This window comes from Onychostoma macrolepis, chromosome 04 (genome assembly GCF_012432095.1).
Source record: "Onychostoma macrolepis isolate SWU-2019 chromosome 04, ASM1243209v1, whole genome shotgun sequence".
Taxonomy (NCBI): domain Eukaryota; kingdom Metazoa; phylum Chordata; class Actinopteri; order Cypriniformes; family Cyprinidae; genus Onychostoma; species Onychostoma macrolepis.
The window spans coordinates 5,998,807-6,142,985 of NC_081158.1; the positions used below are offsets into that span (position 1 = coordinate 5,998,807).

Below are 144,179 nucleotides of genomic sequence, written 5' to 3' on the forward strand. Positions count from 1 at the left end.
TGACAATACGATAGAGTGTAACAGCTAACTTTAGCCTGAGGTTGCTATAACATATTAGCCAAGTACCGTATTGTCCCGAATATAAGACGACCCTGATTATAAGACGACCCCCCTTTTTCCAGATGTACCTTTTGGAAAAAGGCTTTTTGAAAACCAAATCTTGTTTTTTTTGTTTGTTTGTTTGTTTGTTTGTTTTTCTCTCTGTAAAACACATTTTTTTCTTAAATTTTCAAATTGCATATTTTTCCTATTTTAATTTTTGTTTTGAAAGTATGGTAAATACTGGTAAAATGTACCAACAATGACACTGAAAAATATACACTTTTTGATATACCATTGAAATAACAGGTAGCCCATCTGAATTATATAACAATTAGGCTATCCAACTCATAGTAGCCAACCAAAATGTTATTATCAGTAGAAGTGAAATCTTATTGTAGTCTTCAAATCTGGGCACTGTCTTATGTTTTAAAATCACTTACAGAGGAAGTTTGGTCCCATCAGGCTAACATGACAGTCACGACTTTACAACACACATTATATTACATATTTCATGGCACACTCGTTATGTGTTTTTGGCGCCACCTATTGTTGTGGGTGTATTACTGACATGTCAATGCCTAGACCCCGAATATAAGATGACCGCGTTTTTTCAGATGTATTTCCAAGAAAAAAACATCGTCTTCTATTCGGGACAATACGGTACTAACGTTACTAGCCAAGCTTACGAGACTAGCTAGCCGTCAGGCTAACTACTAGCAAGACAACGTAACAAAATTGAAGGAAAGTTAGCTAGTTCGACTCAAACTTGTTCATCTGTGTTCTATTGTTAAATAAAGGTACAACTCATTATTTACCGTTATTTTGTTGTAAGCCAAATCGGGTGATGTGTCTGATTTAGCATAATGTTAACTTACCTGATATGAAGTGTGAACTGCAGAGTTGGGCATTTTTAATTTGGTCCTCGTTCCAATCGGCTCTTCTGAGGGCTTGTAACCAAAGACTGCTGTGGCTGGCTTTAAAAGAAGTGTAAGTTGATGCAGGGCCGGCGCCCAAGATGAGTGTGAAAATAGACTTTAATTATAAAAAATAATGGTGATATGTAAATAAATAAATAATGCCAAATGCATAGGCTTTCTAGCATTAATATGATGCTACTATAGCAACAATTTAGGACAGTCTGTTTCACAAAGTCGCATTTTAATTGTCACATCTGACACAAAAACTTCCTGCGCAAGCGGTGCACCTAAGAATGCAGCACAACTGAGTAAGCTAAAGGTATGATGAAAATATTTTTTAATGTTTAGGAGGGCTAGATGATCATAGTTAGTTGATTATTTCGCTGTATTGTTATTGCTTGTTGCTGTTCCAGTTCTAACCTAAAATGATGCATCTGTTAAATGGGACGCAGGGAATCGGTCGCAGTGAGCTTGTGTTTCATTGTAAAGCAGACACAATTAAGTATTTCTGGTGGTTGTGGTGGTGTCTGTGTTTGTGGTAAAACTGCTGCCTAAGACATATTTATTTCCTAGATGTCAGATTTTCAAATTTGTTACTACACAACACAACATTTTTCCGGTCGTCTTTCGCAATGACATGCGCAGTTGAACCTGCGTGGCATTATGTGACGTAATTTCCAATTTATGTTGATAAAAACGTACAAAAACATTCCGTACAGTAACTTTTATTTTTTCACATAAGTGCTTTCACTTGAACAATAATAAGTGTCTGACAAAAGTGACCAACTTAATGAAATTAAGTAATTAATGTATTAATGAAACAGTAAGTAATTTTAGTAGTTTAATTGTTTTCTCCCTCTATTTTCACATCTGCTCTCAAAGTAAACATGAAATTTAAAGGGATAAAGCATAGAACATGAACATATGTGCATTTCTTTACAATTTTCTCTGCAGTTTCTGTGCACTTGTGATTTAAGACAACTCCACACCGAACAGGACTTTTATTTTGGTCTTGAGGTGTGTGACGTCATAAGCCCGCGCGCCGCGCTCCTGCATCTGTTGTGATTCGGCTGCAGAGAGGTTGGTGTTTTTAAGCATTTAAAGCCTTTCATTCAATACAAAACCGTTCGTGCAGTTGTATAGTTTTTAAAGATCAGGGCTCGCAAAATCGCTAGCCCGACGTCCCGGGGCTATTGTGTTTTCCAGTCGGGCTAACGTTACCAAAATGTATCGCTGTCTGCCCGACGGGCTCCTTAAATACAGATCTCCCGCGGGTCCTTATAAACTCTGAAAGTGAGTTGTATCAAACTTAAGGCCATAAAAAGTTTTAAATACGTTAAATGGTATAAGAAATGTCTAATTTCTAGAGGTCTTACAGTTGGGGACGGAAAGACAAGAGTCGCGATACGGCAGGATTAAACTTCAAAAGGCAACGATGTCATTGAATAAATATGAGCTCTGCACGTTTCAAGTCAAAACGCGGCGCGGATGTCTTTATGTGAATGTATCTGAAGGTAACCGACTGTCCTCAGAAACGTGTAGTTGGCATTTTAATTTAATCTAAACTATAGTTCCTGATAAAGCAGCTTTTATGAGCTCTGAGCTGCTTGCGTTTCTAGGGAAACCGCAATATTTCAGCGCTCCTAAAGCGCCACCTCGTGGCAGAGAGTGAATTTGCATTTCCAATAAGCCTTTCTTGCTGATTATGGTCAGATCGATGCAAATATCAACTTTTTACGCAGCAAACACAGAGTTGTAAATGAGAAAGAAGTTAATATGCCTTCAAAAAATTTAAACAATTAAGACAGTAATATTTATACATTTTAAATTAACATAATTTATATGCTTGATTTATCCCTTTTCATAAAAATGGTCTATAGCCTGAAATGCTGAAATATTTTTTTTTTTGTGAAAACCTGTATCTGAACTGTAAATCATGTAATTTTATGGCTCAATACTGTATGTTACCATAGACATTGTCCAACCCCGCTCATTCTGTGTTCATTTTACTTGTGCAGCTCTTAAAATGGGTCATAAATTGCCTTAAATTTATTTTTTAAAATTCTGCAGATACTCTGTAAATAGTGAAATAAGATTCCTTCCTTCATATTTTTTTTTCCTTTCTGTTAATTATTCTCATCTTGAACACACAGATAAACTCAACTCAGATCCTAGTCACGCTGTTATAAAGATGGTGTTTATTAAAGAGGAGAGTGAAGAAACATGAAGACACTGAGACAAACAGGTTGGTTTTCATTCTCAAAGCTGAACTCACTCATTTGACACTTATTAAAGGGATCCCTGAGTATTAAGACTTGTATGGTTTAAAGGGATACATTATTTACATTATATTAAAGGGATACTCCACCCCAAAATGAAAATTGTCATTAATCACTTACCCCCATGTCGCTCCAGACCCGTAAAAGCTTTGTTCGTTTGACAAGTTTAAAATATCTTTAGAGATATTAAACATTTATATATAATTAACAGAATATAAATAGTAGAAATATTATAATTAAGCGAATGAAATAAAGAAAAGCAAATCAAATGTCTAACGCCAAAAGGAAAATAACTTGACTGCGGACCCCATGACAAAAAAAAAAAGAAAAGTTTATTCAGGACACAATGAATCACATTTTATTTATTCAGTTTATTGACAAACTGCATTGATCAGTAACCCATGTAGATTATTCAACAAATTCTTTCTTTTGAAAACAAATTATGGTGCGCATCCAAAAAAATAAAAATAAAATCAGCTGCGTATGGAAATCACTGTCAAAATTAAAACAAATATGATTTTGATTTAAGACCCAATATAATGCTTAAAAATAAAACAAAAAAACATAAATATTTGTGAGGAGTTAATCTAACGCAAATTTCTAGACAGGAAAATTCTCAAACATTTCTTTTTATATTCCGAACTATGTCACCTTTTTGACCTGTTGTGAGTTTGCAGGTATGAATTCTGTGTGCTTAATGAAATGTTTTTCCCGCTCTCTAAGAATGTTGTTTGATGCTGAAACGAAATGTTTATTTACCTTTTTTTGTTGTTATTTTTCCTATGGACAAATTTGGAATTAAATGAATGTGGAAACGAGTCTGTCTGTGTTGGAAAATAATTAATTTGTGTCCCCTTCTTTGTCACCTGGATTTCAAAGCAAACTGAACTGCTTCAATTCCTTGTTTTTGTTTGGTTGTTATTTTTTTTTTTTCCCTCCCTTTTTCAAACAAGTACCTTTAATTTTATTACGGACACTATAGAGGAGTGGCGAACGTCGGTCCTGGAGAGCCGCAGCCAGGCCCGGCGGCAGGATGGCATAACTGGGGGGGCATTTCCATCCCATGGGGGGGGCACCACTATTATAATGCGCAATGTGGATGTGCCCGCACACACAAATACAAAAGTTCATTAGTTTTTTAAAGACATTTTAAAATGTTTGCTGCATGGTTTAAAAATACCTTTTATAAAATTGCGCTTTTTTTGGGACGAAAAGGTAGGCTAAGCGGCGTAAAGGCCAAGTCGCATTTTTTTATTACATTCATGAATAGCCTAATGTAAAATGCTGGTAAATAAAGCTAAATGTTTACATTTTAAATACAGATAAACATAACTAAAAGCTATTTTAGTTCCACTCACTCCGTAACAAATCCTTCAAATGTAACGGTATTCAGAAAAATAATGAAAAATAGTAGGCCTACAAGTAGTTAAGCATCAACCCAAAACAAATTCATTGCTGCTAAAACCGAAACGGGCGTTGGGCTCACATAGCCTACCTCTCTTATTCGGCACGAATCCACTCAGAAATGTTTCCATTTGTGATGTAGGCTACTTGAATTTAAATTGAGTAGTGTAGCTTAACTTTTTATATGTTTGGTTGACTTTTATTTTTATTTTGATAATGAACTGGCTGCGATGTTATAACTAATATGTTGAGTGTGAGCAGGTGAGGTGCCTGCACGATCACTTGAATTTGTTCCTTATGACAGCAGAAACAAAGATAAGAGTGAGACATCATTATGAAACTATAAAGGGTTTACTTTTGTGTACAGTCACAATTACAAAACACTGTGCTTTACAAAATAAAGAAAATAAACCGATGTAGCTTTCAGTGTTGGGGAAGCTACTCTGAAACTAGCTTGACCAGCTACAAGCTACTCATAAATTAAAGTAGTTAAAGGTGTCATAGGTGATTGTCTTCAGAAAATTTTTTTAGTTATGCTGGTTGAAAGTATCTTCACATCCCTATAGCAATCATTAAGTTAAGTGGTCTAAATGTATTTATCTGTATTTATATATTCTGTGGAAGGCGTAAGACCAAGAAAAGTTTGTCCAATCAAAACACTCGGTCCGAGCGTTTTTATTGGCTTTCCTACCTGCCTAAGTATGAATTTGCATACCTCTGTGTACCCTGTTCGCGCAGACAGGATACGTCATCAGCGCGATCACGCACACTATTGCGGACAGAGCGAGAATGGCAGGCAAACATCAACAACCCGATCTTCCTTCCTGTTATTGTAGTACTTTTACTAACTGTACTATAACGTTTTCTCACCGGTGAATGACACATGATGTAGCCCAGCACTGTTCCCAGTTCCAGTCCTCGCGCTCCCCGCTCAGCATATTTTGCATGTCTCATCTAGTTAACACACCTGATTCAGATAACCAGCTCGTTAGAAGAGACCTACATGCATGAACTGTGTTCCAATTGACATGCTCCCTACACAGTGTTCATTGCTCCCTACTCCCTGAGCAGGGAAATACTTTGATTTACTTCACTTCGGAACATTCATTCACAGATTTGCGCTGCACAGCGTCTTCTCACACAGGCAAAACTTACTAGAGAAGTGTGACTTAATATACCTCTGTAAATAAATAGTAGTTAAATTTACGTCTGGTACACTTTAATGCCCTTTGTATGGAACATATAGGTTTGCTTCGAACTGGAATTAGGAACCGCTGATGTAGCCTATTGTAGTAATGTTGTCTCTGGTATTCTAGTCTGTGAGTGTATATGCGTGCAGGGGGCGTGGCTTTAGATGGCGATTGCAGGGAGGGTGGGACGTTCGCTTTCAGTGCTATCAGGCTAAAATTAGCATTTTCCATGATCTCCTACTGCACCTTTAAGCTATATTCAAGCTACCCTTCTGAACAAGTAGCTAGCTACACTACAAGTTACTATCAAAAAGTAGCTAGCTACATTGAAACTACTTTCAATTCTTTATTATTATTATTTATTTTATTTATTTATTTATTTTTTTTACAATTAACGTTACAAATAACTAAATAATTATTAGTTAATAATAAAGTTATAAGTAAAATATTTGGGGTTTAAAACAACATACTGTAATGCAATCCTGATGTCAAAGAGTAGGGTGAATTCAGGTTGATTGGGACACTTTTCCAAGCCATTTCAGTGACAAAAAGTGTCCCAGTCATTGATTTTGTAAACTATCCGATACTCACAATAATAAAATACTGTATAGTTACATAGTTATATTGTCTTAAACTGACTGTCAGTGCAAAATTGCTACTAACGTAACTTCAATGCAGGAACAAAATGTATGCTACTGGATACGGAGGAGTCATAAAATAAGCAGGTTAAACTCATAGCACATGCGGTATTTACTGACTGTGAATGGAGCCGCTCTAAGAGACGTCAATATCAGCTGCACGCGTGAACACTGCGCTTTGCGTGAATCCCGCCGCAACAATACTTTGCCAAATGATAAGCACACTACTGCATCGCGATTTTAGTTTCTGTTCGATTAGTGTTTATTACAAAACTGTGGGGGGACAGATTATATTATCATTGTAAAATGGACATCTGATCTAGAGTGCAATCAAGGTTATTTTCGTAAACTAAGACGAAAACGATTGATGAAAAAACTATTTCCTAAACTGAAATAAAAATGACAAAATAATTGAAAAACTAAAACGAAATGAAACAACAGTTATTGAAAAACTAACTGAAATAAAATAATAATTATCAAAAGTAGATTGTTTTCGTAATCATTACGTTCTCACTCCTTGGCAGAAAAATATATGAGCTGTGTGACAGTTTAGGGAAATACCTGTAAATGGCGCATCACGCACATGGGGTCATCTGACGGAGAGACGCAAAGCAGTTTAAAGCAGAGTCCTGCACGGGTCCTGGTACACGTGCACCAGCAGTACTTAACAAAACACTCGACCCGTTATCCGACAGCAGCATTAATTTAATTTTGTACCAGACCAAAACCATTTGACATAAAGGCCGCGAGTCGCAACCCAAACCGAACCCGCATTAAATCTATTACATCAGGTAGGCAAAATTATTTTCTCATGTAACACAAGCAATCTAACATTAGGCAAGTTGGTGCTTTGAAGAAAAACAGACACACAGAGCAACATGATAATGAACAGAAAAAGATGAGAACGTGCATCCTTTCTGCAATACAAAACTTGGCCTAGCACCTTGTGATCACTCTGCCAGGCTTTTGAACAAATATGCATAGGCTAAATCACATCATACACACGCATATAATTCTTCATAAATGAGCCTTTGTTAAATGCGATTGCCATTGTTATTGAATTTGATTAGTCCCAGATATGGTTTATGCACAGTTGTTCACGGAAAAGTGAGCAAGACACTACAGTTACAATATCATGTTTATGGTTAAATAAGAAAAAAGACATCTGACCATCATAACCAAATTAGGCTACATTTATATTCATATTGTCACGAATCTGGTCTATGAACTTCCGTTCACTCACCACCAGAGGTCACTCACTCACCACATGGACTCTTGCACTACACTAACTGTTGCACTTCACCTCAGACTACAATTCCCATCATCCATTGCACTGATCACACAGCTGATTCCCATCACACTCCTTACTTAAGCCATGGACTTCCTCAGTCAGATCGCCGATCAGGCCAGGAATGGGGAGCAAGTAGTGCATCGCTACAAAATATATACTGGGCACTCATGAGGTCTGACTTTGACTCTGGATGTATAGCTTCTATGTCGGCAGCAGAAACAAACCTCAAACAATTGCAAGCTCAAGCCCTAAGAATCTGTAGAGGATCATTTAAATCATCTCCAGTATCATCAATGCAGGTGGAAATGAGAGAAATGCCTTTAAGCATCAGACGAATGAAGTTAATGTTGGCATATTGGGTTAATATCCAGGGACAAAGTGTTTCGCATCCTGTCAAAAGTGTATTGACAGAGTGCTGGGAACATAATGAGACAAACTTTATAAGTTTTGGGTGGATAGGTGATGCAAAGGGTAGGAATATAGGTTTATGTCAATTACAGTCTCAATATCCTCCATTCCTCCCTGGTTATTCCCCTTGCCAGCCGTTGACCTCAATATACAGTACAGCGGGAAATAAATGACAAATCTAAACAAATTCCAGTGTGGTGTATAGTGAGGAATCAATTTGAGAGGCATTTCCAAGGTTCAGTGTTTTAGTTTACGGATGGATCGAAAGATCCGGATACAGGATATGCAGGGGCAGCTGTATATATTCCAATGTATGATTCTTATATTTAGAAAAGAGGTACCAATCATTTGTCAGTTTATGCTACAGAGTTATTGGCGATATTATTGGCCCTGCAGTGGATAGAGGAGAAAGAAAGAAATAACACCGTCATTGCATCTGATAGTTACTTCGAACTGGAAAGCATAAGATCTGGCAGGTCATCTTTTAGGATGGACATAATCAATGAAATATTCCATAAAATGTATAAGTTAAAGGAAAATTCTGTCATTTACTCACCCTCAAGTTCTTCCAAACCTGTATGAATTTCTTTGTTCTGCCGAACACAAAGGGAGATATTTTGAAGAAAGTTTGTAAACGGGCTGTTTTGGAGAGCGCGAGAGCAAGAGAGCGCCCATCAACACGCTTCATCCGGCAGCGCTGCACGGGACTCGCTCGGGAAGAATGTCTCTAAAGAAGTGTGTTTTTGGTTGTGAGGGAAAGATAACCTTGTTCAGCTTCCCGAAGAACCCAGCGTTACGTGAACAGTGGATGCAGTTTGGTTTTTTGGGGCAGTTTCTCAAGTGTTTTTGTTTACGAACGTTTTATGAACAAGGCCCAGTTCGACGCTGGATTTGCACATGGTTTGATACTGAAAGATGGAGCGGTCTCAGCGATAAAAGATCCCGGTCATGATTCAGAACTGCAGACGGTAAGTGAAACGGCATCAAATGTATCTGTTTTGTTGGCGATCGGCGCTCAAGTGCTCATCATTCTTTAACTCCGCCCACAGCGCGCCTCCAGGAGCTCGGCTGTTTTCTGAGAGAATCGTAAAGCTGTATCTTTCTTTAATAAATATGATTTAAAGACAGGGTTCCCATGCTTCTTGAAAGTACTTGAATTTCAGACATATGTATTCAAGGCCTGGAAAGTACTTGAAACAAATATAGGTCCTTGAAAGTGCTTGAATTAACCCTCTGGGGTCTGAGGTCATTTTGGGGCCCTTGAGATGTTTTGACATGCCCTGATATTTATGCTTATTTCAGCTACTTAAAACATACTATTGACCAACATGTAATTTTTTTGTATTCAGCACAAACTGTGTTACGATAATATGTGACCAAAATGCAATGTTTGCATTTTTTAGAAAAAAAAAATGATGCGTGGTTAGTAAGTTTTAACCCTCTGTAAGTTTTAACCCACTGTAACCCTCCTGTTTTTGCGCATATTCCCCTGTCCGAAGCACTTCCCCTGATGGGAGTCGCTTTGTGTTGTGTTTGGGCTGCGTACACCACCGCAGAACTGCCCGAGGTGGCGGTGCCCGCTGCAAAACCTCCAGAAGCGGCAGGGCTCGCCTCGGTCCCTTGTATGGTGGTGGCACCTAGTAATGTACTCTCAGCCTGTTGTGTTGCGGTCGAAGAGACCATTACTGAACTCTCCTTGTGTCCTGAGTTTACCACTGTAGAACCTCCAGAGGTGTCAGCGGTATCCGTTAATGAACTCTCGTCCTATCCTGTCACGGCTATGGAGGCCGTCAATGAACTCTCGTCCTGCCTTGTCACGGCTATGGAGGCCGTCTGTGAGTTCTCTGCCCATCCTGTCACAGCCAGAAGGGCTGCCCCTGAACTCTCGTCCTGTCCTGTCATGGCCACGGAGGCCGCTTTTGAACATTTGCCCTGCTTTGAACCGGCCGAGGAGGCCATCTCTGAACTCTTGCCCCATTCTGAACCAGCCATGGTGGCTGATTGTGAACTGCCTGCCTACTCAGTTGCCACCAGGGAAAACGTTGATAGACTTCCCATGTTCCCTACGTCAGTCCTTGTGTCTGTGCATGTTCTTTCTCCTCCTTGTGTCTCAGTTTTCCCTAGGTCCCAGTCTCTGCTGTGGATTCCTGATCCGTCGTGGTGTGCTCCGCCGTGGTGGTCTGCTGTCTGGTTCTGGTGGTCTTCTGCTCTGCCCTGGTGGGCTCCAGTCCCGTCTGCTCCGCCCTGGTGGGCTCCAGTTCCATTGACTCCGCCCTGGCTTCCTGCTTTCTCTGTCACGAATCCGGTCTGTGAACTTCCATTCACTCACCACCAGAGGTCACTCACTCACCACAGTTACTTTGCACTACACTAACTGTTGCACGTCACCTCCGGACAACAGTTCCCATCATTCATTGCACTGACGACACGCACACAGTTCATTGCACTGATCACACACAGCTGATTCCCATTTGCACACAGTACTTAAGCCAAGACTTTCTCTCCCTCACTGCCGAGTATTGTATGCATTTATCGCTGCCCTAGCTTTAGCTACTCTACAGAGCCCCTGTTAGTTTTCCTTGCCTTGCCTTGCCTGTTTCGGATTGTGTTTTCCCCTGCCTGGACTATTGCTTTCGTTTTGGATGACTCTTTGCCTTGCCTATTATATAACTGTTTGCCACTGTTCGAGCCTGCCTGTTAAGACCACGTCTCTTCTCAATAAAAAGCTTGCATATGGATCCGCACGTCTCACGTCTCGTCAGCCCCGTAACAGTGTGTATGTGTTTCATTAGTATTGTATCATAGAATAGCAAATAAACTCTCGTTTCATTTATAAGGAATGGTCTGGTGCCGTGATTTTCAAGTTTGAAATTATTTGCCAAAGATTTTGTTACCTGTGCTCTTTAATTTACCCAACCAATTCTGTATTATTATCGTTACCACGAAATAAACCGAATTGCTAAGATATACTGGTTTAATGCTCGCTGGATGAGTCGTTAATAAGGTATAAATTATACATTCTGATTAATATCAATTAGTCAGATCAATATTGAATCTCTACGATTCGATTTCCTAAAGCTAAAATTCAGAATAAAGCTTAAATAAAATTAATTCTATTACATATTAATGGTGGAGAATAAAGCGGGCATTAGTTTGATTTGAAAATTCATAACACCAGGAATATAATAGTATAATATAATATAATAGGAAGAAATAGTGTAGATACAGAGAGACAGCGTTTGTTTGTGGTACTGTATGCTTAGTTGTGGCACACGTCACGAGGCGTTTGAATGAAATAGCAACTTCAGTTGTTTAAAAGGAAATTAACTGCAGTAATTAATATTTATCTGTTGGGACAATAGAAGTAGCTCTAAGCGCACGGATAAGAAAACAAGCGTGTTCCTTGTTTATTCCTATTATAAGGCCTTTTCATAGTTTTTGATCTGCATTGCGTAATCCAATGTTGAAATAATTAAACTATGCTATCTCCCTGGCGAGGATATCAGATTAGCTAACTGTTAATTTCTCTGCCCTTTGATCCACTAACAATTTTAATCCTAATCATCCTATCAGTTTTAATGAGAACATCATTAAACTGTAATTAGAAACCACAATTTCTAATTTGAAACTCTAAATTCATTCGCAATCAAGTTCTGGTCCTACCTGTTAGGCCTTATTTTCTCTCCTTCAGTTATTTAATTAACTCAGCTAAAACTTTATGGGTTTACTCTTGGCTCCTAATAGTAAATAGCGCTCCCCCTAGTGCTTGGCTGGTGAAGTGACATTGCCTCCACGGTGGGCCCCGGCCACGGGATTCCGCTGGACAATTTAACCTTTCACCAAGCCTAGGGTATAAGAACCTTAACCTTCCAATTAGCAAAACCCCAAAAAGGAAATTAGGGTTTCCTCAAAACTTAGGACAGTTGGTTTTATCTTACTAAAACAGCAAAACCAATCCCATAAGTGTATCCATTCAACAGCACCACCACGCTGACACCCTTGTTACTAATCCTAAAATTGGGAGCAACTCCTCACTCTTCTTCCTCTTCTCTTGTCTCCTTGCTGCTATCTTCTAATTTGATTATTGCTACTGTTTGCTGAGATTGTGCCTGTAGGACGGTCACAAGCAGAGGACTTTAACCCTTGAACAGGTATTTGTGGAACTTGAGACGACATTTCAAAACTGTTTTCCATTTAATGTCCCCTCTGTGAAATCCTACACTGCCAGGCTAAAACAGGTCACCGAGAAGGTAGACGTCGGAAAACTTTAAGCACGCACGAAGGACACTCTAACTAGCGTTGTGGTGTCAGTTTGCCATTAAGGGACCAGTACTGTCATTGCTATTGTTTTCCTTCACCCCGGAAAAAATTAATAGCAATCACAGGCTTACAAAAAAAAAAATTTCCCATTTACAATCCTCTGACTAGAAGCAGGGTTTAAATTGGGCCGGGGCCGTCCGGGGCTAAGCCCCGGCACATAGACTCCAGGGCTCGACATTAACGCTTCATTAATGCCAGACAAGTAACATGATTAAAACATCAATAACCAAAAATAACTATGTAAACACCAAAACTCAAGTATTATTCTGATTTTATTACATTTAGAGTAAGTGGCGAATAGTGGATAGCTACTGTATATAATGCATCTATTGACAGTATAAGGTTGCGCTGCTGAGGCGCAACCTTATACTGATTTCTCCAGGAGAAATCTTCAGGAGAAATCAAAACACGCAACACTAAGAAACTCAGCATACTGAGGTAACAATTCAAAATGGAAAGTTTTTATATTTAAAATACACAGTTAGTTACGCAACATCATTCACCATTACGACTGTTTAATAGTTCTATAAACAGTTCAATGAGCAAATACAGTAATATTAGGTCACTTTTTTGGCGGAACCACAGCGCATTTCAAAGCAACCATCTGATTCATTGCTGAATGATTCAGTGTTTTGAAGGAATCGGTTGAGTCAAAGTATCATTAGCCCATGCATAAACATCTGATGAATCTGACGTTTGAATGAACGTCTCAATGACTCCCTCATTAAACGCTCACTACTGGCACCTACTGGCGTTTTAATTTAGTTTAAAAGTATAATTTCCACCATTTCTTGTTTGTATATTCAAACATTTTTTTTAAGAATCTCATAATTGAATGTAGTTGTATTTTTCAGTGTAAGTGATTTTAATTTGATAAATTGATATAGATAATAACAATCACATTATTATAATTGAATTTATAGATCAAATGTAAGAATTTGAAATGAAAGTTAATGAGATTAGTGGGAAAATGCCCTCTATAAAGGTAAAAAAAAAAAAAACATGCAGATTTATAGCCTATGTCACAGCTGATAGAAAACCGATGAGAATATTGCATTAGAATAAATCATATTTGCAAAAAAACAAAACACACACACACATAATACATATATATTTCCATTGTCCTCATTTGTAAGTCACTTTGGATAAAAGTGTCTGCTAAATTACTAAATGTAAATGTGTGTGTGTGTGTGTATATATATATATATATATATATATATATAAGCTCGATACCATAGAGCCCCCCCACATAACAAATCCCAATTTAACCCCTGACTAGAAGCACCCTTCAAAATCAGACTTAATAAAAAAAAAAAATACGAGAAAAATCTGATACCAGAAAGGAGTATTTTGTTTTGACTTTCCCTTACAGGAAAAAGGGAAGCACCCAAGTATTACCCTGTTCCTGGCTCTGTTGGTGTTCTTCTTTCCTTTCTCTGTTCTCCAGCTGTGCGACCTGTGTGTGTGTGTGCTCAATTTTCCCCCACAGAGGCTACAAATTAGAAGCACGCCCCCCAGAGGACCACAGTCACAGAGAACCACACTCACCTGCTCATCACACACTTTACATTGCACTCTTACACCCCTGTTTGCTTTGTTTGTTTTGTTTTTCTCTTCAGGGTCTGTGTCAGTCGCGGTTCGAGGTACCCCTCATTCCGCCAAAACATGTCTCGCACAACGGAACATGGCGGCCATTGGGAAGATCTAGAAACATGGCTAAGTGTTGCGACAGACAGCCTCCTCCCTAAGGCTGCTGAAACACTCAAACATCAGACACAGGACCAGCTAGATGACAACATAACAAGCCTCATGGCACAAGACCCAAGTCAAAGCTACACTCACAAAGAATTAGCCAAGATCACCGGCTCCTTAAGTCACACACTCATCGCCACCCTCAAATTGAGCGACAAGCACGCTGCACACCTACAGCAGGAGCTGACACGCGCACAACGACGCATCGAGCAGCTGGAACTGGAAGCTCATGAACAACGGGAAAGGCCTGATGAGGTGGAACAAGGCGCTGAGGAGGAGATCAACAAGCTAAAAGAAACCCTAGTAGCTAACACCAAAGAAATGGAACAGGTCAAGGCAGACTATTCTGATCATTCTAACAAGCTACAGTATGCAGAACAGCTACTGGAAAAGGCAAGGGCTGACTTCAGGGATAAAAACGGCAGAATCAAAACCCTTGAAACTCACCTGGATGAATCAAGAAACGAGATCAGCCTAACACGACAGCTCGACTACCTCAAAGAGGAATCCGATAGTTTCCAAGAGGAACTCAAGCACGCTTACGAACTGCGCCGTGAGCCGTCGAGGACATGACGCGCACCGACCTCACCCCTGCCGAGCAGGACCGGGTCACCTGTTCCTGGACTGACACGTGAGCAAAAGGTGGAGGGGGTGGTGTCGAAACATTCACCAGCTCCCTCTGAAGAACTTCACCTCACGGCAAAGCCAAAAGAACCTGCCGCAACCAGCTGCGGATCTTCGCATGGCTTGGACCTAAAAGACCTCTGGAGCGGAGCACTGAACCAGGAAGTTGGTCGCCAGATAACACGGGTACCAGTTAAACCATAACACCAGCAGGGACGCAGCAAAGCAAAAACACTTCAGAGTCCACACACTCCACATTGTGACACAGGGTAAATCCACAGGTAGGCAGGAAGGAGTTTTAAACGGTTTACAACGGAGTCCCACAGGGTAGTGTATTAGGTCCTCTTTTGTTTTTATTATATATCAATGATATCCAGGCTGTTTGTGAGTGTAATATGTTCTTATATGCCAATGATGCTGCTTTATTGGCTTCTGGGAAGGAGACTAATAAAATTCAAGAAAAGTTAGGTGAAGAGTTAGTTAAGGTGAAGGATTGGCTGTCGGAAAATAAGCTTTTATTACATTTAGGAAAAACAGAATCTATTATTTTTGGGTCTAAGTATAAACTGGGTAAGGAGGATGATTTAGTAATCAAAGTTGATGGGTATGAACTAACTAATAAAACATTGGTCAATTATCTAGGATGTGTTCTGGACAATAATTTAAGTGAGGCTAGTATGGCTAGGAAAGTATCTGGAAAAGTTAATGCTAGAATTAAGTTTATAGCAAGATATGCTGTTTTTTTTTTGGATAGATAGTTTAAAGGTACTTGCTACAGGCTTAGTTCAGTGCCATTTTGATTACGCTTGTTATTCGTGGATGACCAATTTATCCAGAACTTGAATGATAAAGTTACAAAAATCACAGAATAAACTGAAAAGGTTAGTTTTAGGATTACATTGTTTTAGTCATGTGGATAATATACACTTTCAACAGCTTGGTTGGTTACCAATTGAAAGAAAATTAGTATTACAGAAATTAAAAATAGTACATAAAATCATTAATGACAGGGCTCCAGTATATTTTATTTTATCATATTCAGGTGCTAAGGAATGGAATATGCTGCCGTTAGATATTAAGGTTTTAGCAAATTGTGAGGGTTTCAGAATAAGGGTGAAGAGGCTGTTTTTAGATAGGATGTCTTAAAACGTATAAGGAAATGTTGATCTGTTTGTTATTTTATGGGAGTGAGTGGATTTTTCTTCTGTCTTTTTAAAGCAAGGACCACAATGGAAATAAGTTACTGTAACTTTATTGCGTTATCCTTGACAAGAAGGTTGTAACAGTGAATTACTACTTTTTGTGTCAAATAAACTCAACTCAACAAGGATAATTAATGAGACACAGGTGAACCAAATGACGAAATCAAACACTGGGGAAAACTGGGTCACAGAACCCATGAGGAAAGAAAACACAACAAAAAGGTCCATGGGCATGACACCTACAATATCAGTCATTTGAATTCAAATGTGAATAATGGCCATCTTAATTACATGTTAGTACGTTTGTTAATTAATGTATTAATTAACACTTTAGGTTAAGCTAAATGAAAATCTGAATTATTCTCATGGAATGCACAAAGACACGCTAATAATTAAAAACATTATTTTAACTCAACTGTTGAAATGACAGAGTATATATTTCATTATTTATGAATTCTAATTTTCATTTTTGTAATGTTTCTATATTAAAATTAATTTCTTGCTCTTGTAACTCATGTGAATGCACCTTTTTGTGCTATCCTATGTAGCTTCTGTGCTGCCATTGCAGTATAAAATGAATGTGAATGTGAGCGTGAGTCGTGTATAGTCATTGGAGGTCCTCATATGCATGTTAATCAGTGAAAAAAAGAGGAAGGAAGAAGTTCAAGCATGTTTTGTAACACCAGTAAATGAAATTTACTGTTGTAATGTTGACTGTGAGTTGACATCATATGAAGAGGAAGCAATATCAACTGCAGGAATGAAAATCCATTACAACATAAACCCTCGTTGCAGAGAAATGTAATGTAGCGATTCAATAGTGAAGCCATTTTATAGTAAAACTCACGGTGCAGGCTGACATGAAGATTCAGTGCTTTTAAATGTTTCTCTGTGTGTTTTCATTTGAATGTGTACATTGTGAAATAATGTGGGCATTCTCTGTGCCTATGATTTCCATAAATAAAGAGTTGGAGTGTGTTGTTGCTTGTCTTTTATTTGCTCGTGTCAATACATTGTGTGCATACAGACACATACGGACCCTTAGTCTCTACCAAATTCAAATGGACACACTTCCAGAGAATTACAGTAATAGACTAACGCAGAGGAAAAATGTCATAAAAACACAAATGAGGAAGAAATATGAAAAGGGCTTTTGTTTAGAGTAATAAATGATGTGATGCTGAATGAGGGATGAGAGCAGATATAATAATCACACAGTTTGAAGCTGCAGACAGAAACATCAGACTCTAAAGTAAGAACAACTCGCATGTTCATTCTTTAACCAGAATAAGACTTTTGACATGATAGTAGTCTTAATAATATACGTACAGTGCATTTTTATGTTCCTGTTGGATTTTAAGATGGATTTTTAATTATCGCTGAAATCATGTTTTACACCAAAATGAATCTGCGAATATTTGAAATTTGACTTTATCTGTATTTTTCTTCCTCAGAAATGGACCAAACTCTGTTTTTCATTCTTCTTCTCATTAGTGAGTGTGTTTGTGGTTTTATTTCTGGTTTCTAGTTTCATTGGGTTTGATTCTGTTATGAAAATCATTAAATCAAAGCCTCTCTTTCACAGCTCTCTGCTCCGTATCTGAATGTGTTCAGCGTCAGTATCACTTTATAAATGAGTTGAAGACCTGGACTGAAGCTCAGAGATACTGCAGAGAGAAATACACAGATCTGGCCACCGCTGACGACATGAACGACATGAACGAGCTGAAGAAGAGTGTGAATGATAGAAGTGTTCAGTATGTCTGGATTGGGCTGCAGAAGACGGGTCGTGATCAATGGCACTGGTCTTCAGGTGAACCTGCGCTCTATCTGAACTGGGCTACTGGACAACCAAAAGGCATAAATGTTTGTGCTATAATATTTAATGGACAATGGCGTGATTTGCAATGTAATTCTGCCCAATATTTCATCTGCAACAACGGTGAGTTCATTTTTAGATGCACCATATACCAATTTTGGAATTCTAAACTATACTGTTTAATTTGATCATGAATTTAGAAGAACACACTTTCATTGTTGAGACAATTTCTGTATCTAAACAATATTTACCAGAAGAAAAGTCTTCATTCACTGAACACACTTTGATCTTTTGTTGTCACTCTATATGATAATTTGTCACAATGGAAACTTGCAATTAAAAGCCTAAAAATCTTGGAGATCTAAATTGCTGTGTTTATTATTAATAATAATATAAGATCAGTGACTAGATGGGATTCAGCTTGATATTTCCAGCTTTCAGTACCGCAACACAAACCTACAAGGGCTTCGTTTTTCCATGAAGGAATGATAGTTCATTACAACATAAACCCTTGTTGCTGAGAAATAATATGAATATCTGCAGATTCATGAATCTTTTTCTCATTTGTTTTTCTTAAAGCGAACACAGGACTCGTCTTTGTCAATCAGACGATGAATTGGAGAGACGCTCAGAGTTACTGCAGACAGAATCACACTGATCTGGTCAGTGTGAGGAACCAGAATGAGAATCAACAGGTTCAGAAGATCATTAGTGATAGACAGTTATCTGGATCACAAGTCTGGATTGGTCTGTTCAGAGTCAGAGACTCGTGGCAGTGGTCAGATCAGAGTGACTCCTCGTTCAGATACTGGAGGTCTGGTCGACCTAATAATTATGGAGGTGGTGAAGACTGTACACGGATTGAACTGAACACTCAGGGACAATGGAACGACGTCCCTTGCCCCACTCAATATCCTTTTGTGTGTCATGAAGGTCAGTAGATCCTCAGAAAACACACACATCCATCCATCACCTGCAGATCTCTTAAAGTTCACGCTTCATGTCTGACATGACAAATTCATCTTCAGTGTTTGTTCTGCATGTTGTTTTTGATCAGTCCCAGCTAACATAAAACCAGCGGGCCACTGGCGGCCCACTGGTGGCAGAGTCGGCGGCCCACCGGCAGATGCCGCCCACCGTTCACCGGCGTTTTGCTCATCGTTATTCCAGCTGACCACCAGCGGCAACCACCGCTTTTCCGACAGCAGTCCGCTGACGAGCCGCTGGTTTATAATTACGGTTTACTGGCGGTCCACGGTCGGTCCGTGGTTCATAATCAGTTCGATTAAGCTAACCAAAATATCCTTGCACAGAATAATGGATCAAAAACAATGTACAATGACAATTGCAAATTTATTTTCAGTGAACAGATTAAACATACAAATGCATACAGTATTGTAAGGAGGAGTCAGAGGCAGTCGGATCCATTTGCAGTGTTTTATTAAGATCAGTATCAAAAGCAGGCAGGGGTCGATCAACAGCGTCTAGGATATCACAGAGAACCAGAATCATAAACGTATTACCAGGCTTGGGTCGGGGCAGGCTAGGATCAGGTCAGAATCAGAACAAACAATGAAAGGGGCAGGCGGCAGAGAATCAAGGCAGGGTCAAGGCAGTCCAGGATCAAACACAGAATAACAAAGTAAACGCTCAGAAATGTCAGACAGGGCTAAACAAGACTTTGCGTTGAAGGAGAGTGAGAGTGTGGCTTATATGGAGGGGTTGATGGGAAACACCTGGCGGTGATTAGTCCTAGGTACGGGGTGTGTGGGTCCATGAGAGTGTTAGTACTCGGGTGAGGGTGCCCTCCGATGGTGATCGGAGAGAGCCACAGAGGCCCGGCTTGTGACAAGTATATTTATCAGATGGTTTTACCCAATGTGACTTACAAATAGAAGCATTCAATTCACATATGTCCATACAAAAGTCAACCACAAAATTAACCATGGTTTAACTATGACTGTTGTAGTAAATTCACAGTAACTACCATAACCATGGTCTTACTACAGCATAGTAGTAAACCTATAGTAACTACAAACTTCACCATGGTTTCAAAAACTATGGTTACCACAGTTTTACTCCAGCATTACTAAAATATTACTATTGTAGAACCATGATGTCAAAACCTTAGTTTGAGAAAAACTAAAAAACCCTGATTACTACAGTTATGATTACTAGTTTTACCATAGTAAAAACATGGTTAACTGTTGTAAGGGTACACTGCTTTTCACAATCAAAGCAGCTTTAGAAAATTTCAAGGTTTCAAAAAAACAAAAACAATTCCTATCAACAGCCTGAGGTGACTGTGACTCAATGGGGAGCATCTTCTGGCAACAAATCTATGTCTATATGTCAATAACTCTAAGATAATACAATTTATGTGTTCATAAGTCATGTTCAGTTAAACAGACAAATATTAAAGGGTAAGTTTGGTGAATTTAAATCCACTTTATACTGTCACAAAGTCTGTAATATTGTGAACATTGTTTGTTCACATACAGGTGCTGGTCATATAATTAGAATATCATCAAAAAGTTGATTTATTTCACTAATTCCATTCAAAAAGTGAAACTTGTATATTATATTCATTCATTACACACAGACTGATATATTTCAAATGTTTATTTCTTTTAATTTTGATGATTAGAGCTTACAGCTCATGAAAGTCAAAAATCAGTATCTCAAAATATTAGAATATTACTTAAGACCAATACAAAGAAAGGATTTTTAGAAATCTTGGCCAACTGAAAAGTATGAGCATGTACAGCACTCAATACTTAGTTGGGGCTCCTTTTGCCTGAATTACTGCAGCAATGCGGCGTGGCATGGAGTCGATCAGTCTGTGGCACTGCTCAGGTGTTATGAGAGCCCAGGTTCCTCTGATAGTGGCCTTCAGCTCATCTGCATTGTTGAGTCTGGTGTCTCTCATCTTCCTCTTGACAATACCCCACAGATTCTCTATGGGGTTCAGGTCAGGCGAGTTTGCTGGCCAATCAAGCACAGTAACACTATGGTCATTGAACCAGCTTTTGGTACCTTTGGCAGTGTGGGCAGGTGCCAAGTCCTGCTGGAAAATGAAATCAGCACCTCCATAAAGCTTGTCAACAGAAGGAAGCATGAAGTGCTCTAAAATTTCCTGGTAGATGGCTGTGTTGACTGTGGACTTCAGAAAACACAGTGGACCAACACCAGCAGATGACATGGCAGCCCAAATCATCACTGACTGTGGAAACTTCACACTGGACTTCAAGCAACATGGATTCTGTGCCTCTCCACTCTTCCTTCAGACTCTGGGACCTTGATTTCCAAATGAAATGTAAAATTTACTTTCATCTGAAAAGAGGACTTTGGACCACTGAGCAACAGTCCAGTTCTTTTTCTCCACAGCCCAGTTAAGATGCTTCTGACGTTGTCTCTGGTTCAGAAGTGGCTTGGTAGCCCTTTTCCTGAAGACGTCTGAGCGTGATGACTCTTGATGCACTGACTCCAGCTTCAGTTCTCTCCTTGTGAAGCTCTCCCAAGCGTTTGAATCGGCTTTGCTTGACTGTATTCTCAAGCTTGCGGTCATCCCTGTTGCTTGTGCACCTTTTCCTACCCAAATTCTTCCTTCCAGTCAACTTTGCATTTAATATGCTTTGATACAGCACTCTGTAAACAGTCACACCTTTCAGTAATGACCCTCTGTGACTTACCCTCTTTGTGGAGGGTGTCAATGTTCGTCTTCTGGATCATTGCCAAGTCAGCAGTCTTCCCCATTATTGTGGTTTCAAAGAACAAGAGATACCCAGAATTTATACTGTAGGGATGGTCATTTATTCAAACTCAAATGTAAATATTCTAATATTTTGAGATACTGATTTTTGACTTTCATGAGCTGTAAGCTCTAATCATCAAAATTAAAAGAAATAAACATTTGAAATATATCAGTCTGTGTGTAATGAATGAATATAATATACAAGTTTCACTTTTTGAATGGAATTAGTGAAATAAATCAACTTTTTGATGATATTCTAATTATATGACCAGCACCTGTATATTACCATCATAGTAACAATACAAAGTGGGTTGAAAATCACTCGATGTATGCTTTAAGGCAATGATTACAATACATAACATTTGTCAGGTTGTTATGTTCATCTATAGTTGCCATCATCTGGAGTCTTCATGAGTGTTGGCATCATCTGAAGTAACCACAAGTGAGGCTGGATCCAAGCTGTAGTAACACTGGGATGAGAAACCTGAGAGATAGAAACAGGAAAACAAAAGGAGAAGAATTAGCATAGATGCTGTTCATATTATTTCAGGCAAAAGATGATCATACGCATTTATTACTAGAGTACAAGGTTATGAGTTGTTATGTGAACGCTTGGCTAAAAGATGTTTTTTTAATCTAGATTTAAACAGAGAGAGTGTGTCTGAGCCCCAAACATTATCAGAAGGCTATTCGAGAGTTTAAGAGTAAAATGTGAAAAATCTCTGCCTCCTTTACTGGACTTTGATATTCTGGGTACTCTCAATAGTCCAGAGTTTTGTGACATTATTTAGCTTACTTTGCTATAATTTGGTTAAATCACAATCTGATTTTATTCTATATCCCTTAGTAAGCATATAATTTGTCCTCAGTATTCAGGGAACAGACACAGTCTCGCTCTAAAAAGTAGTTTTATAGTCCATTCAAATAAAATATTTTAATTGGTCAAACATTTAGTAGACTACAGCAAGTTATGTCAATTAAAATTTAACACTTTACTCCATGTGTTGTATATGTTACCCAGGGCTCGCAAAATTTCAAAATCCCTGGTAGCCCTTCGGGCAGGTACTCTTCAGATTTTGGTAGCCCAAAAATTAATTTAACTAGCCCAAATTAAAAAAACACTTTTTTTTCTTTTTTTTTTTAAATGTAGAAAATCAGATAGGAGTTTAAATGTCAATCAAAAATATTTTCAATACACAAATATAAACAAATAGGAAGGAAGGAATCTTATTTCACTATTTACAGGGTCTGCGCAGAATTTTTAAAAATAAATTTAAGGCAATTCATGACCCATTTTAAGAGCTGCACAAGTAAAATGAACACAGAATGAGCAGGGTTGGACAATGTCTATGGTAACATACAGTATTGAGCCATAAAATTACATGATTTACAGTTCAGATACAGGTTTTCATGTTAATTTAAGGTATTATGGTCAGGTATTATGTTAATTTAATGTCTTAATTGTTTAAATTTTTAGAAGGCACATTAACTTCTTTCTCATTTACAACTCTGTGTTTGCTGCGTAAAAAGTTGATATTTGCATTGATCTGACCATAAACAGCAAGAAAGGCTTATTGGAAATGCAAATTCATTCTCTGCCACGTGGTGGCGCTTTAGGAGCTCTGAAATATTGCGGTTTCCCCGGAAACGTTGTACACTACGCAGCTCTTCGCTCATAAACGCTGCTTTATCAGGAATTATAGTTAAAATGAAATTAAATTGCCAACGACACGTTTCTGAGGACAGTCGGTTCCCTTCAGATACATTCACATAAAGACATCCGCGCCGCGTTTTGACTTGAAACGTGCAGCGCTCATTATTTATTTAATGACATCATTGCCTTTTGAAGTTTAATCCTGCCGTATCGCGACTCTTGTCTTTCCATCCCCAACTGTAAGACCTCTAGAAATTATAATTAAGACATTTCTTATACCATTTAACGTATTTAAAACTTTAAGTGTGATACAACTCACTTTAAGAGTTTTTAAGGACCTGCGGGAGATCTGTATTTAAGGTAGCCCGTCGGGCAGGCGGTGATGCATTTTGGTAGCCTGACTGGAAAACACAATAGCCCCGGGACGTCGGGCTAGCGATTTTGCGAGCCCTGTTACCTCAACTAAGATTTATTATTTGGGCATCATAACAAATTGCGGAGGAACTAAAATATATATTTTTATAGTTTAACAAAATTATTAAAAATGATTAACTGGTGTTTATCAATCACTAAAAACACACAATTTACAACACATAATAGCCATTATTTAATAACAATCTTAAAAACAAGATTGCATCTGAAATCTTGCAGTGATGACAACGCACCAATGAAACCTTTGGCCACACCCTGATGGAGAAAGAAAAGTACATTTTAAGTTAAAAAATTAAATTATTCCTTTTAAATAATTTACAATGTATCAATATCAGTTAATTAAGTCAATTTGTGATGAAAAATCTATCCATTGCACAACAGGGAGCATTGATGCTGACTGGATTTGTAATAGAACATGTACATTTCATATTATAGGGCTAAGTTACCTTAAATAGCATAAAATAATAGCATAATATAACAGTCCTGCCTGTTGTTGATAAATACCAATGGTGACGTTTTACAAATTGATTGATCAGTTGTCCCAGTGTTTACTGAGCCACGGTCTTTCCCTGTGCAGGAACTCGTGTGCACTATCTAGTGATTCACTAACCTAGAACTGACTGAGACGCTTTGAACGGCCTCGTGAAACGATTCAGTTGTTCATTTTCGTTCGGAATGACAAACTTCTCTTACGAAGCGCCATTCACGAGACAAGAATTCATTATAGTAACACAGCTTTTGACATTGTGTTTTATGGATTAAACAAGTTGAGAACACGTTCCATTAACTTCCTTCAGACATAACGTATCATACAACGCATATTCAATGTTTTTATTTATGTTGTACGCTTGTGTATAAATATATACATTTTAAATAAAACATTTACACCTTTATAATATACGTTTTTATAAATGCAGTATAACGTTAAGTACAAAGATTTATTCAGTGCCACTTGACTTACTTGATGCCTGAACTTGACATACACTGTCTTATATCCACTTTTTAACAACTCATAAAACACTTTCTAAATGTCCACTCAAAAAAGTTGGATATGTTGCATGATTTTCTCGTTAAATTTTGTCTAAAAAATAACATTTATTTAGTGCAACTCACCTGACTCGTGAACTTGACAAGATGGCGGCGCTGTTTCTCCCGCAAAGTCACTCAGTGTTGGCTGGATTTGTTTTTATTAGTTTAGTCAACATTTAGCATTCTGAATGTTGACTGGATTTGAAAATAACCATTAATTTAATATTTTTTAAATATACTTGTGCAGACTTAATATGTCTTCTCAACTAAGCACAAGCAATAAAAATAGTTCAACTTAAATATTTGGTAACACTTTATTTTGATAGTCCACTTTAGACATTCTACTAACATTAAGAAACTTTGCAACTACATGTCAACTAGCAGTCATTAGAGTATTAGTAGACTCTCTGCTTAATATCTTCTAACACTTTATTTTGATGGGTCCACAACATACAACATACTGACTATGAGAAACTTTAAGTATATGTCACCTTATTCTACTAACCCTAAACCTACCCTACTGAGAGTTAGTAGACATGTAGTTGCAAATTAATGAGAATTAGTTGACACATAGTTACAAAGTTACTTATAGTTAGTAGAATGTCTAAAGTGGACTATCAAAATAAAGTGTAACCAAATATTTTTGCCCTTTCAACATTTTGTTAATTGGATTTTTTACAGTGTACATATGCCACAGTATTATTGAAGTGGGAGGAATATCATAACTAATTTACACAACTGTTAAAAAGTCTGGGGTCAGTAGGATTTTTACATCTTTGAAATAAGTCTCTTATACTCACAACTCAAAAAACAGTTAAAACAATAACATTGTGAAATGATATTACAATTCAAGAGAACCATTTATTATTATTATTATTATTTGAATATGTTAAAATTGTAATGTATTGCTGTGATCAAAGCTGAATTTAACATCATTACTCCAGTCTTCAGTGTCACATGATCCTTCAGAAATAAATCTGATTTGCTGCTCAAGAAACATTTCTGATTATTAACAATATATAAAAAAAGATGTGCTGATAAACATTTTAGTGTAAACTTTTTCTTCTTCTCAGGATTCATTGTTAAATAAACTCCAGACCTTTAAATGGTATTGTACAATACTGTTTACAGTCAGTGAGGTTTTTTAATAAATTCATTTTTATTCAGCAAGGATGTATTAAATTGATGAGAAGTGAGAGTAAATATTTTTGTTTCAAAAAAACACTGTTCATTTTAAACTTTGTTCATTAAGGAATCCTGAATAATACACACAAAACAAAATACGAATCAGGAATATTTCCTGAGCAGCAAATCAGCATATTAGAATGATTTCTGAATAATCATCATGTAAAACTGAAGAGTAATGATGCTGAAAATTCATCTTTGATCACAGAAATAAAATACATTTTAACATCACTCACTCATGTTTGGATCTCAAAACCTTCTTAAACTCATGTTTTTTCAAAGTAATTTCCATTTATAATTGCAAAGCAACTCACAGACACTGTCCAAAAATCATGAAAATAAAAGAATCTTCACTGAAACAGTGTTTAATTAAATGATCAAATAACTAATGATTAAGCATTTGTTAAAATCAACTGCAAATCAAAGACATTAAACCTCTCAAGATCTCAGCAGAGGAGGATCAAACATCTCCACAAACAGCATCACCAGCTTCACTCATTAGATTGACTTTATTTCTGTCAGACATCTATAGCATTTATTGATAATTACCAGAGGTTTAGATGTTGATATGTTTCATTTGAACTCACCATTGTGGTGGACAGTGTTTGCTTTAGTTGGGATCTTGGTCCTCGTACTGAGTTTAAAATCTAATGCATCCTGAGAGTGTGTATTTGGTCCAGAAACAGTATAAATTAAGTCTAAATGAACCTTAAATGATGTTAAAAATATGTCCACTTGACCACATTTGAACTAGTTTTTAACCTTGTATTGAGGTTCCATGAACGTCTATATCGGACGCTCAGAACACGTCAATAAAAGACGTCATAAAAACTTTCATTCTGGCTCCTCAGTGGACGTCTTTTCAACGTCTGCAAATACTTCAAAAAGACGTCTTTTGGACGTAACTTTGCCCAGTGGGATACATCGTCTGAAAACAGTTGAGATGCTAACGGACTTTTTCGAAGACTGTCTTTATGAAGTAAATATTCAACAGAAGCGTATCAATTACAAGAAAGAAAAGTGTCAGGAACAGTTGTATTAATATTTGTGTGATTTTAGGGACTAAACTCACCTGAAAACGGTGAAAACAGCAGTGAGAGACGCAGTGTTGCAGCTGTCAGCTGGAGAGTTGCCGCCCCATTTCCATGGTAACTCCCTCGCTGCAGCGCTTGAATGAGACTCAGAGCGCGCTCAAAACACGTCACAGTCACGCACCATTTAAATAAACATATAGAGCATAAACAACAACATAAAAATGTATTTAATTTTGAATTTTAATCATTTTGTAGTTCATACATAGGTGTAAACTTTAACCCGCAAGTGATAGTGGGACAAATTAGCACTTTTATTTTTATTTAATTTTTATAGATTTTATTTTTGGTATTTTTTTATTAGATTTTGTATTGTTGTTTTTACGATCATTCAAACTATTTATTTCATTTAAAAATGTGCTTGCAGTTTTTATACTAAACTTTTGTTAATAATTATAACTCACTATTTTTATTCAGTGCTTCAGATTCCTTTTAACTGTAAAAATTTAATGTAAAACATAAATGTAAAATATATATACAGGTGCTGGTCATATAATTAGAATATCATCAAAAAGTTGATTTATTTCACTAATTCCATTCAAAAAGTGAAACTTGTATATTATATTCATTCATTACACACAGACTGATATATTTCAAATGTTTATTTCTTTTAATTTTGATGATTAGAGCTTACAGCTCATGAAAGTCAAAAATCAGTATCTCAAAATATTAGAATATTACTTAAGACCAATACAAAGAAAGGATTTTTAGAAATCTTGGCCAACTGAAAAGTATGAAAATTAAAAGTATGAGCATGTACAGCACTCAATACTTAGTTGGGGCTCCTTTTGCCTGAATTACTGCAGCAATGCGGCGTGGCATGGAGTCGATCAGTCTGTGGCACTGCTCAGGTGTTATGAGAGCCCAGGTTGCTCTGATAGTGGCCTTCAGCTCATCTGCATTGTTGGGTCTGGTGTCTCTCATCTTCCTCTGGACAATACCCCATAGATTCTCTATGGGGTTCAGGTCAGGCGAGTTTGCTGGCCAATCAAGCACAGTAACACTATGGACATTGAACCAGCTTTTGGTACCTTTGGCAGTGTGGGCAGGTGCCAAGTCCTGCTGGAAAATGAAATCAGCATCTCCATAAAGCTTGTCAACAGAAGGAAGCATGAAGTGCTCTAAAATTTCCTGGTAGATGGCTGCGTTGACTGGACATCAGAAAACACAGTGGACCAACACCAGCAGATGACATGGCAGCCCAAATCATCACTGACTGTGGAAACTTCACACTGGACTTCAAGCAACATGGATTCTGTGCCTCTCCACTCTTCCTTCAGACTCTAGGACCTTGATTTCCAAATGAAATGTAAAATTTACTTTCATCTGAAAAGAGGACTTTGGACCACTGAGCAACAGTCCAGTTCTTTTTCTCCACAGCCCAGTTAAGATGCTTCTGACGTTGTCTCTGGTTCAGAAGTGGCTTGGTAGCCCTTTTCCTGAAGACGTCTGAGCGTGGTGACTCTTGATGCACTGACTCCAGCTTCAGTTCTCTCCTTGTGAAGCTCTCACAAGTGTTTGAATCGGCTTTGCTTGACTGTATTCTCAAGCTTGCAGTCATCCCTGTTGCTTGTGCACCTTTTCCTACCCAAATTCTTCCTTCCAGTCAACTTTGCATTTAATATGCTTTGATACAGCACTCTGTAAACAGCCACACCTTTCAGTAATGACCTTCTGTGACTTACCCTCTTTGTGGAGGGTGTCAATGTTCGTCTTCTGGATCATTGCCAAGTCAGCAGTCTTCCCCATTATTGTGGTTTCAAAGAACAAGAGATACCCAGAATTTATACTGTAGGGATGGTCATTTATTCAAACTCAAATGTAAATATTCTAATATTTTGAGATACTGATTTTTGACTTTCATGAGCTGTAAGCTCTAATCATCAAAATTAAAAGAAATAAACATTTGAAATATATCAGTCTGTGTGTAATGAATGAATATAATATACAAGTTTCACTTTTTGAATGGAATTAGTGAAATAAATAAACTTTTTGATGATATTCTAATTATATGACCAGCACCTGTATATAATTTATAAAACAAAGATGTCATGTAAGAGCTCAGTAGAAACACAGACCCTCCGCTTGCCACTGGTGCACCGACGGAGGCCCAGCTGCGGCAAATCACTGGTGGCGTGCCACCCAAAAAACGCCGGCTGACCGACAGCGTTTTTAGATTGGTCAGCTCGCCGATGGTGTGCCGATGGTGGTCCGACCGTATTAAGCCGCTGAATTTGTGCCGCCCAAAAAACGCTGGTGGACCGCCAGGTCATTGTTTGCTGGGGTCTCTCTCTAGCTTCTGCTTGTGGTTTGTTTGGTTTCCAGATGAACTGATTCTGATCAGAGAGAATCTGACGTGGGCTGAAGCTCTGAGATACTGCAGACAGAATCATGTGGATCTGGTCTCGGTTCATTCAGAAGAGATTCAGCGTGATGTGATGAACGTGGTTAAACGGGCGTCTACTGCGGCGGTGTGGTTGGGTTTACACAACTACTGCATCATGAACATGTGGCTCTGGCTGAGTGGAGAGATCGTGTGCTATCAGAACTGGGCTCCAGGGAACGGAACGACTCCAGAAAACTGCAAACTCGAGAAGAGAAAAGGAGCAGTTCAGTCTGGAGGAGATCAGTGCTGGATCAGCCTTCCTCAATCTCACAAACTCAACTTCATCTGCAGCAGATATTAAGAGCTAACTTACATTCACGCTTTTCATGGGCTACTTCATTATTTTTCTGGTTTACTTTTATGTTTGATTTGTTATTTAGTAAGTTCTGAGTGAATCTGCTTATTGGGTTTTAAAAGTAGCCAGAAGTCCGTTTTATTTCTGCATTATGAAATATGTGTCTTTTAAGAAATTCTTTGTATATCCGGTGTGGTTAAACTATGTTTTGCACTTATCATATCATTTGAACACAAACACAGAACATCAGCTCAAATAAACTCATCTAAAGTCAGTACTGTCTCCTATTTCCTGATTTCCCCTCAACGTCACATTAAACTGAATTATATGTGGGCCTGGGATTCGGTAACATTTGAACTTGAAATATATTTTTTCAACTACATTCATTTTCTAAATACCCCACATCATTAGGCAAATATCAAATAATAAAAAAGTTAAATACCTTTTATTATTTTCTTTTTTTTTTTTTTCTCAACTCAGTAACAGACAAAATGGGATTGGTTTAAAAAGGATTTTACACATAACTTGTTATTAAACAAACATCTACCTATTGCTCATTACGTTTAATGATAACAAATGTAACATTTATCATAATTTGTTTTACATGTACACTTTTTTGTCATTCCGATTAAAATCATTCCGATTGAAAGATTCGATGAACTGTTTACATGAGACGTTATCTAATCCGATATGGTGTTTACATGTGCCTGTGCTTTCGATTTTAGGATATGCTAATAGCCTACAGTGACAACAAAAACAAGTCACCGGAGGAAAAAACGCCCATATTTACGTTAATATTTTTAATATCTGTTTGCACTTGCTTAGAATATTTGAATGCCTTGCGTTCATTCGAGCGCTCAGTCATATGGCCAGAACGCGATCATAGAAATCATATGCCCCTCTGTAATGCAGCTCTGAGATTAATTGTACTCTGATACTACAAAGTTGTACTGTACTTAAATGGAACAAATACACGATTTCTTACCAAGAGTTGCTGAACAATGAATCAAAGGAGCTTTGCTTTATCACAATCGTGTTTTCGTACAACATTCATGGCGTGAGCACGTATAAATTCAAGCAGATCGGAAATTATGAATCTGTCATCTATACAAATACAGATGACAAAGGCAACCTTTGGTCAAGTTGTTTATTTTCATTGAGCTACTTTCACTATCATCACTGTGTTGTTTCTAAGCTGAAAAGCAGAAAATTGCGCTTCATTTCAGATCCGTTTTTCACTCCGGACATGAGAGCAGATAGTCCATCACACAGCAAGCGTTCTCCTTTCTAATGTGTTTTTAACTGTATAATGGAAATTTTAACTTTATACCTCCACTATTACCCCGTCTCCACTGTAGTGTCGGTGTCCCCAAATCACGTTCACGTTCTGACGACCCGACCTCTGGACGTGATGACGTAGACGCAAAGTAATCGGTTTAAAGTGTTTACATGGCAGGATTTTAATTTTGCTCGGTTTATAGAAAGGTTTATCCCACCCCTCTCAAACCGATTACAATTTCAATCGGTTTGGGCATTTTTATTCCGATTGAGGTGTTTATATGGAGCATTTTCATTCGGATTGGACTTTTAAACCGATTACAATGCTCCATGTAAACGCACCTATTGTTGCTTTAGTATTGCGTTCTGTTACCTTGATTTCGTTTACTCTGTGTTTGTGGATTACTTTTTGCCTTTGTTTTCTGCCCGTTTCCGATCCTGTTTTGGATCTTTGTTTCTTGCAATAAAGCTGATCTTGGATCTTCCCTCAGTTTTTGGAGTAATCGTTAACTGGGGAAGTCGTGGCCTAATGGTTAAAGAGTTGGAATCGTAATAAATGGCATAAATGGCTGCCCACTGCTCCGGGTGTGTGTTCACGGTCTGTGCATGTTCACTGCTGTGTGTGTGCACTTTGGATGGGTTAAATGCAGTGTACAAATTCCGAGTATGGGTTGTATGTCACTTCACTTTCACTTTTTCACTAACTGCATTGTGCACTTTTGTTGCACAAGAACAATTTAAATGTTTTTCAGAATTAAAAGACAATTACAATTTTTAGCGTTATTTACAAATACTGGATTATTTTGAAAGAGAATATAAAAGAATGGGTAGTACTGAATTACATAAATTAGTAAAATTGATAATCGATTCTCATACAAAGAATAATCCTAAAATAATTTCTTCTCTCTACCAGGCCCTGAGGGAGAATAGAAAAGATTCATCTAGCTGTATGAAGCAGAAATGGGAAAGATACAACATGATCTCACAGAATTCCGTGTAATGTTCACGGACTTAATTAACCTCTGAATCTGTGGTGGCATCACGGAATCACCGAAAATTCCGTGATGGGCTCACAGAAGTGATACCAATGTAAGTCAGTGACAGGCATCAGCCGTGCTCCACGCACGGAAACCCTTAGCATCAATATGCCGACGCGATACTGGGAAATTTATCGTCATCATTATTGTTCAGAACTGGGTAGGTTTAGGGTAGGGGTGGGGTCAGGTACTCCAGTGAAAGTATAACTGCATCGGAGTCACTCTTTTTACGTGGTCCGATGCAGCGCTGGTGTTGAACCAGTGAATCCGTGCATGGACCACGGCTGATGCCTTCTGTGAGCCCATCACGGAATTTTCGGCGATTCCGTGATGCCACCACAGATTCGGGGTTAATTAAGTCCGTGAACATTACACAGAATTCTGTGAGATCAGGTTGGAAAGATAATAAGGGGAAGAAATTCCGAATGAAAAATTGTATTTTGCTTGTAAGACACATACAATTACCTGTTCACGGAGGTGGAAAGAGTTTGCATGGAAAAATCTGGTGCGTATTTTCATCACTTCTAAAATTAAAAGTAAACAATTATCCACACCACAACTATGCTGCAGGATGTGTGGTCAGGTCGATGTTGACCATCTTCATATATTCTGGAGTTTCTGCAAAAATATTACCTTTTTGGAACATGGTTTTGATGGACATTGGGCCTCATTCATGAAACATTCGTAAATATAGGAGTAAATTCTGAGTAATTTGCACGTAAAACAGACCTTCCTGAAAACTCTCCTCCGGATTTACAAACGCTTCGCAAACGTCCGATTTGACAGTTAAACGTGTATGTTAATAAATTCGGTAACACTTTACAATAACAGTACATGAATTATCATGTACTAATACCTTAATTAATAATTACTTGACTATGAACTAATGAAGAGTTAAGACATGTATTAATCAAGAACTAATGAAGAACTAACTTAACTACGACATGAGTCATATGAATTACCGCATGAATAACACCACCTTAATTACATGTCAGTTCCTGCATGTTAGTTAATGTATTAATTAACACTTTGGGGTAAACTAAATCAAACATGCTCTAGAAGAAAGATTCATGAAAATGGCACACTGCAAAATTGTTTATAAATTTTCCACCTGCAGCTATGTCACAAACATCAGTGAATGACAGTGGATTTCTTGCAATATTTACGTTTAACCTAACTCATCCAACGCACAATGATGCATTCATAATTAAAAACAACTTCATCTCATCCTGTTTTGAGTGATTCCACTGCTGCCCTCCTACAATAATGTATTCATTAAGCAGATGCAATTTTCCAAATTAAAATCAGTGTTAGCATAGAGATGATGGTTAGGTTATGTATTGGTTTACTGTCTTTATATCATAATAATGCACAGAAATCAGACGTTTGTCTTGTGTTCTTGCTCTTCTTTTGGGCCACTATTGCCCCTTCAAAATGTTAACCTTCCTCCTACCGTTCAGTTCCTTCTCCATCCAAATGCAGTCACACAACCTCTGCTCTTCCACTTTTTTACAAACCACCAAAAAACACCAAATATCTGATTTAGATGAGCTGAATTTGTATAAAACAGTAGTTCCTGCATGTTAGTTAATGTACACTTTGGGGTAAAAAAGTTCCAAACCTGTATGAATTTCTTTTTTCTGCCGAACACAGAGGAAGATATTTTGAATAAAGTTTGTAAACAGGCTGTTTTGGGGCACCATTGACTTCCATAGTAGGGAAAAAAAATACTATGGAAGTCAATGGTGCCCCAGAACTGCTCTGTTTCCCACATTCTTCAGAATATCTTCCTTTGTGTTCAGCATTCATACAGGTTTGGAACTACTTGAAGGTGAGTAAATTACAGAATTTTCATTTTTGGGTGAACTATCCCTTTAAGTCTTCGACGTAGACCGCATTTTAATCTTTGTTTTGCGTAAATTACAGTTGATTCATGTGAAATATCCTCTCCTGTGCATCCTTATCAATATCATCAGACGATCAATCTCTTGTCGGTGGAAAGACTGTAAAGCCGGACGATGCGTGATATCACAACAGATGGCGGTAATTATCAAATTTAGTTTGTGATCTAGTCAGAAGAAGATGCTGCCTGCGCTGCTTCTATGCATTACACGCTCGTGACTCGTCACAACGCAAAACGGAATGTAGTGTTTGGTCGCGCTACATCGCTACTTGCTGGAAAAACTAGAAAACTGGAAAAGCTACACTGTTTTAAAAGTAGCGTCGCAGTTTTTCTTTTGTTTCAAGTCAAATATATTTCACGAATAGGACTATTTATTTTAGAAACTGCGATGAACATAATCAGTGTCTGCTTGAGAATGATGACACACACTGTTTTAAGTCAGACGCTGATCGATCTGCGCAAATCAAAATTCATATGCCAGGGGTGCAAACTTATCACCTTTCGGCGAAATTCGCCGTTTTCACATTGAAATAGGTCATAAATTTGGGGGGGTGGGGGGGTCGTATCTGCGAGTCATCTGTGTCATGTCACCTGTAGCGTTTTTTCCCGTTGGCAAAGGAATGGACCCGCCCTACTCTGCTTCTGATTGGCTTACCTTAATGTCCTTTCCCTCATCCAACCAATCTCACTCCTGAAGCCTAACTTTTAGATGCTGCAGGCAACTGTCCATATTTCCAGAGGCTACGTAAAACATGAAGGAACAAGCTAACGGCAAGCAACTTATTTTTGAAGTAATTGGGCTATGCTGGTGGTTAGATTAGCCTGTTTGTAGCTAGCTAAATTAAGTTGGCTTGTGTTCCAGTATAAATGGTGATTACCGCGTGAGACTGCGGTTTTTTGGTTTTTTTTGTTTTGCATGAGGCTGCTGTTGCAATAGCTATGAATATTGTAAGTTACTTTATCGCTACTTTAGTTCGCAACCCTTTGCAAACTGCTCCTCAATCTCGACCTTAACATTTGTCTCACATATCAGTAAGATATTACTCTGACATGAAGTCGATTTGAGAACTGTTCGACCTAGAAGTAAAGCATAGCGTTTAATGTACAGTAATATTAGTATCACTCAGCTCAAGTGGAGGCAGCGCTAAGCCATAGCTAAGTGTCCGTCTGTAACAGCATGTTTCAAGACGGAGAAACACCTCGCGTTTAGCCCGTCAGCTACTTCAGAAATTCGAGTGCTGAAATTAAGATTTACAGTAGAGGTCTGCACGGGCTTTAAATTGAAGCCCGAACCAGGCCCGTGCCCGACATCGTCTGACCCGACCCGACCCGAATCGAGCGGCACAGTTAAAATTTAGAGCCCGAACCCGAATTTTTTTATATAATAACTAATAGCCAATTTAACAAAACAAACAAACAAAAAAGGATGCTGTATTTCACGATTGCATGCAACTTTCAGTAAGCACATGTCAAGCAACAGATTCATCAAGGCTCGGCCACTTAACAAGGCAAAAGAAAAAAAACACTTAGGCTTACCAGTTATGAAAGTTTATGAACATCAGGTGCAGCGGTCACATAAATTCTGCCATCTTTGATTTTACTTTGGTCACTGTCGCTATGGTTACTGTTAAGGAAGGCCCCCAAAATCATCCCCAACACTGGATTGAAGTAGAAGGTGTACAGGTTCCTCTACTAATAGCAGGAGACCCTGCCCCCCCTTCCTTGGCTCATGAAAGGATTCTCTGGTCCCTCTTTCAGCAGAGACGTCAGCATTCAACCTTCACCTGAGTGGCAGCCGTGTGAAGGTTGAGCATACATTTGGCCATCTGAAATCAAGGTGGCGTGTTCTGGCTAAACGTTCCGACATCGACTACAAATTCATGCCACAGTTGTGGTTGCCTGCTGTGTTTTACATGACTTGTGTGAGAGAGAAAAGAGGCCTCTGGAACCACTTGCACAGCCTCCTCCACGTCAGTGCAATCCTGTACCTAGTAATGAGGCCTTGGCAATTCAAGATGCTCTTGTTCGACACCTAGGCAGAGTTCATGGCAACACTCCTTAGAAAAAAGGGAGAGATATAAATTTGAGATGTAAAAAAAATAAATAAAAAAGAGTGCAGAGGTTTGTTGTTTCTGTAACTTAGTTTTTATTTGAAACTGAAGTAACTGTTTTAACCAGTCTTGTTCAACACAGAACCAAGTTTAGGTTGATGCTGTTTATATTAAACCGAAATGTAAATTATAAAATCTGAAAAAAAAAAAAGTCTTACTTGGCCCTAAGTAACAGATATAAGCAGAAAGGCCTTTTTCCTTTACATTGTGTAACTGAGATGTAACTGAGAAACTTCAATAAACAATCAGAACTTGATCAGAATAATTTTCAACTTATTCACTCTAAATTAAAGTATGTGGATTAATAAACATGAATATAAACATGATTATAAGTTGATCCCTTGTCATTTGAGATGTGACTTACAGCTTAATAAAGTGTTGGGAATAAGTATGTAAAATTATTTATTTGACAAACATTTTTCTGTAAATCTAGTGAGTGACGGAAGCTTCCGGGAAAGCGGATTCTCTGCAGCTTTGGCACCTCCGCTCTGTGGCTGTGACTCGTCAGGATTGTAGCGTGTTCTCAGTGTTTTGCTGGTATGCGGCTGATTTCATGTGTGAGGTAAACTGTCCGCGAAGCCTCGCCCAAGCAGAAAAACGCGCTGTTGCTGCCAGATCTCGATTGCTGAAAATTACATTGTGTTTGATGCAAAACTAACTTGACTAAATCATATGGAAAAAAAAACAAACATCATAACTGTATATTTTCATGCTTTCTCAAGCAAAGCAAATTTTGAAAGTCCACTAAAAACATAGCTGGTCATAGACGATGTTGAAGACGTTATTGTCAACAAGTGGTAAAAAAAAAAAAAGGTTTATAAAAATGTATTTAAAATTTTAAATAATAACAAACATCAGGAAAAAATAAGAAATAATACCTTTGTCGCTCACAGTTAAAGTCCTTCTCTGATTTTATTGTTGTTTGCAACGTTACTTGGCAATATTTTTATATTTTAATTCATTAATTTATTTTGTATTTTCATGGTCTATTATTGGAGTAGTGTCACCCGGGTGGGAGTTTTAACTCCTATTCACTGGGAATAAAAAATAAATGAATAAATAAATAGCCTAAATAAAATAAAAAAATCATTCAGTCTATGCGGAGACATATAGAGCGGGGGAATCACCCATCTCCTCACCCTCTGAATATTATGTATCATATACATGTAAACGTTATTTGGCGGTTTCTACTTGGGAAAAGCAGCTGTTTTCTAGCATTCGAATAACTATGGATAAACCTGAAACTATAGACGAAGGATTGGAGATGAATTTAATTTACAAATAAGGTAGGAATGTGCATACTTTTAAATCGACACCTGCCACGGTGAAAACGATGAGGGGGGGGGGGGGATGTCTGTGTGTGTGTGTGTGTGTGTGTGTGTGTGTACAGTATATGTATGTAGCCTATATGTCTGTGTGTGTGTGTGTTTGTTCTGTTTATTGAATGCAATTTTAATTATTCATATAATTATTTACAGGTGAAAGAATATGACATTTGAATGTACTTTGCTTAAAAATGCACTAATTTGATAAAAATGCATTTTTCTCAGTTTTTTGTCCAAAATGTTGTATTTCTGAAGAAACCTATGTGCATTCAAGTGGTGATAACACATGAAGATAGAATAAAATAGTTTTTTTTGTTGTTTAAAAGCAGAGGCTCGGTTCTTTATTTTTAAATATAATATGTTCATATATTCATAGCAGAAAATATTCTGAGGGCCGTCAAATTTAGGTGAAAATCATCAAAAATGCTGGTGGTGGCTGGCGGGGAAAGAGTTAACAGAGTATTTCTGTGCCAAAAATCTTACTTCCGGGTTCGTACAAGTTTCAGAGAGGTTTTTTTTCAATTGTGGCTCTTCGTGACGTAAACGAGGGTGGAACTCCTTATATGGGCATTTCTCCTGGAAGAACGCGTCCGTGCACGCATCGACCAGAGCGAGAGCAAGAGAGCGCCCATCAACGCGCTTCATCCGGCAGCGCTGCAGGGGACTCGCTCGGGAAGAATGTCTCTAAAGAAGTGTGTTTTTGGTTGTGAGGGAAAGATAACCTTGTTCAGCTTCCCGAAGAACCCAGCGTTACGTAAACAGTGGATGCAGTTTGGTTTTTTGGGGCAGTTTTTCAAGTGTGTTTGTTGACGAACGTTTTATAAACAAGGCCCAGTTCGACGCTGGATTTGCACATCGTTTGATACTGAAAGATGGAGCAGTCCCAGATATAAAAGACGGTAAGTGAAACGGCATCAAATGTACAGTGGTGTGAAAAAGTGTTGGCCCCCTTCCTGATTTTTAAATTTTTTGCATGTTTGTCACACTTTAATGTTTCAGATCATCAAACAAATTTAAATATTAATCAAAGATAACACAAGTAAACACAACATGCAGTTTTTAAATGAAGTTTTTTATTATGAAGGGAAAACAAAATCCAAACCCACATGGCCCTGTGTGAAAAAGTGCTTGCCCCCTCCTATTAAATCATGAAAGAACTGTGATTAACCACATTATTTTAGAAAGCTGAGTTAAATTTCACTAGCCAAACCCAGGCCTGATTACTGCCAGACCTGTTGAATCAAGAAATCACTTGAATAGAACCTGTCTGACAAAGTGAAGCATGTTTAAAGAGCAACACATCATTCATAAACAGAAATGGCTTTATAACCCTTTCCAGACTGATACATGTAAACTATTTTGTTTCTCATCTAAGGCTTTGGGACTCCGGCAAACCATGGTCAGAGCCATTATCCACAAATGGAGAAAACTTGGAACAGAGGTGAACCTTCCCAGGAAGTGGCCGGCCTACCAAAATTACTCCAAGAGCACAAAGACGACTCATCCAGGAGGTCATAAAAGAACCCAGAACAACATCTAAAGAACTGCAGGCCTCACTTGCCTCAATTAAGGTCAGTGTTCATGATTCAACAATAAGAAAGAGACTGGGCAAAAACAGCATCCATGGGAGAGATCCGAGGCAAAAGCCATCGCTGACCAAAAAGAACACAAAGGCTCGTCTCACATCTGCCAAAAAATATCTTGATTATCCCCAAGACTTTTGGGCAAATATTCTGTGGACTGATGCGACAAAAGTTGAACTTTTTGGAAGGTGCGTGTCCCGTTACATCTGACGTAAAACCCGTGATAGTGTGATGGTCTGAGGCTGCTTTGCAGCTTCAGAACCTGGATGACTTTCCATAATTGATGGAACCATGAATTCTGCTCTCTATCAGAAAATCCTGAAGGAGAATGTCCGGCCATCAGTTTGTGACCTCAAGCTCAAGTGCACAGGTAGGCAGAAAGGAGACACACGTATGGACATTTACAATACCGGACTAGTACTTAAGTACTAAAGCAAACGAGGATAATTAATGAGACACAGGTGAACCAAATGACGAAATCAAACACTGGGGAAAACTAGGTCACAGAACACATGAGGAAAGAAAACACAACAAAAAGGTCCATGGGCATGACACCTACAATATCAGTCATTTGAATTCAAATGTGAATAATGGCCATCTTAATTGCATCTTAGTACGTTTGTTAATTGATGTATTAATTAACACTTTAGGTTAAGCTAAATGTAATTTTATAATGTTTGCTAATAAAATTTACCACCTACAGCTACATTACAAACACCACTGGAGGTGCTGAATTATTCTCCTCATGGAATGCACAAAGACACGCTAATAATTAAAAACATTATTTTAACTCAACTGTTGAAGTGACAGAGTATATATTTAATTATTTATGAATTCTAATTTTCATTTTTGTAATGTTTCTATATTAAAATTAATTTCTTGCTCTTGTAATTCATGTTAATGCACCTTTTTGTGCTATCCTATGTAGCTTCTGTGCTGCTGTTGCAGTATGAAAATGGCCTAAGTGAATGTGAGCGTGAGTCGTGTACAGGTGCTGGTCATATAATTAGAATATCATCAAAAAGTTGATTTATTTCACTAATTCCATTCAAAAAGTGAAACTTGTATATTATATTCATTCATTACACACAGACTGATATATTTCAAATGTTTATTTCTGAAGGGAATTACTGCCGCATTGCTGCAGTAATTCAGGCAAAAGGAGCCCCAAGTAAGTATTGAGTGCTGTACATGCTCATACTTTTAATTTTCATACTTTTCAGTTGGCCAAGATTTCTAAAAATCCTTTCTTTGTATTGGTCTTAAGTAATATTCTAATATTTTGAGATACTGATTTTTGACTTTCATGAGCTGTAAGCTTTAATCATCAAAATTAAAAGAAATAAACATTTGAAATATATCAGTCTGTGTGTAATGAATGAATATAATATACAAGTTTCACTTTTTGAATGGAATTAGTGAAATAAATCAACTTTTTGATGATATTCTAATTATATGACCAGCACCTGTATAGTCATTGGAGGTCCTCATATGCATGTTAATCAGTGAAAAAAAGAGGAAGGAAGAAGTTCAAGCATGTTTTGTAACACCAGTAAATGAAATTTACTGTTATAATGTTGACTGTGAGTTGACATCATATGAAGAGGAAGCAATATCAACTGCAGGAATGAAAGTCCATTACAACATAAACCCTCGTTGCAGAGAAATGTAATGTAGCGATTCAATAGTGAAGCCATTTTATAATAAAACTCATGGTGCAGGCTGACATGAAGATTCAGTGCTTTTAAATGTTTCTCTGTGTGCGACTGACTGACTGTATGTGTGTGTTTTCATTTGAATGTGTACATTGTGTAATAATGTGGGCGTTCTCTGTGCCTATGATTTCCATAAATAAAGAGTTGGAGTGTGTTGTTGCTTGTCTTTTATCTGCTCGTGTCAATACATTGTGTGCATACAGACACATACGGACCCTTAGTCTCTACCACATTCAAATGAACACACTTCCAGAGAATTACAGACCAACGCAGAGGAACAATATCATAAACAATATCATAAAAACACAAATGAGGAAGAAATATGAAAAGGGCTTTTGTTTAGAGTCATAGATGATGTGATGCTGAATGAGGGATGAGATCAGATATAATAATCACATTAAAGCTTCAGACAGAAACATCAGACTCTAAAGTAAGAACTCACATGTTCATTCTTTAACCAGAATAAGACTTTTGACATGATAGTATTGTCTTAATAATATACGTACAGTGCATTTTATGTTCCTGTTGGATATTAAAATTAATTTCTTGCTCTTGTAATTCATGTGAATGCACCTTTTGTGCTATCCTATGTAGCTTCTGTGCTGCTGTTGCAGTATAAAAATGGCCTAAGTGAATGTGAGCGTGAGTCGTGTACAGGTGCTGGTCATATAATTAGAATATCATCAAAAGTTGATTTATTTCACTAATTCCATTCAAAAAGTGAAACTTGTATATTATATTCATTCATTACACACAGACTGATATATTTCAAATGTTTATTTCTGAAGGAATTACTGCCGCATTGCTGCAGTAATTCAGGCAAAAGGCCCCAAGTAAGTATTGAGTGCTGTACATGCTCATACTTTTAATTTTCATACTTTTCAGTTGGCCAAGATTTCTAAAATCCTTTCTTTGTATTGGTCTTAAGTAATATTCTAATATTTTGAGATACTGATTTTTGACTTTCATGAGCTGTAAGCTTTAATCATCAAAATTAAAAGAAATAAACATTTGAAATATATCAGTCTGTGTGTAATGAATGAATATAATATACAAGTTTCACTTTTGAATGGAATTAGTGAAATAAATCAACTTTTGATGATATTCTAATTATATGACCAGCACCTGTATAGTCATTGGAGGTCCTCATATGCATGTTAATCAGTGAAAAAAGAGTAAGGAAGAAGTTCAAGCATGTTTTGTAACACCAGTAAATGAAATTTACTGTTATAATGTTGACTGTGAGTTGACATCATATGAAGAGGAAGCAATATCAACTGCAGGAATGAAAGTCCATTTCAACATAAACCCTCGTTGCTGAGAAATAATATGAATATCTGCAGATTCATGAATCTTTTTCTCATTTGTTTTTCTTAAAGCGAACACAGGACTCGTCTTTGTCAATCAGATGATGTATTGGAGAGATGCTCAGAGTTACTGCAGACAGAATCACATTGATCTGGTCAGTGTGAGGAACCAGAATGAGAATCAACAGGTTCAGAAGATCATTAGTGATAGACAGTTATCTGGATCACAAGTCTGGATCGGTCTGTTCAGAGTCAGAGACTCATGGCAGTGGTCAGATCAGAGTAACTCCTCATTCAGATACTGGAGGTCTGACCAACCTGATAATTATGGAGGTGGTGAAGACTGTACAGTGATGAAACTGATCACTCAGGAAGGATGGATTGACGTCTCTTGCACCAGTCTATATCCTTTTGTGTGTCATGAAGGTCAGTAGATCCTCACAAACACACGCTTCATCCATCACCTCCAGATCTCTTAAATTTCACGCTTCATATCTGACATGACAAATTCATCCTCAGTGTTTGTTCTGCATGTTGTTTTTGATCAGTCTCTCTCTAGCTTCAGCTTGTGGTTTGTTTGGTTTCCAGATAAACTGATTGTGATCAGAGAGAGTCTGACGTGGGCTGAAGCTCTGAGATACTGCAGACAGAATCATGTGGATCTGGTCTCGGTTCATTCAGAAGAGATTCAGCGTCGTGTGATGAACGTGGTTAAACGGGCGTCTACTGCGGCGGTGTGGTTGGGTTTACACAACTACTGCATCATGAACATGTGGCTCTGGCTGAGTGGAGAGATCGTGTGCTATCAGAACTGGGCTCCAGGGAACGGAACGACTCCAGAAAACTGCAAACTCGAGAAGAGAAAAGGAGCAGTTCAGTCTGGAGGAGATCAGCGCTGGATCAGCCTTCCTCAATCTCACAAACTCAACTTCATCTGCAGCAGATATTAAGAGCTAATGTGTTTACTTACATTCACGCTTTTCATGGGCTACTTCATTATTTTTCTGGTTTACTTTTATGTTTGATTTGTTATTTAGTAAGTTCTGAGTGAATCTGCTTATTGGGTTTTAAAAGTAGCCAGAAGTCTGTTTTATTTCTGCATTATGAAATAAGAAATTCTTTGTATATCCGGTGTGGTTAAACTATGTTTTGCACTTATCATATCATTTGAACACAAACACAGAACATCAGCTCAAATAAACTCATCTAAAGTCAGTACTGTCTCCTATTTCCTGATTTCCCCTCAACGTCACATTAAACTGAATTATATGTGGGCCTGGGATTCGGTAACATTTGAACTTGAAATATATTTTTTCAACTACATTCATTTTCTAAATACCCCACATCATTAGGCAAATATCAAAAAAAAAAAAAAAATCATATTTTCCCACCTCAGGCATTAAAGACCTTTTATTATTTTATTTTTTTCCTCAACCCAGTAACAGACAAAATGGGATTGGTTTAAAAGGATTTTACACAGAACTTGTTTTTGATCAGTCTCTCTCTAGCTTCAGCTTGTGGTTTGTTTGGTTTCCAGATAAACTGATTGTGATCAGAGAGAGTCTGACGTGGGCTGAAGCTCTGAGATACTGCAGACAGAATCATGTGGATCTGGTCTCGGTTCATTCAGAAGAGATTCAGCGTGATGTGATGAACGTGGTTAAACGGGCGTCTACTGCGGCGGTGTGGTTGGGTTTACACAACTACTGCATCATGAACATGTGGCTCTGGCTGAGTGGAGAGATCGTGTGCTATCAGAACTGGGCTCCAGGGAACGGAACGACTCCAGAAAACTCCAAACTCGAGAAGAGAAAAGGAGCAGTTCAGTCTGGAGGAGATCAGTGCTGGATCAGCCTTCCTCAATCTCACAAACTCAACTTCATCTGCAGCAGATATTAAGAGCTAACTTACATTCACGCTTTTCATGGGCTACTTCATTATTTTTCTGGTTTACTTTTATGTTTAAATTGTTATTTAGTAAGTTCTGAGTGAATCTGCTTATTGGGTTTTAAAAGTAACCAGAAGTCTGTTTTATTTCTGCATTATGAAATATGTGTCTTAAGAAATTCTTTGTATATCTGGTTTGGTTATAACTATGTTTTGCACTTATCATATCTTTTGAACACAATCACAGAACATCAGCTCAAATAAACTCATCTAAAGCCAGTACTGTCTCCTATTTCCTGATTTCCCCTCAACGTCACATTAAACTGAATTATATGTGGGCCTGGGATTCGGTAACATTTGAACTTGAAATATATTTTTTCAACTACATTCATTTTCTAAATACCCCACATCATTAGGCAAATATCAAAAAAAAAAAAACATCATATTTTCCCACCTCAGGCGTTAAATACCTTTTATTATTTTATTTTTTCCTCAACCCAGTAACAGACAAAATGGGATTGGTTTAAAAAGGATTTTACACAGAACTTGTTATTAAACAAACATCTACCTATTGCTCATTACGTTTAATGATAACAAATATAACATTTATCATAATTTTCACATTTTTATAGGGGGTTTGCTGGATTATTCATTAAATATAATGAATAAATGTGTGTCTGATTAGTCCAAACGCTATATCTGCTCCACCATGGGGGTCTCTGGCCCCACCCTGGCCTCCTGCTCTGCCTCTGGGTCCTCGTCCACTACACAGGCCTGGCCCGCCATCCCTCCCCCTGATCCACCTCCGTTACACCTCCCTCCTGGAATTTTCTGACACTTGGTGGAGCTTCTGGAATCCGCTCCTTAAAGCGGGGGTTATGTCACAGCCACCAGGGCAGTCTTCTGGATCATTGTTTGTCTGTTATGAACTTCAGTTCCCATCACCCTTTGCACTCATGATTGTTCTATTACTTTCAGCTGTTTGTCATTTACTTATTAGCTCACCCTGTTAAATACCCTGCTCACTTAGTCATTGTTGCTTTAGAATTGTGTTCTATTACCTTGTTTTCGTTTACTCTGTGTTTGTGGATTACTTTTTGCCTTTGTTTTCTGCCTGTTGCCCTGTACATATATAGACATTAATAAATCAGTAAGTCAATTTTGTTTGAATCTAACATATATACAGTATGTTACATGTGATTCTAGCAAATGGCCAGGTCTCAGTTTGCAGTCATGTCTGACAAACAATGACACGTCCTGTTTCTAATACAACATTTTCACATTTATGCATTTAGCACACTCTTTCATTATATGGACAAAAACAAGTGAGACATTCTTTGGGATATCTTACTTTTCTCACTATCAGAAAGTCAGGTTTAGAATGACATGAGTGGGAGTAAAAAAAATATATATATATTTTTAACCTCCAACATCAGCCAAGCAAAAGTATTACTGAGTAATTTCAGTGCATTACTAGTATGACCGTCAGGTTATTTATTTACTCTCTCATTTTAGCTCTTTTGGTTTTGTATATGAAATTACATTTAAGTGTTTTCTATAAAGCACTTTGTAAGATTATTTTAAAAGATGATGTATACAAATAAAGCTTTAGCCTACTTATTACGGAGTATATATTTGTAATTGTTTATTCAGGGAAGGCGGCGACTGAATATTCAGAAGAATACGGTGGCAGTACCATTAAAAGTGTGACTGGAGAGGGGAAAACCATGCTGTATATTGTGCCTTTAAAGGACGAATTTGATCCGTCACCTCTTCCATCTTGCCAAAAGAAATGCTTTAAAAGAATGCCACCACAGATTCTTGGCCTACATGTAAGGGAATTTAATGCTCTGGAGCGTGAGACACTCTCAGACTCGGAAAACAAAAGGGAAATTCAGTTATTTACAAATCTGTGTTTTTTTTTTGTTAATGTAGGGTTTTTGTCTACTAGCAGGTAACTGTTTCACCTCCAGCCTTTTAAGGAAGGGAGGACATCATTCTGACTGCTTTATTTGTATTTTACATAATTACTTTTAAGTTGACAGATGCAAAGTGTCCTGTATGCATGAAAACATGTCCTATGATGGAATTGGAGGTCCATGCAAGTTTCTGTGGTGAACTGGAAAGGTAATTCACTATATAGTAGTGTAGAAACAGCAGTGTAATTTTGTGCATGACATGACTTGTTGGATCATAAGTCAGAACACTGAATTTCAAAAGTATATTTATATGGCAAATGAGATTGTAAAGGAAATAAGCTATGTATTAATGAATTTTACTTCACATAAACCGATATATTTTCACTGTTACCTTTTCTTCCTAGTCCAGTGTCCCTCCTAACAAGGTGCCCAGATATAATGGAGCCACAAGATTGTCAACTGTGGCTACACGGGGCCTATAAATGAGGACAACAAGGAGATATAACAAGGTTTTATCATGGTGATCCTAGACCAAATATTTGAGAAAACATAGGATTCCATCAGTCATAATGGGTCAGAAACAATCTGTATCAGGAGGAGTCAATTCTGGTAAACTTTCAATAACACCTCCAAAATATAAAGCGAGTGTGGCGTAGGACACACCATGATTGGGTAGCATTCTAGCCCAGGTGTTTGTTGTTATCATCCATTTTTATATTCAGTGTAACTGTAACTGAAACTCTGATGTAGCCCTTTTTTACAAGGCACTGACAAATCAACTTAAGCTTATAAATGTACAACCTCTTCGAACAGAGCAGTTTTAATGCTATGAAAATTGTGTAATCAATTTAACAACAATTTGTAAGACCATACACTGAATGTAGTGTAGGTCTTTTACTGAGAGCCCCACAATGTTCAGCATGAACTTCTCTGGAATGTAAAATACATTATATCCTCCATAAATATAGTAAATAACATCCTTACTAAGCAAAACCTACAGAAATGTGGTCCACTGAAAGATTCAGCAAATCCTAATAAACCATTTAAAGTAACCAAGATTATCTCCTGTGACATGTATTACTGAACCAAGCAAATGGTTTTTGGAAAAAAAGGAAGCTGAATGCCTTTAGTTTCTACAATATTCGGACCATTAATAAGAGGCTTCAGTATCTTGCCATTTCAAAATTGTCACAATACAGGAGAAGTTGCAGTGTATGCTTTTGATGAGAGAACAGTGGATGCTTTTTTGGAAATACGACCCATTATTACTATCCTTTAAATACCATTTTTACTATGTTTGTCTTTCAAGAAACTCTCTCTCGCATCTTTGTTTCTGAAAATGGATTTGAGAGAACACAGAATATTAACATACATAGACTTGTCCATTACATGAATCCTGCGGTATGTTCCAGTATCTCTACACATATCCAGCCTCACAAACCACAGGCTCAACTATTTGCCATTTTTCTTGAAAAAAATACTTGTGCCTCTTTGCCTGTGTTCAACGCAGAAAAGGGATTGTTCCATTAATTAAGAGTTCTCAATGTTTTTACACAAATCAGAATCTTTAGTTTCAGGCGAAAGTTCAAATTAACTCTCGTGCTTGGCATTGAACATCATTAATGACTCTATGGCACAAACTATTGTTTGAATGGCGATGAATCTAGAGCCCCGTTCACACCGCCAGCGACTTTTTCGCTGCTTGTCGCTGACTGCTGGCAATTGAGGTCGCTAGTGGGCGTTCCCACTACTGGTTGCCTAGTTACCCCCGTAGTAAACAGCTTCCTTGCCGCTAAAATCAAACACTTTGGAGGGAAAAGGCTTAATATAAATGGAATCAGTACATAAAGTGTTTAATTTGAACAATGAACGAGGAACAACGCCTGCTTTTTGCCATTGCGGCTATATATCTTCGGCCTGTCTGGGTCCACGAAACCATTTAGGCTCAGAGTCAGCACGTCGAGTACCATCGGCTGGTGCAGGAGCTGCGGCTGGATTAAGTCCGGTTCCAGCTGGACAGGACCCAGTTTGATGAGCTGCTGCGGAGGGTGGGTCCCCTGATTGCAAAGGAGAACACAAACTACCGCCAAGCCATTTCCCCCGGTGAACGGCTGCCAATTTGTTTATGGTGAGTAGCCTCAATTGAATATTTATATAATAGCTCCTTATATATAGATCTATTTAAGCATTAATGTAAGACCTATATATATATATATATATATAGGTTGATGTTATTTAATGAGTAATATAGGCCTATATCACGTAATTCTGATAGAATGTTTGTTGTTACATGCTATGTACATGTTTTTACAGTTTAAACATGTTTATCATATGCATTTGTTCTTAATACTCTTAAGTTGTTTTTTGTATGTATAATTATAGGAGTTAAGTATGTTTTTTTTTTTTATAGCTTAATATGGGTTTTGTATGAATTTCTGGTTTGACACTTGCTTATTTCTTCAGGTTCCTTGCAACAGGGGACTCATACCGCACTATTGCCTTCAGCTACCGGGATGGGCACAGCACTGTAGCTGGCATTGTGCAAGAAGTGCCAAAGGCCATTTGGGACTGCCTGATGGAGGACTACATGCCTGTTCCCACCATAGAAGACTGGCGGGACATTGCAGCAGAGTTCCACCATCGCTGGAATTTCCCAAACTGTTTAGGATCTATTGATGGAAAGCATGTAGTGATCCAGGCACCCAACAACTCTGGATCACTATTCTACAACTATAAAGGGACATTCTCTATTGTTCTTTTAGTAGTTGTAGATGCCAAATACTGCTTTTGCATCATAGATGTTGGCAGTTATGGGAAGACCAGTGATGGTGGGACTCTGGCTAATAGTCCCTTTGGTGAGGCTCTTCGCCTTGGCACCCTTGGCTTACCCGAGGACACGCTTCCCAGCAGAACACCTGGGTACCCAGCCTCACGTCTTCGTGGCAGATGAAGCCTTCCCTCTCCACAGAGACATGATGAGACCCACTAGCCCATGTTGGTGATGGTCAATGCTCTGCACTGCACAACATAAGCAGAATAGGAAGCAACAATGCTGCACAGGAAGCAATGCGTGTGAGGGAGACATTTGTCAACTATGTGCAGTTCCTTGGCAGCCACAGGCATGAAAGGTTCTTTTCAGAACCAAACCAAAGGCTCTTTTAAGAGCCACCCATATGTCATTTCTTAAAACAATATTCTGAGTTCACTATCAGATATGCCCATGTAAACATCTCCCCAATATGCATAACAGCATAAAGTACAGATTATAAAAGCTGTAACACCTTTGAAAAGTAGCGGAGACAGCATCACGGAATAAAGCCACACATTCAAGCTTCCTGCATTTCTGCCGCTGCCTCACGCGACAAAATAATACTACAGTGCAACCGCGACAGTAAGACAACATCTGTATTGCTGTTTTTAACGTAGTCATAACAACGCAACAGCATTAGAAACCAATGCACATTCAGTAAAAACGAAAGAGCGCTTATGGACACACAAATTGGATGTGGACAGTCAGTTATTCAAATCCGATTCCATCCGGATATGCACAAAATCAGATTTGGGCTGACAGTCTGAACAAAGCTTTAGGCTGGCCACAATAAAAGGCCACTCTAAATTTAAAACAGCTTGAATATTTTAATTTCAAAACAACAAAGGAAACCCACAAAGTGGTAGAAATGTCACTCTTTCAATCAATGATTTCAGCCCTCCAAAAGCGTTTTGTTTTGTTTGGAAATCTCGTCACATGGCAAAGCATTTACAGAATGAGTTTGCAAATGTTGTTTCAGGTCTTTTTGATACGTGAAACACGTTTCACACTGGATACAGATTTGACGTTTCTCTCTCCAGCGTGGAGCCTCATGTGAAGCTTAAGGTTTCCTTTAAGTTTGCAACTCTTTCCACACACTGGGCAGGTGAAAGACCTTTGTTCACTGTGAATGCTCATGTGAGTCTTAAGGGTTGCTTTCAGTCCGAAACGCTTTCCACACTCAAGGCAGGCAAAAGGTTTCTCTCAGTGTGAATCATCATGTGAAGCTTAAGGGAGGTTTTTCTTGTTAAACCCTTTCCACAGTGATCGCACATGTAAGGCTCCTTTCCAGTGTGAGTTATTACGTGATCCCTGAGGTGATTTGGGTCTGTGAAACTCATTCTACACTGATGACATGTAAAACTCTCCTCTCTTGAATGAATCTTCATGTGAATATTAACAGATACTTTATGTCTGAAGCGCTTTCCACACTGATCACATGAAAACGGCCTATCACCAGTGTGGCTGTTCACGTGATGGTCAAGGCTTAGTTGTGTTGCGAAGTTCTTTCCACACAGTTCACAGCTGTAAGGCTTCTCTCCGGCGTGAGCTCTCACGTGTTTTTGAAAGCTTCCTTGCTGAGTGAAATGTTTTCCACACTGAGCGCAGGTGAACGGCCTCTCTCCAGTGTGAATCCTCATGTGGACATAAAGGCCGCTTCGATGACTGAAACAGTTTCCACACTCTGAGCAGATGACACGATTTCTAATTCGAGTGTTTTTTTGTGAAGAAGTCTCTTCAGCACTGAAATCATGATTCTTACATTGATCTTTCTCTTGTTTCTTATACTGCTTCTGAACCTCCTCTTTTATTGCCATCAGGTCTAGGATGAAGAGAGACAAATACAAGTTAAACCCTGTTTAAAAGCAACAGCAGAAAAGAGAGCAACAATGGCCCAAATCTGCCATTTATTACGGAAAGTCAAACTCAGCTTGTGTAGGGTGACAGTCCTGGGGGCTGTTTCATAAAACATGCTAAGAAAAGCTGGGATTAAAGTCCAAAACCTGACTTGAAATAACTGAACAAATCAATCGGGACTAAAGCGGTTTCATAAATGACGATTTAAGTTCACGCAATCTCACTAATTCGATCCAGGTTCAGTGAGTCAAGATAATTTGATGTGCAGCTTATTCTTAAGCAGGCCTTGAAGTGGTCATCGGATGCCCATTTTCCACAAGTTGATATGATTCTTTAGGGTCTTAATGAAAAGTCAATAACATACTTTGGTTCAAATTTCTCAATGGTAGTGTAAAAACACCCTTTTTAACCTGTCAAAAACAGCTCTGTTTTCAGCAACCCATTTTAGTGCATTTCCCTTTAAATGCTAAATAGCAAAATAATTTTAAGTGAAATATTCATTTTGCTAAAATATTTGTTGCTGGACATTAAATATGACATGTAGAATTTTAAACCTACATACAAATGTCTTTTTATGATAGCAGTAACTGTAAATCAATTGTAAGCTGGCTAATACAGCCCTAATTACTAGCTCAAACGAGTTAATGTGTATTCCTCTTATCAGTTCAAATGTAGTCTGTTTTCTATTATTTCATTTCATTTTCATTTCAAAATTATTTTTAACTTTTAATGCTTTAATGAGCAATTTTAGATTGTAAAGTTTTAATGTTAACAATAACCATAGTACAGCTGTCATAAAACCCAAGAGAAAGGCTGCATGGCAAGAAACTGCTGATCAACTGAATGCACAAGTAGCAACTATGTTAAAATGTTTTCATATTTGTGTCCCTGGAGCACAAAAGCAGTCATAAGCAGCACAGGTATATTTGTAGCAATAGCCAACAAAACAGTGTATGGGTAAAAATGATACATTTTTTCTTTTATGCCAAAAATCATTAGGATATTACGTATAGATCATGTTCCATGAAGATATTTTGTAAATTTCCTACCGTAAATATATCAAAACTTAATTTTTGATTAGTAATATGCATTGCTAAGAACTTCATTTGGACAATTTTTTTTTTTTTGCACCCTCAGATTCCAGATATTCAAATAGTTTTATCTCGGTCAAATATTGTCCTGTCCTACCATACATCAACAGAAAGCTTATGACTGGTTTTGTGGTCCAGGGTCACATATCTTTAAAAAAAAAAAAAAAAAAAAAAGTCATTAAATTTTTGGCACAATACATTAAATTTTCTGTATACTTTTATTTTTAGACGGATAATAAAGTCCAATAATTGTTAGTTCTTATGTTAATGTGAATTGTTTATGGTCTTTTCATCAATCAAATATCACAGCCAATCAGAAGCATGTGTGGGCGGAGCCTCTCTGGAAGCGCACTGCTCTCCAACGAAATGGATGTTTATAATTAATTCATAAATATTAAAGCTTTTTAACATCATTAAATGAACATACTGAGTGACTGATTACATGTTTGTCATGGAATACACTCGTTGGTTCGCAGTGAGTTCACAGTTTTAATGCTTGTTTAATTTATTTTTAAGATCTGAGGTAAACTATCTATCGTTGCTTTCAGTATGGCTATAAGGTCAAATAATATGACATTTAAACTCATATCAGACACGTTTCACTTTCAATAAAGCACATAATTCAGTACCGTCGTAGTTTGTATGTTGTTGTTCCAGCCGCGAATCGCATAAATAGAAACCGTTTCTAAATTAGAAATTCCGTGTGACGCCGTCGCGGCTAGTTAGGACAAAAACTAATTAACATGGAAAAGATACCTTTTATCGTGTGTTGCGGAGTCGCGTCGAGAGTAATTAGGACACGGTGTAAGTGTCGAATGGCTATTCTACAGCGGTTCCTACCAGAAGCAGTCTAAAATAGTCCGAATATAAACACTTCTTATAGGTGTAAGTAGTGAGTTTTGTGAATTTTGAAAAGAAAAAAAAAAGTTACGGACTGCAGCTTTAAGTGATGGATTTTTTTTTTTTTTTAATCAAAAGGACTTTTTAGGTTTATTGTTACACTCCATGATTGATTTGTTTGTGGTACTTCTGTATTATTATTATTTTTTTCCTAATCTAATGCTTGTCATAATAACAAATGTCCAGCTTGTGAGCAGGATCTTAGTATTTTTACGGTCATGTGATCTCAACCCGATCCATGTCAAATAAAACCACTGTAATTACGACACACTTCAAAAACTGCATTCACTTCTGTAGAGCTGGACACTTTAATGAGGATCAGATGAGTGAGTTCAGCTTTGAGAATGAAAACAAACCTATTCCATCATCGCTATCTTCAAGCTTCACTCCGAATCCTTCTTCAATCTTCATGTCTTCAATCTCCTCTTTAATAAACGCCATCTTTATAATAGTGTCACATGGATCTCAGTCACGTCGCCAGCAGTTTTTCTGTGTTTAAGATGACAGAAAAATAAAGAATCAGTCAGAATGAGAGTTAGTGGACTCAAATCACCCGATTAACCAAAAACACTCAACACTAGCTCTACAAATGAACAAAATAGGTTAAATGGTTTACATTGGTAATTATTGATTTATAGATCACATTTAACAGTCCACATTCGCGGTTGGTTTGTAAAAGTGTTCATTACACACGTGACATGTTTGTGTTTGTTGTTCTCGTTGTTTTGATTCATTCGAGCGACTCAAAACAACGAATCATTTGGTTTAATTGACTCGTACATGCAAAAGCCCGGTGTTTGCGGTCACTGATGGCCAGGGACTGAAGTCGTGTTAAAGATAAACTGACTGACAACAGCGAACGAAATGAGACGCAGCTCTTCTGAAACTAATGTTACTCAAGAGAAAATAACGTGCATTAACGTGATATAAAGTATTACATTGTTATCTCAAATAATAATGAAGTCATTTTACAGAGTTTGCAAAACGCATCAAATTGCTTAAATGGATTGCATTAATTTAAACGCTTGAAAACAAACCTGTCTTCAGTCGAACCGCAACAAACGCCGGAGCGCGGCGCAGGCTTGTGACGTCATGTCGCCGAACCAAAATAAAAGTCCTGTTCGCACACGAGCACAAACATAGAGGAATATAGGGTTGAATTATTGGTGAAATACATATTTAAATACATGTCGTTCAACTGTGTGTTTAACATGCGAAGATTCTGTCAAAAGTGCAAAAAATATATAATGTAATGAAATATAAGGTAACCGTTTACCAAACATCTAATGCAATGTAACCATTATATATCAGATTATAGAGAAGAAATAAAGAGTATTGATAATAAAGTATTGGTAATGATTTCATATTATTACACACACACACACACACACACACACATATATATATATATATATATATATATATATATATATATAAAAACACTGTGTGTGTGTGTGTGTATATATATATATAATATATAATAATTTTTTTTAAATAATTTATAGTGCAAAAATATAATAGGTGTGAGTTGCTGTCTATAATGATTCATCACACAGTGAGTGAACATTGACACAATTACATCACAATTAAAACGACAGTTTTCCTACAAATAAAAACCATATTTTAATTGATCTTATTTATTTTACGAGACATCTGCCCCTTTTTATAAGCTGTATTATAAGTGTCAGGTGTGCTGAACGTGAAGCCTGAAAGCCGCATAACAGCCTTGCAGACAAGCTAATAACACACAGGTTCATCATCTGTTAGCCTTACAGACCACACAGTGTGTTTACTGTTTTATTTTTGTAAAAGCAACATATATAGAATGTAATCAACACAGTCATTTACACACATGCTATGTAAGAAACAGTCTACTTCAGTAACTTAATTACTAATTATCCAGCTTTTTAAATGTTTACATGTTATAACACTAACAAAGTCTCACAAGTAATGCACCAGTGAAACATTTTAATTAGTTAGATTTTTTGTTGATGGAACACCTCAACACAGCTTTTGGATATTTTTCCCAGGTAATAATTACCATACAACAATAATTGAGTTGTGATGAGTACAACCTGGGGGCTGTTTCATAAAAGACGCTTAGAAAAGCAGGGATTAAAGTCTAAACTTGAAGCAGCTCCATAAATGATCATTTAAGCTCACTCAATCTCACTAATTTGATCCAGGTTCAACCTTGTTTAGCCTTTGAATTAAGATTATTTTTCTTACCCCATCGGCAGATATCTTTACTTGTTTTAAGCAAAAATTACAAAATTTGGATGTTTCTCAGAAAACAATACAAAATATCTTCAGTCATTTTACTTTATTATTAAAATAAAATTATTAAAATAATTTTTTTGCAGTGTGTGTCAAGGGCGTTTCCTCCGAGGAGGCAAGGGAGGCAGTGTCTCCTCAAAATCGATGAGAAAATAATTGATATTACAAACATGACATTAAAAGTATAAGTCACTTGCTTTTATAAAGTAACACTGTTAAACAGCGACACCTGCAGCTAAAGTTACAGCTGAGGCTCGCTAAGAATGTTAGCGCTGAGCGCTCTCTCCTCGCATCATGAGTAGACACGCCCCTTGCTGCTGATTGGCTACAAGTTTGTTTTGGTACTCTTGGGTGAGTTTCCTAAAAGCAACTATGGTCACAAGTTCTGTCATTACCAATAGAGTTCAATGGGATTTACCACTATAGTTAGCTAATGATGCTTTTGGGAAAATCATCCTGCCCGACTTTGAAGCGTTTTTGAAAAAATACATACCCCACCTTTAAATGGATGCCAATCTCAAATTAAGAAAATTACCAAATTCCATCAACGCGTTCATGTGTCAATATAACGTAAGCATAATTTTACATTTTCCAAAAATGTATGGTTAATATTATTTGTAATTGTGAGCAAACTAGGGTTTAACGAAAGGTAATTCGGCCCGCACAAGGGGACATTTTCTTCGTTATCTGGCAAATATCTGTTGTATTCCTGATAAATGATACATAACAGTTAAATGAAATAATTCTGAAGGAGCATGAATTGATTAAGATCCATTAAGGTCTTAAATGACACAAGAACTGATAGACAGCATTGAATTATAAGAAAAGATTTATTTCTTAAAAATGTCGTAAGAACTTTATGTAGTCTACACGTTTGAAGAATTAACATCAGTATACATGAAATACTTTGACCATATTTGTTATTCACTCAGGGATGTGATTTTTCCGGATTAATCCGGAATTCCGGATTTTCCGACCTGAAAATGTGACCTATGTGAATCATGCAGATCTGTAAAAAAGAAAAAAAGGGGGGCATCTCACAGCCGTCACCATGGTAACCCGGGACGGAACCACAATCGCCGTCCCCGCGCAACAGGGCCACCCCGGGCGGCACGTCAGATGACAAAGAGATGCATTTTTCCTTCCTTTCCAAGTATCAACAAGGACGTATTTGCGACCGTTCGCAAATGGCGGATGGCGAAGTATGATTGGTCAGATCACCTGTCAATCAAGCTCCCTGCTGCGCAGTGTAAGTTACCTCAGTCGCTCTCGCTCTGGTATCGTGACAAGAACATTGCCGGATCGGATGATCTGGGTATGTATTATTGCTTGTGTCTATATATAACCTAAGTTACTAATTTGACTTTGTTGTCGATTGATTAGATGATCGATTTTGAGTGATTTTCCACTATGGTAGGATGTTTAAGCTGCATTAACATGAACTTACTTGTATTTGCTAGCTATGAGGGATGCTCATTTCGGTTAATTTTCCCAACCGACAACCGCAAATCATTATCCGATTATTAACCGTTAACTGATAAGATGGTAAGTTAACACTTCTCAATAAGGTTCATTCAGCGCTGCCGCTCCCACCACGCGCATCACGCACTGTGCGTAGGGTACCGAGTGCTGAGGGGGCACCAAAAAATAGTCTAATGAAAAATCAATAAGGGTGTTGTCTTAGTATATTTTCCTGCTTTTTTGTCCTTAGCCAATCACATGCCTGTCACTGCAGGAAATCCTTCTGAGAGATGCCAGGACTGCAGCTGGCTGGTGCAGAAATAGAAACTGGGATGGACAAATACAATTCCCCAGTGTGCTTTCACGGGAAAAGGACCAACAAATTGCATGCCAATCCAAATTGCAGAGCTGGATGGGTGACTACGACGAAATTCGGCGGAAATTTTCACTTTTGTATTTTGGGAAAAAAATGATTATGAGATGTTCTGCACAGAAATGATTGATAAATCAAAGTACAAAATCCTCACCAGATTTGAGGAGGAATAAGTCATCCTTCAGGATCATAAAAAATCAATCAATGATCACTACAAAATCAATAAAAACTTGAGTGTCTCAATTAAAATGGTCTCATGATTATTTCTATATATATATATATATATATATATATATTGTGTGTGTATATATATATATTACAATATATACACACTTTTTGTGTATATATTTCTCACTATTAACTAACTATTGCCTCAAACTCCTAATTAGCCTACTGTTCAGGTGTAGGGTGAGATGTAGAATATGGTCACGCATAAGGCATTAGTATGTGCTTTGAGTACTAATAAACAGCTAATATAGTAATATGCAAGCAAATTTGTAATAACTAGTGTTACATTAAATACATAAAAATAATGTTTGTGTTTGTGTGTGTGAGCGCGTGTGTGCATATACAGTATTGGCTAAGGGCAGCTGGGCACTCCTTATCTGTGTGTATGTTCTTTATGGGGAAAATATTATGTAATTTAGCTTATTGGGTTCATATAATATGCATCATCAAATCTTTTATTTAAAAATAAACGGCGACAAACGATCGTGACTCCTGTTCCACATCTAATGTGATTTATATGTTAAAATGTCTCTGTCCATTTGTTTATATTGGAAAAACTAGTCGCCAGTTAAAAATTTGCATCAGTGAACATAAACCAGGAGACGTGCTCACATTAAGGTGTGACGTCATACTCCCGCTCCTGCTTCTTGTGATGCTGCTGAAGAAAGGTTTGTGTTTTCATCTTTTAAAGTGTTAAAATCGATGCAGACCGTTCAAGACATTTGTATAGTTTTTACAAGGACCGTAAAACGGATGAAATATTCTCGAGTGTAATATTATAACGCTTTATGCAGCATTTGTGATCGTTATTTTGCGCTTGTAAAGCGCATCAGAAGAGGCGCGTCTCGTTATCGAGAATCAGTTTAATATCATAAACACGAATTTGTTCGGTTGCGATGGAGAACCGGTGTTAAACCAAATTCTGTGACCATCGTATTCTGTGACCCTAGTAGGCGCTGTTGTCACTGTTTGGCTTGAACTGTATCACACAGGCGGATTGGGCACGCAAACAGCGTACAGGTTTAAAGCGCCCGTGCACATTGTATGAGCGCGTCAACACAGTCTGGTGATGTGAAACCTCTATTGTATAGTCCATCCAGGAAAGATTTTTGGTCTAATATGAACAGTTCAGCTGTTACATTAAATAATTTGTATTTATTCATTAATTTTCTAATAACTTTAAATGGATAAAAATCGGCTTATTTATTTTTTAATTAAAAAATTTCCTCTTCTTATGTTTTAGCCTTAAGTGTTATACGGGCTCCTGCAGATACTCTTGAATGTTATTGAATATGTTTGTACAAATTCTTAACCACTTCTTCAATAAATAAAAATTAAAGTGTCAGTGTGGAATTTTTGTTTAGAAATGCTGGTTATTCAACAGGCTTATTAAACCAATTTAAAATTTCATGAGCATAAACACAATTCAGTTGTTTGCAGAGTAGCCTATTTTTGCATTCTGTATGCAACAAATGTTTAACAATGTTCATGAAGCTGATGTCACAAAAACAGGCTACTAATCTATTTAAAGGGGGCATCAGAATATGTGACCCCATTGTTATGGGTTTGAAAATTCCTGATACAACAATCAAACCATTTCAGGTAACTTATCTGTCCTTCCATGTACCTTTTTTTATTTTTTATTTTTTATTTATTATTTAGGGCTTATTTATTTTTTGGTTTTACCACAAATGTAAACTAAATTTACAAACATTATCTATAATCCATATACATACATATGAATAAAACCAATGCTTTATTTTTCAAACAATGTGAAATAATAACACTACCTTTAACTTAACAAAACTTAAACACTAATAATATAAAGGCAGGGGAAGTGGAGATTAAAATTGACACGCTGCACAGCTGTAGGGCTTCATGGGGTCAGGCTCTTGTACACATTGCATGTGGTACCACCGGTCACACAAGTCACACTGAATCTGTAACAACAAAGTTAATGATGCTTCCAAGATATTCAGGGTGAATATCGATACTGTACAACATATAGGCTAGCTGCGACTCATACTGTGTGTATATCCTCTTAAGAATGATGTACCATGCATATATGGGGCCTCAGAATGATCAGAGCACTGAGATGGACTGTCATTTTAAAATTAGCTTCTTACCCAGGAACATGGTAGCGATTGTCTTTTTTCCCCTGTCTTTCCTTGTTGCTCCACAGCATTCTTTTGGTCACCATTGAACCAAAAAAATATATATACACATTGAAATTCAACACTAAAATGTATCAAGAACTATATGAAAGGTTAATCATTTAAATAATGTCTCAGTCAAAAAATATGTTCTTCCCATGAAAATAGTCTATGAATTGGAATATTTTGGAGAAGTTATGACAAAAAAAAAAAAAAATATATATATATATATATATATATATAATTTATTTATTTTATTTTTTTCACACACAACTAAGTACCAGACTCATTTAGCAGTGCCATGGCGATCTCTCCTCTGTACTGTTCCACTGCGGAGGTATTGTTGGGAAACTGTAGAGACTCTCCTGCCAGTATTTTCTCTGCATACTAAGATGACATTAGGAAAATAATTTTTAAGTGCATGTATACATAGAATATAAACCAACAAAATGTTTGATGAGAGAGAGAGAGAAATATATATATTTATATATATTGTGTTTCATACATTAAACATGGTTTTGCACAAATTGTGTGAAATCTGCATATAAACTTTTTCACTAACAAATCATGATTCACCAAAACTTTCATATTAAAGCTTATTCTAAAAAGCCAAAAATAACTTTAAACAACAGGAAATCACATATGCAAATCCACACACACACACGTGAATGAGACCAATTGATCTGAAATACTTTACAGATATAATAAAATACAGAATGAAAGCAAACTTACTTTCAGGACAAATATGCCACATGAGGTGGCATCTTTTTGGAGGCTGTGTGTCGCTGTGCTGGCTGTCCACCTGGACACCTGGCAGCTTTGTTTTCTTATGAAGGCCCTGACACATCCAAGAAAAAAAATATATATATATATATGACAATTACATTTACCCACATATTTTTTATTTCATTTTATTTTTTAAAGAGACACTTTACATTTATTAATTCAGTGGTTACCTTGTCGACTCCAAACACTGTCTGAGTTTGGCAGAATCATTTCCCAGGGGGTCCAGTACGAGGCTCCTTTTCTCAGAAGGAAAGATTACCTGTAGAATTGTAACCTTAGATTCACTTGCCCTGCCATTAATAATATTGTAGTTATCCACAAAGCTTAGCAATAAACAGATCAAGGTATTTGGTCTTACTGCCAATATCCAGTGCCCGGGCTCATGGACAGATCCCAAAATAACACTGTATTTTGTTGGATCACACTAAAAAACAAGAGCAATAATCATTTAAGAAATCACTTAATACTATACATAAAATTACTACCAACTTAGTGAAAGTGCATAAAAATAAAAAATAAAACTGTCAAGAAAAACTTTGAGTTTGCCTACCTTCAGTCTTGAGCCCTTTCCCTCCCATATCCTTGTCATTTCATATGTGTCAATGTGAAGTGCCTTTTTGTCTTGTATGCTATTATTTCTTTTTACTATGAAGGCCATGTATGCATTGATCACCTGAAGGACAGGTAAATAATGAATATGTAAATGTAAATATATAGGAAAGCACAACTGATACAAGCCAAGCAGACAAATCTCTCATTACATTCTACTCACCTCACTCTCAACTTCTTGACTGGGAGCTGTCCTAACAATGTCCCAGTAAAATAATTTATAGGAACCAATTCATGAAAGCAGGACATGTGCATTTTTGCCTCCCCATGCATCTTGTATGCCTTTGTGTGATCAAAAAAGGTCATAGAAATAAATATAAATGTAATGTTCTCCTAACTCTAAATCACAATCTTTGATTTATTTGAGGTATTTCATATTTAAAGGTGAAAAAAAAAAAAAAACTTTTAGCTCAGAGTTAGATTTTCCAAGTCACATACACTTTTTGTAAAAGGACGTTACATCGGATAATGATTTCCCTGCTGGAGGCGGAGGAAGAGGATAGTCTTCAGCTGAAGGTGGACAATAGACATCCTGAGGTGGAAGAGAAGAGGCTACATCAGGTGGCTGAGACGAGGAAGTGTGTTGCTTCCTCAGTTTGTGAGGGATCCTTAGCATGTCCTCATGGTGGTGTTTTAGGTGGTCAATGTTGACCTTGTGTGTTGACTGTCCCACAGAGTCCACAAGATCAACACTTTTACCCTCTATTTTGGTAACCATAAAGGGACCAAAATAATCTGGGTCAAGTTTCCCCCCTTTCCGTTGTTCACTGCGAACATTCTTCCTCCACACCATGTCTCCCACCTCAAGGCTTTGGAGTTGCCTTTTTGCTAGTCACCTTCTTGTTCTTTCATGTGTTTTTTGAACATTTTTCTCTACCAGCTCAATAATTTCTTCATGACGTTTAATATCAATGGCCACCCCTTCTTCACTGTAGTCATTTTCAAAGGAGCCATCAACCTATGGAAACATGTTAGTAATGAGAACTATTTTATCTACATTGCCATCTACTATATTCCTTTAAAATTATATACCTGACCCTTTACATAATATAAGACCAAAAATGTATTTTTTTTCCCCACCTGATAATGTTCTGGGACGGGTGGGTATCTGGCTTCTCTCCCAAACATAAGGAAAAATGGTGAGAACTTTGTTGTGAGCTGCTTCTTTGTGCGCAGCCCAAACATAGCTGCATCCAAATATTGGTCCCAGGTGCTTGGCTTGTCCTCCACCAGTTTTACAAGGACTCTGACAACATTCAGAAAATAAAGGTATACAGAAAATTACCACTGATATATATAGTACATACATGCATATACACACACATACATATGTAAAAAGCTGTACAAGGAAAGTTCTGTGACTGTATGATGTCCAAAAAACACACTAGTCATGTACATGTGCTGTGGTGGATGCATTTTTTACCTCTGTATGGTACCATTGAGCCTCTCCACCAGTCCGTTTGTCTGAGGGTGGTATGGGGCACAAAGACTCCTCTTAATGCCAAGCTTTTTGTAGACTTCAGTGTTGATCTAATTAAGTTATGTAAAAACAATTTTTTTATTTGTATTTGTTTTTTTACACAGACAAAATATGCATGTATTTGAGTAATAGGAATAGGAATGCAAATGCTTACAGTGTTCACAAATTCTCTGCCTTGATCTGTTAATATCCGTTTGGGCACTTCAAACTGATAAACAAATTTTAAGACACACTGTGTCACTTCTGCAGCAGACTTGGATTTTAGAGGATACGCCTGTGCCCATTTCGTGCAGTAATCTATGATAACAAGGATGTACTGGTATTGCTGGTCTGATTTTACCAGCTTTCCAATTAAGTCCATTCCGACAAGTTCGAATGGAACCTTGGTCTGTCAAACCAGACAAAAATGGAAGAAAGTCAGAATTATTAGCATATTAATATTTGTACTATACAATATTTCTTGTTATAGGTATGCAAAATATTAATATAAATGCACATTTAAATAAAGATGAATAATATTGTGGTACCTTGATTGGAATGTAATCTGGTTCAAGTTTTAGGTCTTTTCTCACTTTCTGGCACACGGTGCATTGTGATACCTCAAACATTTATTATATTAATTTATTATAAATTATACATTATAAAATGAATAAAATTTATTGTTTTCATTAAGTCATTGAACTAAGTATGAATATAGTGCATGAGCTTACCCATTCCTCTATGTCTGCTGACATGCCAGGCCAGTAATACCGCTGAGAAATGGCATCTCTTGTTTTCAACTGTCCAAAATGTGCGCCAATATTGCTAGAATGGAATTCTTTGAACAGCAGGTCAGCCTAAGAGCTTATTAATAATCTATTAGGTTAATAAGGCAAGCCAAGTATATATATATATATATATATATATATATATATATATATATATATATATATATATATATATAGACAAACCATTTTGTTACTCTCACTAGTAAGAAGTAATGACTTGATTGATCACAGGAAAGTTGTTAAAGAATATTGATTGTATTGCAATTTTGGGGATCAAGGCTATATTTTGAAAATATATAATTAAGTTCTTACAAGAACAGTGACTAAATCAGCACTTACAAAAAAAAAGAAGAAGTTTCAAGTATAATTACTTAGCAAATGAAGATTCAAGTAGCTTTATTGCCACAGTTTTACAATGGTTTCACACTGGCAAACCATTAATAGCACTCTGATCTAATGTTATTAAGTATTGTCCAATTTACAGGCAGCAAACACTGCACATAATTATTTTATTTTATTTATAGTTTATGCTAATTCCCTTGCCAATCATGCAAAAATTTGAGGCTCTCCTCTTTATGATGTAACGCTGATGTTTATCAGCATTTTTGGGATATTCCCCCACGAGAAGATACCTCTTAAGCTCAGTTACCATGTTAGAATCCATGATGCATTGTTGTGACTTGCAAATAATCCTACTTATATACCATGCACATCAGTCAAGTTAGTGCTTAAAGTTATCAGTGGATGATGAGCACCTGAGCACACACTTGATTTGCATTTATTCTATTTATTCTCTAACTTATAAGGGGAAGGCTTTAATTGCTTCTTGTGTGATGTCAGCTTCATGAAGAATAATTGCTGTCGCATGTTGACACATAAAAATCGGCTATTCTGCAAACAACTGCATTGTTTATTCTCATGATATTTTTATTTAGTTTAATAAACCTGATGAGTAATCAGCATTTCAATAGAAACATTCCACACAGTCACCTTGTATTTTTTCAACAAACAGATAAGTAATTGTACAAACAAATTTGTGGGAGAATTTTTATTCATCTGTTATATGTGTTGCTCCTCTCTGCTCCTTCACTGGGCCGTAACAAAAATTAACTAAAATATAGGTGTCATCCCTGTCCCAAAACAGAAGAAAAATGTATTTCTTCAAAACAAAAATAGGCGCCCATCTCATACAAAACAATCGTGTACTTATGCATTCAATCAACACATTACCTTTTAATATCGATACAATAATAATAATAATAATAAAGAGGAAAAAAGGAATTCTGCTACAAGCATTGTCTCTCTTTACAGTTTACCTTTTAATACTGATAGAATAATAATAATAGTAACAACAGAAAAGATAAAGAGAAAAAAGCCAACAACAAAGTGTTGTGTGTATCTCGACTAGCTTTGAAAAAACAATTGAAAAGGAACGGGACACTAACACCTCTGCGTCCTCTCAACACACACAGCTGTGCTCTCTCAGTCTTGTACAGTTGCGACTTTTAAATGATGCAAGCGTGCAGAAGCAGCCAATCCACTCTCCAGTCAATTATGAGCAGGAACCTGGAGTAAAGGAGAGAGAGCAATTGGACAGAGAGAAGAGAGACAATGCACAAAAGCCACAATTTAACACCATAATTTTTAAAATAGAAATTAAAATACAAATGTAAAAACAAAGTATTAGAAAATGAATAAATAAAATAAATGCCAGTTAATATTGTAAAAGCTGTAGTGTTCATATGAAAACTTTCAAATGTTTTTAGTGTATTTACTTATTTTTAAAATACACAGTACATTTGGAGAACATCAAAGTCTTTCTGTGGGAAAAAATTTCCCTTAGGCTATATATATATATACATACATACATATGTATGAATATATATACATACATACATATGTACGAATGTTTGTTGATGTAAAGAAATCTGTTTTGAACAGTTCATTCGGCGCACGCGACCAGACTGTGTTGACGCGCTCATACAATGTGCACGGGCGCTTTAAACCTGTACGCTGTTTGCGTGCCCAATCCGCCTGTGTGATACAGTTCAAGCCAAACAGTGACAACAGCGCCTACTAGGGTCACAGAATACGATGCTCACAGAATTTGGTGTAACACCGGAGCTTTATGAAAGTCCGAATCAGTTGATTCACCAAACGATTCGCTCGAATCAGCGCTCGCTGGCGACACTTAACGAACAAAACCGTGTAAATGCGACGAGAACAACAAACGTGTGGTTTGGGAATAGAGAACTAATTAACTTTGTCATTTGTGACTTTATGAACCGAAAGAGTGTTATGACCTACTTGTCTTGTGAGATCCGAATCCATAGCAACAATATAAATATATGCAGTATTGTTTTGTTAATGGAATTTTATAGTGGTTTTCCACTTTTATTAAAATGATTCCTGCATTTGGCAAAAAATGCACTTTTGTTTCCAAATATATTATTGTAGTTAAAAATGCTAATAGAATCAGAATCAGGACCAGAATTGTTAAATTCCTTATGATTCCCGTCCCCATGTATGTATGATGACAGCTTTTACCAGCAAATGTTTTCATGGAAGTGTGATCTATTAAATATACAGGGCTCTACGCTTGCATTTGTTTTTAGGAGCATGGTCAAAAATGTATATGTAAATATATGAATCATAACTAAATATGAAGTGACTATGTGTTCTTTTTAAAAATTTATTTGTAGTGCTAGTTTAGGAGCAGCTTGTGATTAATTTCAATGACAGAAATTAACCTTACCATTACAAGGCAATGTTTGACTCCTTAAAGGGACTGCAGGGGATTTATTTTTTCTTGGTAAAGGCATTTTTTCCCTTTATTAAAACTTTATTATAAGGCATCTTTTGTGCCAAGTTCATACATTTATATTTTACTTTTTCAAAATGTAAAATTTAACAATAGTAAATAAAATACTATCATGGAGAATACGTTACCAATCAAATGAAATCAGTATCAAAATTTATCATTGCACACCAGAGGTGGCACAGAAGAACACAAAAGTGGCATTTAGCCTATTTATAGACTGTTGAATGAGGCTCAGAGGTGGTATGAATGCATTTAAATTAATAATGACAATGTCAAGAGGTTGATGTTTTAAATATAAATATATTAAATGATTTAAATCAGGGGTGTCAAACACACGGCCCGCAGGCTGAATACGGGATGATTTGAACAATAACATAAAATAATAAATAAAACATTATTTTGAAAACTAAATGAAGTTTACTCACTATAATATTTCATTTTTAAGTTAAAGCAGAACAAATTGCTTATTTATTTGCGTTGAATGTTACGACTCGGGACACCTACACACGCACATTTTAAGGCGGCATCAGAATCCCGAGCAGCACAAAGATAATATGTGACCCTGGACCACAAAACCAGTCATAAGGGTCAATTTTTCAAAATTGAGATTTATACATCAATGGAAAGCTTATTTATTCAGCTTTCAGGTGATGTGTGGTTTGTTAGGATCGGACGATATTTGGCTTTTTTTTTTACTAAATTTATAAAATATCTTCATGGAACATGATTTTTACTTAATACACTGATTTTTGGCATTAAAAAAAATCGATAATTTTGACCCACACAATGTATTTTTGGCTATTGCTACAAATATACCCCAGCGACTTAAGACTGGTTTTGTGGTCCAGGGTCACATATGATGATAGCTGCGTTTGTAACTGATGCTTGTTTGGCAAGTTACTTGTGATTTTAAACATGTCCAAAAGAAAAATCTGACATGGAAGTGTGGACAGGCTATTTGAGGAGAAATGGAAAGAAAGGTTCTGTGATCTCAACACAGACAGGTAACGTTATGTTTAATCACAACCCTCTGCTGTAGTAAAAATGTGCAATATTAAACACCGCGGTGCACTGGACAGCTTAGCATGGAAAAAGTATGAGCTGGGGCTGTGCAATATTTATCGTGTACTTATACTGAACTGTTGTTTTAATGGTGTGCAAGCTGACATTTTGTAACTTTGCAAGTGCACTGGACTTTTGTATGTTTTTCAGTGCAATCAGAATACAGTTATAATTCATGATATGGAGGCAAAAATGCCCTGTAACTGTGCGTTCACACCAGACGCGACTTGCGCGAATAAATCGCGGTGTTCACGCATAGTTGGACGCTTGAACATTTTGAGTTTACTTGCTTCATTCGCGCGTGAAATTCGCTTCACAACAGACGCGAATTCGCGTCATGGGAGGGGCTTCTGCCAGGCGGCTCCAGTCTTGTTGAAAAATGGCAGACATGGATTTTATTGTGAGGGTAGCTGCGCTTTATGTGCTTTGGAAGGCTGAAAAATGGCGTAGACTCGTTTGGCGCCGTGTCTGGGTCCATCAGATCCTTCAGAGGCACACCCAGCTTGGTGAGTTTCACCAACTCCTCCAAGAGCTGCGCCTGGATGACGGCCGCTTTCAGCGGTACTTCCGACTGAGCCGGTCCCAGTTTGATGACCTGTTGTCCCGTGTCGGTGGGAGGATTTCCCGCCAGGACACCAACTACAGGCGCTCTATTCCACCTGCAGAGCGCCTGTCCATCTGTCTCCGGTCAGTAAATCCTTTAATATTCTGTGTGATTACAAGTAATTAATGAGTGAGAACCTCCACAGACATATAGTCTTCACTCTTCTGAACACACAGTTATCAATACAGCACTTTAATGAAATGGAAATTAACTTTAGTCTACTACAGTCAAAGTGGGTTTTGAATTGTGCATGTAACTGCTATATTATAGTATTGAATAATAGTCTGGTTTTGCAATGTAGCAAGCAAATCAGAGCAAATGCTAAATAAAGGTGAAGTATTAAGGGCATTTTATCAAGCTTGTTGTTGTTTAACTGTAAAAAAACTAAAGAGAAATGAAGATGTCACAAACACCAGTATTCTAAATTTATATTTGCTAATATGGAATTGCAATCTGCATTTATAACAATGTTTATTTTATTTTTTATTTTCTCTCTCTCTTTCAGATATCTTACCGCTGGAGACTCCTTCCGGACCATCGCCAGCAGCTTCCGTGTTGGTGTCTCCACAGTCTGCAAGGTTGTCTCAGACGTGGTGACCGCAATCTGGGACTGCTTAGTGGAGGAGTTCATGGCTGTGCCCTCCACAGACGAATGGAGGTTCATTGCAGAGGGTTTTGAGAAGAGGTGGAACTTCCCGCTCTGCTGTGGAGCACTGGACGGCAAGCACGTCCTGATAAAGGCACCCCCCAACACCGGATCCCAGTTCCACAACTACAAGGGAACTTTTTCCTTAGTTCTCCTTGCTGTTGTGGATGCAAGGTATTGCTTCCGGGTGGTTGATGTCGGGGGATATGGGCGGACGAGCGATGGTGGGATTCTGGCCAACTCAGCCTTTGGCCAGGCACTCCGTGGTGGCACCCTCCATCTGCCACCTGACCGTCTTCTCCCAGGAGCTGACCACAGAGGACCCCAGCCCCATGTCTTTGTGGCAGATGAGGCCTTTCCCCTCAGGAAAAACCTCATGAGGCCATTCCCTGGGCGCACCCTTCCACGAGAGAGACGAGTCTTTAATTACCGTCTCTCCAGAGCCCGGCTGGTGGTGGAGAACGCCTTCGAGATCCTGTCCTCACAGTGGAGGATGTATCACCGCCTCATAGAGGTTCAGCCTGATGTTGTGGAGAGGTGTGTGAAGGCGACGTGTCTCCTCCACAACTTCATGAGGAGATCTGCAGAGGTACCTGCTGTGAGGGGGGTGGTGCAAGGTGCAGAGGACTCGCTGCAGAGTCTCGGTCGGGTTGCTGCCAATAATTCTGCCAGAGAGGCCATCCGGGTCAGGGACAGCTTCATGGCTCACTTTTCAGCCGAGGGAGCAGTCCCGTGGCAACCGACTGAATAGTTTTTGTTTATTATATCCTGTGCTGTTTATGTCCTTTATGTTTTGCTCTTGTAAATATTCTCATCCTTTTGTCTTTTCTTTTGATTTACACCATTTATATATTGTAAATAATCACATCTTTTCAACCTCTCTTGTAAATATTGCTATCTTTTTTTCATCCTTATCTCTTGTAAATTTTTCATTATAATCTAAACTTGAACAAAAAATATTTTTCTTGTTTTCAAATGATAAATGGAGCCAGCCTCCAAAAGGAATCCCTGTCTCGTTGCTGTATTCTCATTACACTATACCACAACACTGGTCCAATCACAAATAACTATTTTTTTACTATACTATTGTGAGTGTATTTGCAATAGGATATAATTAGAATGAATGTAGAAATGTTTGCCATAAGTATTCTAGTCTTAACATAGAAATAATATTTTTATGTAACAAATATAAATTATGATTTACTATGTTGTGCACAAAGTACCACACCAAAACCTTTGATCGTTGTATAGAACATTTATTTATACAAAATAAATCAAATCAAATAAAAAAATTAAAAAAACTATATACAAAACACATTTACAACTATTTACATGCAGGAATAAAAAGGATCTTGCTACGCACTAATCAAATAAAAAATTAAAAAAACTATATACAAAACACATTTACAACTATTTACATGCAGGAATAAAAAGGATCTTGCTACGCACTAATCAAATAAAAAATTAAAAACTATATACAAAGAACATTTACAACTATTTACATGCAGGAATAAAAAGGATCTTGCTTGGAAGAGGGAAGAGTGAGGGCCAAAGTGAAGGAGAGGAGAAAGGAGAGAAAGTCTGGTTCATTCCCTGCAGAGATTGCTGCCTCTTTTTTAAAACTTCTATTGAGGCTCCAATTGTTCCAAATTAAGCAGAACTGTGCTGCTTTCGTAAATTAATTTGTGGATTTGAAATTTGACGAAATCTTTCGTCTGAGGCGGCAACCTCTGCAGGGAAGGGACCAGACTCAAGAGGAAGAGCTCATCCTCTGAGCGTGGAGGCGTCGCTGGAGCTTCAGGACGGGTCCGGAGTGCTTCCAGGAGCTGCCGCTCCACCTCCGATGGCTGCTCCCTAGGCCTTTTCTGAGCTCTTCTTCTTGGCGGCACTGTATCAAATGATATCACATTTTGTACAATGAGAAGGCAGAAAAGGATTAAACTCATTCACAAACCATCAGTGTTGTGTGAGGCTGAGTGCTTACTGTAAATATAATATGCATATAAACATGGTCATTATTGCCTGTACACACCTGTGGGCACAGCAGCAGATGTTGAAGGGCCGGCAGGGGAAGCAGAAGCAGCAGCAGGTTCTGGCAAAAGGGACCCAGGCTCACTGCCATCAAAAGAACCAGTCGGCTCTGTAATGACAATATTAAATATTAATACAACATTACACACACTGCACATTACACCAGTCAGAAAGAAATTACTGTAGACTTTATCATAAAAAAACAACATATATGCCCTGTTGTGTTGCTTCTCTTGTCAACACACCTGTCTCTGACTGCCCTGCTGCTGCTGCTGCTGTCTCGCCCTGGTCCTCGGGGTGGTCGTACCCTGCGGCCTGATTCCCCGTGGGGAGACGAAGGGGTCGAGGAAAGACAGGACCGCAGAGTACTTCCACTTTTTCTCTGACCCTGCTGCTGACCCACTCCTCTTCTCCGTCTCCTTTCTCCTCTCCTTTAAATATGTGTCCCTCAGACTCTTCCACTTCTTTCTGCACACTTCCTCTGAATAAACACATCAATTCTTCAGCGGGAAAGTAGTAAAATACGGCGTATAAGCTCAAGTTCCCGCCTTTAACTAGCTCGTAGTCTCAATATGTATATATATAGCTCAAATTGAGTAAAGAGAGTTTTTTACAACTTACCAGATTGTCCGACCTCCTCACTCACTTTCCTCCAAGCAAGATCGTTTTTATTCCTGTTTCTGTAATGATATGAATATGTATCATACAGCTTTGTGTGTCCACAAACAGTGACGATTACTTTGTCCTCCATTGTTGTTTTGGATTCCCGCCGCTCGCTACATCATAATCACGTCACTACTAGAGCAAGCTCCTGATTGGTTAACGCGGCGTGAATTTTCGCCAAAGTTCAGATTTTTCAACTCGTGCGATTCTCACGCATCAAACGCTCAATTCGTGCCGCAAGATGTCTATTTGCGTCTTTGCATTGACTTAACATGTAAATCACTCGCGCTTAACGCTTCATTCGCGTCTGGTGTGAACGCAACTTAAGAGTTTCTGGGCTGCAAAACACATTGTAAACTGAAACCTTTGATGCTCTTCAGAGCTCAGGCTTAATTACGCACTGCTGCATTTGTAAAATCTGTTTTGCTAATATGCTATTATTAATTATTATTAGTTTTTTTATTTGGCCGATCAGGTCATTTAAGGGCATTAACTATCACTCTGATTCCCTTACCAGTGTGCAGACTACCAAACTAAGGAGCTGATTGATACGCACCCAGAGATTTAGTTTGCATTTATTTTTTCTTTCTGTTAATTATACTCATCTTATACAAAACAAATTGTCCAGACACACAGAAAAACTCCTGGTGAATCATCTGAGATCCATGTGACAAACTACTATAAAGATGGCGTTTATTAAAGAGGAGATTGAAGACATGAGGATTGAAGAAGTATTCAGTCTAAAACATGAAGAGACTGAGGAACAAACAGGTTGGTTTTCATTCTCAAAGCTGAACTCACTCATTTGGTGCTTATTAAAATATCTATTTCTACTGAAATTAACAATATTTCTGAAGAATGAGCTCTCTCTCCCTTATAAATGTACACACATACAGTACAGACGCACATTTGGATGCAACGAATACCTCCAGATTGGGCTTTGGGTGCTGTATGTGACAGCCACACAGCCTCTGGCTGCAATGGCATATCAATTGCCTCAAGTTGCTAGTGATACTGCTTTTGCCTTGCACCAGTTCCAGCCGCAGCTTCAGGGCAAGCATGTGAGTCCAGATGGACAATACGTCGCATTGATTTGGGGAGGCTTAGGTAGACCTGTTCACCTTCAAGGAGTCCTCCTATTGCCAGCTGTTTTATTCCCTGACCGAGGCCTCCCTCGGCACAGATGCACTGGCTCACCTGCGTCACCAAATCTCATAACAGTTCAGCGCTGTCCATAGGAGCCCCAATACCTCAGTATCTCCATAACATTGAACGTGGCTGACTGAAACGGAATGTCTTGGTTACATATGTAACCCAAATTTCCGATTTTAGGCATTTGTCGGCGATTTTTCAAAACCTGTCGGCGAGTGAAAATCAGGGCTAAAGTCCTGCAGTTTGAACTGGGCATAAGGGTGCTCCGATCAGGATTTTTGGAGCTGATCACCAAACGTCGATCAGAAGCAGTATCTGCAGATTTGATCACAATACTGATCTTTTTGAAGCTTTCTTTTTAACATGTAGAATTATTTATAGTGATACTCCAATTTTTACAGAGATTTATTCAATTTAATTTTTGAAAATGGGGGAATTCCCCTCTTAGGCAACTCTTTAATTTGCATTTCCCTTTGTGGGAGACACTTTTTAAAAATTTTTTATATATTTTTCAAAAATATATAATTATTTCTAATGTTTGATCATGCATCATGCAATAGTTTACACATAACACAAGCCTGATTTTGTGAGATGTATGTGAGGCGGCCTTAATACTTCGACTGTCTGCACATTGATCTTGTGACGCAATTTTCGTCAACAGAAGTGTCCGTGGATGTCCACACACACCGTCTGTGTGCAGCCTGTACAACAGTGCAGACGCGAGGTGAATGTTGTATGTGTGCGCACTTCGAGCGTGCGAGTGCTGAATGGTTTAAACATTTACATTTAATCGTTTAGCAGATGCTTTTATCCAAAGCGACTTACAAATGAGGACAATAGAAGCAATCAAAACCAACAAAAGAGCAACAACATGCAAGTGTTATGACAAGTTATAACGTAGTACACGTAGCAAGGTTTTTTTTATTTTTTTAAGAAACAATAGATGTAGAACAAGAAAAGCTTGCAAAACTGAAAGAAAGGGCCTGATCTTCCTAATATTGTATAAAGCAAATCCGCAGGACCAGGCAGTTTTAGCAATGTGGTCTTAGACATTCAGCTCATCAATCACAACTCCAAGGTTTCTGGCTGTTTTTGAAGGAATTATGGTTGATGAGCCTAACTGGAAGGTGAAATTGTTGTGAAGTGATGGGTTTGCTGAAACTACAAGCAGTTCTGTCTTGGCAAGGTTGAGTTGAAGGTGATGGTCCTTTATCCAGCAAGAAATGTCTGTTAGACATGCTGAGATGTGTGCAGCTATCGTCGGATCATCAGGATGGAATGAGAGGTAGAGTTGAGTGTCATTAGCATAGCACTGATATGAAAATCCATGTTTCTGAATGACAGAACTTAGTGATGCCATGTAGACAGAGAAGAGAAGTGGTCCAAGAACTGAGCCCTGAGGCACCCCAGTAGCTAGATGTTGTGACTTGGATACCTCACCTCTCCAAGTTACCTTGAAGGACCTATCTGAGAGGTAAGACTCAAACCATTGGAGTGCGGTTCCTGAGATGCCCATTCTCAATAGAGTTGACAGGAGGATCTGGTGGTTGATCATATCAAAAGCAGCGGACAGATCCAGCAAGATAAGTAATGAAGACTTGGAAGCCGCTCTTGCAAGTCTTAAGGCTTCAAGAACTGAGAGCAAGGCAGTTTCGGTCGAATGTCCACTTCGGAAACCAGACTGGTTGCTGTCCAGGAGGTTGTTCTGTGTGAGAAAGGCAGAGACTTGGTTGAACACAACTCGTTCAAGTGTTTTTGCAATGAAAGGTAGAAGGGAAACGCGGGTTAACACGTTATTTCCTTATCACTTCTCGAGTGTGAACAAAGCAGCGACTGAATGCTACCCCAGATAGTCGTGCAGTGTGAACTCGGCATTACGCAAATTGTTAATTTTATCACAATAGTATGTTCTTTTAGCAGTGGAGTGATCGATATAAATTAAGGTCAGTAGGATTTTGTTATTTGCGCCATACCCTTTCTACAGCCCTGAACTTAGAACGATGTTCGCGGAGAATGTCAGATAGCCAAGGGGCAGAAAGGGTGGTACGGGCTGGCCTGGAAGATAAGGGGCAGAAAGTATCTAAACGAGATGTCAGAGTGGAACAGAAAGTATCGGTAGCACTGTTAGCATCAAGAGATGATAACTGTTTAGGCAGAGGAAGTGAAGATGAAACCATAGCAGATAGCCGGGATGGTGAAACGTCGAAAAGTGACATGTGGAGGGATATGTGTTGTGTCAGGAATCATGTTGAGGTTAAGAGTGAGGAGGAAGTGATCCGAGGTGTGCAGTGGTGAAACCAGTGTCGTATGTAAATAATAGGGGTGGAACGATACATGTATTCGTACCGAACCTTCACGGTATGGGCATCTTGGTTCGGTGCATGAGCCTTACAACGAATACAGTCAATTCACCCTCAATCCAGAAAGGGGTGCCCGCAGTAATGCAACGCTGCCCGCAGTAATGCAACGCTGTTTGATAACCGCCAGCAGAAGAACAGTGAACGCCATGAGTTGCGCACTTGAAAACAAAGCCCACTAGACAGTGACCATGTGCTGATTCTGAATGCGTCTCTCACATAGACTGACAAATGAGTATACTTTAAAGGTTTGCCCACTCAACTGTTTGCGAAATGGAGCTTTGTGCTCGTGTATCCTACCTCTCTCATTTGGCACAAATCCAAATACTCCATAATATTTTCATATTTGCGATGTAACATCTAAATTTACGTAGATTTCAGTCGTGTTCCAACGGTGACACAGAGGTGGGCACGCTAATGTTTGGTTCACTGTATTTTATTTTGATAAAGTACCAACTGCGCTGTCAAGTTAGCAATGATGGAACTGATGTGTTTGTGTGTGTGTGAGATCGCTGGCGCAACTGTTTCCTTATACCAGCAGAATCAACTTTAAACACTTGTCTTATTAATAATGCATCACTGTAAAAGGTCTACTTTTATTTGTGTACACTCACAAATAAAACATTGTGCTTTTGTAAAATAAAGAAAACAAATAGGATGTCGCTTTCTGCCATTTGAGTTTCCTTTCTGTGAACAAATTAAGCGTGTCAAAAAAACCTGAAACTCAGCATATATATATATAACATTACAATGTAATATATTTAATATTTTCACATCTAGGTGGAAAAAACAGTAATTTGTACTACTGTCTGTTCAAAATAAATGAAAAGAAATTGATCATTGTAGATTATTATTATAATTTTTTCCCCTGTTGTACCGAAATCGTATCGAACCGTGACCCCCGAACAGAGGTACATACCGAACCGTGACATCTGTGTACCATTCCACCCCTAGTAAATAAGGTCCAGTTGGTTGCCTGATTTGTGAGTAGCCGTAGTTAACACTCTCTTGAGATCAAAAGAGGCAAGTAGAGTGTGGAAGTCTGCAGCCTGAGGTTTATCTAGGTGGATGTTGAAGTCTCCAAGTATAACTAAGGGAGTACCATCCTCAGGAAAGGTTGAGAGCAACACATCTAATTCTTCCACAAAGTTACCTAGTGGTTCTGGAGGTTGATAAGCAACAACAAAATGGATTTTTAGAGGGTAGGTTATAGTAACCGAATGCGATTCAAAGGAGCTGTTGATACTCAGAGATGGTAAAGGAGTAAATTATTAGAGATGAGCAGACCAGTACCTCCACCTCTTCCAGTCAAATGGGGGGTGTGGGAAAAGGAGAAATTAATGGAGAGTGCTGCAAGTGTAGCATTGTCCTCTGGTTTGATCATTTGAAGCATTTATTTGTTTACAGGGGCAATGCACATTAATAAACATAACTGATCCAGGTCTCTGTTAAGGCCATGAGGTTTATCCTTGAATGACTAGTAATGGAAGTAATGAAATCAGCTTTGTTGACAGCAGACTGACAATTCCAGAGACCAATAGAAAAAGAAAGTAATGTATTAGCAGACGTAGGAAAAGTGCGCAGGTTGTTAGGATTGCGCTGCCTACACTGTGTGATGCGTGTTTTGCAAGTGGTAGTGATAGTAGTGATCTGAAAACACATATAAAATCTAAAACAGAAGTGAAACAAGTAGTAGGAAGTAGGATCAATAAAAAGCAATACTTATATCCCTTGCCGGTGTCCCTGCCCGGTGGAGTCGCACGGTAGAGTCGATGATCTTTACACTCTTCGGTCTTCACACAAGGAGGGCTTCACACGACAGATGCCACGGTATAATAACCTTTTTTTATACCCGTCTAACAAATCACTAATTGAATTCAGCTTTCCTGTTTATCACAACAAATGGCCAAGCAAGCGCAGACACTGACAAGATACACGATACAGTACGAGACCAAACGTGATTTCAGCAAGTCTCAACACAGTAAACAAAACAAGATACACTAGTGAGACTTGAAAAGAAATGCAAATTATAAACTAATTAAAGGGTTAGTTCACCTAAAAATTAAAATTATGTAATTAATTACTCACCCTCATGTCGTTCCAAACCCGCAAGACCTTCTTTCATCTTCGTAACACAAATTAAGATATTTTTGATGAAATCCGAGAGCTCTCTGGCCCTCCCATAGAAAACAACACAACTGGAATGTTCCCAGGTCCAGAAACATAGTAAGGACATCGGTAAAATAGTCCATGTGACAGTGGTTCAACCAGAATTTTACGAAGCTATGAGAATACTTGAGGTCAAATTTGGTAGCTGAGCTGAACCAGACAGTTATAGAAGTGCAGAGAACGAATTCAATGATGGTGGAGTAGAACTGTTTCAGCAGCTCCTGTGGCAGGTTGAACTTCCTCAGCTGGCGAAGGAAGTACAACCTTTGTTGGGACTTTTTGACAATGGACTCAATGTGATTGTTCCACTTCAGGTCCTGAGAAATTGTGGTGCCCAGGAATCTGAATGACTCCACTGCAGTCACAGTGCTGTTCATGATGGTGAGTGGGGGGAGAGCAGGGGGGTTTCTCCTGAAGTCCACGATCATCTCCACTGTTTTGACCGTGTTCAGCTCCAGGTTGTTAAGACTGCACCAGACAGCCGGCTCCTTAAACTCCTATCTGTAAGCAGACTCGTCACCGTCCTGGATGAGGCCAATCAGTGTGGTGTCATCTGCAAACTTCAGGAGCTTGACAGAGGGGTCTTTAGATGTGCAGTCGTTGGTGTAGAGGGAGAAGAGCAGTGGGCAGAGAACGCAGTCCTGAGGAGCTGCAGTGCTGATCGTACGGGTGCTGGATGTGTATTTTCCCAGCCTCACTAGCTGCTGCCTGTCTGTCAGGAAGCTGGTGATCCACTGACAGATGGAGGTGGGCACGGAGAGCTGTGTCAGTTTATTCTGGAGGGTGTCTGGGATGATGGTGTTAAAAACTGAGCTGAAGTCCACAAACAGGATCCTCACATAAGTGCCTGGTCTGTCCAGATGTTGCAGGATGAAGTGCAGTCCCATGTTGACTGCATTATCCACAGTATGATGCAGTCAGCATTATCAGTATGATCACATTTCACTGAAAACAACTAAATTCTAAGCAAGATGGATAGCCTTAGCAAGCATGTTGCCAATAATCTGAGAGCATGAAAGGAACTTAGCTTCCTGAACACATTCAGAGATGAATGGAGAGCGAAACATAGTCAACTGGGATGTGGAGCTTGATCTCTTAATCCTTCCTCATGTGGGAAATGAAGATCCCATCTAACTTGTTCTTAAGTCAGTCTTATAACTCATGGAGTCCATATCAATAATATAGCAATGCGTGAAGCAATGCCACTTCCAAATCAGGAACCTATGATCAATGCGCAAAAACTTGCACTTACCCCACAGTCCCTTACTTACAGCTCGCCAGAGAGTGCTCTCTCCCGATTTAATGCACGTTACAACAGCTTGTGTGAGGCAGTGCCTATTATATCAAGTGTCGCATCCCTATAGGTAGACGTGGATCAGCTGATGCGAGCTTGACTAACGTGACCTGCCAGAACTGACGCTGATGCTAGATATACAGGTGCATCTCAATAAATTAGAATGTTGTGGAAAAGTTCATTTATTTCAGTAATTCAACTCAAATTGTGAAACTCGTGTATTAAATAAATTCAATGCACACAGACTAAAGTAGTTTAAGTCTTTGGTTCTTTTAATTGTGATGATTTTGGCTCACATTTAACAAAAACCCACCAATTCACTCTCTCAACAAATTAGAATATGGTGACATGCCAATCAGCTAATCAACTCAAAACACCTGCAAAGGTTTCCTTAGCCTTCAAAATGGTCTCCCAATTTGGTTCACTAGGCTACACAATCATGGGGAAGACTGCTGATCTGAGAGTTGTCCAGAAGACAATCATTGACACCCTTCACAAGGAGGGTAAGCCACAAACATTCATTGCCAAAGAATCTGGCTGTTCACAGAGTGCTGTATCCAAGCATGTTAACAGAAAGTTGAGTGGAAGGAAAAAGTGTGGAAGAAAAAGATGAACAACCAACCGAGAGAACCGCAGCCTTATGAGGATTGTCAAGCAAAATCGATTCAAGAATTTGGGTGAACTTCACAAGGAATGGACTGAGGCTGGGGTCAAGGCATCAAGAGTCACCACACAGACGTGTCAAGGAATTTAGCTACAGTTGTCCTCTCTTGAACCACAGACAACGTCAGAGGCGTCTTACCTGGGCGAAGGAGAAGAAGAACTGGACTGTTGCTCAGTGGTCCAAAGTCCTCTCTTCAGATGAGAGCAAGTTTTGTGTTTCATTTGGAAACCAAGGTCCTAGAGTTTGGAGGAAGGGTGGAGAAGCTCATAGCCCAAGTTGCTTGAAGTCCAGTGTTAAGTTTCCACAGTCTGTGATGATTTGGGGTGCAATGTCATCTGCTGGTGTTGGTCCATGGTGTTTTTTGAAAACCAAAGTCACTACACCTGTTTACCAAGAAATTTTGGAGCACTTCATGCTTCCTTCTGCTGACTAGCTTTTTAAAGATGCTGATTTCATTTTCCAGCAGGATTTTGCACCTGCCCACACTGCCAAAAGCACCAAAAGTTGGTTAAATGACCATGGTGTTGGTGTGCTTGACTGGCCAGCAAACTCACCAGACCTGAACCCCGTAGAGAATCTATGGGGTATTGTCAAGAGGAAAATGAGAAACAAGAGACCAAAAAATGGAGATGAGATGAAGGCCACTGTCAAAGAAACCTGGGCTTCCATACCACCTCAGCAGTGCCACAAACTGATCACCTCCATGCCATGCCGAATTGAGGCAGTAATTAAAGCAAAAGGAGCCCCTACCAAGTATTGAGTACATATGCAGTAAATGAACATACTTTGGCCAACAAGGCCAACAATTCACTAAAAATGTTTTTTTTTATTGGTCTTATGAAGTATTCTAATTTGTTGAATTGGTGGGTTTTTGTTAAATGTGAGCCAAAATCTTCACAATTAAAAGAACCAAAGACTTAAATTACTTCAGTCTGTGTGCATTGAATTTATTTAATACACGAGTTTCACAATTTGAGTTGAATTACTGAAATAAATGAACTTTTCCACGACATTCTAAATTTATTGAGATGCACCTGTATAACCCAAAGTGCAACGCTATTCAAAGTATATTGCAGCACATGGAAATGGTAACATTTACTATAATGCATCTTGTTTTGTTTTTTACAGTGTAGTACCATTTTAATGGAAAACAGTGTTAATAGTCAGCTTTTACAGTGTGGGGTTAACATGCATCTGTTTTTTCACCATAGACCTGATGCTACTGAAAGAGGAGAGGCAAGAACTGAATGAAATAAAAGAGGAGGAAACGTATGAGGAACATCATGATTATATAACTGGAAAAAAATCCACAAATACCGAAAAGACTTTCTCACGAAAAAGAGCCCAGAAGAAATCTTACGAATTTTACACCTGCCATGAATGTGGAAAGAGTTTCAGTCGAAAACAAAACCTTAACGTCCATATGAGAATTCACACGGCAGAGAGACGTTTCACTTGTCAACGATGTGGAAAGACTTTCAGTCTAAAACAGAACCTTAAGGTACACATGAGGATTCACACAGGAGAGAAACCTTACACCTGTCAACAATGTGGAAAGAGTTGCACTCTAAAACAAAACCTTGAAAACCATATGAGAATTCACACAGGAGAGAAACCTTTCACTTGTCAACATTGTGGTAAGAGTTTCATTCAAAGAGGGAACTTTATAAACCACATGATTCTTCACACTGGAGAGAGGAATTTTACCTGCCCTCAATGTGGAAAGAGCTTTAAACAAAAACAAGGCCTTCGTTCCCATATGAGAATTCACACTGGAGAGTGTGGAAAGAGTTTCACACTTTCACAGACCCTTAATTCCCACATGAGGATTCACTCAAGAAAGGACTGTTTAATATGTCAACAGTGTGGAAAACATTTCAGTAATAAAATAAGCTTCAAGACTCACATGAAAGTTCATACTGGAGAGGAGCCTCACACATGCGCTCAGTGTGGAAAGAGCTTCAGACATAAACTATCCCTTTATTCCCACATGAGAATTCACACTGGAGAGAAACCTTACACATGTCAACTGTGTGGAAAGTATTTCAGACGTAAAGTAACCCTTAATGAACACATGAAGATTCACTTTAGGAATTAACTGCTTTAGATGTAACCATAAAATTAAAATTTGCTGTTAAATGACTCACCCTCAGGGCTTTCCAAAATATGTAAATATGGGAACTAGATCAACTTTTTTAATGGAGGGTGAGTAGATTTCACACTACAGGTGGCCATGTCGTTTTTAAATGCTACCTATGAGCTAAACAAAGAATGTATGAAAAAGTTTTCCTGATCAAGTATTAACAATAAAAGGATAATAATAACAGGATACAGAAACCCTTTTAGGGTTAAGAATTATGTAATCACTGGAGAGAAGTGTGCCATCAATAGCTTGAAATAATTTAATCAATACACAGAAAAATCATTAGTGTTAAAGTTTCAAGGACAGTGTCAAATAGTGTTAGTGTTATTTTAACATAAGTTAATAAAATAGCACTGCTGGTGTTATCTATAACTTGGTGATACTGTTAAATCACTGTGTTAAAGAGTGTTCTTTTCACATTAACCCAAACTGGTGTAAATTAATGCCATGTATTACTCATTGTACCTGTTTAACAGACCCACAAGTTTCTCTTCCTAAGACGCAAAAAAGGACAGGTAAAATTGTTTTTATATGAACTTGCTTCACAAAAACTAGGAGAGAATGTCCACACTGTAAAAAATTTGACCGTAAATTCACAGTAAATTACTGGCTACTAGTTGCATTACTTTCTCAGTAAATTACTGTATTTTTACAGTAAATGTGAAATGACAGTTGTATACTGTGACTTCACAGTAGTTATTACTTATACTGTGATTTAGCAGTATGCTCCTGTAGAATTACTGTATTACCTGTGAAGTCACAGTTAATGCCATCAGATTACTGCAATTTAGCAGTATTCTGCTGTAGAATTACAGTGTAAACTGTAATAGTAATGCAACTCAGTAACCAGTATTGTTTTTAATTTACTATAAAATGTATTGTTAATTAAAAACTTAATTTATTATAAAATACTGTCATTTTTACATTTTATCTGTTAACCCATTCAATGACCTATAATACTGGAAAGATATGTTCAATTCAAATAAACACACAAACAATTAATTGTACACATTTATTTTGCAGCTTAATAAATTCTGTCTAAACTTTCCAGCAAAGAGGTTCAGACGGTCATGCTTCTCTCCATCGAACCAGGACACACGATAGAACATATTCAGTGACCATCTTACTGCATGACTACATCGGAACATTGCTTACACACTAGATTGACATCCATTCGAAAAAGGTGTCAGTTCCCAGTCACCACATTCAGTGGGTCACTGCTGTTGCAGTACAGACCAAAAAGTTACAGAACAAGATGATATTAACCCTAACCATTTAAATAACAGCAGTTTAAAAACATTTCCATCACAAACGCACAGTCAAGAACAGTCCTGCAACAAAGTAGAGGTGTGTGATTTATCCAGTCAGAGCAACTGTGTACATCACTTTAAAACAGCTTCCTCTCTGGTCTCCAGCACAGCTTGTTTGGTCTCCACACCACTTGTTTGAGGGGGAGAAGGGGGTCGTCACCACTTGGCTGCTGTGGTCCTGCACGGCTCGCAAAATCACAACACATCCAAACATTCCTTGTTTAACCCACCAAGTAAAAAACAAACCCTCAAGTACAATGTTATGTAGAAATTACCTTTGGTAAATTCCAGAGTGCAAGAAGCATCTTCAGCATACTTCAAATTGACCGTCCAATGTCAGCATCCATGCCCTCGTCTTCATTGTGTCACCTGGAACAGAAACAGATATACTGTTACCTACTGTTTTTCACCCCGAATAGTCAATAATTCAATGCTTTGATAGGAGGAGCCTGATTCGAATCCCAATCTCACAGTCGAATATTCGCAGAGGTGTTATGATCATGCCCTTTTGGCTATATGGGGGTGCTCAAATGTCTTGATTTCACATAGAACTACCAGTTTTCTCCCAATAAGTTAATATACAGTCTATTAAGATAATGCTGCAAATAAGAATCTGAAAAGAAGGAAGCTTTAAAAGGTGCTGTATGTAGGATTGACACCTAGCGGTTGAACTAGGTATTGCAATCCAAATTCAAAATATTGGAGACTGTTTTTTTTCACCCAGCCCCTCCTCCTCAGACTTGACACTTGACAGACTTGATGAATGAAATTAAATATGCTGTGTTTTCCACCAACTGGCAACCCGGGGTGCCGAAATACAATTGGGTAAACTGGCAGTGGGCGGGTTTCACAAACCATAACAAACACAGACATTCCAGGCGGTGTTACGGTTTAACTGGTTTCCGTGTTATCTGGTGACCAACTTCCTGGTTCAGGTCCTTCGCTCCAGATGTGATGGGACGACCGCAGCAGATTCGCCGATTCTGAAAGCACAAACTGCCGTGATATTAAACTGTCAAATAAACGCACACTTGCTCATTACACGATTCTGGTATTCTTGTAATGATTACAAATTAATGGTATAATCGCCCGTAGCGGCTGAATTACAGAAAGAAAGAAAAAAAATGTTTGGCATGGGTTTCGAACACGCGCCAAAAACGGTCGTGCTGTGGGACGCCAGTAATGAGCGCACTGAGCTACCGAGCTGCACTGAATCAATCGCAGATTTTTGGATTCAAATAGGATTTTACTCTCGGCGTGACATCATGCAGCATGGCTGAATCAAGGAAATGTGCCCGTGTTAACTTGTGACCACTGTTTGCTGACGCAATAAGTTAACGTAATTTTCCAGCCAAAGCACTTCTAATGCTGCTGAAAGATTATGATTTGATCATACGATCAGACAAATTGCTCATCGTCACAACGAATCCCATTAATGTAAACACTGTTATTGCATAACACCCCGAAGTTTAAGTCTAGTTCTATGTTGCGATCCAGTGGATCTTTGGCAAAACTCACTCTCACACTGGTAGGCTGCCCATATACACTTCTTGTTTTACAATGTTTAAAAAAAAAAAACAACAACAACAACAACAACATCTTAACATCTGCTAACTATCCAAGACAACCTTTAAAGTGTAACTACTAGTACTAGTAAAACACTACTAGAAATAATCAGGATTTCGAAATGGACAAATATCTGATGGGGCATTTTCCCCATGCAACCTCTTTTTTGCCACAATGTTTAAATAGGGAAAAGGACAAATTTCCAAACTCTTTCAATCAATGCTCCACAATCACAATCCCTTTTATTGCCAGATACAATGGTTTTACATGTACAAAGAATGTGTCTTTGTGTACTGGACAAAAATACAACAAAGAAATAAAATTAAACAAATAAATGGATGCTCTAATCAAACCCTGCTACAAAAGACAGTGTACACAAAAGTGGTTCATTTCACTGGTTAATACATGAAAATAAATTTTTGCCTTGCTTAGTCAGGGACACGTGACTGATTGTACACTATTGGAAGAGAGCTGAAGTGGATGACGATGATGACATCACTAAATCATCAATGAACTGACTTTAGCTGGAAAATGACTGTTGTTGGCCTCTATTTTCCTGTTGACACTGTAAACCTGCTTTGATGTAATCAGCATTGTATAAAGCGCTATATAAATGAAGGTGAGAAACAATTCAAATTATACCTCTACTGCACTTTTCATAGCTTTACAATACACACACACACACACACACACACACACACACACACACACACGTTTGTTTTTGTGAAAAGTGGGGACATCCCATAGGCGTAATGGTTTTTATGATGTATACTTTTATACTGTTTTTATACTTTTACACTTTATCTACTAGATCAAAGTAAAAATGTCCTCAAACACACCTAACCAATGCATCTATGACAAAAAGAATTTCTGCCTTTACTGTGAGAAGCCTTATGCAAAAATCACAAGATATCTCAAAAAGAAACATTCTGGAGAAGCTGAAATTGCAAAGGCCCTGTCATATAAGCAAGGTTTATCCATGCGAAATCTTTTATTAACAAAAGTAAGGAACATGGGAAATTACCACCATAATAGTGCGGTCCTGTCCACTGGAAAAGGGGAGATCATACCAAAAAGGCAAGCAATGTATATGCCAACAGCAACTGACTATCTGCCTTGCAAGTTTTGCTTTGCTATGTATGTCAAAACAGACCCAGGCGACACCATAAGCATTGCAAATTACAAGTAAGAGAGAATATGCCAGGGAGGCGGAAGGTTCAGGCAAGCTGTTCTCTGTTGTTGCCCATGGACTCAACAATTTCTAGTGGACTTCAAAAAATTATTGAAGACATGACATATGATGCTGTAACCCAGGTGATAAAATCGGACTCATTAATTCTGTCATTGGGTGAGAGAATGTTTCTAAAAAATGGCGAAGTTGGACGACACCGGGCCCATATTAGAAATAAGATGAGGGAACTTGCCAGACATCTTCTTGTGGCAAGAATCATTGACAAGGACATTGTTGCTTTAAACGACTTGATCAACCCAGCCAAGTTTAACACAGTACTTGAAGCTGTGAAAAAGATGACCGGATTTGACGAATCGACAAACAGATTTTCAGTTCCATCAACAGCACCGAAACTACGACATTCCCTTGTTAAAGTGTCACATATTTTGCAGGGGGAGGCTTTACGCCAAGAGGACGAACCTTTAAAGGGAAGAGCAGAGCACTTTAGTAAGTTAATTGAACTGGAATGGACAATCCATGCGTCATCAAATGCACTAAAAACATTATACCAGAAAAAATGGAATAGCCCGCAAATTCTACCTCTAGCAGAAGACATCAGGAAGCTTCAGAATCAGTTAAAGTGCCTTGAAGAGGTCAACAAAAAAGCACTCATTGACCATCCATCCCAAAGGTCATGGAGTGATCTCTCCCAAGTGACTCTGGCACAGCTAATTTTGTTCAATCGACGTCGTGAAGGTGAGGTTTCTAGGATGGAGGTTACAACATATCTGCAGAGAAACCAAACCAATATGCAGGATGAAATTTTGGAGAGCCTATCACCTTTTGAATAGAAACTATGTGAGAATCTCACCAGAGTAGAGGTACGAGGGAAGAGAGGTTGGAAAGTGCCAATACTATTAACAGCAAATGTAAAGGAATCAGTGGAACTTCTAATTGAAATTAGAGAAGACGCTGGGATTTCCCCTAGTAATCCTTACATATTTGCCCGTCCTTATTATGGATCACAAGAGAACATACGTGGATGTGACAGCTTAAAGCGATATGCCAAAAGCTGTGGGGCTAAACATCCAGAGAACATCACTTCCACTAAGTTGAGAAAACATGTAACCACAGTATCTCAGTTACTCAACTTACAAACACACGAACTGGACCAGCTTGCCACATTTATGGGACATAACATTGATGTCCATAGGGAGTTTTATAGACTCCCTGAAGGAACGTTGCAAATGGCAAAAGTGAGCAGAATTCTTCTTGCCTTGCAAAGTGGAATCAGCAAATTTCAAGGAAAATCTCTGGAGGACATAACACCTAACATAAACTGTAAGTAAATGATTTCTGTGTATTGTTCTTTTTAAACAAGGCAAAAGCTCCGTACTTGCTTAAAACCTTTTCAGTTTTACATAATGTGATTTACATAAAGTATTTAATAATTTTGTTACAGCTGAAGAGGGCTCCAGCTCAGAGTCAGTCAGAGGATGCTCATTCTAAAAAACAGACAAGTCAAGAGGGTAAGTTTTTATTTTGAATGTTTGACATAAGAATTAAAAATTCTATACATTAAATGCAACATGGCTTTGATTTATTCTGTCATTTTAAGTAAGTGTTGCTCTCTATGTGGTTTCAGAAAATTCTGACACTGAGGACGATCTTTCTGAAATAAGGGCTCTTAACTCAGGAGAGGCAGTTGGGTATATGAGTAATCCACAACTGCCATTAAATCAAAAAGGTATGTTAATCCATTCACTATACAGCAGAAGATCTTGACATTTGTTTTTAGAATTGACCATGGTGTATTATGTTTTCAACTTTGTAAAATCTGGATTACTGACATTACATTTTGCTTATTCATTCCTTCATATATTTAATAACTACATTTCTTTCTCTTCTCCTTTTTAAAAAAATAGTAAAACCCAGAAAGCCCTGGTCAGGAACAGAGAGGAAAGTCATAGAACACTATTTCAAGAACAACATTAAAGAAATGAAGGCTCGGTGGAAAGTCTGCACTACCATAATGGGTGGGGGCGGAGTTTATCACTTGGAAAACCATTCCTCCGATTAGGAGTGTGTGTGCACTTTAAATAAACGTTGCCTTTATTTCATTCAAAATTAAACTAAACACAGTAGGGTATTTTAGTTTTTCTCACTCCAAAACAAAACGTTTAAATGTAACAGTTTTCTGCAGTATTAAAAGGGTTGATTCTTGAGCTCCAGAATAATGATAATTACAATAAATACCAGTTTTCGACAACAAAAATACACTGTAAAAATATTTTGGGGATAAAAACCCTATTAGTACTACCAGTAAACAATTAAAATTTTAATTTAAGTCATTTTTTTAAGGAAAAATATACTATACTTACCAGTCAAAAAAGACTGATGAAGTGTATATGATTCACATTTTATTATACTTTATATTTTATTATACTCAGAAAAAAAAATATGGCTAAATGCAATTAAACGTTTAGAAATAAACACTAAACACAGTAGGGTATTTTAGTTTTTCTCACTCCACAACAAAACGTTTAAATGTAACCGTTTTCAGCAGTATTAAAAGTGTTGATTCTTGAGCTCCAGCATCTTTACAGTGTGTTTGTGATGCAAGAAATGACAAATGAACCAAACACATGTCGTTCTTCACAAGTCAACAGGGGACCAAAGTCATCTGAACAAATTCTCTATCATATGGTCATTTCTACACAGTTTAACCTGTCGATGCTAAATGAGCAGTTTAAGCAAAATACATGCATTGTTTTCCAGCACTTCACAGTTCCCTTTTGTTCCTCATACTGTATAAATATCTAAAGTGCCATCTATTCAAAACCAGACACAAATACACATGTGGAGGTCAAAACTCAAAATTATGTACTGATTAATTATTGCACTGAAAAGTTTCAGTTGGTTCTATAAATGTGGGAATGTTAAAAGACATTCAGTTCACACAATTTAATGGAGCCAAATGAAGATTTTCGATGCAGTAAATCAAAGTTTTGACCTCCAAAGACCAGAAAGGTCCCCTGTTAGATAGCGAGGAACGACACGTTTGGATGACTTTATATTTATTAATATTTCACTTTTTGAACAACTCTGAAAAAACAGTGGTGATAATTACAATAAATACCAGTTTTTGACAACAAAAATACACTGTAAAATGTTTTGGGGATAAAAACCCTATTAGTACCACCAGTAAACATTTTAATGTCCATTTCTGTAAACTTACATTTCTAATCATTTAAGTTATGTAAGCTTACATTGTAAAATATATTTTCCGTCATTAAACTATTAAAATCTACTATTTTATTAAACTTTTTGAATTTATATAGTAAGTGTTCAACAGTATTTAGCATTAGAGTGAAATAATAATGCTAATTAATCAGACATTATTTGACCTCACTGTAATCAGGTCATACTGAATGTTTGAGTAAAGTTATGTTGTAAGACTTTAGAGGAGTTTAGGAGTATAAAAGACTGGTCTCTGTTAAATCTTCTCTAGAGTCTCAGAGTCTCTTAGGGCCATTCAGAGACAATAGAAGAATGTGAACGGCGTGTGTGAAACAGCCCTTACAGTTCCTGCTCCGGCCTAAAGGGGCGCAGCTGAGAATGGCCTTAAACACACACACACACACACACCCCAGGTCCCCTCTTGGTCAAAATTAAGAAATCTTCACCAGAGGCCTTTTCAATTGATTTTAGCTTGATTTAAGGCATGACCAAAAGGGGACCTGAAAAATGTCCCCACTTGTCTCTCAGGTCCCCTGTTAGTGAGTGTGTAACGACACCAAGGTCCCCTCTTAGATAGGTAGGCAAGTACACACTACACACAGGCAGGACAAAAGAAGTCTTCCTCAATGGGAGGCTGGCCAACACAGTTGCTATAAATCTGGGAAGACTGCATGATGCACTTTAAATGCAAATATCTCATCTAATTTGTTTAATAAAAAATATATGAAATATGAACTTTATCAAAATGCTGCTGAAAAATCTGAACAAAAACAACAGCAAAGTTTCATGAACTTTAATGGTTGTAATGGGAATGGCCATCTGGGTTCTTGTTTTAATCAAAACTATGATGGTCTTTGCATGTGGGTCTGTAATGACAATGTTTTGTAAATTGTGCTTAGTGTCTAGTGGATTCTAATTCAGATACATACAATCTCAGTCATAAAAACAGAAAAATAAGTAGCTAAGTTCTTTAAACAAAGTAAATTACACTTTACAGAAAAGTAGTGCAACCTATTATTATTATTAAACATTGTTGTTACTCAAAGAGAAATGCTGCATACATCTAATTTTGCAGTTCATTGCCAATGTTATGAAGTCTACATCACACACTAAAAAGGCCAACCACATCTCTTTGTTTCAACATCTGTTGAAATCCTCTGTCAGGATGTCAGAAAATGTAACTACTTTGTCAAACTTTAATGAAATGTTACAGTCCTAATAAAATGGCAGTTTATTTAAAAAGACCTAGCAAACCTTGAAAACTTGCTTATGTTCAAATCAGCTTTCTATAATCATAGCAGGCTAAGTGGTAGTCATTAAGGAAATGTGTCCTCGTCAAAACCGTTAAGCTACCAGTTTCATTCTGTCCACATAACAAGTCCATACAGATGCTCCATATTACCAAAAAATGAATCAGTCAATTGACAAGCCTATATATTTCACCTTTTCACACAACTTTGTGTAGCGAGTTGTGCTGATTTAGTGAGTGAATGTGGATAATTGTGAGTTAGTGACAGAACGTGATTGTGAGATGGATCCTGTAAAAGTCAGAGAGCTGGAGAATTTTCTTCTCTGTGGAACATATCCTCCTGGATGTTTCAAAAAGGATAAGTTCATCATTAAAAGAAGAGCTGAAAGCTATATAGTGAAAAGCCTTAAAATTGCCATTTTAGTGGCACAAGTACAGCAAATAATTACCTTAGCCTTTGTCTATTCTATATCAGATGGCCTGTTTCACTATATATGTTGGAGGTGTAGGTGAGGTGAACATTTGGCCAAAGTGGTCACCTCAGAGGAGGCAAATGATGTTTTTGTTAGCCTCCATGCCAGTGATCAGGGGGGTCATTGTGGCATGGAAAAGACTCGAGATGCCATCAGCTTCAGATTCTACTGGCCTGGCAAGGAAGAGGACATCCGCAAATAAGTGAGTTTTATTCTTGTCTGCTTATTTGTGGCTCATTATTTTAAAGAAAAATCACTAAATCGTTAGAATGTACTTAACACAGAACATTAAATTTTGTAGATAGCCGAGTGCCCTGAATGCCATGCCAGAAGGTCTACATTGAAGGAGAAGAAGGCCTACATCCAGATAGAGGCAAGTATATCCAATGACAGTAGTGTTCCAAAATTTGATAAAATGCATTTTGTCCTTCTATACACCATATTTTTCCCAGATCACAGAGCCTCTGGAACTGGTGGGAATGGATTTGGTTGGAAATTGACTCCAAGCAAGCAGGGGAATCAATACATTTGTGTTATGATTGATTATTTTACTGAGTGGACAGAGGCCTATCCTCTGAAATCAAAAACTGCAAGGGAAGTGTCTGACTGCATTTTAGATTTTTTCTATAAATTTGGAGCTCCAAAAAGGATTTTCACAGATCAAGGCAAAGAGTTTGTGAATAAGGTAACATTTGTCACTTAAATGCTTTGGATTAAAAAAAAAAAAAAAAAAAAAAAAAAAGTCATTCTTTTTTTCAGTATACTGTACACTTATTTTCACAGATTAATTCTGACCTTTGTCAGAGGTTGGGTATTAAAAGGAGCTTGTGCTCTCCATACCACCCACAAACCAATGGCACCATCCAAATGTATGATGCTGACCTGGATTGTTTATAGCTGCATAACCTTAACAGATACTGTATAGTAACAAGGATAAGATAAATAAACTACCTTTCAGAGTTCTAACAAAGTTGGTGGGTTGAAATGCTGAGAGCTGGGACACACACCTGAAGGCAACCTTATTTGCACTTAGGACCAAAAAGCAGCTCACAACACAGTTCTCTCCTTACTATCTCATGGTTGGCCGGGAGGCAAGATACCCTTCAGAAGTTCCTGATAACTATTGTTATGATCTGAATTAGTCTAGGGAAGACCGCAACAGAAATAAATGGTTGGTGGCGAGACACTGTGCGACGGCACAAAAGAAACATTGTCTCCAGACCCAGAAAAGGCTACAATAACCCCAAACAACCACAGTCACATGCAGCAAAAATAAGTTTTTATTTACAGTCTAAACAGAAGTAACAAAAAAGGTATTAATTTCAGAAGAGGGCAAGGCCAGAATAACAAACAAAGGAACTAACTGTATAACCCAACTGACTAAACTTTAAAGAAAAGAAAACAAAATACAGCAGATTAAACTAACTCCCTAAACTAACATAAACAAGAGAAAATAAGTAATACAAAACAAAATGGCACCCACCTTCCTACTAAACCCAAAACAAAAGACATAAATTAAAGCTTAAACTTTGTAATGGGCTACCGAAGTTAACGCTCACTTCTCTTTAGATTAAGTCTCAATCTTAGCTGTAATCAATGAGACAAAAGACAGAAACTCTACTTCAACAGTCTCAGCACAATTGCGATAAAAGGTACACCAAAGCACCAACTAAGGTTTCCCACTAAATTCTGGAGTTTAAGGACGAGTTCTCAGCCGTCTCACACCATTCAGCCACCACCAACTGCTGGTCTGAGGGTAGCTGTAGTTTAAATACTCGCTCTCCTCTCCCATCACCCAATCACAGCAGAGCTCTTAATTAACCTCAGGTGGGGGATACAGGTTCTGCAGGGAGAGAGAGAGAGAGAGAAAACAAGGCACAGAATTCACACAACAACGGAACCTTACGGCTGTGGACGTAACACTATGAGGTGGGTTCTTAAATATCAGATACATAATTGAAAGAACCAAAGACTTAAACTACTTCAGTTTGTGTGCACTGAATTTATTTAATACACCAGTTTCACAATTTGAGTTGAATTACTGAAATAAATTAACTTTTCCATGACATTCTAATTTATTGAGATGCAGCTGTACATAAGGATATAATGAGAACACTATTGTAAAAATGTTGTGAATTCTTAGGGTTTCGCTGGCATTTAATGCTATCTTTTAATCAAAACATAAAACATTATTTTTGGATCTGTGAGGCATCCGTAACACATTTTCCCTGTGTGTTAACGTCAATTATGACTGTCTAATGTCTGACTTGACTCTTGGTAATGTGTCCACACACCAGTGTGTTCATTATTAAAAGAATACATAACTAATACTTAACATAACTAATCACTTAACAGTTTTGATATTACAAATCTGTCATTTTCATAATAAATTATTGATTTTTTTTGTTTTAAAACCAAGACAGTTGCAAATATAGGCCTTTTTAAACATTTTAAGACCAAATGATTCAGTTCAGAAGTGATAGCAGGTTTGAATCGTTTATGTTGACTTAAGGCACTGAGGCAACCTTTTTGTTTACATTTAGATCCTTTAAATGAAATGAATACATCATTAGTATCATAGTCAGAACCATTCTCACTCTACAGCAATGCCTTTTTCCAGAAATCATGACCAAGATAATCCACAGACCTTATTCTGAGCAGTTTCATGTAGAAACTATCTGTAGAAAGAAAATAGTTCCTACATGAAACTGCTGACAACAAATTTGTGGATGACTTGACACTTGAAAATACAATAAAAATGAGAAGGACAACATTACCTTGAACAATCAAGCAAGCTAGGGGTTCTTGGTAGCATCACAGTCTCTTAACCATCAGTGGCTGTAGCACAAGGCTGCAAAATAATACATCAATAGAATAAGAGTACAATAAGACTCAACTGTTAATAATCTGTACCTATGGTAGCACATTCAAAATTCAATTTATAATTTTTCAGTTGACGAAGCAGACAACGGCTGCTCGGTATCACACACACACACACACACAGCAGGGAAGAAAAATATGTAGAAGCCCAATTAACGTTACTCATTTCAGATGAATTTACTCTACCTTTGCCATAATCCATGGCACTATAATTTCTCTGGTTGATAATAACAATCAAAAGACCATCTTACCTTACATACAACTTTATTCCCCAGTGGTCACCTCTGTGGAGAGAACCTACACAAGGAAAGAGATCGCTGTTAGCGCTAAGAAAAGCTAAATGATTTTTTTTGTTTTCGAAATGAGGCAACAAAAATGTAGCTAATGTCTCACATTTAGCTACTCACTTAATACGGTATAATTACTACAACCAACGTCTGTTTATGGTTAAAAAAAAATGGCACACTCAAACCTATGTGTGCATGCTAACCGCTAACAACGTGACAACAGAACCTACAACTAACTCTACTTGGTTAATACTTTTAAATTACATGCACTATCATATTAAAAAGCCATTTAATTTGACATTTCAACACTTACCGCTGAATCCGTTGGACTCGGATGAGAAAATGGAGGAGACGAGAGAGCTCAGTCAGACGACAGCACGTGGAGGCGGGAAGGAATTCACAGTAGTTTCCTGTAACAGCTCCGCCTACATTATTTTCACAGTAAAATTCCCGAATACGGTATTATAGTGTGACAATCGCAGTAGAAGCCTGTAAAGTGATAATAATGTAATTTACTGTGAAATATTACAGTTGCATGCTGCAAAATCCCGGAAATTTTTTACAGTACAGTTAAAATACTTTTTTTTTTTTCTTTTTTTTTTTTTAAATGAGTGAAGATCAATTTAAAGTAGGATGTTATTTTGACTCAAATTTTAAAATTGAAGTAATGGTGCCAAGTACTTGAGCTGTGATATGTACATTTCATGTTAGTTTATAACCTGACATTGAACAAAAAAAGGCTGATGTTTGTTGCATAGTATATATTTATTCAAGCTGTAACTTTTCCAAAGTGGTACCTTGTGTATTTGACAAAATCAGCTCTGGTTCAGGTGTGAAAAGGCAGCTGAGGTTAGCTAGCTTGATTTTTTTTTTTAAATTTTATTATTATTATTTTTTTTTTAGCATGTAGGAGTGGGCTACGGTTAAAACAATATATATTGTAAATTGTGGCTGGACTAAATTTTACTTTTTTTTTTTTTTTTTTTTTACTACTTTTACATAGTTTCTTCATTTCAATTAACAGAAATGTAACTATCAGAAATAATTAAAAAATATAGCTGCAAACAGCAATTAAGGGGCCAAGCACAACAGGGGCAAAATGAGGAGCTAAGCATGGAATGGAGCATCAGACCAACTGTAGCAATGAGTAATTAAACCGTTTTCAGAATATTTTAGTCAAAATGCCTGAAAAATCGTAAATATAACCACTAGCAATATGATTTATTGGCTTATCACTTTTGACCAATAAGCTATACAAAAATATTTCATCTATCGACATGAAATCCATAACTTTTTGCCAGCAAAGCCTGAAGATGATCTGACTTGATATTGGTGAAAATCGTACCAACGGTTGAGGAGGAGTTCGAAAAAGTAGGTTTTCAACATAAATCAAAATGGCGGACAGGAAGTTCAGCCTACTATGGCAAAATTGGTATCTATGTTCTCGGCCATTGCAATGAAAAGTTATAAGCGTTTTTTGAAAATTTCAATATTAATGGTTAATTAATGTTTTGTCACTTTTAAGCAATAGGTGGCGCTGTTACCAAATTGATGTGACGTGGTCAGTGTGAGGTGACAATGGCACATCAATATGTCAAAGCTTTGCAGAGATACAGCCTCAGATGCAGTTTGGCATCTTTCCAGCAAATTCTTTGATGCGTTAAAACAATAACCATTTTGTATATTGACACGAAATCCATAACTTTTTGCCAGCATGTTCTGAAGATGATCCGAGTCAAATTTGGTGAAAATCAGAATAATGGTCTAGGAGGTTTTGTAATGGTTTTCAACATAAATCAACATGGCAGACAGAAAGTTCAGCCAATTATGGCATAATTGGTATTGATATTTTCGGCATGACCCAAGGAATATATTGAGAACAGTTCATTACAATTCATTCATTACAATAGGCCAATTTATTCAAAAGTTATTGGCATTTTTGTAAATTTCTTAATAACACAAGGGGGTGATATCCTCAAACTTTTTGAGTACTTTCAGGGCATAATGCCGAAGACACATACCGAGTTTTGTAATTATACGCCAATGCGTTTGTAAAATATAGCATTTTATGACAAAATACAAAATGGCTGACATGGGAAAATTGGGTATGGTTTGACTCGGCATGTTGCACTGAATCTAAAGAGTTTTGTGATTTTTGGCCAAACCATTCAGAAGTTATAAGCAAAAATAACAATTTTTCATATCTCCTGACTACTAGGTGGCACAGTGCTAAAACTAAGTAGCCTCAGATCATGTTTGTTATAACACACACCAAGTTTGGTCTCAATACGCCAAACCGTTGCAGGCTCTTCGTCAAATTCGTTCACATGTTTTTCGAGAACGGTTGACTAATGAACTTTTTGCCAGCATGGTCTGAAGATGATCTGAGCCAATTTTGGTGAAACTCTTCTGCAGAATTGAGCCTATTACATTCAATAGAGAAGTAGCCACTGAGCTTTCATACTTTTGTATGAATTTGGATTCTTTTTGTGTATTGTACATTATACCATTCTAAGGGTGTATTTGAGCATTATTGGTTTGTTTTATTTGTCATTACTTGAACATTTAATGGCTGAATTTTTGGTAGTGATTGTATTTATTTGGAGAGATTAGTCACAGTTCATTTACTAGAGATATGGTATTTGCTGTAGAGCTTAATTTTGGACATTTTTGTATTTTGAATTATTAAATAATTTACAAAAAAATAAAAATCACTGCGCTTAACTTTTGGTTTTGGGTGCGTAGATCAATCGGTAACATCAATTTCAAATAAAGGATCCACACTCACTGTATCTGCTTAATAATACTGTTTTTATTTTGCAATAGAGCAATCGACAAGCAAACGTTTTGGCAACAAGCCTTCTTCAGGGAATCATACAATAATATTTTCCACAAGAAAGGCAATGAAGTCCAATGATCAGCAGGTAGAGAAACATAAGAGGTGTTATTGATCACAAACTCAATTGACCAATCAATCAGGTAAATTAACCCTCTAAGCACCAAAGTCGCAAAATTGTGACAAGACGTCATACTTAATAAAACAGACTGTAGTTCCTAATATGGTGTAATATCTCATTTTTATTCCCTACCACTAGATGGCAGACATGTAGTACTTCGATTCTAGACCAAAATTACATCATGTTCCTATTCAAAGTGTTCAAGAAAATAGCAGAGCAAGTGAGCTATCTTGTCATTGACGCGGAAGCTGTTCAGTTCATAGAGTGCGAGTACTTTGTGAGATTTGTGAGAGAAAATCGCTAAATGGCTAATAAAAAGTTGTACCATGAGGATGCGTTGCAAATGTTATTCGTCGATTCTGACTTTGAAGGGGAATATTTTCTTTTTGGAAATGACTATCGGTCGTCTAATAATCGTGCGTCTCCCGGTACATCTTTGCAGTGCAATGGTGCCACCGCGCAAGGCGAGAGTGTTCACGAAGCACAAACAAGTGATCATTTTACTATGGCACAGTAATATAGTAATAATTTACTACTTTCTCCTGTTTTACTGTTGATTTCCTCTTTTCCTGATCATTTGGAATGAGGATAATTTGGACATGGAAATAAGTTCAAACATCCATTCTATATCTATTATTTCCTGAATATTATTGATGAACTGATCAAAAAGTAGGCTACTGTTCACATGCGTTTTACTACTATATAGTATAGTAATATAGTAAAAATTTAGTACTTTCTCCTGTTTTTATTGTTGGTTTCCTCTTTTCTGATCATTTGGAATGAGAATAAAAAGACAAAATAAAACATGCAAATAAGTTCAAACATCATTTCAATATATACTATTTCCTGAATATTATAAAATTCAAGATGGCCACCCCTGATGACGCCATAATATGCAAATTAGACGAGTACATTTACACCCCACATAAACTTTTGGTCATGCCCAACATTTTTCTAATTTACAGTAGATCTTTATCTAATTTTTTGGCCTAATAATATCTGGCAAAGGGACTACCAGTGAAAACTAGCCTTTGGGCTAATTTGGGTACATTTACTTTTATTATTGGATCTTTTACAAATAAACAAAGGAAAACCTTTAAAGATATCACCTTGAGAATAATCAGTTGAAAGAATATACCAATATTTTGTTATAATTTCTTTAATTTGATCAGACTGTTTAGTCGCATTTCATGTAAAAGATATCAGAGTCTTACATAGTAGGCTAATTTATATACACCGCTTATTTGAGGCATTTTTTTATATACTTATGTTGGTATGACTCTCTTTGGTTTACCTCAAGATCAGGGTAGGGTTGCACCAGCCATTCGTAAGTTCTTACTTAAATTAGAACATTAAGTCCACACTAGAGGCTTAGTAACTACTTGCTAGTTTGTAACTAAATTTGTACTTACTTCGGTTGCACCAGTTGTTCGTAAGGCAGGACGTAGCTAGTAGTTCGTAAGCTCTCCGTAAAGTAATGTGTAGTCGCATAGAATGACGTATATGTTTCTTACCCAATCAAACATCTTCAAATTGTTCGACTGAACTCCACATAAATTGAACCTGAAAAAACGTCTAACGTCTAAGTCATCAAAATCAAAGCAAACTTTTAATCGAAGTTATGGAAGAGAAAAGAAACAGGAAGAAAAATTTCAGTCATGAAGAAATTCTAATTTTAATTGATGGATACAAAGAAAACAAAACAGTCATTGAAAGCAAATTAAACTTGTCTGTTACAAACCAGAAAATATGTGAGATTTGGCAGGACATAACAAACAAAATAAATGCAAAAGGCTTTGAGCAGAGGGAGGTAAAGGAAGTGAGGAAAAAGTGGAGCGATCTTAAGACAAGCAATTGAGGACTTTCCTCGCACTAAACATGTCCCCACTGGAGGTGGTCCGAGACCAGAGCCTGGTCCATATTCAACCGGTATCCTAGAAATAATCGGCGACAACTCACCCACCGTCTGTGGAATCACTGGAGTTGAAAGTGGAATTGAAGCCACAGACATAGCTCAAAGTATAAATATTTTACAACTAAGTTTTATTCTGATTAAGGTCATTTTGACTTTTCTGACTCGCAGTTGCAAGAGAACAGTCAGTGACGTTGTTGTTGTTATTATTATTATTAGGGTGCGATTTGTGGAAAAACCAGAGGGGGGATGTTTTGAAATGTTTATTCATGAACAGAGTAGCACAGTGGACCTATAGCCTACTTTGAAACTATTTCTTGTAGCTATTTTGCAGTAGGCTAATTTTGAACTTATAAAAATATTGTTTAAACTTAATCACTGCGTTCGCAAAAATATTTTGATCCATTTTGTAATTACTCAGATAAAGCAATATGTACGGCAACGTGCTGTGAACATAAAATAAACTAAATAGGCTTATTTGTCAAACTAAAAAGTCTGCTTTGATTCTGCTTTCCCATGCAAGGATAAAAAAATAAAAATTCTACTACACATATAAAATCATAGTACAAAACTTTAAATTAAAACATAAAGTACAATGGCATTCGTTATAAACAACATATAGCCTAAATGTCTCGCCAAAACTAATTTAATGCAAACCGAAAGTGAAATTACAACCATAAAACAATGTAAATACAACTCAAAAACAGTGAAAAATGTAACCTTATTCATTATTCATGCGCACGTGCATGATGGGAACAAAGGGATCATGACTTTGAAAGAATCTTTGTAAACAAACAATTCCAAGTAAAAAATTCTTAAAGCTTAAATTGAGTACTAATATAGAATTTACAGGGTTTTTTTTTTTAAATACTTGCCTTATCTAAATTATTTAATGTAGAAATTACATTTGTTTTTCGGTAGCATCTCAAATACAGTCGATAACTGAGAGTCAGAATGACAGCAGCTGTATTTGAATGAAACCAGAGAGAGAGCAAGTCCATGGTGTGATACAAGAGACATTAAAGAAATGCTGGATGAGCGATCATTATATAGAGTTTCTATTGAGGACGGTCATTATATGGGAATAATTGACTTTGCAACATTGTGACAGACAGAATCAAGCATTTCAGTGAGCCTTTTAATATTTTTAATGTGCAGTTGATTTCCTCAAATACTTCCTAACCTGGCGTGCTCTCCCAGACCTGAGCCTGCATTTCATCTACATGATGAATTAATGTACAGGTTGTGCATCGAGTAGTGGTTGGCCCTTGCACTACCACACTAACATGCTGTCTCTACACTTAACCATTTTGTGAAATCCTGAGGTTCCCTTCTGCATGTATGTTGGAAGGACCTGCGTGCAGGGTATCTCTCAACAGGTTTACTAAACACCTTGCTGTGTTCTGTATTTCCAGCTGTGTTCAGTTACTATGAAAGACTGAAAAAAATATACAGTATATCCTCCTTCAAAAGGGGACCTATTATGCAAAATTAGTTTGCAAAGTTTAAACACGTGTCACGAAATCACTCCGGAAACTGAAAGAAGATCCAATCGCAGCTTTATTCTCTAGTTCCAAAACAAGCCAAAAACAGTTTACTGCAACTGCTCCCCCTTATGATTGGTTTCGAAGTGCCAGAGAATGAAAGATCTTAAAGACATTGTTGAGCTTGTGGTTTCTCCTTTTCACACAGATGACACAATAAGAATCCTGGACACCAAGATAGTCGAACACTACTTGCAGGTTTTTCCAGAAGAAAACATTCTGCCAAAGCACCATTTTCTTGAGCATTATCCACAGCTTATCTAGGCTTTTGGGCCACTTGTAGCTCCGTGAACCATGCGCTTTGAAGCGAAGCATGGCTTTTTCAAGCAAGTCGTTCAACATACCAACTGTTTTTGCAACATTTTACCATTGCTTGTTGTTAAGCATCTGGCTCGAATTGATCTGCATGCCACAAATGTACTCAAATATGTCCACAGTGCCTGTGGATGTCCTCAAAGAAGACATACAGGAAGCAGTGCAAAAAAGTTTCCTGGAGAAACATGCATTCAGGTTGCCAATACAGTGACCTGCCATGGGCACCTGTGGGTGAGCACTTGCCAGTGAGCACCTTAGGGCCTTAGAATTGGAATCTACAACACAAGTGACAGTCCTCGAGCAACAGGAATTGACAGACTCCTGTCCTCATGCAGCATACGCTGTTGAGCAAAAGTGATTTGTCACCCTGAAGCATTACATGCACACCCATACAAGATTAGATATTTACATGCAGTATATATTGACATGTTTTCAATTGTTCCTGAATCCTCAATTATCTCTCATTAGTTAAGTGTTTCACATGACTTTCAAACGTCACAGGATCTGAAAAAATGCAAAACAGTACCCGAAAATTTCACTCAGAGGCATCCTTTACAAGTGAATCTAAATTCAATTTACAAACTTATAGATTCCTTGCATGCCTAAATTCAACTTAACCCATGTCTTTTTTCATACTACAGATTCATCATGTCTGCCAGACTAAGATATGCAATCTTTCCTTGCCCTCGGGAATACCAAAGCGGTTCTTGCTGAACCTGTGATCACATTAACATTTCAGGATTCTTCAAATGATCATGATCATGGATTCGTGACACAAGGTGTCCATGAGAGCTGAGTGCACGGAGTTATTGGAAGATGTTGGTTCCTGCTCCACTGCATCCAGCAATACCACAATTCTGTCTTCTCCAGGGAGCACCTCCTCCCTGAGTTCTGTGCCTTGGCCGGCTCAGATTAAAGTGCTCTATTTTCACGCACTGGTATTGTACTTAATATACTAAAGATGATTATTTTATTACTTCTTAAGATAACCTTAAGAACATCTAAGTGGACTCAACTGTGCTATTTTGGGACACCTAGAATATGCACTAAAATGTGACCCTGGACCACAAAACCAGTTTTAAGTCGCTGGGGTATATTTGTAGCAATAGCCAAAAATACATTGTATGGGTCAAAATTATCGATTTTTCTTTTATGCCAAAAATCATTAGGATATTAAGTAAAGATCATGTTCCATGAAGATATTTTGTCAATTTCTTACCATAAATGTATCAAAACTTCATTTTTGATTAGTAATATGCATTGCTAAGAATTTCATTTGGACAACTTTAAAGGTGATTTTCTCAATATTTTGATTTTTATGCACCCTCAGATTCCAGATTTTCAAATAGTTGTATCTCAGACAAATATTGTCCGATCCTAACAAGCCATACATCAATGGAGAGATTATTTATTTTCAGATATTTTACCTTTCAGATAATGTATAAATCTCAATTTCGAAAAATTTACCCTTATGACTGGTTTTGTGGTCCACGGTCGCAAATGTGCTTTTAACATACTTCAGTAGAAAAATTATTAATTGGATTTTAAACAATTGTGGTTAAATGTTTTAACCACCGATGGAAAAATAAATCAGCGCTTATGCTACAGACAGTCTGGGGTGCGTTCCCCAAAAGCATTGTTAGCTAACTATGGTCGTAAGTTCCATTAAACTCGATTGGTGAGGACGGAACTTGCGACCATAGTTGCTTTTGGGAAACGCACCCCTGGATGATAATTGGGGAATTATAGGGTGAATTCTCTCGTATTGGCACTGTCTGACTCAAATGTGTATATCAAAATTTGGGAAAAAAATGAATTCATCCTTGAATTCAAAAGTTCTCTATGTATGGTTCAGTGCAAAAGTTTAATACAGAGTGAACAAAGGCAGGTGTCTTCATTACTGTGAGCTTTCTCCAATGCAGTGCAGCATCAGAAACCCATAACGACAAACACAACACAAAACTCTGAACTTACTGAGTGCTATTCAGAAACTGAAGTGTCAACCACTGTGGCTGAAGCAAGACAGAACTATTGCTTTGATTGTGGGAAGGCTCAGTCCAAGACAACACAACACTTGAAAGTCCATGCCACATATGTCAGAAGGTTTGTGAGCTTGTAAGATTTGTATGAAATGTGCAAAAATCTGTCCAGCTGACTTTTGAAATTGAGCTGTGGAAAAATACAGTTCACTTTGAACATTTTGAGATCCCGATAAAGGAAAGAAAGACCAATAGGTACTTAAAAGTTAATATTATCCATAAAATGCACAACTGACAGTAAAGAAACACTGCAAAAACATCAATTAATGAAATGTTGGAAGAGCAAAAATATCTAAGTTTAACTCTTGCTTGGGCTTAGTTAAAAACATATTAAAACTGCAAAAATATATATTTTTAAAAACTAAGATTGAGTTTTCTTTTCTATTCCAATCGACATTCAGAATGGCTAATGTTGACAACTAATAAAGGCAAATACAGCCAATATTTGATAAAAGTATGAAGGCCAACTAGGCTACATGCATACGATATTTGAATATGTAAAAAAAAAAAAAACGTGGTTTGTGCTGTTAAAATGAGTAGTTTTAAACGTATGATTTTATATCATAGTAACATTTATCAAATAAGATGTACTTTGGATGTTTCGTTTATCAGTTTCTGCATTGTGAGTAGTGGACAAATCTCACTATAAGAAATAATATAAAGAGCATCACTACAATAAAATAGCTAATTATTATTTTTTTAAATCTATTAATCAATACTCGAAAGGATCTGGATTTGAGCACATATGATTCAGCTGCAGAAACCACTGCAACCATGATGTTCACTTTTTTCCCCATGAGGCAATGGTTTTTTTTTATTTTTATTTTTTTACGTTTTCACTATGTATTGAATGTTAAATAATTTAATAATGAATACAACAGTGTTACGAGTGTGACTTTTTTTCCCACCAACTGTTTCTGTGTTTTAAGACTGAAGCAATGGCAGACACTCTCGAACCAAAACGGAACATCGCCAGTTAGAGAATATTTCATAAAGGGAGAGCCAGCCAATTTGGATGAGCAAATTTTCAAAATTTCCAGGAGAATATATGGAATTTGAGGTCTAATCTTGCTAACTGTCATCTAGCCATCGAAGCCCAGCTGCGCCCACAAGCATCAATTCGCAGAGAAAACTCAAAAAGGACAGCTGAGGCTGCTACCATCCGACAGTTAGGAGTAGCTGAAGCCTTTGCGAAATCTGTCAGATACAGTCGCAAAAATAACAGGCATAAATGTCTTACAGCCGCTGTTACGCAGTATCAAGTTGCTGTACCGACAATGTATAAAACACTAAAGGCAATCAATCAAAAGCAAGTTCATGAATGTTGACTACTTCTCTGCAACAACTGATATGTGGTCAAGTGTCAGTATGACTCCTTGAGTCTTAATGGTTCATTATCTGAGCACTGACTGGACTCTGAAATCGCATTGCCTCGAAACAGTATTTATGCCCAAGAACTACACGTCAGACAATATTTAGAATCATTTGAAGAGTGGTCCCTAGGTTAAGCAGGGTGTTTGACCTCTTGAAGGGAACGTAATTTGCAGTGTTGTCCCAAATAAAAAAAGAACAGCCAAATCCGCTCGGATGTATGTTATTAAATTGGTTTCAACTTCTGTTTAATCACAAATAAAAAACATTGCAATTTTTCACACTGCAGCCTGCCAGTTCTTCTAAGGCACTGCCAGCTCAAACACTGGCTCATGAGCAGCGTGTGTACTTTAATAGTGTAGATTCAGTACTGTGGTTTGTCCTAAAATTGACTGAAATTCATCAAGGATAACATTTGCATCAAGGAAGCTCTGTAACTGCAGTAGCACTGTTTTCTCAAGAATCTTAGCTATAAAAAGGTCAATTAGAAATCAGTCTAAAATTTGACATCTCAGTACTGTCCAAATTAGGTCTTTTCAATATTGGTCTCACCATTGCATTTTTACAGAGAACCATGTCCCTTTAGTGACTTGCGTTATTTTATTAGAACGTGTTATTTGCTTTCCGTGCCTTATTGAATACAGACACCAACTCATCCCTGCACTTCACATCCCCTGCACAGCCTGGAACTTAACATTTATTACCATGATCTGCCATTTTCGCTGTTGTCCCCTCATGTTTCTTCACAATACCTGCAGAACTTCTGATGGTTCGGCTGTGTAGGTTCAGCTGGCCTAGAACATGAGCGGGTTTATGCAAATGTTGGGGCATAACTATTAGTGATCCTGACTGTAACGTCACAGTCAGTGTTATGTTCTGATTCGCCTATTTTTCAGTGGTCTTTTGTAGAGCTGTTTATCACCAGCAATGTCACGATACGATACATATCATGAAACAACGGTTTTGGTGAGTTTTGACTCAGCATGTTGAATTTCATTGATGATCAATTACGTTTCATAATAATAAAGAAAAGCTAATGGTAAACAGCGAAAGTCATAAAATTCATTATTTAATGGGTAATTTTAATATGATGTGAGTATTTATTGTGCACTGTGTGAATAGTTGAACGTTACTGTATAAAAGATTAAGCTCAAAGTGACAGTTCAGTTGAAATCTTGATTGTTGTAAATTCTTTAGCCAACTTCAAAGAACTAGCGGCGACGAAAGCTGACGGTGTTGTCACCTCGCGTTGGCAGCGTCGGACAAAAACACTGCACGTGAACACACCGCACAGACTTCAGCCGACTGCAAACTGAACACATGCGTTCTGCACCTGCGTGAGAAGAGTTAGCTGTCTATTTCAGAAGCTATCAATAGTAAATATTTGTTATTCAAACGGAGAAACCGAAACAAAAATATATGAGATTAACGCAGATATATGAAACGTAAACGAAGCAGCCCTTGCTTACCGTTTTGAAGATACAGTATGTGTGTTCATTCAAAGAAAGGTTTTTCTATGAATTAATTAGAGAAGAGTCCATTTTTATGGCATAATGTCTCTTTCCTAAGGGGAGATGAAGTGAGTGTTGCTCTGCCCACATTCCTTTGAGCAATAAAACTAGTGATATCAGGTTGGTTGCCATGGAACCGGGGGCCTGGAGTCATTCACAGACATACCCAGTATGTGTATTGGGTGAGGGGTCTGTGATTATTTGTTAATCTAATAACTAATTGATTTGTTAAATCAAATGAAAAATTGTGTGTCTGATTGGTCCAAATGCTACACTCGCGATCACATTAAAATTTCATGATTCTTCAAATGATCTAGGAGTCCATGAGGGCTTTGACAGCAGTTGCACTGAGTTATTGGAAGATCTACATCCAGCAATACCACAGTTTTGCACTTCCTCCCTTCGTTCTGTGCCTTGGCCAGCTCAGGTTGAGATACCTACCTTCTCCCTTGACACTGAGCTCATTCTACAAGCAGCAAATGAAGCTTACAGAAAGGATGAAACCTTACTTTGCAATCCTGCAGTTAAATCCAACGTTCTGGACAAACTAGTAGTGAGCATCTTTATATACACGCCTTTCCTTCACGTGCAAAATGGGAGCAGGTTGCTGAGGCACTGTTTGAAGGACCCAGTATCCTTCAATGAGATACACCTTGGGATACCAGAGCTAAATGTAAACTTTATTTCAGTACACTGTAGCAAATTAGCTCAAAAGGGAAATATTTATAATTACTTATAACTGGTTATAATTAATAATATTTAGATTAGATCTTAGAATTAACTGTAGCAGAATCAATATTATACTTATTTGATATGTCCGTCCACCGAGCAGACAATATAATCATTTATCAATTCTAGGAAAGATTATTTTCCTGTCCAAGGAAGAATAGCTTTATACAGTGCTAGTAGTAGTTTAGCATGTAGCAAGGAACAGCATTCAGTGACTTTGATTGTGAGCAGAACACAGAGACAATCAATTGTGAATATAAAGGATTTAATAAATGGGACTATAGCTAACATACAACTAAATTAAGCAAAACACATATATACAGAATGAAGGAAAGTAAGGAAGAGAGAGAAGAGCAAAAGAGTGGCAGTATTTCACATCAATTAAGAGTTTTGAACAACATCCTGCTATCTGTTGACTCCGGAGACTTGAGTCATTTTAATGCTCTTAGACTTGAGTGCATCATTTGATACTGTTGATCATGCCATTCTATTATCACGTCCTGAACATTATGTGGGCATCCGTGGAAGTGTCCTCAGTTGGTTTAAATCTTTTCTTACTGACAGGACCTTTTGAGTTGGCATTGGAGGCTCTGTCTCTTCTATAGCTCCTCTAACCTGTGGTGTTCCTCAAGGATCCATTTTGTCCCCAACTCTAAATTCATTATATATTACCTTTAAGTTTGATTCTTAGAAGGCATGGAGTGTCTTTTCACTTGTATGCAGATGACACTCAAGTTTATCTGCCTTTTAAGCGCACTGACAAGAAAGGCTTAGAAACCTTGCTTGCTTGTCTAAATGATATAAGATCCTGGATGTCCTCAAATTTTCTACACCTTAATGCGAGTAAAACTGAAGCAATTGTGTTTGGACCCTCGGTGGGGAAAGAAAAAAACATTTTTAATGTTGGAAATCTGCACTCTTATATCAAACCAACTGTGAAAAATCTGGGAATTACTCTGGACTCTAACTTTAAGTTTGATCAACACATAAACACAGTAGTTAAGACAAGCTTTTTTCATCTGAAACTTCTGTCTAGAGTAAAGCCTTTTATTGTCCCCCAAAGATCTTGAAAGAGTCACACATGCTTTTGTTTTATCTCGATTGGATTATTGTAATTCTTTATATGCTGGAATTTCCCAGTCCTCTTTTATAAGGTTTCAAATGGTTCAAACGCTGCAGCCAGATTTTTAATGGCAGTCTAAGTGATCTAATCTAACCTGTGTGTGACAGAAATGATGCCTTCTCTTCATCTTAAAATGGAACATACAGTATGTCAACAATCACTGCATATGAATTTAATATTTGCAGATCCAATTTTAGACTTTTTTTTTTTGACCTGCAGAAACTATGAACTGCCCAATGCAAGTAATACTGTAGCATGCTATGCAAAGCACCTATTACAAGCCTAACTTTATCTTTATCAAGGCATGGTCTTTGTTCCCCGATAAGCCCTTTTTTTCCTGTGACGGAGCATTTTGACATTTCTTCTACTGTGAAGACGGAGTCCATCACAGCTCTGGTTAGTTTTTTGTAGTTCTCACACCTCTGAGTATAATCCAGGGCAATGTGATTCATTAATTCAGTAACTGACTTGTTCTGTAAAGATGAAAAGATATTACAATACATTCAACCTGTTAATCTGTTCATATTTCATTAAAAATTTATATTTCTGTTCTACAGATGAACAAAAGTCTTATGGATTTTAAATGACAAGAGGGTAAGTATTGGATGACAGTAGGGGTGGGCAATGTGGCAAAAATATCATCACAATTTTTTTTTTTTTTTTTACAAATATCACGATTCACGATTTTATCATTATTTTGGAAGTTGTCTGAGCATTACAGCCAAACTAATTTCCCTATTATAAAGACAAAGCCTTTCCAGGTAACAAAAATATAAAAAGAATGGCAGATATTTAGGCCAAAGTGGGTGAAGATAAAAATTATTGTCATTATTTTATCTCTGTTATTAAAAAATAAGAACAAAGATACACATTACAAATACACATAATATACAAATAAAAAAAGTGCTTTATTTTCAGGTACAATAGGTGTATTTAGCAGGAGCATTCAAGAAATTGAATGAACAAATATAAAAATAAAACACTATATAGATTGATTCCTATTAAAGTAACTGTATTTTTTTTTTTTTTCCCAGTCAAGTGATTTTTCTCTTTGTGTTTTGTTGTTTTAACATTAAAGAATAAAAAATCTGTCACCTGTCTGTCAATTATGTCATAGTGTTTTATTTTTATACCATCATTTACTCACTCAAAATTAGTTTTAAACCTGAATGAGTTTATTTTGTTCTGCTGAACATAAATGCTATTTTGAAGAACGCGGAAAACCGAACAGTTGCTGGTCCACAGCGACTTCCATAGTATTTTTTTCCCTGCTATCAAAGTCAGTGTGGACCAGCAACTGTTTGGTTACCCACGTTCTTCAAAATATTTTCTTTTGTGTTCAGCACAAGAAAGAAATGAATACAGGTTTGGGACAACATGACAGTGAGTAAATAATGACAGAAATTAAATTTTAGGGTGAACTATCCCTTTAATGACAGTCGGCAGCATGTTTAGTTCTGTCCCTTTAAGACCTGCACGCATCTAATATACAGACACATATCCGTTTTCTCTTAACTCTTTATTTTAATTTTAGACATTACCAACTGAGTCTTTATGTAAACCTTGTGTGTTTTGACAGTATTATCGCAAAAGATAACAGTTCAGAAAAAGCAGATGTCAGAACAGCATGCGAATAAAACATTTGATCGGCAAGGCTTTAAAGCACAGGCAAAGAATGTGCTTCTGTTATTGTGAATAAGTGCAGTGTCCCGTGAGAGTAACTCTGCTGCTGATTTAACACTGAATGTAGCCTATGTGACGTTGTACAGCATATTGAGATGGAGGCACTAGAACTGCAACTGACAGAATGTCTGCTGTAGCACAATACTAAGATATTTCTTCAAAAGCAGATCATGGAGATATTTTAATCGACCACAATCAAAAATCGTCATATCACACACCACTAGGTGACCTAGTTCATTTTGGGTGAACAAAAACTGCATGGTATAAAGTTTAAATCACTTCTGTCTGTTTAAGAGGGTCCTCTTGGATGATAGAAGTGGGCACTGGGTGGCTGGGGGCACACTGAGCCTCCTGAAAAGCATCTTTCACTGCTTTTGTAATTGTATCTGCAAGTCCTACACTCAAATTAAAGGAATGAACATTTAACTCAAACAAATCACAAACTGACAGTTATAATATAACCATTATAGTAATATTGCAATATGTTTCCCTTTATTTACCCTCTTGCAGTTGAAGGTTCAACCTTCGCAAATGCCTGATCTCCTTGTCCTCAATGTCCTTAACTTTAGTCTCTCTATCAGTGTTGAGTACTCGAGACTCGGACTCGGTCTTGAACTCGGTCTCGAGACCGTATTTTAATGGTCTTGGTCTTGTCATGGACTTGTGTGCATTTTGACTTGGTATTGACTCGTACTCAAACATATTAGGAATCGGACTTATTCCCGAGTCCACTTGAGTCCCAATCAAAATATTTCATGATTATTACCGTATGTATTTCTTTAAAACAATTGAAATACAATTGTTTTGTTTTCCCTCCTATTTATATTTCTGTGAAACAGGAAGCCATGGCTGGATAATTTAATGTTCATAATCACCCTGGAGTGCTCAAAATTGTGAACATGAATGGAAATATACTTCAGAGATATTTTACTCATAAGAATTTCTAGGAGTACCAGTAATTGTGTCCAACGTGTATTTGAGAAAAAACATTTATTTCATAATGATATTTCCCCCCATTTTAAATTCTTATTATCCAATGAAAGGTTAGATTTTTGTGATTTAAAAAAAAAAAAAAAGATCAAAATGATTAACAATACACAGCCTCCTTTGATCATATTTACCAAGGGTACCAACAATTCTGACCACGTGTGTAAATGCAGACCTGTTACGGCTAAGAAAGCAGTTTCTGAACTCTTAGTCTGTCCTGTTCCAACCAAGGAGGTCATTTCTGAACTCTCGGACTGTCCAGCCACGGTAAAAAGGACTGCTTCTGAACTCTCTGCTCGCACTGTTACAGCCAAAGATGCCGTTTCTGAACTGTCTGCCAGTCCTGTTATGGCCATTGTTAACCTCTCTGTGATCTATGTTCTAGTGATGGTTCTGTGTGGTGGTTTTTAGCTTTGATCTGGTGGTCTTCTGCTCTGGCCTGGCTCCCTGCTCTGTCGCCTCACTCTGGCTCACTGCAACGCCCTGGCACTCTTCTCTGCCGGCTCTGCCCTGGCTCTCTGCTCCGCCGGCTCTGCCTCAGTTCCTCGTTCCTCCACTTCCACATGGACCTGGCCCTCCATCCCCCCCGTTCCACCTCCCTCCTGGACTTTAGTCTTTTTAGTCTGAATCTCCGCTTACAGCTTTGCTATTGTTCAGACGCTCTTGCTTATTGCTCTGCTCCCTATTTATGTACTTTTCTCAGATTTCTCTAAGATTTTAACTTCAGCAGATCAGCACAGTGCTCAAAAAACACATTTTTTGGAAAAAGAAGACTCTTTGCCTCCCACTGCCAGCAGCTTATATTCCGGAGTTGGGAAAACACAGCCCCTTGTGGAATCTATTTGCTGCATGAACTGCCACATGACTTCTACAAAGGATTGCGGTTCTTGAATCTGTGAATCTAGTGAATCTCAACAGTTTATACAAAGTGTAGAGGAACAAGCTGAAACTGATCGACAGACTAATCGATGGCACAAACAGGGAGCGAGACCCAAAGGCACTGGAGACATCAGATCGTCATGAGCATCTTGTATTGCTGCGGTAGCATCCTCTTCTGGAAGCTGGTTCCTCTTGGAACCAGCTTCCAGAAGAGATCAGATGTGCTAAAACATTAGCCACTTTCAAATCCAGACTCAAAACTCATCTGTTTAGCTGTGCATTTTTTGAATGAGCACTGTGCTACGTCCGAACTGATTGCACTATGTATAATCACTTTCTATTCTTAAATGTTTTACATTTTTAAAATCAATTTTTAAATCACTTTGTTTTTATTGTTGTGATTATTATTTTTAATTTCTTATTATTCTTAATGACTATTTCACTTCCTTTTATGTAAAGCACTTTGAATTACCACTGTGTATGAAATGTGCTATATAAATAAACTTGCCTTGCCTTGCCTTGCCTCTACCCCAGATACGGCTATGACAAGACTTGTAGACACTGGTATTCTCCAACCCCCTATACACCTTGAGAACAGATTTGAAGCATTAAACCTACCCACACCACCAAACCTGTCCCTAATGTCACCGATGTTAGGGAGGGTTATGTACCACACTCCGGAGGAGCAGACACCAGAGGACACCAAGAGACAGACAACAGGAATAAAGTTAAAAGGTAAGTTTTTATTTAGGTTAAAAGGGATAAAAGCAGGGGGAGGGGGGGGGGATGGTCGTGACTGTGGCTTTAAGGAAGAGAGGGGTGCTGGTAGGTACTATCCCCGTGCTCTTGGTAAGTATAATCTTCTCTAGGCTGCTCGTGGGACAGACAGTGGCTTCTTTCGTCGTAAGACTCGTCGAATAGGCTCACGGGACAGACAGTGGCTTCTTTCGTCGTAAGACTCGTCGAATGGCTCACGGGACAGACAGTGGCTTCTTTCGTCGTAAGACTCGTCGAATGGCTCGCGGGACAGACAGTGGCTTCTTTCGTCGTAAGACTCGTCGAATGGCTCGGGGGACAGACAGTGGCTTCCCTCGTTCGGCTTCGTTGTCGTGCTCGTGGAGCTACCACTCCACTTCCAGCAGTAACTGCTTTTTCTTGGCTTCCTTACAGGAACAGACAAATGGACAGTGAGACGGACATTAGCAGATAAGATGAAATCGGGGTACTTTACCAGCCTACGCTCTCGTTCTGTGCATGGTAGAACGGCGTCGTTGGGAGAAAGAGTGGGACTGGCCTCCTTTGATGGAACACAGCGTTACGTGAACTGTGGCACTTTAAGTGCGCTGGGATTCTCTTCTCTGCACTGCGCGCACAACTTCAGGGATTCTCTCTTCACAGCGATTAAGCAACTAGTTTCTCTTCTCTTCATAGGGTGAATGTCTCGAGGATTAATGGTGTGCAGAACATGGACATAGATTCAGCGATCTTCCCAGCCGTTCACAGTTACTGTTCCTCACTGTCAACAAGATGACACACACTGCCCACAAACACAGGTTAGTCATACACTGGTGCTGGTGAATCTTCACATGTGGTTTTCTCAGAGAAGTGAATCAATAAAGGGTGTACTTAACTTTTCCTCGGTGAATCACATGAATCCTTGTGGCGCATTCCCACTCTCTGTTCTGCTAGTCACTCTCCTTCTTTCTCCATGCAATTTCTCTCACTCACTCCGTTGCGGTGCTGTTCGTGGTTTCTTCAAAGGACTCACTTAATGAGCATGTCTCGGGGACCCAACAATGAACACCGATCTGACATTAAACCTCAGCTTTTCCGCACTTTCCGCTGCTCACTGTCACTGCTGCACACTACTCAGAACGTCTTCTCTCTCCAGGCACACACCTCTATCCTTCCAGCCTCTCTCTTTTATCCTCCTTTTTCCCGGGCAGATGCTTCAATGAAGCGCTCGTTATTTGCTTCAGCTGGCACTCATTATACCCATAACGGGTAAACCCAAAGCCGGCCCGGTGTTACACCGGAAGTTCTCCCCCTAGCAACAAGTCCCATTTAATTTGTTCCGGGTTTGTTCACCCGGTGACATCCTCCCCCACCGGATCCGTTCTAGTCCCGAGAACGGGGTCCAGACTCCCATTCTCCATACCTGGTAGGAGGTACTCCTCGGGTCTCCCGTTGGGAGCATCGAGCGGGAGCAGCGGGTTCTTCTTCCCTTGGTTCAGGAGTAGGGGCTCTAGGGAACACAGCCCAACCCACCCAAGGTGGTGCAGGGGCCACAGGCGCCGGTGGCGCCTCAGTCGCTTGCCGCGGATAGTTGGGGCAAGGGCGAAGCAAATTTCGGTGCAGGATTCTCACGGGGCCAGTCTTCCCCTCTGGTCGGATGGTGTAAACGGGCTGGTCAGGCCTCTGTCGTTGTTCTACCACATAGGGCATAACCCGTAGTGCTGTGGACGCTGTTGTTATAGGCCTGTACCAGGGCCGGGAGGCTATCAGTCCAGTAACCCTGGTGGTCCGCGTCCAGAGTCCCCAGCAAACTCAGAAGCGTCTGATTGAAACGTTCGCATCCCCCGTTTCCCTGTGGATGGTAGTGTGGGTCTTTCTACACCTGTACAGTTGGCATAGTTCCTGGATGATACGGGACTCGAAATTCGGCCCTTGGTCAGAATGGAGCGTCTCGGGACATCCAAAGGGCTGGAAGACATGTCTCCATAGGGCACCGGCAGTGGTGGCGGCGGTCTGGTCCAAGGTTGGTATAGCCCAAGCGTACTTAGTGAACAAGTCAGTCACTACCAAGATGTTCTGGTAGCGATCTGCTGGGCGACTTAAGGTCAGGAAGTCCATAGCCACCATGTGTAACGGGGCTCGGGGTCGCACCGGAACCATAGGGGCCTGAAGTTCCCCCTTCCCTAGCTGGTGGTAATCGGGACAGGACATCGGCATTTATGTGCTCTCGGCCTGGTCAATATTGTAGCCGATAGTTGAAGTTGGCGAGCTGGGCCACCCACCGCTGCTCCACCGCTCCCAGCTTCGCGGTCTGCAGGTGCACCAGCGGACTGTTGTCGGTTACTACCAGCACTTCGGCTCCCCACAGGTAATCCTTAAACTTCTCACACAAAGCCCACTTCAGGGCCAGCAGCTCGATTTTAAAAGAGCTGTAATTGGCATCGTTCCGTTCAGCAGGGTGGAGGCTCCGACTGGCGTATGCAATGACCCTTTCTGTCCCGTCCTGTCGTTGGGCCAATACGGCTCCCAGCCCGCTATTGCTAGCGTCAGTGTAGAGGACGAAAGGCTGGGTAAAATCGGCGTAAGCCAGAATGGGGGCCTGCAACAACTCCTGCTTGAGTCGATGGAAGGCAATCTCGCACTCCTGACTCCAGGTGATGGTAGGGGAACTTCGGCTCCGCGGTACCGGTACCGGCACCAGCCAGCAGCTGATTCAGGGGTTTTGCAATTTTTGAGAAGTCCTTTATGAAGCGTCTGTAATAGCCGACGAATCCCAGAAAGGCCCGTACCTGCCTTACGGTCTTCGGAGGGACCCAGCCCTGTACTGCAGACACCTTCTCCGGATCAACAGCCACTCCTGCAGCGCTCACCCGGTGCCCCAGGAACTGAACTTCTCTTCTAAGGAGCTGGCATTTCCCGGGCTGGAGCTTCAGTCCATACCGTTCCATTGCCTGGAAGACTTGCTCCAAGTGTGACAAGTGACAATTAAAGTCAGGGGAGTAGACGATCACATCGTCTAAGTAAACCAGGGCGGAGTCCATCAGCTGCCCTCCCAGGCATCGCTGCATGAGCCTCTGGAAGGTCGCAGGAGCGTTGCAGAGGCCGAAGGGCATACGATCCCATTCAAATAGGCCGAATGGGGTGGTAAAGGCAGTCTTCTCGCGGTCCTGTTCCTCCATCCTCACCTGCCAGTAGCCGCTCGCTAAGTCCAGGGTAGAGTACCAGCTGGCGTCGGTCAGTCCCGTAAGGGAATCCTCAATCCGGGGTAAGGGAAAGGCATCCTTCTTGGTGACCAAGTTCAGTTTCCGATAGTCTACACAAAACCTCCAAGAGCCTGTCTTCTTGCGGACCAGGACAATTGGAGCGGCCCATGGGCTGCTGCTCTCCCGGATAACTCCTCGTCCCAACATTCCTTTCAGTAGGGCTCGTACTTCCGTATACAAAGTCGGAGGGACTGGGCGGTATCGTTCTCGACTGGGTGGAGCGTCTCCAGTAGGAATGGTGTGCTTGACTATATCGGTGCACCCATAGTCTTCGTGATGGGTGGAGAAGACGTGTTGCCACTTGGCCAGTAGGCTCTGGAGTTTGCAGGTTTGTTCTTTCGTTAGGCCCTCTCCTTCCAGGGACTCGCTCTGAAGGTGGCCCGGCATGCCCTGTGGACGGGGTAAGTATTCGGGTTTCTTACTTTAACTGTGACATTGGCGGCTATAGTGTCCCGGCTCTCCGCAGTTGTTACAGATTGGGCGCCCTTGTTCATCCCACTGAAACCTGGAACTGAATGGTCGGCCGGTACGTCTTCCCGGATCCCTCCCTCCGTCAGAATATGACCGGTCTCGAGGCAAAGGCGGGGGCTCTAGCCGTCCACGGCGGAATTCTCCTAGAATAGTCTTCGAGAACTCAGCCATTTCTTTTCGAACATCCTTCACTAACCTCACCCGTATCCCACCTCTATACCAGAAAAAGTGATTTGCAATACAATTTAAACACAATAAGTACATTGTACTTATTTTTTGATGCAAGTACATAGTAGTTAAGGTCAGTTAATATAAAGCAAGACCGGGTTTTCTGTACATAGAGACTATTTTTTTCAATGTTTCTTTTTTTAACTATGGTATTAACAGTTTAAAAAACTTCATAAGGTACAGGGTATACCCAGGGGTCAAGGTGAGTTGGAGCCCATCAGAGTGGACTTCACTGTCACCTACTGACTGTCGCATTTTCTCTATTTTGTTTTAATATTAAGTTCTTGTTTTGTAGTCCTTTGTTATTTTATTATTTATTGCTTTACCGTATCACAGTGTTGGCAACTCTTACAGATTTTCCTTGAAACATTGCTGTGACTCAGAGTCTTCATAGAAGTCCTTTTTTATATTTGGTTAACTCTCTGGGGTCGGCTGTCTCGCCGGCGAGACAAACTCGTTTTTTTTAAGATCAGTGCAAAAGGCACTAAAAATACTCTGTTGATTTTGGTCACACAAATAAGTGTTATACATCAATCGAAACTGTTAAGTGTCTACTTTTTTTTGGGTACACTCACAATAACAACACAACTTTGTGCTTTTGGAAAAATAATAAAACAAACAGGGTGCGCTCTCTGTCTTTTCCGTCTCCGTGAACTGTTTTTAGAAACGCGTCACTAAAATGAACTGTAACTCAGCGAATACTCAACACACAGACATGAGAAATATATCTATAGAAAGCTTGAAGTGTATACTTTGAAAGGAAGCAAGTCTTATCGAAAACAAACATTCTGTGATGAAGTAATCTGTATGAAATCAACACGATGTTCATTCTGTCCCGTCTGACTCATTATCTCTAATGTGACCCCGCCCTCGCGCGGCTCGCGCTGTTCATATGTAAATAGCCACGTGGTGCGTGCGCGCGTGCAAACGCCCAACAACACAAACAAAGAGGAGGTCCTTCATGGCGGCTTCTGTTCGTTTCTGGATGAAGACGCGCTGAGTAAAAGCAGAATTTCCCTCGAAAGAAGAACACGATTTCATCCAGCAGAGGAGAGCAATCTGATGAGTAAGTAATGTTTCTTTTTTTGCATTAGTTAATGTTTTATTGTGACATAAACTTAAACACATTTTACTAGTTGGGTTTTTCCCAAACGACAACATGATGAATGCTGTGCGTCTAAGAATGTTTAGACCATGTTTATTATTACTACTCTGTTCACAAATATATTTTAATAGCGTGCACAATAATAATTAGTTTCTCAGATATAAAATATCATTTTTTATAGTACAAAGTACATCCTTTTATTGTACAAAGCATGCTTGAGTCTGTGGCTACAGAATCATATCATAGACTACTATAAAATAATTCATACTAGACTATATGACTACAAAATCATAGTTGGGTTTTTCCCAAACTATAATTCCTGACTACAATGTTTGAAATCGTGTAAAACATTTTGAATATGATAATTCATTGTATTTAAATTTCTTACAGCGCTATGATGTTTTCATGCTCTATATAAAACAATACAAGTAATATGAGTGTACACTGTAACATGATGAATGCTACGAGTCTAAGTATGTTTAGTACATGTTTATTATTAATAGCCTACTCTGTTCAGAAATAGATTTTAATAACGTGCTAAACAATAATAATTAGTTTCTCATATATAAGATTTCTTTCTATCTTTTATGATAGTGATATATATGATATTTATGATATATATACAGATGTTCCTGATATTAACATGTTCACAAATGTTTTTTTGTTTGTATTTTATTGAATCAGATACCAGCACCAGATGTATCCTGATGTCTCTTCAAACTATTTTCCTCTGAGAGCGCTGCACCAACATCAGATGTTCAACTACACTGATATTCTGTGTTAAAACAAGCTCCTTCTCTACTGATTATGTTTTTTTCTTCTTGAATCCATGGAAAGAAGTAGAAACACTTAAATAAAACACGTAAATATCAGGTATGATTTACTTGTTTCACTTGTTGAACAGAATCTGTTGCAGGAATGACTCAAAGTCTGTTCACATCTCTGTGGTTAGATCAGTGTGCACAATAATGTGTCTTTGACCTTCATTATGTATGTTTTGATTATACTGTGTTGTAAATAAAATACAAATAATTAAAAAAAAAACTTTTTTTTCAATCTCCTCACATTCTCTCTCACCTGCCTCACAGTCACAGTCACACTGATGGGCCATCAGGGGCCCATAGGGGAGGGCCCTTTGTCTCTCAGGTGAAACTCACTTAATATTCATGGCCATTGCCACTCCCTCGCATATAGACCCTCGATCACAAAACATGTCTTGAAAATTTTAAATCAATATATTGTTTTCTGTGAATGAGTAAGCAGAATGATTTTCACATAATTCTGAAGTAAATATTCTAGCCTACAAGACCGATTACTCAAAAGTCTTATTCACAACTATTTAGTGTGGGTTTTAAGGCCTTATTTCAGCTACATTTTTTTTCCCAAAACTTACAAACCACGCATAATATTTTTTTTCTAAAAAATGCAAACATGTACATCCATCTTGGTCACATATTATTGTAGCACAGTTTGTGCTGAATACAAAAAAAATTACATGTTGGTCAATAGTATGTTTTAAGTAGCTGAAATAAGCACAAATATCAGGGCATGTCAAAACATCTCAAGGGCCCCAAAATGACCTCAGACCCCAGAGGGTTAAATATAAGCTTTGTGCAACACTTCTTTATATTATGCAAACTTGACATGTATTAACATATATATATATTTTTTGCAATGTATTTTTCTCTAATTGTGATCACAGGTGAAAACTGCATCAGAGGTGGAGGATTTCTCTGCTCCCTCATATACTGCAGGGACAACTTTGCAAGCATATGCAAAAGATCTCCAGAAATTTGTCGACAGCTGAAAGGAAAAATTGATAATATGCCTATTAAAAATAAGTGTAGAACATGATTTGTGTGTGTGTGTTTTTTTTTTTTTTACTGTTCTTTTGTATTTTGTATAAGTGGTTGCAACATTATGTTCTTGGAAAAGATCTGTTAAAATTTTGTTAAATAATGAAACCTATTTCTTTAACTTAAGGTCTTTGGACCTTGCATTTAACTATGTAATACAGTTCATTGTTAATAACTTTGAAACACATCTATTGTAGCATAACTAAAATTGTTTAATGTTACACTTACACAGTAACTACACTTAGCAAGAGGGTAACAAGGGATCACTTTAATTGACAGCCCGCGGATGTTACACTTACTGTCAGAGAGTCACTGCAGTCACCACTAATGACACTCACCAGATCCCAATCCTCTGATTTCTAATCACCACCACCTGTCAACACTCATCAACAACACTATATCCCTGCACTCCTCCCGTTCACTCACTGTCTGGTCTCAGACTTCCCATGTTGACTAACCTGACCCACTTATCAGTTGCTCCTGTGTTCCTCTCCCTGTTCTCCACTGCTCCAGTTCTCCACCGTCTCCACGCTCCGCTGTTCCCTCCGGACTCCCTGGAATAAGGAAAAGGACATTCACACTCAGATAAGCCCCATTGGCATTCCTATTCCCCGCCTGCTTACCTGGATCTTCAGCTCATCTCATTCCCCTCTGCAACTTCTCAATAAACCAGTTCATTGTATTGCACTTACCTCTGTATCCCATGTCTTATCTGCTGACACAGTAACTACACGTAACAAGGGTGTATGTTAAGAAAAATGTTGTAATACATTTTATTCTACTTGCCTCAAACCACCACGTGCGGAAGCTCAAGTGCACCAACAGCACTACAGCTATCAAAAAAACATCAATTCTGTAAATGTACATGTGTATTATAATGTTATATTTATATTTTATATCCTGGAAGCAGATGGAAACAGGTAATCTAGTGTTCCGCTGTACTGCACCTCAACGGACATGATTCGCTGCTGAGATGACCATATGCGATGCTCTTATCAGGTAAATTTTCATATCAGTTTTTAAACCAAATCATAGCAGAAACCCGTTACAAAATTTCCCCGTATTTTAGTAATCTCGACTATGGTGGTTTTTAACTTTACTATAATTACTAAATTATACTATAGTATAGGCCTACTACAGTTTACTATTTGTTTCAATGTCATGTAAGATATATGTTGTAATAATACAATAAGTACCCAGTACGTAGTGTAAAATATACTGCATCATATATTTTATGTTAACAATAAGGCAACTTCTAAATCATAATATTGTTGCCAAACACAGTAGGTCATGCACACCATATAATCTTAAAATAGTTACACATTACTTATGAAATACTAACAGTATAAATACTTTTAATTTTCCAAGTCATTCCCCTCCTTATCCCCCAAACTTTGCACATTGTTTGTGTTTACCTACATGTATGTACAGCTGTAAGTTATGCTCACACGGAAAATTGTGCTTTGTGTGACATACATACACGTAATTTCAGAATAGGTGCCCTTTAGTTATAAAATACTTACAGTATAAATGCTTTATAATTCCGCAGGTTATTACCCCCTTATTCCCCAAACGTTGCATATTGTTCCCTTATACCTACGAGTAGGTACTGTGGAGGTACTCTATAGTTACAAAATAGGTATGCTGTAAATTCTGTTTAATTACTTGATACATTGCAGGCTGTAATCTAAAGCGTTACCCAAAAATGCTGCTCGGGAGAGTTTCAAGATACTACAAACAATAAATACATGAAAATTATTAACATGTGCTAATGTGAGTTTATTTTTGTTGACAATATTTTAATAGTATTTAATGATTATGACGATATAAGCATTACAAAACAAATTAATAATATACCATCAATGAAACCACAAAGCTGATTACAATATAAAGTCATTTTAAGTGTTACTGCTATAAATATTATTTTCTAAAATGAGGTACATGTAATATAAAAGTACATATGTGACGAAGATGTTTTTGCAACAGCCAAGTCTCACGCGCAGTGTACACATCACTGTCCGAATCCGTTCACTTCATTTCGTTCACTAGATAGGGATTAGTGAATGAGTGAACAAGTGAATGATTTCGGACACAGCTGATAGCTCACTTGCTCTGGTATTTCCTCGAACAATTTTGGTCTAGAATCGAAGTACTACATGTCTGCCATCTAGTGGTACGGAATACAAATGAGCTATTACACCATATTATGAATGAATGAATGAATGAATGAGGCATTTATATAGCGCTTTATTGTGTATTGCTGTACACCCAAAGCGCTTTACAATCATGTGGGGAGGTCTCTCCTCAACCACCATCAGTGTGCAGCATCCACTTGGATGATGCGACGGCAGCCACAGGACAACGGCGCCAGTGCGCTCACCACACACCAGCTACAGGTGGAGAGGAGAGAGATATTAGGAACTGCAGTCTATTTTGTTAAGTATGACGTCTTGTCGCAATTTTGCAACTTTGGCGCTTAGAGGGTTAAGTCATTTTCATTAACATGCCCTAGAAAAAATATTACTGGGGTGCATCTTTCTTTCAGGTGAAACAGCTCAGAATTACACTTTAGTCTGGGACTGGTCTTAAGCCTTGTCTGTGAAACCGGGGTACCATTAACACAGTTTGGTAATGTCAAAAAGGTCTCATTTGTTGTACATGGAACGATAATTTTCTTGAATTTTTTTGTATTAAGTGTGTGTGTTTGTGTGTTAGTAATCCTATACGTTATGGAGACCAAATGACTCCACAAGGATAGTAATACCAGTAAATTTTGACCTTGTGGACATTTGTAGGTCCCAATGAGGAAACAGGCTTATACATCATACAGAATTATGTTTTCTATGATGGCGAGATTAGGTACTTTTGTGATTGTGTATTGACTCTTACTAATTAGTGAGTTAAAGTGTTGCAGCTGTGTATAGTGTTGGGTTTTTCTTGTGCATCAGCAAAAAGTGTTTTTTTTGTTGTTGTTTGTATTTGTTTTAGAGATTGTTTTGTCAATAAATGTAGAGGGTTTTCATTTTGTGTTTGTGTTGATTGTAATTAGGTAATTAAGAGATTTTTTTAAAATAAACTTTTAAATTGCCTATACTAAATTTCAACTTCATTGCCAGAGATATATGACATTTAAGTACATTGAAATGACATTTAGATATATTTTAGTTCACATTAATTGCTTGTCAGTACATTAGTAGTACATTTTAAATGTATTTTAAAGACACTAGAAGCAATTATGAAAGTACATATAAAGATGTACTAAAAAGTCCCACTTAAGTTGTTTTAAAAAATCACTCAAAAGTTCAACTTATTGCATTTAATATAACTTTAAATTGTGATACATCTGAAGTTAATTACAAATACAATGTATTTAAGCGTCTAAAATAACATATTTAATTTGCACTTATGTGTGTTCTTTTAAAGTATATTATTTCTGCAACAAGTACACTTTATAAAACTATACTTAAGTGCACTTATTTTCACAAGGGAAATCAGATTGATTAATCTCTGATAAAGCATTCCTGTTCATTTGTGTTACATGTTTGTTAAATTTTGATGTTATGTGTAACAAAATGCTTTTCTCTGTGTTCAGGTTTGACTGTAGTAAAATTAATGCAAAAACAAAAAAAATCTAAACCTTTACAAAAATTTGTCTTTGAGAATGTCAAAATATATATCCAGGTCCGCAACTTCATACAAATTAAGTCTATGCCTAAAAACCACTAGAGAGTTTGTAAGCCTTTTATATAGAGCTATATAGGAATCTAGTGGCTAAACCATGGAACTACAGATGTTTTTCTTTTTTTACTCTGACCAGATGGGACTAATCTGACTTAAAAAATTGGATTTTAAAGACATCGTCTCTATTTTAACATGAAATACTGCCATAGTTGAAAAGTAATATCAAAATCTTAGAAACATTTCAATGGGGAAATATTGACAATAATTATTGCATAAATATTTATTAGTACCATGAAATTCTCTCAAAATTCAAAAGAAAAAAATATTATTGAACAAAAATATATTACATTGATTTTACATTTCAACATTTCAACAACAACACAATTGTGACCCCCAAATGAACAATACCAGAGGGTTAACTTAATTAGTTGCTAGATGTTCTCCCAGCTGAATATTTTCAAAATTTCTTGCTTTTTCAGCCCTTTGTTGCCCCCGTACCAACTTTTTTGAGACCTATAGCAGGCATCAAATTTGAAATTAGCTCATTTAGTGGATAAAAGTGTAAAAATTCTCCATCTCTTTTGTCCTCTATTTTATCTTATTTCTATTTTTTTTTTTTTTAGTTTTTCACCTTACTTTTATTGTTTCTCTATTGTTTAAATGCTTTGTTTTTATTGTCTGGTTTATTTTCACTTTTGTAAAGCACTTTGGTCAACACCAGTTGTTTTTAAATGTGCTATATCAATAACATTGTATTGTGTTGTATGAGAGTGAGAGTCTGACTATCCTTCCTACAGTTCAATTTATAAACATGTATTATATTGCAGAATAACTTCCTGTTATTTACATCTGGCTCTTGGTGAGTGTTAACTTTGGACCCTGTATGAAAAAGAACAGATTCAAAGGTGTGTAAACATCACAATAAAACTGAAACATGCATTTGCGTCTCCTGAAAGAAACAAGCAGAGAGAGGACTTTGCCTCCTCATTTCACCAGCACGTGACACTCCATCTAGAAATATCAGTTAAGTTGTATATATGGACTTATGATACGAAACTCAGTTTTTTAAATTACAAACATTATTATCTACAACTTGGATAACAAGGCTTCAGGAAACATGACATAGACATTAAGAGCTGTTTTTGTGCTATGAATGTTCTACAGAATGCTTTGGAAACCCAGCCACTGTTTGTGTGTGTGTGTGTGTGTTTGTGTGTGTGTGTGTGTGTGTGTGTGTGTGTGAGAGCGAGTGTGTGTGTGTGTGAGAGAGAGAGAGAGAGAGAGAGAGAGAGAGTGTGTGTGAGAGAGAATGTGTGAGGGAGAGATAGTGTGTGTTTGTGTGTGTGAGACAAATCATAATAAATTGTTTCTTAAACATATTAAAATACCTTACTTTACTGTAACTATCTGTTTTTCTTCTTTATCATATTTATAGTGTGCGATTTATAAAATACCTTATATCCTACATCACATATTTTGATTTTGGACGTCTGGTCACTTTATATCTCATATCAGAATGTTATATTACTGTTAAGTATATTAAATGAATATTAATTCCTGCTATGAATATTAAAATATGCCGAACCATGTGTCCTGTATCATAGCTACATATATGACCTTTGCAGAAAAAAACCCACGTAAAAAATCAGTTCGGTTTTAAGTGAGGTATGATTAATTAAATGCGCTGACAGCTCATTGCACCAGCCAAACACATTACAGTGAATGGAGCGGGTGACCGGTTTAAGATGGCGGCCCCACCGCTCGTCAGCGCCAATAGGCAGTAGCGGTCGATAGGGCGTCTATCTAATATGATGTCTATGGCCGCGCCAACCAAAGCACACGCACAGCGGAGCGCATCCGCGGTCAAAGTTCAAAATAGTTTAACCTTCGCCGCTGCGCTTTTATATTAAGACATCACATAGTAGGAATAATTGTCTCATAGACAGAGAGATTTACATTCAAAGTAGTAGTCTTTAAAACTCCGCCTATACTTTGCTCTGGCCAGCGTAGCACAAATTGCTTTGTATCTGAAGGGCTACGCTGAACTCGGCGGCCAGCGCAGTGCATGCCGCGTCCTGTGTGAAAGGGCCATAAGTAAAGCTGTAAATGAGAAGCATCGCATGGCGCGGAGAGGGGGAGATGTCGACTCCCAAGGTGCACTGTGATTGGACAGTAGAGTGTGGAGGGAAGAGACGGATCAGGAAATGAACTAGGAGAGATGGAAGTAGGTGGCGGGATGTACGAAAAATGGGACACTGCTAGGAATAATAAACGGAATAAGAAAAGGGAAAATGAAACGGATGAAAGTGACTCAATTTTGATCAGGAAAAACTCCAGGAAAAAGTGTATATTGGATTCATGTGTTATAACGTGAGGTTATATATATACCCCCTTCACTTAGGTGCTTTAAATGTCAGAGATTTGGACATATAGCGGCGGTGTGCAAGGGGAAGCAAAGATGTGGTAAATTCACACCCCTCTCTGTAAAGTTGTATGGGAATCCTCTGGAGCAAGTAAAATCCGTAAGGTTTCTTGGGGTTTGGTTTGATGAAAAGCTGACATGGAAAGTTCATTTGGATAAAATTAAGGACAAGTGTAAAAAGATTATTAATATTCTTCGGTGTTTATCAGGACAGGAATGGGAAGTAAGTAGAGCATCTCTACAAAATATATACTGGGCACTCATGAGGTCTGTCTTTGACTATGGATGTATAGCTTATATGTCGGCAGCAGAAACAAACCTCAAACAATTGGATGTATTGCAAGCTCAAGCCCTAAGAATCTGTAGTGGATCATTTAAAGTATCATCAATGCAGGTGGAAATGGGAGAAATGCCATAAAATGAACTGTAACTCAGCAAATACTTCACACAGAGACATGAGAAATATATCTATAGAAAGCTTGACATGTCTACTCTCAAATGAAGCAAGTCTTACCGAAAACAAATATTCTGTGATAAAGTAATCCGTATGAAACCAAGGACATGTTCAGTTTTTCCGTCTGGTCTCATTATCTCTAATTAGGTCACGCCCACGCGCTGCTCGCGCTATTGTTATTACAAATCTCCACGAGAGCCACGCGGCATGTAAACGCCCACACCACCAAAAACAAAGCAGCTTTTCAGTTTTGGAAGAACACGCTGTGAGGAATACGCCTTGTATTTACCTCAGAAACGCACTGAGAGGAAAAAGCTTTGTTTACCTCACAAACAGAACGCGAGCGCAGCTGGAGCCGGCGGAGGAGGAGATATTTTATACCGAGTAAGTAATGTTTCTTATTGGCATTCGATAATAATATATATAATAATAATTTGTTGAACGCAATTAATAGTTGAACTTTTCCCAGACTATAACTCCAGAATAAAATGTGTAAAATCGAGTGCAACATTTGAAATATGATAGACAACCTTTCATTGCATTTAAATGTTGCACGACGTGAGGATAGTTATATGTTCTATGCTTTATTTATTTTGAATAGTAAAAATATGTAGGCCTATATATTATAATAAATACAATGTACTGTTTTTGCTGTACTTTGGATCAAATGAATGCAGGCTTGGTGAGCTGAAGACACTTCTTTAAAAGAAAAAAAACAAAAACAAAAAAACATTACAAATCTTACTGTTTAAATAATTTGACTGGTAGTGTATGTATTGTCACCATGTTTGCTTTGTCTTTGTCTGTTCATTGTGTTGCTCACGTCTGTTTTGTGTTTTCTCATGTAGTTTCTGCTGTCTCCTGTTTTCCTGGGTTCCAGTTTCCTGCCACTGTTTTGGATATTTTGGATATTGCACCCACGATGTCTTGACTCTTCTGTTGTTTATTTGTTTGTTTGTTCCTAATAAACTGTTTAACTGCACTCACAAGTGAATCTCAAGTTATTTTAAGTGATAGTTATATGTATACACATTTCTTTTTTCCTCACATTCTTTCTTGTAACTCTTCCCTCTCAGTCACACAGCTGACTGAATGGCTCATTATGGAGCTCATTATGCAGGTCTTTGTCTTCTCAGGTGAGTAACACCCTCTCGCATAGAGCCTTTCTACTCAAAAACTGACTTAGAAAATTTAAATCAATATATTGTTTTCTCTGAATGAGTGAGTTAGATTATTTTCAGATCATTTTGAAGCAAATATTATAGGCTACAAGATCCAGTTCTCAAAAGTCCTGTGAACAACTGTTCTGTGTGTTTTATGGCCTTATTTCAGTTACTTTAATTTTTTTGTTTTTTTCTAACCACGCATAATGTTGTTTTCTCAAAAACACAATCACGTACGTACATGCTGCTCACATATTATTGTAGCCCAGTTTGTGCTGAATACAGTGTTTTTAGACTTTAGCCATTAAAATGTTTATAAGCAACTGAAAAAAGCACAAATGTCAGGGCATGTCAAAATTTCTCCGGGGCCCCAAAACACCCTCAGACCCCAGAGGGTTAAGCATCAGACGAATGAAGTTAATGTTGGTATATTGGGTTAATATCCAGGGACAAAGTTTTTCGCATCCTGTCAAAAGTGTATTGACAGTGTGCTAGGAACATAATGAGACAATTGTATTGTCACGAATCTGGTCTGCACTTCCGTTCATTCACCACCAGAGGTCACTCACTCACCACATTGACTTTCACACCCGCTCATCACATGGACTCTTGCACTTCACCATATAACTACAGTTCCCATCATTCATTGCACTGACGACTCACACACTCAGCTCATTGCACTGTGTTTGCACACAGTATTTAAGCCATGGACTTTCTCTCCCTCGTGGCCGAGTATTGTATGCATTATCGCTGCCCTACAGAGCCCCGTTAGTTTTCCTAGCCTTGCCTTGCCTAGCCTTGCCTTTGTCGGATTGTGTTTTCCCCTGCCTGGACTATCGCTGACGTTTTGGTTTACCTCTCCTGTCTTGCCCCTTTGGATACTGTTCGCCGATCGTCAACCCACGCTTGTCTCTGGTTACTCTTTGTCTCGCCCATGTTATACCTGTTTGCCACTGTTTGACCCTGCCTGTTATGACCACGTCTCTTGCCAATAAAAGTCTGCAAATGGATCCGCACGCCTCTCGTCTCTTCAGCCCAGTAACATGTATCATATTCTGGTTATAGAAATCCTATCCAAAATTATACTCTGCAAGAGCGGGATAGTGTGGACAATGTGACTGACCAGATAACTGATTTATGTATTGGGAGGAGAAACAGAGCAATACCCCGAGCTAAGACAATATCTAATTGGTCAAGACACCATGTTGGGATGTGTCCAAAAGCCGAGTTTAAAAAATTCAGGACACCATTAAACCCTCTCTTCTCTTCTCGTCTGTTAGCCATGCTTTTTGCCGCTGTTTGCCCGTGAATTCTTCGAGTGCCGTTCCAGCGTGCTCTGGCCTACATGCCAGCTGCTACTTAACACCACGATGAGAAGAAAAACCACCTAGTCTCGTTACATCCTTTCTTTCTTATACTTTAGTTTCTTTTCTTTTCCGTTGCGAGTTTCGTGTTCTCAGTTTAAGTTTTGCCGCCACGCCTTGTCTCTGAGTTCAACTCGAGTCTGTGACCGCCTCAAAACTTCTACCAGCCACAACTCTGCATCCTCATAAGATAAGAATATAAAGAGCATTTCAGACAGGCAGTTGTTTAATCTCCTTACTCATGCTGCTCGTAATAGTATTTTACTTAAATGGATCTCTGATAAACCCAGACCCGATGCCAGACACAAATTCAAGGACGGGCATTTCATTTTTTTTCAGGGGGGCACGAATGAGATCAACCTCATTGCAATGCATAATATCATTAATTATGAATAAAATGGACAAAAAAAACAAGGAACAATTGACGTACCACTCCACTGACGGAATACAACAGACAGAGGAGTCGTAAAGATTGGACCTAGTCTACCGAAGCAGTCTAAACACACATCGCAGGGCTCGACATCACCGCTTGTCCGCTTATCCGTGGATAATCTTTGTTTTGTATCCTTGTCCGCTTACAAGTGGATTTTTTAAAAGGCCAACTGAAAGAGAATTTTACTTGCCCGACCAGACAAGTAGCCTAGCCTGATTAAAACACCAATAACAATCACCAAAACGCGATAATGATTCTTCATCATTTAGTCTAAATGGCAATCGATAGTGCATAATGTAATGGCACTAACAAGGCTGCGCTGCCTCTCTCGGGGAGAAATAGAAACAAATGAGCGCAGCAAACATAAAGTGAGTTAAACTCAGTTAACATACTGCGGAAAAATTTAGAAATGTGGAGTTTTTATAACATGATACAGTTAAGCAACATCACACGACCAAGAATACTGAATACCATCACGACTGGAAATGTGACGCTGGCCTCTGCACCACTGTCGGGATTTGAATCACTGTCTTGCGAACTGCGACACCCAGGGCTTTCGCCTAACGTTACATCGCTGCTGCCCTCTCCTGCCAACTTTGGTGGTTTTTGATTAAAGAAACGCCGTATATCCATAGCACTGCCACACGAGATCGCTCAGCATTTCTAAAAATAAATAAATTACTAACTAACGTTAAGTGGTAGCGCTATGCTTAGCAAACAACCAAACATTTCCGCGCTCACTATCGACAAACCAATCAAATGCGTTTACAATTATTTAAAAAGAAATCAGACCGAACACATTTGTATTTTTATTCAGGAGTTATATACAACGATAACCTTTGATAACAGTAGCCTATTGATAAAAAATAATAATAATAATAAATAAAAAAAATTGTGCAAACAAGCAAGGACTGGTGGTTGTTGGGACGTGGAGGTGAAGGGAGCAGGGGCGGCGTTTCCGTATGGCAGAGTATGGCAGTTGCCATTAGGGCTGAAACGATTAGTCAACATTATCGACAACAAAAAATTGTCGACAAATATTTTTGTTGTCAAGTAATCGTTTGATCTCACATGACCTAATGCAAGAGCCTGCAATACTGCGGTTTGACCAGTGTGGCGCTGTAGCGCAAGACTGTAATTCATCTCTCCTGGATGCAATTCAAGAGAAGAAGACACACCCAAACCTGAGCAGCATTTGATGAATATGTAAATATATGCTGCACGCTTTCCTCTCGGTAACAGAATAAACACAACAAAAACTGACAGCAGTGTGAAAGCAGCAGTTAAAAATGCGTCTGATTACAACGATGAGGATGTTTGCATGATCTCTGCAGTTCAGTACTCAAGTAAAGTCCGTTCACATCATGTTTATTTATATAGTACTTTATGCAATAGATAGCCTTAAATAAAGCAGCTTTACGGTATTAAACATGAAAACCCAGAGTCAGTGTCGCTTGTGTCACGATTCTGGTCTGCACTCCCGTTCATTCACCACTAGAGGTCACCCGCTCACCACATGGACTTTCACACCACACATCACATGGACTCCAATTCCCATCATCCAACACTGATCACAGCTGTCACCAATCACTCATTGCATCAATCTCACGCACACCTGATCACACAGCATCACTGATCACACACACTATTTCAACCCTGGACTTTCTCTCCCTCGTCGCCGAGTATTGTATGCTTCATCGCTGCCCTACGGAGCCCCGTTAGTTTGCCTTGCCTTGCCTTGCCTTGCCTTGCCTTGCCTTGCCTTTGTTGGATTGTGTTTTCCCCTGCCTGGACTATCGCTGACGTTTTGGTTTGCCCCTCCTGTCTCACCCCTTTGGATATTGTTCGCCGATCGCCGACCCACGCTTGCCACTGTTTACTCTTTGTCTCGCCCACGTTATACCTGTTTGCCATTGTTTGACCCTGCCTGTTGTGACCACCTCTCTTGTCTGCCTAAATAAAAGCCTGCAAATGGATCCACACGCCTCTCGTCTCGTCAGCCCGGTTACAGAATACTCGGCCAGACAAGGATCCAGCGGCTTTTCACGCGAACATTGGCCAGGTATGAATGTGGCTAGCCTATTATTAGCCCTCAAGCAGGGCACGTGATCACTCGAGGACTATGTGCAAGAGTATTTAAATGTCGCTTATTTTTCTGATCTGCCAGACTGTGCCCTGATAGACTTTTTCAGTGAAGGCATTAACCAGCCGCTCAAATCCTTATTAACCCTTAAAGGTCCCCGTTCGTCTCTAAGGGATTTCATGGACTACGCTCTTTTGACTGTGGGTTCATCGTTCACTGTGGGTGTCGCGGAGGAATGCGACACCGCACTCAATTGTGTGATCGCAACCGCGCAGGAGCACGCTCACAAAATGGCGGCCATAACAACACCCCGTCATGGTCTCGCTGATCTTCATGAGCCAAGTCAAGTCACAGTTCATGTCAAAGAGCCAAGTCAAGTCACCTTTGATCTTCATGAACCCAGTCAAGCTACTGTTGATCGTCATAAATCAAGCCAAGTCACAGCTTCTCTTCGTGAGCCAAGCCAAGTCACAGCTTCTCTTCGTGAGCCAAGCCAGGTCACAGCTTCTCTTCGTGAGCCAAGCCAGGTCACAGCTGATCTTCATGAGTCGAGACAAGTCACAGCTGATATTCACAAGCTAAGTCAAGTCACCGTTGATCTTCACGAATCAAGCCAAGTCAAAGCTAATCTTCATGAGTCAAGCCAAGTCAGAGCTGATCTCCATGAGCTAAATCAAGTCACAGTTGCTGTTAAAGAGCCCAGTCAAGTCACAGTTGGTTGTCATCAACCGAGTTACGTCTCCGCTGCCCGTCCAGAGTCACAGCAGCACGACACAGCTGCCCGTCCAGAGTCACAGCAGCACGACACAGCTGCCCGTCCAGAGTCACAGCAGCACGTCACAGCCGCCCGTCCAGAGTCACAGCAGCACGACACAGCTGATCTCCTAAAGTCAAGTCACGTCACAGCTGCCCGTCCAGAGTCACAGCAGCACGCCACAGCTGCCCGTCCAGAGTCACAGCAGCACGGCACAGCTGCCCGCCCAGAGTCACAGCAGCACGCCACAGCCGCCCGCCCAGAGTCACAGCAGCACGACACAGCTGATCTCCTAAAGTCAAGTCACGTCACAGCTGCCCGTCCAGAGTCACAGCAGCACGTCACAGCTGCCCGTCCAGAGTCACAGCAGCACGACACAGCTGCCCGTCCAGAGTCACAGCAGCACGTCACAGCCGCCCGTCCAGAGTCACAGCAGCACGACACAGCTGATCTCCTAAAGTCAAGTCACGCCACAGCTGCCCGTCCAGAGTCACAGCAGCACGTCACAGCTGCCCGTCCAGAGTCACAGCAGCACGACACAGCTGCCCGCCCAGAGTCACAGCAGCACGCCACAGCCGCCCGTCCAGAGTCACAGCAGCACGACACAGCTGATCTCCTAAAGTCAAGTCACGTCACAGCTGCCCGTCCAGAGTCACAGCAGCACGCGTCACAGCTGCCCGCCCAGAGTCACAGCAGCACGCCACAGCCGCCCGCCCAGAGTCACAGCAGCACGACACAGCTGATCTCCTAAAGTCAAGTCACGTCACAGCTGCCCGTCCAGAGTCACAGCAGCACGTCACAGCTGCCCGTCCAGAGTCACAGCAGCACGACACAGCTGCCCGTCCAGAGTCACAGCAGCACGTCACAGCCGCCCGTCCAGAGTCACAGCAGCACGACACAGCTGATCTCCTAAAGTCAAGTCACGTCACAGCTGCCCGTCCAGAGTCACAGCAGCACGTCACAGCTGCCCGTCCAGAGTCACAGCAGCACGACACAGCTGCCCGTCCAGAGTCACAGCAGCACGTCACAGCCGCCCGTCCAGAGTCACAGCAGCACGACACAGCTGATCTCCTAAAGTCAAGTCACGTCACAGCTGCCCGTCCAGAGTCACAGCAGCACGTCACAGCTGCCCGTCCAGAGTCACAGCACATCACAGTGGATCTCCTAAAGTCAAGTCACGTCACGGCTGACCGTCCAGAGCCACAGCCCGTCTCGGCTGACACACCCAGATCATCAAGGTCAGTCTTCCATTATTCCAGTTTGATGTCTAGTTTGAGGGATGTACCGCTGGTGTCTGCACGCACGGCTGGTATCCCCAAACCCACTCACTCTAACTCTCCTGTTCTTTTGCATATTCCCCTGTCCGAGGCGCTTCCCCTGATGGGAATCGCTTTATGTTGCGTTTGGGCTGCGTACACCACCGCAGAACTGCCCGGGGTGGTGGAGCCCAGTAAGGTACTCTCAACCTGTTGTGTTGCGGTCGAAGAGACCATTGTTGAACTCTCCCTATGTCCTGTCGTTACCAATGTAGAGCCTCCAGAGGTGGCGGCAACCGCTGCAGAACCTCCAGAGGTGTCAGCGGTATCCGACGGTGAACACCCGTTCTGTCCTGTCACGGCTATGGAGGCCATCAATGAACTCTCGCTCTGTCCTGTCACGGCTAGGGAGGCCGTCAATGAACTCTCGCTCTGTCCTGTCACGGCTAGGGAGGCCGTCAATGGACTCTCGCTCTGTCCTGTCACGGCTAGGGAGGCCGTCAATGAACTCTCGCTCTGTCCTGTCACGGCTAGGGAGGCCGTCAATGAACTCTCGCTCTGTCCTGTCACGGCTAGGGAGGCCGTCAATGAACTCTCGTCCTGTCCTGTCACGGCTAGGGAGGCCGTCAATGAACTCTCGTTCTGTCCTGTCACAGCTATGGGCACTAATTATGAGCTTTCTGTGTTCCCTGCCTCAGTCCTTGTGTTTGTGCATGTTCTGTCTCCTCCTTGTTTATCAGTCTCCCTTAGGTCCCAGTCTCTGCTGTGGGTTCCTGATCCGTCATGGTGTGCTCCTGCTCTATCCGCGCCGCCGTGGTGGTCTGCTGTCTGGCCCTGGTGGGCTCAAGTCCCGTCTGGTCCGCCCTGGTGGGCTCAAGTCCCGTCTGGTCCGCCCTGGTGGGCTCAAGTCCCGTCTGGTCCGCCCTGGCTTCCTGCTCAGCCAGCTCTACCTTGGTCCCAGATCACTCCGCTTCCACAAGGACCTGGCCCTCCATCCCTCCCCCTGTTCCGCCTCCGCTCCACCTCCCTCCTGATTATAGACTGTGTGGAGCGTCTGGAAGCCGCTCTTTGGGGGGGGGGGGCTCTGTCACGATTCTGGTCTGCACTCCCGTTCATTCACCACTAGAGGTCACCCGCTCACCACATGGACTTTCACACCACACATCACATGGACTCCAATTCCCATCATCCAACACTGATCACAGCTGTCACCAATCACTCATTGCATCAATCACACGCACACCTGATCACACAGCATCACTGATCACACACACTATTTCAACCCTGGACTTTCTCTCCCTCGTCGCCGAGTATTGTATGCTTCATCGCTGCCCTACGGAGCCCCGTTAGTTTTCCTTGCCTTGCCTTGCCTTGCCTAGCCTTGCCTTGCCTTGCCTTGCCTTTGTTGGATTGTGTTTTCCCCTGCCTGGACTATCGCTGACGTTTTGGTTTGCCCCTCCTGTCTCACCCCTTTGGATATTGTTCGCCGATCGCCGACCCACGCTTGCCACTGTTTACTCTTTGTCTCGCCCACATTATACCTGTTTGCCATTGTTTGACCCTGCCTGTTGTGACCCCCTCTCTTGTCTGCCTAAATAAAAGCCTGCAAATGGATCCACACGCCTCTCGTCTCGTCAGCCCGGTTACAGCTTGATTTTCTGAAATAAAGCAGCTCTCCAGTGTGGAGCTAGCTAATGATAAAATGTTTTTATTAGTGGGGAAAAAATATTTAATTAAAGTGATAGTTTGTTTTACAGAAATCAAAGCTTGATCTAGCTCAGGACTGTTTTGGTTATCATACGGTAGGCTATTTTAAGACATTATGTTTTGAATAAAATAGTTTTTCCAAAGCATCTCATCACTTACCTTTATTTTGATTCTTATCACTTACAAAAGGAGATGTTAGGCAGAATGATGTGTTACTTTTCCATGTAGCTAATTAAATGGTGAGAGAGTAACTAATGTTAACAAATGATACCTTATTGTAATGTATTAATTAACATGAATGAACAATGAATAATACATTTATTAAATTCATGTATTAATCTTTGCTAATGTTGATTAATAAAAATACAGTTATTCATTATTTGTTCATGTTAGTTCACAGTGCATTTACCAATGTTAAAAAACACAACTTGTGATTTTTATAAATGCATTAGTAAATGCTGAAATTAACATTAACCAAGATTAATAAATGCTGTAGAAGTATTGTTCATTCTTAATTCATGTTAACTAATGTTAACCAATGAACCTTATTGTAAAGTGTTACCAATTAATTGTATAATAATTGTAATTACATAATATGCTTTTCTAAAGCTGGATTGACCTTTATGTTAGAATATGTATAACTTAATATTTTAACTAATTGCAAAAGCTGAATAATCAATCAAAGTCTACTGATTAATCAGTGAAATAACCGGCGATTAGTCGATTAATCGATTATCAAAATAATCGTTTGTTCCAGCCCTAGTTGCCATACCCTAGCCCAGTCAGGTGTGCCGTGAAAAATTATCCATACTTCATATCTCTATTATAATTAGTCATTATTATTTTAAATCAGAGGGTTTTAAAATGTTTAACCAATGCCAATCATTAAAAAGAGCTTGTCAGTAAAACTTCGTAACGCCATTGGATCCTCAAGCTCTCAGCGAAAGCTCGTAACTTTACCCCACCTCCTTTCAGATTGACGTGCCACGCACAGCCTGGAGGAGACAGATCTCCTCTTTTTCGCAATGCAAGGGTAAATAAATAATAACTGATGTTTGAATAGTACAGCGTTTTCTTTACTCAGCAGGCTCGTCCAGGGCGGGCACTTGTAACCCGGATAATACAGGTTATGAATAAAAGTGTTGAAAGATGTGTAAAAAGATGGGAAAATTAAGAAAAAAGAATAAGAGAGAAAAACGAGTGTTTTAGAAGAGAAAGTGTTTTGTCCAATCATTGATCGTGCTGCATTGATTGACACTCCAACGAGCCAATGGTAGCAGCGCACTGAGACTGCGCCGGCGGCACTGCCGCCATCGGAGACATTGAGAGAGAGAGCGAGTCAGATGAAGCAGATGCACACCGAGTGATTTCCAGATACTCCGTATCAAAGTATAGATATTGAGGAAAAGAAACTTGAATGCAATCAAAAGATTAAGTTTATGAGTGAAAGTGATAACTTTGAAGAGCTGACGACAAAGTGAGAAGAAGACGAGACAGAGAATTGAGAATAAAAGCCGATGTAGATGCACGGAGCACCAAAGCACCGCGAATTATCCTCTTGTTGAATGAGATATGACATTTTTGCCTTGGTGAGTTGTTTTTTCATATATTGACTTAACATTTCACAAGAAAACTGTCGCAGACTTAGTCGGAGAATCAGTAATGTGATGTTAGCGTTCATATAGGCCGCTTATGCATAGTATGTGAGCTAGTGCTAGTTTGCACATTGGGCTAAAGCTAACCGCATGTGAAGATGCAAATGAGTCAATGACGAGTGATAATGTCGTGTATAAGTGTCAAGATATTGAGTCAATATGTTGTGTGAACTGTATATATGATGTTTGTTGATGAACATGTTTGAATGGAAGATTAATTATTGTTTTGCCTTGTGTTTTTGCAAGGCTGGGTTTTTTTGTTTCTTCCTTTCTTCTTGTATGTGTTCTTCTGAGAAATTGTGATCACCATCCTGGACACGTGAGACGATATGAGCGTATGTAAAAGGCGAGCCACCCATGGAGACAATTTGATTGTCGCACTTTGATCTTGAATTCATCAGAACTGGTATGAGAAATCTTTTCTTTTCGGTTTTGGACAAATAGGACTGAAACTTCGTTTTTTCATATTTTTCCTCGAGTTTTGAACAAGAGAGACATTGATTCTGAACTGATTGATTCTAAGGAGTCAACAAATCTTTTGATCCGAGTCATTTGAATCTGAACTGACATTAACTGAATCAATTCAGTGAATCTTTAATATTTGATCCATTTTGCTGAAAAGACTGTTACATTTTGAAGGAAAAGAGTGATTTGAATTTGTGATATATTGTTTTGAGAACATTGTTTATTTTTCCTTTAAATTTTATTGGGTTACAAAAAACTGAGTCTGTTGAGTTTTCAAGAAGTTTTATTTTATTATTTTATTTTTGTACAAAGTATTTGACAATTGTTTTCAATTGAATTGATTTGTCCGATGTCTTGAGTACAACTTCCTGAAATACAAAAAAAAGAGAGTTGAAGCATTGTCATACATTGTATGTGGTTGAATGAGTATTGAAATTTGCATGCTTCAGACAAATTGCTACTGAGAAATTCAATGAACGCAAGATTTCAACCAGTAAAAGACGTTCTAAGTTTTCACCTACCTGCTGTGTTGTCTCCCTCTCTCCAGTAGTCGTTCCTTACCTTCTGATCAGTTGGCCCATATCAAACAATATTGAACCTTACACAAGTGTGACACATCAGACTTGACACCTGATCCGCTACGAACTTTGGCGAGCCAGCCAGGAGGCGAGGCGCAGCAGCGACTGAGGTGAATAATCATCGATACAAGTACGTACAGTGAATCTGACAGAAATGGATGTTGTGGAGCGGAAGGCGTTAATGTGCAAAATGCAGTAATTGTTAGTGGCATAACGCTGACTGAATCAGATCAAGAACTAGAAACATGCCTCTTGAGATTTGGCTCCATACGACGCAATCTACTGATTGACGATCCACAATCTGACTTTCATCGTAATGCAGTAGTGGAGTTCACGCACAGTTCAGCCATGTGCGATCTTGAGCCCCAGCTGCCTCTAACCTTAGTGAGCCCTACTGATGCAGACACTGTGTTCCATGCGTGCTCTGGAGTGCGGTTTACACCCCACCACTAGTAGCGCCACCGCTGAGTGCTTGGAGAAACTACAAGCAATAGCAAGCGCCAATGGAGAAACCCTACGAGATGTGCTCCAACGAGAATTGGTGAAGGTTAGTGGAGTGAAAGCTCAAGCTGATACGTCACGTAGAGCAGGACCTGGGCAAGAGCAAGGCCCTCTAGAGACAAGCCCCTTGACAAGCACAACTAGCACTCCTTTGCGATTGGAAGAATTCAAGTCACCATCTGAACTGAGAATAGAGCCTGAAAACCCAGTCAAGGTGAACATGGGCGCAGCGTCGCCTCACTCTTCGAACAATGCAGATGCCAACTCTGCTGAGACTATATCAGTGAATCTTCCCATGTCTGCTATGAACCCTTCAGGCATCCAGAGAATAGTGATGGAACACATTGTGAGGACGAGTGATCCCGTGTCCCCACACAGTGCTTCATTCCGCCTGAAAGCTTTCTCTGGGAGGAGCCCTCGTCCAAACAACGAGCCTGACTTCGACACCTGGAGGGCAAGTGTTGACCACTTACTGAATGATCCATCCCTTCTTGAGTCACATAAGACGCGGAAAATTCTGGACAGCTTGTTACCGCCTGCTTCAGACATAATCAAGCATGTGAACCCGAACGCTCCATCGTTAGAGTGTCTAAGGCTGCTGGAGTCCGTCTATGGGTCAGTGGAGGACGGAGACGAATTATTAGCCAAGCTTATAAGCACCCTGCAGAATCCTGGTGAAAAGTCATCCGCCTACCTTCACAGATTGCATGTAATTCTGAGTCTGTTGAGTTTTCAAGAAGTTTTATTTTATTATTTTATTTTTGTACAAAGTATTTGACAATTGTTTTCAATTGAATTGATTTGTCCGATGTCTTGAGTACAACTTCCTGAAATACAAAAAAAAGAGAGTTGAAGCATTGTCATACATTGTATGTGGTTGAATGAGTATTGAAATTTGCATGCTTCAGACAAATTGCTACTGAGAAATTCAATGAACGCAAGATTTCAACCAGTAAAAGACGTTCTAAGTTTTCACCTACCTGCTGTGTTGTCTCCCTCTCTCCAGTAGTCGTTCCTTACCTTCTGATCAGTTGGCCCATATCAAAGAATATTGAACCTTACACAAGTGTGACACATCAGACTTGACACCTGATCCGCGCTACACACTAGTGACTCACAGGGCAGGCCAGGCCCCCCATTGCCCGCCCATGGTGCCAGAACTGGATAAACCGCTAACAGTGTCGGAGTGGCATAAAGTACTGTATTGACCCCGAATATAAGACTATGGCCGTTTCTCAATATGCATTCTTGTTTGTTCTTGTGGACTTGTGAAACGTCATCAGTCGTCGCCCAAGTACTGTTCCAATTCAAAGTTCACGTCGAGCCATGTACAGTTCAAATCCCCGGATGTGTTCTTGTTCCGCCCCCTTTATCAAGGATGCATCCAGAGGTGACTTGTGCAAACTTGAGGCAGCCAGGTATCCCAGAATGCATTTCGCGACAATCAGCGAGCGTTAACGGCGGAGGGGAAAACCGCTAAATTTTCAAAATATTACTGTTATTGTGTCATGAAATGCCGTTCTAAGAGTATTTCAGGCAAGAATGTAGTTGTTTAAAACTCAAATCTGCGGTTTATGTATAAAGATAGCGCATACTTGAAAATTTGTTTCGCCGATTTCGGAGACGTGAACTCCGGGCGATCACCAGGCGCTCAGTGCTCATGTATCCCACTGAGAGCAGCCTCACAGCGGCTAGTCCTTCTGACATTTGCCGCTGGCTCTGATGTCTCTGTAGTGGTTAAACATTAGGTAAAATTTGTTTTGGGTATATCTAACAGGCAATCTCTGTTCTCACGAATCTATTATTTCTTCCAGGTCATATCGGTTTGGCTGAGCACAGTTATGTTTCATAAATTATTTATTTATTAATCGTAATACAGCGCTTACTTTGTTAACGTGACTGAATTGTTTGCTTTTGTCTTTATTTCCTCTTACATAAGTCTGTTATACTGACATTTAACAAAAAAGGCAGAGTTGTGCTTGTCATTTCATACATAGTGAATCAGAGTATATGTGCACATATAAAACATTAATATGTGGTTTAGGTAATATTTTTTAAATGAAAATGAAAAGAGGGTTGTATTATATTTTGAAGAAAACGAAAAGGCAGTGGTGTTTGATATCATATCGTTTTATTGTAATGTGTGTATGCGTTTACATTTTTGTGGCTATTAATATTTTAAATGAAACAGAAAAGAGGCAACGCTTTTTGATATTTCGTTTCACTGTAATATGTGTGTTCCTGAACTACATTTTTCCAGCTATTAATATGATTACATGAAAACAAAAAGAGGCAGTGGTCTTTGATATCGTATTTCATCGTATTGTAATACTTTTCTAATAATTTTCTTGGAAATACATCTGAAAAAACACGGTCGTCTTATATTCAGGGTCCAGCCTTTGACATGTCAATAATACACCCACAACAATAGGTGGTGCCAAAAATTGAACATTGTAACAGTTCAGTTCACCAGTTCTCTCACAGCAAAAAAAAATAAATATTTTTTACTCTTTTCATTGAACTGGGATTGCCTTGCCAAATACTTGTTGCTTGAAAGGAATCAAGTACATATGCCTTGCCAGCATAATTTTTATGAGGTAGGACAAGTATGCATTGATAACCTAAAACAAATAAAACAAAATTTACACAGAGTGTACCCTTACAGAGTATGGGTTTATGCCTAGAAGACTTTTTTTTTTTTTTTTTACAAAAGCAGCACCACGCAACATATTCATATTCTTAAATTTGCAAATTGTATCACCTACCTCACTTTTGAGCATTTCCCCAGGTCTAAGGCGTTCAATATCCCATGTAAATAATTTGTATGGGCCAATTTTACTGCAGAGTGTCCCACCTTTTTTGCCCATATTTCTTGTAACACTTGAGAGAGAGACAGAGAAGTTTTCATTCATTGCAACTAAAAAAGTTATTTAAATGAACATGTGCATGCATGTTGGCAAAATAATATACAGAGTTCTGCAGGACAGTTAGTCTGGAAAGCAGACTGGATGGTAGCGGCAAGGGTGAAGCCAGGTGGGTTAGTGAGGGCTGAGGATACCGTAACGGGAAAGGAATCACTGAGTTTGGGGACTTTTGAGGGATACTCCTCCAAAAAAATGAACTAAATGGTCCTTGTTAATCTTTGGACAAGAACGTCCTTTATCGTCCTTCAAATCAATGGATTTGCCATCCACATTCATAACTGTGTATGGACCAATGTAGTCTGGGTCCAATTTACCACCCTTTCTCTGCCTGCTTCGCACATTCTGACGCAACACTCGGTCTCCAACTTTGATTTCAAGGGATAATCCCTCTTCCAGTTTTCTTTTTTTAATTTTACGTTGAACACAACTAATATTCTCCTGTACGGTTTTGAATATCCTGTCGTGCCTTTTAATGCATTCTGCAACACACTCCTCTGCTACAATATCCTCAATGCTCTCATTGATCTAGGCAAGAAAAAAGTTGCATTTAACTTTGATTTGCAAAAGAACAATAACATTGACATGTAAAATACTAACCTCATAATTGTCAGGCACCTCACATGGATATCTAACTTCACGTCCAAACATCAAGTAGTACGGAGAATATTATGTAGTCATTTACTTTTTTGTGCGGAGACCAAACATTGTGGCCTCCAAGTAGTCTGCCCAATTTTGTGGCTGCTTTCCCACCAGCTTACTCAACGACCTTTGAATATGAGAAGAGCCATCAATAGTAAAACAGTCTTCATTTATGTAGTAATTTTGACAAGTCAACCAGCTAAATGTTAATGTGAGGGACGAGAGAATATACATTCTTCAACTACCATCCATAGTCAATAGTTTAGTTTATTGGGAATTGTCAATTTCATACCTTTGAATTTTGCCATTAAGTCTTTCAACCAAGCCATTAGTCTGTGGGTGGTACGGTGCACAAAAACTTATTTGGATTCCCAGTAACTGACAGACAGTTCTGTGCCTTGGTCAGTTAACAACCTTTTTGGTGCACCAAATTTGTAAAATAACTTTACAATGCAACCTGTAACCTCCGCTGCACTTTTAGTTTTTAGTGGGAAAGCCTCACACCACTTTGTGAAATAGTCTATCATCACGAATATATACTGATAGCCATTTTCAGTTGGTGTGAGCTTTTCCACTAAATCCATTCCAACAATTTCCCACGGCTCAGCCACCTGAGGAAAAAAGTGACATATGTTTAATGTGGTTGGTTTCATAAGTAGAAAATAATATAAGCATTCCATTTAAATTAATTTACCTCAAAAGGTGTATAATCAGCTTTGTTTTTGATTTCTGTTTGCTTAGCCTGACAGGCTGCACAGTGCAGTAACAGAGATGGTAGTATTAACAGTGCGAGAATGTATTAATATATGAAAAAGTAATCATTCATTTCTATTTACCCAGTTTCTGATATCTACAGTCATGGAAGGCCAATAAAATCTTTTACTGATGGCATCAGTGGTTTTTACTATGCCACAGTGGGCACCAATTGCATTTGTATGGAATTCAGTAAAAACATCTTTGGCCTCCTCTTTACTTAAAACCTTGGCTAAACCACCCTCTCGACGTCTTCTTATGTAGTATAAAGCTTCATCTAAAAGTAGCAAGTTTTGTTCATTAAGATATCTTAACAGACCACAAGACTCACCCAACCAAGGTCTTAGTGTTATCACTAAATATGCCCAACTCACCTTTAATCATGAAGTTCTTTGCCTTTCTTAAAAGTACATATTTCTGTTTTTTTGACAGGTCATCGGGTAATGTTCCAGATGTTTTTAAACCCAACAACAGTTGGAAAGTTGTTTCAGTTCTACACCAGTTGATTCAGTGCTAGAGGCCTAACAAATTGGATTCATTAATTATTTATCTGATTAATGAATTGCCCTCAAGGTGCAGAGATGGTTAATAAGGAACAGACTGTCAAACTCACACGTTATAATATATGTGTTTTTCTTTGGTTTGGACTTTTGTTGTAATAATCTGTTCCTCAACCACACTGTGCAATCACACTTATGTATTCTTCAGCTTTTAACATAACTGTGTATTTATTTTGTTAAGCATAGGCCTATCAAACATAGAAAACACGGACTGATGTAAGCAGACCTTAAGACTCAAAACCTAGCAGTTTCTTGCTAAATATTCACTTAAATATGCAGGTAGTTACATCTGAATTTCCTTTTAGACATTCTTGTTAAAGTTATAATGCTGCAAAATAAAAAGTTTTTAATAACTTGGGTAAATATTTAAATATGCATATTTTCTTATATAGCACTTCATTCATGCAAGTAGGTGTTAATGCAAGTCAATCTAGCATTTCATGATTATAATATTGAATATGAAACCATTAAATTTTAAACCATTAAAACCATTAGTATGTCATGAGTACCTGCCTTAATGAGTGATTTAATGGTTTTTACCCAGCTAATGTGATTGCAAAACAGATTAGATTAGAAATGCACTTTTTTTTTTTAATGTTGTAGGCTACAGTTATTACTCCAAATCTGTAACTTCCTTTTTAATGTGTAACACTGAATCACCAAAGCACTTTTATACAGAAAGAATGAATGAATACAAGTAAAACTTTATTTGGCATTTAAAAATCCCTTGCGACATTAAAAACATTTTAGTTGTCCACAGGAACAAGACTTGCTTTTATAAAAGTGTAAATGGAAGCCTATTTAAAATCACATAATCATAATGCTCAAAGTAGGCTAAGTGTATTGTGTCAATATGATCCAAGTGTAATTGTGGTTAAAAACGGGCAAGAAACAACACAAAACAACACCAGAGAACATTTAAAAATGTTTATTTAAACATGCTTGTTAGCTAGGCTACATCTGTGTTTTATTCAGTCATTCTTGCTAAAGTTGCGATGCTGCAAAATAAACAAGTAAGGAAACAGTTTACAGCTTCAAATGATATGACAAATAACAGAAATATCAGCTCGATTCGTTTGTGCTCTGGCTTTAGTCTTTTTAATCCCTGACGTTACAAGGTTACATAGCAAAAACGATGATTTAAAATCAGAATAAAAGCACTCTAATAAAAGCACATGCAAAATAATTTTAACCAATTATGTAAAGAATACGAACCTTCACCTTTATTACTTATTACAAAGCCACGCCCATCGCGGAGCGAACTTATGCATATTCATCTATACCCCGCCCACTGAAACAGTTTTTCACAGGAACCGAATATTACACAACACCGGATCCGTCACCCCGCTTTGTTCCGGGACCTCGAAATGTACAAATTAAGCACTGCTGAGCGCCAATAAAAATCCAGCACTAAATCAGCATGTTGGAATGATTTCTGAACGATCATGCACTGAAGACTGCAGTAATGATGCTGAAAATTCACAGGAATAAATTACATGTTAAAATATACTCAAATGATATTTCACAATATTACTTTTTTAATTTTATTTTTGATCAAATAAATGCATGCAGCCTTGAGGGTTAGCACTTAAACATTGCTAGCCCATGACTAATTATAAGGCAGCAATCTTAAACATTAAATTTTAATAGAAGCAGTCAAAATTACTAAAGTTTAAATTAAGTTAAAATTCGTTAATTACATATAATTAGACCTCTGGACCGTTTTCTTCATGTTAGCAAGTCCTCTGATAACATAGGCCTAAAGTGTTCGCCGGTCCAACACCGATCTACGGAGCAATAAAAACACCAAACCTTTAAGTTATCGAGTACACAACATAATAAGAAATGAATTTGTTAGTAGAACAGTGTGATCACACGGTGTGACATACCTTGGTGAAGTTTTTGAGGATAACAGCGTACAGTCCATGCCTCGATCGTCTTGACGTCTTCTTCTTCTACTAAGTCTTATTGGCGGTTGGCAAACAACTTTTTGGTGCATTACAGCCACCATCTGCTATGAAGAGTGACTGATGGAGGAATGCTGTTATCAAAGACCCTCAGTACACTACAGACATCAATAAACCATCTTTTAAATCTTAAGGTGTAGTTTATTTTAATTATTATAATTTCAAACGTAGCTATTACAGCGCTTTTCTAATTCTTGATTGTTGTACATTTGATGCAGAGCTTTTGTGGTGGAGCAGGTGTCGGCAGCATTTGTGGGAAAAAGGAAGGAAAAAGGAAAACAAAAATATAAAGTAAGAAATCAATTTTGTTACTTCTAATACAGAAATCAAATGACATTGTGCTGTTAAAATAACTGCTTGTGTAGTATATTTGTGCATCTTTGCAGGATCTGAAATGTCCACAGACTGCTGTGAGCAGTGAGGATGGCGAAAATGATCCAGTGTTATGGATGAGACGCTCCATCACTCCACCTGCCCTCATCTGCCTCATCTGGACCGGATGCTGCTGTGGTCTCTTCATCCTCAGTGACCCCAGAGCCAGCGAGAGCATCTAGAGAAAGACATTGAGGATGTGATTTTGGTCAAGTTTGTTCTGCTGGTTTCTGTTCATACAACATCAGTCAATGAAACCCGAGTTTCAGAAGCTTCAAAAGCGTCATCAAATAATGTCATGAAGAATCTGAAAGTCAGGCTCCATTGACTGATATTGTATGAACAGAAACCAGCAGGACAAACTTGACCAAAATCACCTTTTGTGTTTGGAAAACACACACACACACACACACACACACACACACACACACACACACACACAATGATAGCTTTAGCATCATTAGCCTTACAGAGTGCCAAGAAGCTCTTTCAGAAAGGCACTTTGGAAAACAAATGCGTGATACTTACTTTGTCTGGAGCTGACGTTCTCGCACAAAGTGTTTGTATTGATTCCTAAACATTTAGGGGACGTTACCAATTTTTTCCGGGAGATTTCCTTCGAAAATGAAATTTAACCACAGTGTCCTCTTGCTCAGATGAGGAGAGATTATGGCAATTCCTATGTTTGTTAGTGCATCCCAAAACACAACATGCCTCTTTGGTGCTGACATTGTATATATCTCCAGTAATGGCGGACCGCAGCTTCTCACTCAGGGCAGGGTTGCCAGGTTTTCGCAACAAAACCCGGCCAATTGCTGCTCAAAACTAGCCCAAAATTAGCCCAAAAGCATCTCGAGGGGGGTTCCCTGATAAAAGTCGCATTCCGGGGGGTAAAACTCACATTTTTCAGCAGGGATCCTCCAGTAAAATTCGCATTCCAGGAGCTAAATATCACGTTATTGGGGTCGCGTCAACCCGCAGACATGAAAAACAACCCATAGCAACAGTGTTAAAGTAGGCCGATTCCGCGGGAAAACCGTGGACTTGGCAACACTGACTCAGGGCTGTGATCATGCTAATAGGGCAGAGAGCGTCACAAATGGGCGGGACTTTTCCCCCTCAGTGACATGAACAGAGGGAGAATCTGAAACAGCTCGTTTGGAGAGACTGTTCATGATTTATTGGTTTTATAAAAAAAATGAGTTGGTGAATTTTTTACATTATAGGCTGGTTGTTTTCACACACTACAGCCACACAACTGTGTTCAAACACCTTATAAAAGTGATTTTTGCATAATAGGTCCCCTTTAACAAAGAAACCCCACTCGACTCGATCTTAGGCGTGGTCTAGTAGTGTGTCTATTGCAGAGATGTGGCGTTCACTCTTGCCA

At 38.6% G+C, this 144,179-nt stretch overlaps 8 protein-coding genes and 1 long non-coding RNA gene across 11 annotated transcripts; 6 read left to right on the forward strand and 3 right to left on the reverse strand.

The window, feature by feature from the left end:
• The first annotated feature begins 11,551 nt into the window (after positions 1 to 11,551).
• Positions 11,552 to 16,047, forward strand: LOC131538614 (uncharacterized). Its single transcript, XM_058772551.1, has one exon. The coding sequence runs from the start codon at positions 14,155 to 14,157 to the stop codon at positions 14,812 to 14,814; it is 660 nt and encodes a 219-aa protein (XP_058628534.1). The 5' UTR covers positions 11,552 to 14,154; the 3' UTR covers positions 14,815 to 16,047.
• A 52-nt stretch (positions 16,048 to 16,099) lies between these two features.
• On the forward strand, positions 16,100 to 30,311 carry LOC131538606 (C-type mannose receptor 2-like). Its single transcript, XM_058772538.1, has 3 exons — positions 16,100 to 18,009; positions 18,466 to 18,819; positions 29,357 to 30,311. Exons 1-3 carry the CDS (start codon positions 17,775 to 17,777, stop codon positions 29,716 to 29,718), a joined length of 951 nt encoding a protein of 316 aa, XP_058628521.1. The 5' UTR covers positions 16,100 to 17,774; the 3' UTR covers positions 29,719 to 30,311.
• A 3,734-nt stretch (positions 30,312 to 34,045) lies between these two features.
• LOC131538451 (C-type mannose receptor 2-like) lies at positions 34,046 to 43,367 on the forward strand. The gene is made up of 4 exons (XM_058772329.1): positions 34,046 to 34,070; positions 39,878 to 39,940; positions 42,044 to 42,397; positions 42,560 to 43,367. Exons 1-4 carry the CDS (start codon positions 34,046 to 34,048, stop codon positions 42,919 to 42,921), a joined length of 804 nt encoding a protein of 267 aa, XP_058628312.1. The 3' UTR covers positions 42,922 to 43,367.
• LOC131538452 (lithostathine-1-alpha-like) lies at positions 43,240 to 44,276 on the forward strand. The gene is made up of 2 exons (XM_058772330.1): positions 43,240 to 43,257; positions 43,469 to 44,276. The coding sequence occupies exons 1-2, from the start codon at positions 43,240 to 43,242 to the stop codon at positions 43,868 to 43,870; spliced, it is 420 nt and encodes a 139-aa protein (XP_058628313.1). The 3' UTR covers positions 43,871 to 44,276.
• Positions 44,277 to 48,949: 4,673 nt separating this feature from the next.
• Positions 48,950 to 53,592, reverse strand: LOC131538612 (gastrula zinc finger protein XlCGF49.1-like). 2 transcript variants are annotated; one of them, XM_058772549.1, is made up of 3 exons: positions 53,051 to 53,180; positions 52,791 to 52,923; positions 48,950 to 50,408 (listed from the first exon to the last, which is right to left on the reverse strand). In XM_058772549.1, exons 2-3 carry the CDS (start codon positions 52,873 to 52,875, stop codon positions 49,744 to 49,746), a joined length of 750 nt encoding a protein of 249 aa, XP_058628532.1. In that variant the 5' UTR covers positions 52,876 to 52,923; positions 53,051 to 53,180; the 3' UTR covers positions 48,950 to 49,743. The 2 variants fall into 2 exon arrangements, with proteins under 2 accessions (XP_058628532.1, XP_058628531.1); XM_058772548.1 differs by lacking the exon at positions 53,051 to 53,180 and adding an exon at positions 53,472 to 53,592 and having other exon boundaries at positions 48,951 to 50,408.
• A 13,247-nt stretch (positions 53,593 to 66,839) lies between these two features.
• Positions 66,840 to 68,701, forward strand: zgc:194221 (uncharacterized protein LOC100191015 homolog). Its single transcript, XM_058772331.1, has 2 exons — positions 66,840 to 67,138; positions 67,561 to 68,701. The coding sequence occupies exons 1-2, from the start codon at positions 66,840 to 66,842 to the stop codon at positions 68,450 to 68,452; spliced, it is 1,191 nt and encodes a 396-aa protein (XP_058628314.1). The 3' UTR covers positions 68,453 to 68,701.
• Positions 68,702 to 69,126: 425 nt separating this feature from the next.
• On the reverse strand, positions 69,127 to 70,691 carry LOC131538616 (uncharacterized). Of its 2 annotated transcripts, XM_058772556.1 has the most exons (4): positions 70,354 to 70,691; positions 69,978 to 70,213; positions 69,734 to 69,841; positions 69,127 to 69,589 (listed from the first exon to the last, which is right to left on the reverse strand). In XM_058772556.1, the coding sequence occupies exons 1-4, from the start codon at positions 70,481 to 70,483 to the stop codon at positions 69,452 to 69,454; spliced, it is 612 nt and encodes a 203-aa protein (XP_058628539.1). In that variant the 5' UTR covers positions 70,484 to 70,691; the 3' UTR covers positions 69,127 to 69,451. The 2 variants fall into 2 exon arrangements, with proteins under 2 accessions (XP_058628539.1, XP_058628538.1); XM_058772555.1 differs by having other exon boundaries at positions 69,978 to 70,691.
• Positions 70,692 to 71,081: 390 nt separating this feature from the next.
• Positions 71,082 to 80,672, forward strand: LOC131538454 (gastrula zinc finger protein XlCGF7.1-like). The gene is made up of 3 exons (XM_058772332.1): positions 71,082 to 71,166; positions 79,243 to 79,978; positions 80,651 to 80,672. The coding sequence occupies exons 1-3, from the start codon at positions 71,082 to 71,084 to the stop codon at positions 80,670 to 80,672; spliced, it is 843 nt and encodes a 280-aa protein (XP_058628315.1).
• A 451-nt stretch (positions 80,673 to 81,123) lies between these two features.
• LOC131538626 (uncharacterized) lies at positions 81,124 to 94,594 on the reverse strand. The gene is made up of 5 exons (XR_009270612.1): positions 92,664 to 94,594; positions 92,315 to 92,360; positions 91,961 to 92,034; positions 82,340 to 82,467; positions 81,124 to 81,853 (listed from the first exon to the last, which is right to left on the reverse strand). It is a non-coding gene; the product is annotated as an uncharacterized LOC131538626 (long non-coding RNA).
• Positions 94,595 to 144,179: the final 49,585 nt, after the last annotated feature.

Coding starts and splice junctions, on each gene's coding strand:
- LOC131538614 (XM_058772551.1), top strand. CDS start 14,155: ATGTCTCGCACAACGGAACATGGCGGCCATTGGGAAGATCTAGAAACA.
- LOC131538606 (XM_058772538.1), top strand. CDS start 17,775: ATGAACGACATGAACGAGCTGAAGAAGAGTGTGAATGATAGAAGTGTT. Junction 18,010..18,465: donor ATATTTCATCTGCAACAACG/GTGAGTTCATTT, acceptor TTTTTCTTAAAG/CGAACACAGGACTCGTCTTT. Junction 18,820..29,356: donor TCCTTTTGTGTGTCATGAAG/GTCAGTAGATCC, acceptor TTTGGTTTCCAG/ATGAACTGATTCTGATCAGA.
- LOC131538451 (XM_058772329.1), top strand. CDS start 34,046: ATGCGTGATATCACAACAGATGGCG. Junction 34,071..39,877: donor TGATATCACAACAGATGGCG/GTAATTATCAAA, acceptor TATCCTATGTAG/CTTCTGTGCTGCTGTTGCAG. Junction 42,398..42,559: donor TCCTTTTGTGTGTCATGAAG/GTCAGTAGATCC, acceptor TTTGGTTTCCAG/ATAAACTGATTGTGATCAGA.
- LOC131538612 (XM_058772549.1), bottom strand. CDS start 52,875: ATGGCGTTTATTAAAGAGGAGATTGAAGACATGAAGATTGAAGAAGGA. Junction 50,409..52,790: donor AGATAGCGATGATGGAATAG/GTTTGTTTTCAT, acceptor TCTTCATCCTAG/ACCTGATGGCAATAAAAGAG.
- zgc:194221 (XM_058772331.1), top strand. CDS start 66,840: ATGGATTTTATTGTGAGGGTAGCTGCGCTTTATGTGCTTTGGAAGGCT. Junction 67,139..67,560: donor CGCCTGTCCATCTGTCTCCG/GTCAGTAAATCC, acceptor TCTCTCTTTCAG/ATATCTTACCGCTGGAGACT.
- LOC131538616 (XM_058772555.1), bottom strand. CDS start 70,227: ATGTGTTTATTCAGAGGAAGTGTGCAGAAAGAAGTGGAAGAGTCTGAG. Junction 69,842..69,977: donor AGCAGGGCAGTCAGAGACAG/GTGTGTTGACAA, acceptor TTGTCATTACAG/AGCCGACTGGTTCTTTTGAT. Junction 69,590..69,733: donor ATCTGCTGCTGTGCCCACAG/GTGTGTACAGGC, acceptor CATTTGATACAG/TGCCGCCAAGAAGAAGAGCT.
- LOC131538454 (XM_058772332.1), top strand. CDS start 71,082: ATGGCGTTTATTAAAGAGGAGATTGAAGACATGAGGATTGAAGAAGTA. Junction 71,167..79,242: donor AGAGACTGAGGAACAAACAG/GTTGGTTTTCAT, acceptor TTTTCACCATAG/ACCTGATGCTACTGAAAGAG. Junction 79,979..80,650: donor GAGCCTCACACATGCGCTCA/GTGTGGAAAGAG, acceptor CCTGTTTAACAG/ACCCACAAGTTTCTCTTCCT.